Source organism: Aricia agestis, chromosome 1 (genome assembly GCF_905147365.1).
Source record: "Aricia agestis chromosome 1, ilAriAges1.1, whole genome shotgun sequence".
Classification (NCBI taxonomy): domain Eukaryota; kingdom Metazoa; phylum Arthropoda; class Insecta; order Lepidoptera; family Lycaenidae; genus Aricia; species Aricia agestis.
This window is the reverse complement of record NC_056406.1, coordinates 327,745-451,707: the sequence shown is the minus strand read 5'-3', so window position 1 is coordinate 451,707 and position 123,963 is coordinate 327,745. Positions and strand designations below refer to the sequence as shown.

The window sequence follows — 123,963 nt, the reverse complement described above, 5'->3', positions numbered from 1 at the left end:
TTATAGATTAGTCCTACTTCCTACTAATATTATAAAGGCGAAAGTTTGTTTGGATGTATGGATGTGTGGATGTATGGATGTTTGTTACTCTTTCACGCAAAAACTACTGAACGGATTTTAATGAAACTTTACAATAATATAGCTTATACATCAGAATAACACATAGGCTACAATTTTAACCGACTTTCAAAATGGGGAGGTGTTATGTTCGTTTTCTTATGTTCAACGATTACTCCGCCGTTTGTTAACCGATTTTCAAAATTTTTCTTTTGGTATATAGGGTATCATCCCAATTTGGTATTATATTCACACAAAAGTGGTGATCTGATGATGGATCCATAAGTAATCGAGGGAACTCCTCAAAATTTATAGGGAAACATGTGGTGACTTCGGTTTCGTGAAAAGTTTTATAAGCATATGCTACCAATAAGTAAGATTTTGCACCGAGGTATACCTGGTATACCGTGGTTCGTAAGGTGCTGAGAGAACTCCTGATTCTTTATAGATACAAGTTTGGGAGTTTCGGCGTTGTTTTAAGAACGGAAAGCATACTATGCAAATTACATTAATCATCATCATCATCACTACCATAATATTATACCATGCATCGTCCCATGGTTATGACTTATGAGCCTATAATGACCCTGTTATTGGTATTTTTCATAGAATAACAGGGTCATTATAAATAAATAAATCGCTAAATATTATTACACTAAGACTAATACGACCGAAGAAACTCAGGAAAATGTGGGAAAAACGGAGGAAATATAAGAAATTACCAACTACTGGAGCAATTTTTATGGCAATATTAAGCACAGATATAGAGTAGACCAAGTGAAGGGACTAGGCACATAAGAGCTATTTTTTATGGGAAAATGTACGGTTTCTGTAAAATTCCTAATTTACGCGGGCGAAGCCGCGCGGGACATTTAGTTTCGAGATAAATTCTAAATCACAGGCTCGCGGAATGTGATATATGGCAAAAACACTGTATTTGACGTGTTTTTTAATTTCCCCTAAAAATCCTCCAAATATTTATTCCCCCTATTTTGCTCCTATCTTGGTCGAAAACCCCATAAATCTAGGGGGAAATCCCCTGATCTGCCAACACTGGGGTAACTTTCAAGTTTCAACATCACGAAAATAGCGATTTGTGTAAGTCAGCCTCCTAGCGGCAAAAACCTTTAAGTTAGGTTTAGAAACCTTTAACATAATGCTAAGTACTCACATACGGTTTTGCTCGATAGTTTTACTCGAAATCGAGCAAAAACTCACAGCTCGAAGGCTCGCATCGAGCCAGATTGAAGGCTCGAATCGAGCCGGCTTGACAATTTTTTCGACACTTGTTTTTATTATTCGTAGCTAGTCGATTCTCGACGTGCGGGGTAAATCGTGCGGCTATAGTCACCCGTGTAAGCCCCGCATTACCGCTGAAAGCGGGTTTCTTTCTTCGGTTCAACCTTATTAACCAACTTCCAAAAACGTATACGTTCGGCTGTGGATATGATTTTTTTTAATGTATGTTCAACGATTACTCCGCCGTTTATGAACCGATTTTCAAAATTTTTGTTTTGTTATATTAGGTTTCACTCCAATTTGGTCCCATTTTCACAAAAGTGGTGACCAGATGATGGGATCCATGAGTAATCGAGGGAACTCCTCAAAATTCAAATGGAAACATATGGTTTTTTTGGTATCATGTGAAGTATTTCAGGCATATGTTACCAAAAAGTAAGATTTTGCACCAGGATACACCATGGTTCGAAGGTGATGAACAGAACTCCTTACTCCTTATAGATACATATTTGGGGGTTTCGGCGTTGTCCTAAGAACTGAAAGCATAAACTACTACTATGCAAATTTAATTAATCATCATCATCATCACCACTATTCCACCATACATCCATGAGTAATCGAGGGAACTCCTCAAAATTTGTATGGAAACATATAGTGATTTCGATTATATGAGAAGTATCCTAAGCATATGCTACCAAAAAGCAAGATTTTGCAATTAGATAATATACCATGGTTCCGAAGGTGCTAAGAGAACTACTTAAATATTTTGTATGATTATTTTTTAACAAAAAATTTAAACCGACTTCCAACTTCCAAGGTAAAAAACAGTATTATTAAAAATATGATCTAAAAAGTATGAAATAATACTTATTTTTCATTAGCGGCTAGCTCCTTTTTTGAAATTCGACTAAACCCTAACTAAACCTAACCAATTCTGTTCTCAATTTTCATTCGTTAGAAGTCGGTACCAGCCCAGAACTGAATACCGGTACCTACTTACTTGACATAGATTTTATAATAATAATAAAAACTTCCACCGACTTCCAATTTTCGAGTAGTCTCTAGAAGAGGTTGAAATTAGAAATATTAGCTGATAGTCCGTCACTGTCGGGGCATGCGGGCGAATTCAGGGTTCTGCGGTACCAGGACTAGGGCATGCCGGTGATCACAGATGTGCCGCCCACCCGAACAGCGCGCTCAGGTGTCTCCGTATCGTGGAACCACTCGACTCTGTCAAAACTCTGTCGAAACATGATAACGGCGGTGATGAGGCGCAGGTGAGAGTCGGAGGAAGTACATTTATATCGCTATCGGTCTAACTCGGAGGTGCGGCCCATGTGCGGCCCGATAACACCGAGAGCAGCGACCGCGGAAGTGGTCGGCAGAGGGGGCCAAACAGTGCTAGATTACCGCATAGGCCCGTGAGACCCGGGCCTAGGGAGGCAAAATTTGATAATGTCAGATAATGTGAAAAAATATATTACTATACGAGCATAAAAAGACTGAACGCGCAGTTGTTAAATAGAATTAATATTCAAACAGGGTGCAATTAAACCTTCCTGCCAAAGAAGGGCGGGCCGCACTTGGTACCCGCCAATGTAGCACGTTAAGACATAATAAGTATACCAAATTAAAGGGCTTGAAAAGTTGAACATTTTATTGTATGACAAAAATTTCGAAACCATGGGAGAAAAAAGTTAATGAGGGTTAGTGAGTAAGTGAGTTAGATTTTTTAGGTCTTATTGTTTTCCCCACAGAACATGGATCTAGTGGATGTCATGGATCTACTATATCCATTTCTGTGGTTTTATATTCATATAAATTATATTCATATGAAAGAATATACTAAAATATAACACTTTCCTTAAGTTTATCATATACGATTATTTTCTAGAAATGATTCCTTACCAGCAACACTATAAATTGATGCAATAATACAGGGTGTTTTTTTGTGATTTTTTCTTACCTTCTATACCCTCGTTAACTTTTTACCGACTTCCAAAAAGGAGGAGGTTATACGTTCGGCTGTATGTATCTTTTTTTTTTTGTATGTTCAACGATAACTCAGCCGTTTGTGATCCGATTTTCAAAATTCTTTTTGTGTTGTATAGGATTTAACTCGAATTTGGTACCATGTTCACAAAAGTGGTGATCTGATGATGGGATCCTGGAGGAATCGAGGGGACTCCTTGAAATTTGTATGGAAACATATAGTGATTTCAATTTTTTCTGAAGCATTCGAGGTAAATGCTACCAAAAAGTAAGATTTCGCACCAAGTTATACCCTGGATCCGAAGGTACCCAACAGAACTTTTGAATCCTTATAGATACAGGTTCGGGGATTTCGGCGTTGTTTAAACAACTGAAAGCATAAGCCAACACATAAATTTATTTGATCATCATCATCAAAATCATAATTATGCCATGGGTCATCACATTATGACCCAATTATTGATGCTTTTCATGATATTTTGCATCGAAGCAGATGTTAAAAAATATCCACAGCTGAATATATAACCTCCTCGTTTTTTGGAAGTCGGTTAAAAATAGGAAAATGCCTCAACATACTTGCAAACAAGGTACAAAGTACAGACCCCACAGACCCTACAACCGGAGTTCCGCAGCACCATAATCTCGGTCCTGTTTCTATCTAGGGCCGAGTGGTCCCTGCCCCCAATGGCACCACCCACTGCGGAACCCGAAGAGGTAGAGTTGAGCTGGCAGCTGCGATCCACGAAATGGGCAAGAACAAAGCCCCCGGTCTTGACAGCGTCCCCGGAAAAATCTGGGAGCTTGCGATGGAACAGCTGGAGTCTCGCGTCGGTATTGACCAATTGCGTGGTCCAGGGACAAGTGCCGCGGTGCTGGGAAACCGGCAAGCTAGTTCTGTTGAGGAAGAGTGGAAAGCCCGAAGACCAGTCGTCGGCCTACCGCCCTATCGTCCTGATAGACGAAATCGGCAAGATCTTGGAAAGAATAATCGTAGCGCGTCTCAAGTCTCAACCAACATCTCGAGCACGTCGGCCCGAACCTCAGTAAGGCTCAACATGGTTTCCGATCTTGCCGATCGACAATAGACGTGGTGGCCCGGCTGAAGGCCATCACGGAGGAGGAAGTCGCCCGGGGCGGGGTGGTGCTATCTGTGTCCCTAGACATCAGCAACGCATTCAACTCCCTACCCTGGGCAACCATCGAAGAGGCCCTGAAGTACCACCGCGTTCCGAGGTATATGCGGAAGCTCATCCGCAATTACTTATCGGAACGATCGGTGCAGTACCCCACGGAGGACGGCTGGGAGGAGTACGAGGTCGATTGCGGAGTTTCACAGGGTTCTGCACTCGGTACGACCCTGTGGAACATATGCTTTGACTACGTCCTGCGCTGTAGGATGCTTCCTGGAGCTGAGAAAATAGCCTACGCAGACGACATACTTGCCGTTTGTCGCGGCAAAACGATACGAGAGGCTAAGATTCTGGCGACGGCGACGGTCGCTCAGATTGTCCGGCGAATACAGTCGCTGAGCCTGACGGTGGCTCTCAACAAGTGCGAAGCCTTGCTATTCCACGGGCCAAGGAAATCGCCTCCGCCGGCCCTAGCTGTAACAGTGAGCGGTATTAATATTGAGGTGAAGTCGTCAATGACATATCTCGGCCTGGTCCTCGACGGCCGATGGACTTTTAAGGACAATTTCCGTCGCTTATCTGAGAAGGTCAGTAGGTCAGCGGGGGCCTCGACCTGCCCAACCTCGGAGGGCCGAGCTTAACGTGTCGACGACTATACATGAGAGTCATTCGCTCCATGATAATGTATGGGGCGCCGAAATGGGCCGAAGAACAATCGGCTTTAAATCGCCTACAAATCGGCTTGTCCTCGGGAGACTACAAAGGACCATGGCGACGCGGGGGACCTTGAAGCTAGAGCCCTCGCCGACGTCTACTGGCATGGCGCAGCGCCTCGTGCGGTAGGCAGCAACCCCCTACCGGACGCCGTACGTCGGTGGAGGGACCAAGCCAGAGAGTGGACGATCGAGCTATGGGAGAAAAGGCTGCAAGAGCCTCAAGTCAGCGTAAATCTGGTGCAGGCCATTCGACCAGTGCTGAAACAGTGGTTGACAAGGAAGACCGGCGCCCTCTCCTTCCGACTCACGCAGGTGCTTACCGAGCATGGCTGCTTCGGTCGGTATCTGTGCGAGATCGTAAGTCGAGAAGAAACCATTGTGACTGTGACACGACCGAACATACCGTCACGGCGTGTCCCTCCTGGATAGTACAACGTGCAGCACTCAGTGCTGCTATCGGAGCGGACCTTTCGCTGCCGGCACTGTTTCGTGCAATGCTAAGTGGCGAACAAGAGTGGTGTAGGCGACGCACTACACCATAGGCCATAAGTTATGATAATTTATTAGAATTAGTTCTGTGTAAGAAACAGTGTTGACTGTTGAATGTATGGTCTATACTTAAGTTTAATAATAAGCTCTTTGTATTGGTTTTGAAATATTGCTAACACTTTGTGATTTGTATGCTTTCGATAAATAAAGATTAGATGCTGAAAGAGCGTTCCCACAGGAAAAGGTTCAGGCCCTTAGCCCGACTCCCTGCGGGCCGGGACCCAGTCGCAACCTAGTCGCAACCAAAGCCGCACGCAAGTCGCACGCGAAGTGACACTCTACTTATAGAACGCTCCGACGCACCATAGTTTTTCTAACTCGTGGTTTTACTAAATTCCCTATAATTTCTGGTCCTTCGAGCCGGATCTGAACCAGCGACCTATGGATCTACCTAAGATGCTGAAAGAGCGTTCCCACAGGAAAAGGTTCAGGCCCTTAGCCCGACTCCCTGCGGGCCGGGACCCAGTCGCAACCTAGTCGCAACCAAAGCCGCACGCAAGTCGCACGCGAAGTGACACTCTACTTATAGAACGCTCCGACGCACCATAGTTTTTCTAACTCGTGGTTTTACTAAATTCCCTATAATTTCTGGTCCATACGAGCCGGATCTCGAACTAATACAATGCATCGTACAACTAGATCCCGCACTAAATTGTTAGAAAAATTCGAAAGCGCTTCGGAGCACGTGTTGTCGCGAGAGTGTCACAAACAACCAGAATCGCGTAAAATATCTAAGTCGGACAATGTGAAAAGTGAGTCTAATGTGTCAAAATCGTCTCTACTGAGGAGAAAACAGTTGGAACTAGCGGCAGCCGAAGAAAAGGCTAAAATAGCCATGGAACTAATCGACAAGAGGCTCGAATGTAACTTAGCCTTGGTCGAGAGTTCCACCAGATGTAGTGAGCCTGCTAGCATCGACGGGAGTCAATGCAACGTTGAGAGTTGGCTGGAACGTACTGAACAGCCGTCACCAGTGGCGGCAGCAACGGCAGCGGAGGTGGCGCCGGCACCTAGCGCAAACGCATGCGCACCAAGTCGGGCTACTGCTCCAGACGCCGGAGGAATTATTCAGCTCGCTCACACGTTGAAAGACATCATGATCTCGTCACAACAACATCAAGAAGAACGACTACTCTCACGCCTATGTACCCCACGAGAATTACCGACATTCAGCGGTGAATGTAACGAATGGCTACACTTCAAAAGCTCCTACGAGGAATCTACACAGGTATGCCATTTCAGCGACTCCGAGAACTTATGGCGACTACGCAGAGCGCTCCGAGGCGAGGCTAAGGAAGCCGTCACCGACTTGCTAATCGGCGGCACCTCGCCAGCTATTGTAATGGAGGCGCTAGAGCTCAGATTTGGACACCCAGACTTAATCGTCCAACAGCTCACTGCACAAATGAGAAAATTATCGCCACTCTCGAATAATTATCACAATGATATTATTAACTTTTCCATGAAAGTTAATAACTGTGTTGCGACGCTGAATACACTCAATCAGCACGATTATCTACGCAGTCCTGAATTACTGACGTCAATCGTCACCAAGCTGCCGAGTGTTTTAATAAGTAAGTGGTCGGACTACGCTTACGACAAGCTAGCTAGCAGCGTACCAAAACTGCAGCTACTGGCCACATTTCTAAAACGAGAAGCTACTGTGGCCTCGACAGTCGGAGTTACTCACCTGCGAGACAACCGGAAACCCGACCCGGCGCCACACGGACGAGCAAAGCCGGACGAGAAACAGAGGCAGCCTATGTACTACAATCGCCCTGTACTCGCGACGGCAACGAAGACCTTTCGACCGACGGCATCGAAAAATTGCCCGTTCTGCTCAAAATCTGCGCATCTACTTGCCGAATGCCGATTTTTCAATAGAGCAATGCGAAAGGACAGATGGAATTTTGTGAAAGCAAAATACCTATGTTTTTGCTGCCTGCAGAAGCGACACGAGAAGACCGCATGTCCCGCACCTCTGTGCGACATCGATAACTGCGGACTGTCGCATCACCGACTTCTACGCTTCAAGAAGCCCCCAGTCAACAAGGAGGCTACAGCGAGCACGGCAACCTACGAGCCGCAGACGGCCGACGGCGAGTCGTCATCGTCAGCGTGCAACGAGACCGTGGCGCACCAGCTGGCCGCCGCCCGCCGTGAGTCGAGCGGCCCCGCGAGCCCGGCCGCCGACGTCGCCGACGCCGGTCCCCAAGTAAATAGTGAAGTGCTACTAAAAGTTGTGAAAGTCAATCTCAGTGGCCCAAAGGGCACGGTAAGTGCATTCGCGTTACTAGACGACGGTGCATCCATATCCATAATCGATAAGGACTTGGTGAGTGATTTAGGTCTTATAACTTGTCAGTCTAGCCCCATAAAATTTATTGATGCCTTTGGAATTGAAATATATCAATCTGATGTACCTAAAGTGTCCGCTACTATAGCTGGAGCTTTCGAAAATAAAAGTTTTGATGTAACTCTACGTGTTGTTAACAAATTAAATTTGCCTAAACAAAATTTGTCTTCTGTTAAAAATGTAAAATGCAATCATTTGTTAAAAATTAAGAACTATGTTTGTAACGAATGTGTAGTGCCTCGTCTACTTATAGGTCAGGATAACTACTCTCTTATCGCCCCTCTTGAGATTCTGCACGGTAACAAGCAGGAACCATATGCCACGAGATGCCTCCTAGGCTGGTCCATTCATGGCCGCATCGGTCTCGCTCACACTCCCGTGAACGGCCACACCTCTCATCTCGCTCACTCAGAGGAACACGATAGGAACATTACAGAATTAAATAATTTAATTAAACAATCATTCGAACTAGACTCGATAGGAGTATCGACCTTACGTCGCGAAAATACGGCACACTTAAGAGCAGTACGTATGTTAAATGAAACTGCACGAAATGTAGGTAATCAATGGGAGGTAGGTTTACCCTTCACGAAAGATAAATTGGAATTTCCCAATACGTATGATTATGCACGAAAAAGGATAAATAGCTTAGGTAATAAGTTTAAGTTTGACTCTACGTACGCATATAAAATATATCGTAGAGAGAAAAGATCGTGGCTGAAAGATTTGAAGTGCCTGCCCTCGCTTCGAATTCCACGATATTACGGTAACGCACATGAGTGGACGCATTGTTACTCGGCGGAACAGAATATGTTTACGCACTTCAACAATGCAACAAAAAATAAGTGCGACATAGTTGAAAAACAAATGCATATTTTTTGCGATGCTTCTTCTAAAGCTTACGCAGCTGTGATTTATTGGCGCTTGACACGTGCCAACGGACGTGTACTAGTTAGTTTTATAGCTAGCAATCGAGGCTTTTTGTTTTTGAAGCTACCTGAAGGTCAATGGCCCAAGGACCGTAAGTTTAAACAGATGTTAGATGACGCAAAATGCGAGGAACGAGTTGTACATTTGGCAGCAGTAGGTAATAGACATCCCTTTGGTTACACCGGCACCGGAGTAGATTTTTTTGGACCACTTGAGGTCACTGTAGGTCGAACGAGACAGAAACGTAACTGCTGGCGTCATGGGGTTGCAGCGTTGTGAGCGCGACCCACGCGGGCCGCGACGGACGAGTCCGCATTGTTGATGTGCGTACACGCACCGGTGTGCTGCGCAGACCTGTGACGCGCGTCGCCTTACTGGCACCATAGGACAGTAGTGCCAACTAGTTAGCACTAAGGAGGCAGATTGTAGGCGACGCACTACACCATAAGCCATAAGTTATGATAATTTATTAGAATTAGTTCTGTGTAAGAAACAGTGTTGACTGTTGAATGTATGGTCTATACTTAAGTTTAATAATAAGCTCTTTGTATTGGTTTTGAAATATTGCTAACACTTTGTGATTTGTATGCTTTCGATAAATAAAGATTAGATGCTGAAAGAGCGTTCCCACAGGAAAAGGTTCAGGCCCTTAGCCCGACTCCCTGCGGGCCGGGACCCAGTCGCAACCTAGTCGCAACCAAAGCCGCACGCAAGTCGCACGCGAAGTGACACTCTACTTATAGAACGCTCCGACGCACCATAGTTTTTCTAACTCGTGGTTTTACTAAATTCCCTATAAGTGGAAAGCCGTGGAGAATTTCGCTCACGACGTCATCTCCGCAAAAGAGAAGGCCGAGCGCATAAGGGAGAGGGAGGTGCTCGACCCTCGTCGCAGAAGTAGGCCAAGGCGAAGACGGGTCAATCCAAATGACCAAAGCGTCCCACCTTAGCCAGGGAGCTCGGGGCGGCGGTATGGGGATGCCGTCGCCCATTGCACCGAGTCCCCGAGAGGGTCTCGGTGCAATGGGAAACCAGGCCAGTTACGCAGGAGTAATTTTATAGTGCCCAATTGTGTGCGCAGTACACAAGAGCACTCTCTATTCCTTTTACTCTCATAACCCAGTGGGACGGAAGACCGACACGACTGGCAAGAGATGCGCAGGACCGATTTTTTACATGCCAATCGACGCATGGATAATTTTACTTGTCAGACAATCAGGTGATCAGCCTGCATTGTCCTGACCAAACTTGGAAATAACATGTTTCCTACGCGGAAATCGAAGTTCGAACCCATGACCTCCGACTCAAGAGCCAGGCTACGCTATCGGCTCTTAACCACTGAACCACGGAGGCGTTTTCGTCGCGGGCTATGAGCGCGACGACCGAATAAAGAAATTCCGTAACGAAAAAAATAGAACACCCCCGGTGCCAGACTTCAGCACGGGTATTGTGTGCCGCGTGCGACTAGACGTCAGTTTAAATAGAAGTTTTTGCTAGACGTAGGTATGCGAATTATAATTGCATTTAGTTGATAAAAAATGCTATGCAACAGCTTTACCGCGGCTGTACGGTGTACAGTGTACCCGAGTGCCACATTTTCATGAAATTTAGTATATAGGCGGTTTCAGGGGCAATAAATCGATCTAGCTAGGAATGATTTTAGAAAATGTCATTTTATTCGTGTTTTATCGAATACCGAGCACAGCTACGTCAAATAGCTAATAATTATTAAACTGCGTTGACGAGGATAACCAAGCGTGCAGCGAGCAGCGACCCGCGGGCCGCCGAGGTTCACCTTGAGGCTGCGCGCGTCTGGTCTTCCGCGTGGTTGTGACTTGTGACTGCCGTGAGCGGTGAGTGTGACACCGCGGTCCGCGCCTCGCTGCATCGCACGATGTGCACGACACGTACACAAATTGTGTTGTGATTATTTTATATTGTGTAACACATTATAAAATAATCACGCTCCTATTATATTAGTGTCTCAATAGTAGCTGTGTCGTCATAATAATAATTATTATTATTTTATCATTTGTTTGTCCAGCCTTGATGCGACCGTATAATCGCGTCCGAAGCCGTCTGCCGTAACTGCTTAATTTCTGAAACGCCCGATCGTTGGAACTGTACAGTCTTCACCTGTCTCATATTTCTTCTTTACACCCTCAAGAATTTTCTCTCGGACATTATGGGTATCCTCTAAAGCATAGTTTCTCAATCTTATTTTGCTCACCGCCCACTTTGGGAATATATTTTTTTTCAGCACCCCCCCATCTTAATTTTACTTACCATCTGTCGCGAATTTAAAACAGCTATAATTGACACGATTATATTTAAACGTAAGATATTATAATATTATTAGTCGTAAGATCTCTGTACCTACTTTAACCTCGATCGTAGTACTTTTTATTTCAAAGTTTTTAGTAATGATGATTTTAATCCATTGCTCGTCCTACTAAAATACGTGCACACGTGATAAAAATGATTACAATTTACAATACCTATATTAACAAAAACTAAATGATATTAAGAGGAGTCCACACCGCCTTTTATTCCATTAGTTGTCCCCTGTTTCCTCCCTGGATAATGCTAGTAGAGTTATAATTTTTTTCCTGAATATCTACGGCCACTAATACAATGTCCCTATGTTTTCTTTTTTTTCATAATTTAATTATTAAATAAGATATGAACGTTCAAAAACACAAATTATAGGCCAGATTTTCAACTGTGTTCAAACATCCAGAAAACAGATTTGGCTAGATTAAATAAAATAAAAAAATCATAGGAACACAGCTCAACCCTTTCTTTAATTTTTAATGAAAAAAGTACTTACTTAAATCGGTTAAGTTTTGGAGAAGGAATCAGGGGACAACGAATCGTTGATTTTCTGGATTTTCTGCAGTTGTCTCTATCGCGTTCTGCGGTAAAGGCTTGAGGTAAGGGAGTTAAGAGAGGGAGGGTAATGTTGTCAAAACCAAAATGTATAATTCCTGTGACATTTGGTGTGAATATCAGTAAATAGGGTTATTTCTTCCGTGAATTTTAGCTAAAACATCGTTATAATAACTTTATTATCCTATTCATTGGAATATTATTGCGTCTTTTTTAAGTTGAAATGTATCAAGTTTTACATTCTTTTGCCCAGTTTTGTAGCAATTATTGATGGTATTCCCTGGTATTACCAATAGTTGTCTACCCATACGCCATCTAGTTACTAAAATGGAAACTGTTTGACAATCAAATTAAAAATATAGGAAAATCCCTCATTACAAGACCACAGAAACTAATTTTTCCCATTAATTAGGCACCAATTACGTATCTGGCAACCCGATTATCTACGTACACAATATTTGTGCATTGTTTTACACGCACTACAATATTGAGTTGCCGCATTCTGGAATCTGTTCTTTCTATACAGCGCGGTATATCTACTATCTAGTCGAGCGCGCGCGCGAGACCAATCATTTATCTAAGAAATCAATATTATTCGTTAGTTTAGTATATTTTTCCTTGGCAATTTGGCACCCCTAGAGGATAGCGCCCGTGTGCATTGCACACATTGCACATAATATGGTAGCGGGGGCCCTGTATTTATCGCTTACTCAAATTCAAGCCGCTCAAGTTATTAAAACAGTACAGTCTGTCAAGAAAGTGAAGAAATTAAAAAGTGGCAACATCGTAGTGTTATCTCTTTTTTCTGATTGATTTTTGAAAGGGATGACACTACGATGTTGCCACTTTTTAATTTCTTCACTTTCTTGACAGACTGTGTGTTCATCATTAAGCTTGTCACACACAGAGCAGGTAATGTAAAGATGTATATTATAGCACGATACATCTCGATACATCTTAATACATCTTTCTATAGAAATCGTCAGGACCACACACAGCAGCCATAATATATATTTTTACATCTTCGTATCTTAAGATCATTTATATTTTGATACATATCAATATATTTCTGTATATTACGATACATCTCTTCTCTTCATAGGGTGTTCAAAAATTTCTGTGATTAAATTATATGTGTATGATAGACAGGTACACACAGTGTTGCCACTTGCCACCTTAGCACAGCACTTCACAGCAGGTACTGCAGGCAGTCTGTTTCCCAGAGCCTATATTTTCAATCAAATATATCTTTAATCCACATCGTTCTGTTTTTGGCACAATATGTAACAATGCGCGTGTCAGAAATTGCTTAGGGCTTCAAAATAAAAGTATTGTATAAATCATAAACACCAGTAATAAGACATGATTCATTACAATAGTAAATACAATACAAACACTTTAGTACTTTACAAGTACAATTCACTTAGCTTTTCCTCATTTTCATAAGCAATCGAAACAACTTTTCTGAAAACCCAATTATCAAGCTGAAAAGAACAGATATTAACACTTTGATTTTAGCCAAAACGCCTAGAAGCGTTTAAACCAATAAAATACTTTAAATACTTAACTTATAATGATCTTTGTTCGAAGTACTCAGAGCCAATTCACATTGACAGGAGGCAGAGTGACCAGGCTTACGGCAAGAGAGAGAGTGAGCCCCCTCCATCAGACAACCCGCCTTATATACAATACCAATGACGTGTCACTCCGCCCCGCGTCTGACTACCCAGGATTTGCATCTAATATCATAAACACAATAATTTGTAGTTAAAATCATCCTGAAAATCATCATAAATCAAGTAGGTATTCAATTATTAGATTTTTAATTGAATCATTTACTTTTTGTAACAAAAGTTATCTTATTATTATTATTATTATTATTATAAGTATTATTTTTTATTATTAATTAATATTGTCTGTTTAAAGATAAAATGTTATAATATTATATATTTTGTCGTCCAAATATCATTAATTAATTAAATAAAGACCATTGTTACCATAAATAATTATTTCTTTTAAGACTATTATTGAAATAATAGCCATTCATATTCATAAATATGTTCAAAAACGGATAATATCTCACACGCGCATCAAAATTACAATCCGAATCATCTTCTGATGAACTATCTAGTGAATCTAATAGCAAGTAACTCGAAAGGCCATAGTATTACAACATTAAAAATAAGAACAGCCTGTATAACACTTTAGCAGCTGAAATGTGCGTCAAGCGGCGGCGGCTATCATTGAAATGTAAGGAAAGATACATTACATTACCTGTTGTGTGTGTGATACATTAATCCTACTATCCTTCTTCCTACTAATATTATAATGGCGAAAGTTTGTTTGGATGTATGGATGTGTGGATGTATGGATGTTTGTTACTCTTTCACGCAAAAACTACTGAACGGATTTTAATTAAACTTTACAATAATATAGCAACATCAGACTAACACATAGGCTACAAGGGAACTCCTCAAAATTTATAGGAAATGTGGTGACTTCGGTTTCGTGAGAAGGCATATGCTACCAACAAGTAAGATTTTGCACCGATGTAGGTGCTGAGAGAACTCCAGATTCTTTATAGATACAAGTTTGGGAGTTTCGGCGTTGTTTTAAGAATGTAAAGCATATGCAATTTACATTCATCATCATCATCATCACTACCATAATATTATACCATGCATCGTCCCATGATTATGAGCCTATTATGACCCTGTTATTGTTACTTTTCATAGTCTTTTAGATCGAGACTTGAGTTTGTCAAGTGATAATTTAACTAACAAAAAAATCTACACTTATTTATTTATAAATTCTTTATTTGCATTATAAACAATATAAAATAACAAAAAAAAACATTAGGCAAGGAACATAGCAAATAGGCGGCCTTACCGCTTTCAGCGGTTTATATACACTTAATATTATAACTGAAGAGTAATATGTTTGCTTGAACGCGCTGATCTCAGGAACTACAGGTCCGCTTTTAAAACTTATTTCAGTGTTAGATAGCTCATTTATCGAGTAAGGCTATATATTATCACGCTAAAACTAATACGATCGAAGAAACTCAGGAAAATGTGGGAAAAACGGGGGAAATATTAGAAAGGGTTTATCTCATGAACTACTGGAGCAAGACCACGTGAAGGAAGTATAGCTATTTTTTATGGGAAAATGTGCGGTTTCCGTAAAATTCCTAATTTACGCGGGCGAAGCCGCGCGGGACTTCTAGTATAATGTAATTAGATATATACATCCCGGAATGTAATGTACATTAATATACATACCTGCTCTGTCTGTGACGAGCTTCAGTCGCAAAGTAATTTTTTATTCGCTCGTTTTATTATTTCCCATCGTGTTTCCCATATTAATAAATATATTAACTTATAGATAGTATGCAGGGTGCGATTAAACCTTCCTGCCAAATTTTTTCCAGGGCTTATGTATCATTAGGAGAGTCCATTTAACCAACAAAAATTGGGTGTTCTTTTTTTTAATGACAATATTTTATCCCATTTAAAATCGTTGCAGAACGGTCACTAGCGGCGCGTGGGAATGATCGGGGGTGACGCGGGGAGAAGCGCGCGCGCGGGGTCACATCACGCGCGGCTGACGCATCGTGTCCAATGAAATATAATTGTTTTTTTTGTTTTCTTGTAAAAAAACCCGTAGCAAGGAACATGAAAACTGTCACTCATATCATCTTAGAACGCACAAACTATAGTACTGAGTGATTATAAAAGAAAAAATACGTGTATTTTAATTTTTAACTAGGATCAATAAGTATATTAAAAGGCAGGAAGGTTTAATTGCACCCTGTATAGAATAGTATAGATATAGTATAGTATTACGAAGTCAATTCCATTACTTACAATCTTTATTATGCTTAACAACTTTTAACTGTGTAAAATAATATGTAGGTAAGTAACAAGGCCAATAAACAACACCAGCTAGTTACAAGGAAAACTGACGCGTTATAACGTTTTAACTTTTAACTGTAGCATCTAACTTACATGGTATTTCCCGAGTACTGAGTAATTGACAGAAAGCGAAATCCCATATTGGATCACTGCAGGTACCGTATACCTACTCCTCCCGGCTCCCGTACTTCCAAGTTCCATACGAACTTTCTGTAAGTATCTAAAGGCCGAGGTGTCTATTTACTTATATAACAGCTGCTGTAAACTACGAAAGTACGATAAGTAATTCATTTTATTTTTGTTCGTAGCTGATAGTGAGCGACGACGACGAACGACCTTCGACAACTAGAATGCCTCGTTTTGAAAGTAGATATAGACTATAATAGTTAATATAATGAAAGTATGCCGTTGGAAAAGTTAGTAAGTACCAGAAATATGACCATTGACGAATGATGACTCATTATTATAAGTACAGCGTGAGGGTAAACAAAATCGATTATTTGATGACAGCTCACGACCTTGCAGCGACCGCGGCGGCGGCGGCGGCACCCGTGACCCGGTAGTCCGCCTGCTACATTCATCAGCTACCCAAACTACTTTTACATATCTCGTGTTGCTAGGCGCTGTGCGAGTTGCGACTCCGACAAACAAACAGAACGAATCGGTACACGATGCATTATAGGTACAATACTTCGTAGGCTGCAGTCAACGAAACCGCAGACGAACTGGCTAGGCTTGAGGCCGAGAGTCTCATATATGGCCCACAACCGGTCTGCGGAATATCTCCCAGTACTACAAAGCAAGTGCTCAAGGAATGGGTTCGCAAAGTAAGCAGAAAGCAATGGGTTGAGAGTTGAGACCCCTGGCCTTGAACCATATGTCTATGCCTTGAACTACGACAGTATATATTATGTCTATGCCTTGAACACTCCAAGGCACTAAATTCCTAGCTTCGACAAGAAACTGTCAGAAATAGTGCTCACCATGGGTAGGAATCAATTAAGAATCCTTACCAGAAGCCTAACTATGGGCACTGCACGCTCAATAAGCATTAAGCACCTTAACAGAATAGGTGTTAGTAGCTTAACGACTTGCAGATTCTGCAAGGAAGAGGACGAGACACCTATACACCTTCTTGACTATCCTGCTCTACTACAGAGCAGAAACAGGCACGGACATTTTGCTATGGATGGTTGCTATGAATGCTCATCCACAGAGGATTTCCTCTGGCACCAACCCCAACCACATCGTTCAATTTATGAGCAGCATTGGATTGGGGACGGTGTTCTAATGCGAAGGAGTCACAATAGAATATCCTCAAGGGTCGCAAGTCACAACGCGCTGTGACGTTGTGTGTCAGAATTCAGAGATACTTGACCTGCCTTCAGCGCAAAAAAAAAGTGTGCAGTCAATGCGACGCTTACGTTATTTTAACCGACTTTCCTGTAGTAAAAACTATAGAGACCACTGTTACCACGATCTCAATATCCTTCAGCAATGGCAGTCAATACTGAACAAGTGAACACACACATGATTGTCCTCACTCCTTGACAAAGAAACTGCACTAGAGTCTAGAATTCACACGGAATATTAAATAATATTATGATAAATCAAGCAGTCGGTCGTGCGGCTGTATTCTGTAGGTAACATAAAATAAGTATCATTATTATAACACAATGATTATTTCTAAAAACTTAACTGTTTAAAATATATCAAATCTATACTTACTTTAGTTCTTACTTAGGTTTTTGTGACTGCATACCCTACGGCTTTACTTCTGAATTATTGGTTCAGCGCTACTCAAAAACGCATGTCGGCAGTGGCATCCATGATCCAACCGATTTCGATGCTTGTTTTCAATAATCAGAACTTCTGATTAAGTACCTATTGAAAACAAGCATCGAAATCGGTCAGAAGTGTCGAAAACCCCTGCTCGCATAGAATACGTTGCGTCGATGAAAATACAGTTAGGTACCGTATACGGTATAGGCTATAGCAATGATAATGAACGAATCGTTTCGCCTTCCGACTTCGGCTCGACTCATTACGCGTCATATTATTAGGATTTAGGATGGCTTCGCGGACCACTTGTAATGGCTCCAGGGCGTCCAGGGATCACCAGTGGTCCGCGGTCCACTGTTGAGTATAGAGTCATATACTCTAACATAGTCTATACTATAGAGTATAGACTATGATCGTTATCTACTGTACTCGGCGAAACATGGCTGATGGCGGTAGCGGTCATTGACTCCCTGTCAAAAACTTGTCATTTTCAAGCCACAATAGACAACATGTGACACTTCATTGTCAATCGCGATATAGAAAATAACAAGTTTTTGACAGGGAGTCAATGACCGCTATTGCCATGTTTCGCCGAGTACAGTATAGTAATAATAATAATTTGTGTTGACAGTGTTGAAAGTTACTTACACAGTAGATGCAGGTAGAAGCACAGTGTAATAAATTTATTACACTGTGGCAGAAGTTGGAACTGACGACAGTCGACAATAGAAATAAAAAGAAAATGGATTTCATAAGTAGATGTTTATTACATTTATGTTGTTCAAGGCCGATATTACATTATACTTTATGTAAACTATAGGTATTATTACTTCACGCATGTCTTGTAAAAACGGAAAAATATCATTAGTCTTACTAACCCCCCAGTTCACGATTGAGACTGGATACAACACGATACAATAATTATTATACTTACATAATTTTAGATGTAACTTATTAATTGTTATTATCGGCAATAATAAATATTGGTACCTAATACTTATTATAATTTCAAGGTTACGTTGTGATACAAAATAAATGGCACTGTAAGTGAGCGCCTTCGGATAATGTCAGCCCAGTCTTTGTTTAACAAATAATTAGGAAGTATTTTTGGTCCCACCTTAGACCGAGACCAAAAACAAAAACAAACATCCAAAGGCACGTAAATATAAACTAAAATTTGTTAATTTATGCTAAATCACCCTGTAACAAATTGTTGAGAAGTTTACAACAGTCATTAAGATTTAAAATTATTATTAAGAAACAAATCACATTTATGCGGTCCGGACCTTGAAAATGAACCCACAACACCTGTAGCTGTCAGATGCGGCCTCCTACAACAGAAGCCGGGACAATATATACAAATAAACCACAAGCAATGGTCAGCATCCAGCACATTTTTTAATACACAGCTTTATTTAGCAATTAGCACTGAGGTTATAAGTACGTACTACGTAGAACTTATGTCAGTGGTAAGTAGCATAATTTCTGGCCCTTACAATAATCGGTTCTGTAAGTAAAATAAGTTATTAAACAAATTTTTTTCCATAAAAATTATAATTTCTACAATAGGCATCGTTTTGCAAGCACAATTTTACTACTATTGTATTTCCTTCGATCGCGGATTCTTGGACATCTATCGTATTTTTAAGTAACATTAAAATAAAAGTTGAGAAAATATCCTTATTTTACATAATCATTGTACATAATTACATATTATAACCCTTGTAGTTTGGAGAAACTTTTTTTTATATATGGCAGTCGCGATCAATTTGATAAAAATAAACAGTATTGTGATAGGAGTTTATCAGCCAGATAAGGTGATTCATAATGCGGTAGACTCGTTTACTCACATACGTCAACGAATGAGTCACAAGATGCTTCTCTACAGTGGTGGAGCCCACCCTATACATATGAGTATGCAGTATGGACACAAGTTCCCCGAACCAAAATAGTAATAGTAGTAACTAGTAACCAAAATATTATATTATAAGTCCATAGCTGCGTAGGTAGTAGATGCAATCAATTCTAATTTCAAAGTAATAAATAAAATTGTCTGCTAACATTTACAACAGATTTATATGTTCATTGTTCAATACTAATAGTTTATGTGATCATGAGTTGCTGCAGCCTGCAGGGTAGGACTGCAGTAGAAACTAATTGACAACGGGACCTGCTGATAGTCCCTAACACTTTTATTATGACATATTATTTTGAAGATTTAAAAAATCTAGATGATCAAAAGGAAAAGTGTTACAACTTAAACCAATTATTATAGTAAAGTGACAATTGTTTATATAAAAAAAAGTGATTAAAGTAATTATTTGAGTGAAAGCCCAATTATCCATTCATTCAATTATCCAATAATTTACTAGAGTTTCTCATCCCTTTAATGATGGTTGTCTCTGTTATAGTTGCTTTTATCTTGCACAATATGTATAAATAGTACATAGTACTATGAAATACTCAGTAGATAAACAATCAACATTTTATTACAAATTATTTTAAAATGTACAAACCTACAAAACAACAATCATACGCAGGTCACTACAAAACTATAAATTAAATAAAAAACTTAATGCTAAAAATATAAATCCATCGCACTATATATCTGTTTTGCTCGGTCCTAATATTGTACATAAAATTAAAGCTTCATATAAACAAGGGGAGGGACTTAGAATTTGAGTTTGGGTTTCAGTTCATGGGCTCGCCCGCCCCAGTCCAGCCTGTACGTACGAGTCCGCCACGAAATCTCACAGTTGAGTAACGCCGCCGCCAGCACGAAAGGGGCACAACACTCACTCCACACCCACCCCAGCAGGAACTCCACCTTGGTGAAAGGTGGCGAGCCATTCTGCACCGCCCGCAGCATCAGCCAGTCCGACAGGAACCACACCAGAACGTGCACCAGGAAGAACGGCAGCGGCTCCGCGCCCAACAGCACGCCCGCCGCCCACGCCGCGCCCGCGCCCAGGGGCAGGCACTCGCTCAGCGGCTCCAACAGCGCCGTCGTCGGCACCATGGCGATGCGCAGCCGCGCCCAACGAGTCAGCCGCGCCTGCAGCCCGCCCACCGATTTGGCGCCCGAATTCTGCAGCGCAGGCAGCGACGCCACCCTCATCCTCCACCCCCGCGCCACGATGGCCTTCGCCATGAAAAAGTCCTCGGCCAGGTACTCCCCGAAGGCGGCCAGGCCGCCCGCCTCTTCCAGAGCGCAGCGGCGCACGAGCGAAGACATGCCGGTGTGGCAGTTGATGCCGAGGAAGTCGGCGCCCAGGTACATGCGCGCCTGCGCCGTACCGAAGTACACCTTCTCGTAGACAGCGGCGAAACCCTCCGCGTCGCACGTGAATGGCATCTGGTGCACGATGGCCACGTCCGGCGCCATGTGCTGCACCATATCCAGCAGCGTGTCCTCGCGCATGCGGATGCCCGAGTCGCTCACGAGCACGAGCGGGTACTTGGCCGCCAGGTACGCCGGCTGCATGTTGTTGATCTTCGGGTTAACGCCGACGCTCACGCCCCCGACGAAGAGCTGGGCGTCCGTCTGCGGGTACTTCTGCAGCAGGCTGTTGACGAGCATCACGGCGGGGTCGTGCTCGCTCTCCACGCAGAACAGCAGCTCGTACGTCGGGTAGTCCAGGGTGAAGAACGTCTCCAAGTTGGAGAATAGATTCGGATCCACGCCGGTGAGCGGCTTCAGTATAGAGACGCCGAGGTAGGGCTGCTCCGGTGGGGCCCGCTCCACGCTCCGGTGCAGCTTCCACTTGCAGTACGAGAGAGCCATTATGTGAATTAACCACAGGCAGACCCACGCGATCATAAAAAATATAGCAAAACCGTAAACCGTATACACCATAGGCATCATAATTGTAGGATTTCGATATCTCTTTTATTTTCCGGCCACATAATATCGACTGATTTCTTTAGGTCTGGAGCCGTGCACTACGATGCGGTTTTATCACATAACTGATAAAAGGTGAGTCATTAATTAATGAACCGAAGACATCGCAACATATTTTGGTTGAATGATCGATTTAAATAGTATTTTACGCTAGCATTATCACAATTTTAACTAATATATCACAACCGTCAGACCATCGTCAGACCGCCGCCCGTCATTGACATTTGACAATGCCTTATGCCCACAGATTACTAGTATATATTCATAAGCTAATGGGGATTGTCCATTTTTTTTTTAATTTTGCTCATTACAAAAACATTTCGAGGAATAAGGTCAGTGATCGTTTTTCTCTATATAAACGAAAAAAATACCCATTAGTTACCTAAAGTTTTGAACAAATGTGTTTAACCTTTGTTTGACCTTCAATGGCGTTAAATTAGCAATAAATTCGACCAACATTACGTTTCCAACTTTTGGTAAGCTTCTCGTATCAGCTTTCACATAATGATAACTTGCATTTGACGAACCAGCCATTATAAATAAGATTGAAAGGAAAAAACATACCTACTTACTGCAGAGCTCAATTATTGGCCGCCGATGATGACGTCAGAGCGAAACTTTAAAAATTTATTGAGAAGAAACTAGCCAATGAATTTCAAAATTATTTAATTGTACATTCTTTCTACCATAGACATAAATTATATTATGTCTATGCTTTCTACATTCTTTTTCAGTCTGTGTTGGTCTGTGTGGTCTGCGTGCAGTGTTGTCACATCTACCAACTTTGTGGTAGATCTACCTATTTCACCGCCTTTCTACCTATCTACCAACTCCTGTATCAAATCTACCTATTTTTCGACATATCATTGTTCACGTACAAAATAATAAACGTTACAGACTCCTCGACAGGACGGAACGGAACCCTTATAGATTCGTCATGTCTGTCTGTCTGTCCGTCCGTATGTCACAGCCACTTTTCTCCGAAACTATAAGAGCTATACTATTGAAACTTGGTAAGTAGATGTAGTCTAAAAAAAATATATAATGTACATTACTATGAAAACTACCAATGAAAATTGGTTTGAACGAAATCTAGGAAGTAGTTTTTTTTTATACGTCATAAATAGTAAACCTTAAACCAACAAAAAAAATATTTTTTCATCTAACCTATGCGTGTTGGGCATCTATGAATAGGTCTTTAAAAATCATATTGAAGTTTCAAACATAATTTTTTTCTAAGCTGAATAGTTTGCGAGAGAGACTCTTCCAAAGTGGTAAAATGTGTCCCCCCCCCTCTAACTTCTAAAGTAGGGGCATGATAAATCTAAAAAAAAACATATGATATACATTACTATAAAAACTACTAACGAAAATTGGTTTGAGCGAGATCTAGCTGGTAGTTTTTTTATAAGTCATGAATGGTAAACTTTAAATTAACTTTCATTAAATCAACTGAAACATAAAAATAAATCAAAAACCTTTTAACCCTTCATGGGCGAGTCCAACTCGCACTTGGCCGTTTTTTTATTCTTCATAAACACCTAGCTTATAAAATATCTGATTTGTCCCCCCCCCCTGGCCCAGAATCTGCGTAATTTCCCCCACCCCCCCCTGGCCCAGAACCTGGATAATTTGCCCCCCCCCCCCCCCCCCCCCCCCCCCCCCCCGCCCTGGGCCAGAACCTGGATACGCCCATGCTTCCTTCAGCAATTATCATTTAAAAACAAAAACGGACCGCTACTACACGAGCTGCAGCTGTTCTGAGCCGTTCGCTCACTTTTGACACCCAGATTAGTCTGTGAACGGTCCGAAACTTTACAAGAGTGGTGACAACATTACATATTTTGTTTCTTTCGCGAACCGGAACGCTTAACATTTTGGAATAAAAAGGCGGATTTACACGGTGCAATCACATTGAAAGTAATTTCGTTAAATACTACTAAATTGAAAGCAATATTGAACAGAAATTGCTAAAAAATTAACTGATATGAGGGTGATAGATTTACCAACTTTTGGTTCTAACATCTACCTAATTCTACCAATTTTTGGCATGACGTCTACTGCTTTTCTAAAATTCGGTGTGGCAACACTGTGTGGTTCCTTGGCGCCAATTTCTTTAGTATTTTTAAATTTTCAATACCTACGGAATATTGTTTCTTTGTTGAATATATTTGTATCCAGATTTGTAAACAAATATAAAAATGGATATATTATCCGACTTAAAACGTGTTTCAAATTTAGACGAGTATATCTTAGTCACCCAAGATATTGTGAGCAAACATTTAAAATTTCCTGTTTTATTTAATATGTCCACTGTTCTCTCATTGAAAAAAGTAAAAACTCTGGAAATTGACGTGAGTATATTATACAGATGCATAACATTGTTTTATTATATTACTAAATATTATTAGTACTTAACTTACTTATATTCTGTTTTAGTATTTTAATAAGTTTAACGAACATGGGGCAGCCGTTATTATTTTGAAGCTTATTTTGCGACATCCTCCCTCTAAAACCTGGGCCTTACTGGGCAAAGAGCTAATATCACTTATAAAATATTGGTTTGAAGTTATTAGGAAGCGTCTCATATTTAATAACAATCGCTGGTGGAACTTCACAATTACTTTGATTGCTTTTATTGAGGTAAGTATTGAAATAGTACTGTACTTAAACTGTATTCTGTACAGACTATAGAACAAAAGTTTTATCAATCATTGGCCATTGCTACAGAAACAACCTCTGTGCACAGATTACTAGTATATATTGTAGACCTCTGTGGCTCAATGGTTAAGCCGCGAGCTGCTTCGAAACCTTCTGATGGAAAAAAAAAGTTTTGATGTTCCTGGATCATATTGGATTTATATAAAAATGTGTATGATAAAAAAAATCTAAAATATATGATGCATAGTCTAAAAGTATTAAATATCATATTTTTGTTGTCTGGTACCTGGCCGTGATACATGCAAGTCCTTCGGGCACTTAGCACAGGGCCAGGCAGACATGGTGTAAAGCATTAAGCATCCTCCAAGATATTATTTAATTATTTGGACCACTTAGGTGTGGTTCCATGTACTGATAAAAATGCAGCTGTGGTCTCACTCAGAAAGGTTTAATTATTATAGGTCATTCTGTAAAAGTAGATGTGTTTTTAATTATTGCTTCAATAGAGACAGGCCATACATGTCCTGTCCAATCCATTCATTATTTAATAATTAAGCCCCTCTGAGTGGAGCCAAAGGCCAACAAAAATTGTATAACAGACCCAAGTATAATTTATTTTATTTATTTATTTATTTTATCTGCCAACAGGTCTACATCTTATAAAAAACTTATTCCACTAAGATTACAACAAGAACCTTATTGAGGTGCAGAGCCAATTACAGGCAGACTCAGCATGCAAATAATATATTTATAGCGAAATTGCTTTTATGAGGTCGATGATAACAATATCGCACATTAAGTTGGGTAGGGAATTTCTGCTAGCACTCGCTTATAAGGAGCAAGTTTGTGAGCGGTAATGTCAACATAGAACTCCTTGTACAGCTTGTTATGGTCTCGACATATTATCGGTAGCATGCTATGATGGCCTAAATTGGTTCTGTAACCCTTTACAGAAAACACCTCTCGCTTTCTAGAGTTAGGTCTTGGAACAGAAAACATTATTCGTGACAGGAAGTCAGGACTGTTATATAAGTTATTTAACATTTTAAAAAGAAACATGTGATCAGTTATCCACCTATGATGCTCAAGTTTCTGGATATTGAAGTATTCCAATTGTTCGTCATATGTATTTAAAACATTATACTTTTTTGGTGAATTGTTAAAAAGAATAAGAATTTTCGTTGAACCGCTTCTATTCTATTAATATGGCATCAATAGTGTGGACTCCAGACCGGGGAACAATACTCCAATACCGTTCTCACAAGCATAAAATACAATAATTTAAAGGGCGATGACGTTTTAAAATCTTTACAGTTCCTCCAGATAAAGCCCAGCATTCTTGAGAGATTTAGTCACTATGGTATCAATGTGGTTAATAAACGTTAAGTTTTCATCAATAATTACACCTAGGTCTCACACCCGGTTTACTCGATCAAGATTTACATAATTAATGTGATAAGAAGAAGTGTTCTGCTTTTTCGAGAATTTAATAAAATTGCATTTTTTAGCGTTTAAAGGAAGTTTTTTAGTTTCGGTCCAAATATAATAATAATAATAATAATATCTATGGACACTTCACACCACGTCAGGTTGGACTCCGGCCCCGTGCTAAGTACCTGAAAGACTTGTGTTACGGGTACCAGAGAACGGAAATATATTTAATACTTTTATACTATACATATATTTAAGATTTTTATTATATAATACACATATTTAATACACATCCATGACCCAGGAACATTGAAAACTTTTTGTTCCATCTGCGAGATTCGAACCCGCGACCCCGGCTTGAGCTACCGACAGCCCACCCACTGAGCCACAGAGGTCGTCAATATGTATTTGATCTAGGTCTAGCTGTAGTTGAATGATGTCAAGATTGCTCGTTATAATTTTATAAATCTTAAGATCGTCAGCGAAAAGTAAAAATTTACAATATTTGATGACACTAGCACTAGCAATATCATTAATAAAAATCAAAAATAATAGGGGTCCCAAGTGCGAGCCCTGGGGCACTCCAGAAGTTGCAATAACTTGCTTTGATTCATACCTATTTGTAGTTACTTTTAAAATTCTAGAATCTAGGTAAGTACAAAACCAAATTAATAAATTACCATGAATCCCTATCTTTCTTAACTTTACCAATAACAGTTTGTGGTCCACCCTATCGAAAGCCTTGCTAAAATCCATATATTATATAGCATCTACTTCTAAATTCTTGTCTACAGCATTACACAAATCATTAATGTATGAACTAAGGTTAGTTAGGGTGGACATTCTGTTACGAAATCCATGTTGTTCAGATTTTAACACCATATTTAGATGATTGTTTAAGTGTGGACAGACCAGTGATTCTAGTACTTTGGCAAACACGAAAATGAGGGCTATTGGCCTATAATTTTGTATATCCCTAGAGTCACCTGATTTAGGTACAGGAGCGATGTTAGCCTGCTTCCAAAGTGTTGGAAAGATTCTACTGCTTAAAGATTTATTATAAATAAGTGTTAATGGCTTGGAAATGATATCTGCGCAACGAGAAATAAATATGGGCGGAATACCATCCTGTCCAGTACTTTTATTGAGGTCAAGGTATTTTTTTTTAAATTATTGTTTTATTATCTACCTCTATATTGGGTAGCGTGCTTACTGGCATTGAGTCTTTACAGCCTTCTTTTAGTAAGTCAGTATAATTGATCAAGCTTGTGCCAATAAAAGCTGTAGAAAAGTTTTCCATAAAAGCGTTACAAATGTTAATAGGATCTCTGTACTTTTTATCATTCAGAAACATTTCGTTAGGTAAGGTACCTTTATCCAAAGGTACCTTACCTAACGAAATGTTTCTTTTTGAGTTAGTGTGAGACCAAAATGCTTTAACATTATTACTACTTATCGAAGCTTCGATATTTTGCACATATTTTTTGTAACAAGCATTAATCTCGTTGCGTCATCTAGTTCTAGCTAGGGAAAATTCCAGCTTATCTATGGGGTTTTTATATTTTATACTTCGTTTACGTATTTTCTCTTTTTCCTTTAAAAGCTTTATGAGATTTAAACTGTACCAACCTGGGTACTGTTCACACTTGTACAACCTTTTTTTGGGAACATTCTCATTTATTATTTTGTCTATTACATCATAAAATACCTTTACCATATCATCAACTGATGACTGCTTATTGAATACCGAGTCCCAGTCTATTTCTAGTAGTTTCTCATTTATTACATTATAATTAGCTTTATAGAAATTTAATTTAGTTACATTATTATTTTTTAGATATTTATACACAGGGACATTTTTAGTAAATATAAATATAATAACCAACTATGATCTACATGTGTATATTTTGTATTTTTTGGTGTGCATTCTGGGGAACCATTTTTAAGGTTCCATATCAAAAGGGTTAAAACGGGACCCTATTATTGAGACTTCGATGTCTGTCCGTCTGTCTGTCTGTCTCCAGGCTGTAACTCAAGAACCGCTATAGCTAGACTTCTGAAATTTTTACAGATTGTGTATTTCTGTTGCCACTAGCCGCTATAAGAACAAATACTAAAAACAACCAAAACATCTGTAACTCAGCTTTGAGATTGGTAGACGTTCCTCAGGAGCTGAGCGAGTGCTGTGACCGGTTTTGTAACTGCATAGAACATCGCTCGGCTCTTGATGGGATGTATTCTAATATTATTGACACATTGTCGCGCGCGGCTACACTCACGCATATAAATAAAATATGTAAGCGAAGAAGTGGCTATGTAACAGGATGGAATAGGTACGTCGCCGGCCTGCACGGTGAGGCTCGGCTTAAGTTTCAATTATGGGTGTTGGCCGGTCGACCCCCAAGTGTTCATAGCGAGATGGTTGAGGCTAGAAGACGCTTCAAGGCCAAATTGAGGTGGTGTCAGAACAGGCAGGAACAAATAAAAATGAATATCCTCGCTACTAATCACCATCGTAAAGACTTTAAGAACTTTTGGAAGACGACAAATAAAATGAATACTCGTGTGCGTTGGCGGTATTACTGACCACAAGCAGGTGGCGGACGCTTTCAGGGTGCACTTCTCTGTGCGCTCGCCTCTGACTTCGTTCGATCCGAGAATGAGCGATACTGAGACCATGATGAATAATCAGAACACTAAAATACCAGCAAAATTAGTGTCCAGGATCATCTCCAAAATGCAACGGGTAAATCCCCGGGTCATGATGGTCTCAGTATTGACAATTTTAAATATGCGGGGGTTCATTTGCCGCGAGTGCTGTCTTTGTTCTTCACCCTGTGCATAGGCCACACCTACCTGCCCGAACCACTTATGCGTACACTAGTAGTGCCTGTAGTGAAGAACAAAACGGGTGACACATCCGATATGAACAACTACCGGCCCATCTCTCTCGCTACTACCGCGGCGAAGGTGCTTGACAGTGTGTTGAATGGTTTTCTTATGGAGTATATCAAGGTCAGCGATGCACAGTTTGGCTTTAGGGCTGGAGTATCGACTGAGAGTGCCATTTTTTGCCTTAAACACAAGTCAAGTATTACACCGCCAGGAGGACGCCGGTATACGCGTGCTTCCTCGACTTGTCGAGGGCTTTTGACCTGGTTGCCTATGATATCCTATGGAACAAGTTGAGGAGCTCGGGTGTGCCGGGCCAGTACACAGCCCTCTTTAAATACTGGTATGGTCACCAGACAAACCGAGTGAGATGGACCTGTACACTGTCGGATGAGTACACAATGGACTGTGGCTTGAGGGGGGGTTGAGCTCCCCATTACTGTTCAACCTTTATGTAAATCAGCTTATCGAGGAACTGAGCAGCACTCATGTCGGCTGCCACGTAGACGGAGTGTGTGTTAACAACATAAGCTACGCGGACGACATGGTTCTGCTCAGTCCCTCGATAAGCGGACTTAGAGAACTCCTGTCGATTTGTGAGATATACGCGGAGGCGCACGGCCTGAAATATAACTCAAATAAGAGTGAAATACTCATATTCAAGGCACCGAAACAACAGCCCAGGCGTGCGCCTCCAGTCTATCTTAATGGGGTGGCTCTTAAGGTCGTCAATAGCCTGCCCATAAACCTGCTAGATGACTGCGACATAGAGTGGGAGCGCAGAGCGTTGGCGGTGAGAAGTAACATGCTCGCCCGCAGGTTTGCTCGCTCCACTACAGACGTTAAAATAACTCTATTTAAGGCGTTCTGTCAGTCTTTTTATACGAGCGGCCTGTGGGTGTCATACACGAGTCGAGCCTACAACGTTCTGCGCGTACTCGCTAGATGGCGCTCTGTCATATAGCACACAAAAAAGTGGTACTCTCGTCAAAAAATCAAATTTATTAGCTATTTGTTGAATTTTAAACAAAAAAGTGTAAAAAATTAAAGAGAAAGTTGTGACTCTACAGTGTAATTGTTATCTTGCAAAACAATAGTGTGAACGTTTAAAAAACTGTGATTAAAATATTTAACAAGTGCCAGTAGTTTAAAGGACAAAACAGCTATAAAACGTAAACCGAACATGAAAATCATAATGTAATGTAAGTAACAGTAAAAAAAGTGAGTGCAAATTGACAATACCAATTTATTCTGAGTGTATTTAACAATTTTCCCGAAAAATTACTTAACTTCAAGTCGTTAAATTCAAATTTTCCATACAAGCTGCTGCCATCTAACGAAAAAAACCTCTAACTATTTCATGAGCTAGTTCAGTCAGCTATAGATCTATAGATCTCACGAGCTAGCCGCTAGAGGGCGCTTATATTTTCTTCACTGACTGAAGTTCAGAGGCAACTTTATATTTTACATCTCCTGGTACTTAGAGGGCACATACTATGGAAAACTTAGACGCATTGTCGAAAAATATAACCTTAAGAAAACCACGAGCTAAGAGGAACAAATACAATAATACTATACAAGACATAAATCTGGAAAGGGCTTATAGTCTATATGAGGAAACAGCATTGGCTGAACCTCAAACATCTACCACAGAAGATATATTTAGTCAGTTACAAGAGCTGAAACGACAAATTTCCGAATTAAAAAAAGAATATTCTGAAGCCCAGTTAGAAATTTATAGCCTACGTAAACAGCTTCAGGAAAAAAATAAACAACTCGAGCTGTACGACTCTGACGACACTTTAACAAATAGTCCCTCTACACCATCATATAAAAATCGCAATTTACGATCTCTATCTCCTAGTGCCTATGAAAGTAATTTAAAACTTAAAAATAATATAGAGAAAGAACGGACCAATAGAAATAGAAGTTACCAGCAGTTCGACAAGGAAGTCATTTCATCATCTTGCAATAAAAGCACACAGCAGAACAAACAGAAAAACTGCGTACATATTATAGGAGACAATCAAGCACGTGGATTGGCGTCTCAATTGTTTATCCAACAAGAGCGACATCAGTCTAACTTGAAGAAAACCTACGACATTCTAAGCACAATTAAGCCATGGGCACAGAGTGATGAATTGCTTAAATCCTGTGAAAATCTAATTAAATCGGCTAGCCAGGATGATATAGTCATCCTCATATTCGGGTCACAAGACAAAAACCCTACAAAATTTCTCACGAATTTAAGCAATTCGCTCTATCTGTTTCGACACCATAATGTTTTTATTATAAATACACAATATAATAGATATTTAAATGAAAACATGTTAAACAAAAATATAAAACTACTTGCAAAAAATTACAAGAATTGCAAATTTGTAGACATAGGTAGCAATATTATTAATGGGAACTCTCTTAATAATCATTACGCTTTTACGCGATTGTTAAGTTTTAAAATTTTGGTAGAACTAGAATTCTTATCAACGCTTAAACAAAAATATGTAGAAATGTCTCCCATCTACTGTATAAAACAAAAAGATGACCAAGGGTCAGGCAATGGAAATAGAAATAATACGCTGAATAGCTCGCAAAAGGGTACTATCCCATTCTACTTTAAACCAACTCCAAATCGCCAACATAGCGCTAAGGACAGTAGGAAAAGTGACAAACAGAATATACCAACCTCTACAGAAATTGACTCACATGATACTCTACCTAATAAGTTATTTCGTTCCAAAACACAATAAATATAATTTAAGAATATTACACCAAAATATAGCGGGTGCAATAAACAAAACCGAAGAAATTGACTTCGCATTGCTATATTTATCAAAACAGTGTAAAAAAATTGATATCATATGTCTGACTGAAACCTTCATAAAAAAGGGGAGTGAAAACCTATTGAAGTTAAATGGTTACAAATTAGTCACATCATTTTCGCGTAATACCAAAAGAGGAGGATCCTGCATTATTTTGAAGAATGACATTATGAATTTTAAAGTTTTAACTTGTATTAATAAATATTCCTGTGATTTTGAATTTGAATGCTGCGGAATCGAACTATTAGAACCCAAGATAATTGTGATTTGTATTTATAGAACTCCAAATAGTAACCCCCATATTTTCATATCGAACTTAGAAAAACTTCTCACAAAAATGTCATATCGATCCAAAAAGATCATCTTGTGCGGAGACTGGAATTTTGACACCTTAAAGCCTAATAAAAATTGCTACGACCTAATGAGTATCCTAAAGAACTTCAACATAGAGATGCATATAAAATCAGCAACTCGTCAACATGCATGTCTCGACCAGATCGCGAGCAATATTAAAGAAATTAAAACCGAAATTTCTCATTTAGGACTTTCAGACCATGAAACATGCCAAATTCTTACTTTAAACACTAACAAAAAAATACATTTAACTAGCTGGAGTGAAAAAATTAGGGATTTTAATAAACAAAACATCATGAAATTCTGCGACGCTATCTCCTCAATTTCATTCTCTGAAGTATATGAACAACATACTCTGACTGACTCATTTAATAAATTACACGAATTATTTGCATTATTTTTTAATTTGTGTTTCCCAATCTATACAATAAAAAAATACGGTAATACAAGATCGAAAAGCACGTGGCTAACTAAAGGCCTAAAAAAGTGTTGCATAAAAAAAAGGTTACTGTTTTTAAAATGCTTAAAAATTAAAAACAACAACTACAAATTATATAAAAGATATGCTTTAATATTAAAAAAATGCTTACATAAATCAAAACAACTACAAAATAAAAATTACATTTTAAACAATAAAAATAAATGTAGAGCGACTTGGAAAATAATAAATCAAAATACTGGTGATCCTATGTCAAATCGAAACATAGACGGAATTTATCATAACAATAAATATTACAGAAATCCATCTGACATTAGCAAAATATTTAATGATTACTTTATAAATACGACTAATAATAATAATCTTAAAATTGACATTTCTTCTTTAAGTAAAACTATAGCTTCGCATACAAATACAATGTTTCTTAATCCAACAGATCCGTTTGAAATATACACTATAATTAACGGTCTTAATAAAACAAATTCGGTAGGCTTCGATGAAATTAACACTAATATTATTAAACTCTGTTCAAAATACATCTGTAAACCGTTAAGTTACGTTATCAATCTTTCATTTCAAGAAGGTAAATTTCCGGATCTCTTAAAGAAATCAATAGTGAAGCCACTGTTCAAAAAAGGAGATAAAACAAATGTTAGTAACTATCGCCCAATCACCCTCATCCCTATCTTCTCAAAAATTTTTGAAAAAGCGATGTTAATAAGACTCCAGAATTTCATATCAAGGCAAAACATCATTACCAACGTGCAGTTTGGGTTTCGAAAAAACAGCACCACATCTTTGGCATGTTTCAATCTTATAAAACAAATTACCGAGTCTCTTAATAACCATGTACCAGTGACCGGCGTATTCCTCGATATGAGTAAGGCTTTTGATTTCGTCCACCATGGTCTCTTACTTCAAAAATTAGACAAATATGGGATCAGAGGTGTTGCTTATGATTGGATCAAAAGCTATCTAACAGGTCGCGTTCAGTGTGTAGAAATAACTAAAATGGACGGAAATATCAAAGTCTCTAGCAGATCTGAATACGAATTAAACGAATATGGTGTACCGCAGGGAGGTTTATTAGCGCCCGATTTGTTTCTGCTATACATTAACGATCTCCCCAACGTCACCCACCATGAAACAATTTTATTTGCCGACGATACAACGTTAATCATTAAATGTGAAAACAGAGAAACTTACGAAGAAGATATTAACCTAGCACTTAGAAATATTGTTAAATGGCTTAATGACAACAACTTACACATAAACACTGACAAAACACAAGTTATACAATTTCAAAACTATAGAAGAGAAAAAATAAATTTAGACATAAAATATGACAACAAAAAAATTTGTGAGGTAGATAACGCAAAATTCCTAGGTATCATGATAGATAAATATTGCAATTGGAAGGTCCATGTAGAATACATTTGTGACAAGCTTGACCGTTTTGTTTACGCAATTAAAAAATTAAGGCAAACTGTGAGCACAGAAGCGGCTCTAACGGCATACCACGGCTACGTTTCTTCTAATCTTTCCTATGGTCTTTTGCTATGGGGTAATTCGGTAGAAATTGAAAAAGTCTTCAGAGTGCAAAAAAAGTGTGTTAGAGCTATTTCTGGCGCCTCGCCTATGGACAGTTGTAGACCGCTTTTTAAAAAATACAACATATTGCCATTAGCTTGCATGTACATTAAAGAAATATGTATCTTTGTTAAGTTTCATCCACAGTATTTTGAATTAAAATCAGAAGTAGAACGTAAAAATAACAGATTTAAATATAAACTTTATCGTCCAAAATGTAATTTAGATATTTATAAAAATAATGCATTCATACAAGCCATTGACATATATAATAACTTACCTGACTGTTTCAAATCTCTGTCATTTAATTCATACAAAAAAAAGTTAAATATATGGCTCTTAGAAAACTGTTTTTATAACCTAAACGACTACTTGTTGTATTCAGAACGAAAACATTACCCGACCTAAATTAACTCTATAAATTGTATTAATTGTAATCTAATCTAAATTACTGACATTTATATTATAATAGTTGACATGTATAATATTTATATTGACAAAAAATGTGATACTCTTGACTAAAATGAAATACTGGATTGGTTAATATGTAGAAATAATTTTGTATAAAAATATCTAATTAATTTATGAATAATGTTAAATTTATTTTAATTTGTTCTGTATACAGTAATGATATTCACACACCATTGTTATGGTAGGATATGTAAGAACTATTATAACCTTTGTTACCCTTTTGACTACATATCTGTGAATAAATGATCTTGATTCTTGATTCTTGATTCTTGATACAGTATAATAACGCTTTTAGGATGCTGTTGCGACTGCCGTGGCGCTGTAGCGCGTCAGGAATGTTTGCCGAGGCTCGTACTGATGGCTTTCACGCTATCATGCGCAAAAAAGCCGTTTCTCTGCTGCAACGTATTCGCAACTCTCGGAACAGCATCCTAAAAATTATTTCTTGCAGACCAGATTGCCCAATTCAGAGGCATTGGGTGGAGGTAGCACTGGGCCTAAAATAAAGCAATACTAACATAGGTTAAGTCGTTGATTGTTACTAACACATTTACTAATAATTTTATGGGTTTAAAGCCTGAAATAAACATATTTTATTTTATTTATTTATTTATTACCTACTATGCAACTTAGGTAATAATGCAACTCTGCATCTTTGATTAATTATTACTTTCGAAAAATGTAATAAAGTTCTGTTCACGTCGCGACATCTCACCGAGTGCGTGGCTCGATCTCATATCCAGTTCACGTCGCGACATCTCACCGAGCGCGTGACTCGATCTCATATCCCATTTAGTAATAGTCAGATCTATGCAATACAGGAATATTAATTCTTGATCTCTTGTTTATCTATCCCAACCCCGAACATAGACTAACATACATACAATTATTATACTAAAACTAACACTAACAATACAATTATACTAAAACTAACACTAAACACGTATTGTCTGCGACGTGGGGCGCGACGTGTTCGGAAGTCGTCCTCGGAACCTCCTGTAGACGACACCAATCGGCCAGAACTCCTCTTTCTCGAAGGTCGCATCATTCGGGTGCGGTGCCGCGATGGTTGCAGACGACGGGTTTCTTCTTCTTCCTCTCCACTTCTATAAACCCGTCATCATCGCAGTTTCGGTCCTTTTCGGAGAGAGGACACTCCTTTGCAGCGGCCTCCTTTTTCCCTTTGTTTTTGGAACGCGGGGGCGACACTTGCGTAGTTCGGTCGCGGCTCCGTTGCAGGCGGGGCGCGGCCCCTCATTACTCACCACATGGTGCAGGCACAGTGAACGTGTTAAAGTTGTCAGCCCCTAGATGCCTAAATTAGCAAAACTCTAAAATAAGGCATAAAGTGACTGGCCCTTTTAGATAAGACACAATTAATTGATCACCTATCATGTACACTAACAGGGAATTTAATAACAAATTAAATATGATGAAGACAAAATACCTTCAAAAGTTGCCCTATTTTTGTGAAATCACCCAAATATAATTTATTTCATATTACACTGGTACATGCTATTTTGCAGAATTAATATAAATGTTCGGGTTTTTTTTAGAGTATGTGCGTCAAGTCCAAGACTGTACATGACGTTATCGTGCAAGAAACTTGCGAGTGTTTGCTAGATCTGGCAACACACAACAGGACGGATTTGAACCAGTGCTACGAAATCATACGCTGCTTCAACGCGTGCTGCGCAGAGAGCAGCAGGACAGTCCGGATCGCTCTCAAAACAAACTTGGACATCTACCTGTAAGAGATTCGTTTTTAATCGAAAACAAAATATGAAAAAACACTACGACCGTTCAATCGACTGCGGACCCACCGGTACTAGACGGGATGTATATTTAGTAGGTACCTAAGTATATCGCTAGCGTGTCGGCAGGGCGCGCGTGGCGGGCGCGGTGCGGGCGAGCGGAGACGCGCGCGTGCAGCTGGCGGGCACGCAGACGCTGGTGCGGTGGACGCTGCCGCGCAGCCGACGAGACGCGCGCGCCGCCGCCGCCGCCGCCTGGCTCGCGCCGCACGCCTTCCCGCCGCGCGCCGTCGCCGCTTTCGTCGACGCCGCCTGGACCGACTACCCGCAGGTCGGCCGCTAACCGTCGTAGTTGTTCAGACATCTTAGCCCTCGTCGCGCCGAAATTGCTAATATTTGTCGCCCGATCGCAGGACGCGCGACGATTTTTGAACGCCCTGAACGAGGAGGGCTCGACGGTGGTGTCGCTGCGCTGCCGCAGCTGCACCTCGGACGGCGTGGAGCTGGTGACGGTGAGCGGGGGCGGGACGGGGTGTCGAGGGGCGGGAGTGGAAGTGAAATGACTAAAACGATCGGACAATGTCGCAGGCGGCGGGCGGGGAGCACTGGCTGGACGCGAGCGCCGGCGGCCGCAGCCTGGCGCTGCACCGCGCCGCCGACGACGACGCCGTGCTGCTCCTGCGGGACGACGACGTCCAAAATATTTCCTTGCACGGGTAACGCGTACGGCTTTTTTATATTACATGTTTCGCTCTGTCATGTGAGAAGCCGAGTACGGGGTGACCTTGTGGTGTGTTGTTTCAGGGCGGGCGGGGGCGCGGTGGTGGAGGTGGCGGGGGCGGCGGCGGCGCGGGCGGTGCTGGGGGCGGGGACGCGCGCGCTGCGCCGCCTACACGCGCTGCTGCGGGCCGTCTTCGCGCACCGATACACGGTATTGTAACCGCCGGCGGCCTGTCTCCCCGATCCCCGACCGGACCATTCATTTTATACTTTAAAAATTAAAAGTTTAAGCCCACGAAGCTAAAACAAAGAGGTGTCGTAATCGAATTTCCTTAAGAAACGACGCGCGACGCGTGACAATTTGCGTGGTGAGGGGGTGTCAAGCTCCGCCCACTTTTCAATATTTCATCTACCTATCGGCTAAAAGCAAAACTACTAGCTTAGGTCGATGTTGATGTTACTACGTAGTTCAGCTATCTTACACTAGATGTCAAAATTCTTAAATATTCTTGAATATTATGGGACGTACTTAGAATTTTAAAAAATAAGTTCGATGAGTAAAATAAGGGGACAAACGAGTAAACGAGTTACCTGAAGGAAAGCAGCTTCCGACGCCCATGGACACTCGCAACATCAGAAGAGCTGCAAGTACATTGCCGGCCTTTTAAGAGGTAATAGAGTGGGGGGGGGGGGAGGGGTAGGCGGCCTATGGGCTATGAATCAATTCCTTCGATGGTGAGTACATAATATGAAAGATGATAATGCACGCGCGATGAGAATGGGATCGCAATGACAGTTTTGTTTGCTAAAAAAGTAGCGTTAGCAAAAACATTCTGATAACATTAATTTATAGGTAAGTAATCGACCAATTCTGTACATTAAGACCCAATTTCACCAACCTCTGTTTGTTAAATCCTAACAAGGCATTACTTAACGGACCTTCGAAAATTAAACAGACTGTTAAAATACTTATGTCCCACAGTAAAAATTTAACAGCGGATTAGTAAATGCAATGTTAAGTGAACAACGAGTGAACAACTATCAATTCGTTCATTCTTGTTATAAGGCGACGAAATTGCAATGTATAAGATTAGTACGACATGTTTGCTGCAATGTGTTACTTTCTTCCATAGTAGCATAATAGTAGATAATGCGACCAGATTAAAATATCACTGATCGCATACATTTGTTACACTACAATAGTTCTTTTTAATTTATCAGGTTAATAATTATGATCTGTCAAAGCTGAAAACATGGATCATGATACAAACTTTTATTTACTTATTTCGGTTTGGTAATTTTGATACAAGTCAGTGTATTTGCAATGTCAAGGAAAATCCGAGGGCTGAATTTTTGACAAAATGAAAATAAATAATTATGCATAACATGAAAAATAATATGTAAGGATGTGGCGAAACATGGCGGAAACACTCAAAAGTCAAAACAGATTCTTTTATTGATATTAGATATTGTCTTTGAAAGTTGTTGTTTTGACTATTATAACGGCCTGTTTTAAATTTAACGGACCTCCCCAGCAGGAATTAAAATTTAACACCGTGTTAGGCGATTTGACATGACATTAGCGTATGGTGGAACGCTCGATAGCTCTAACCAGCAAGTCATTATTTATTTAACATTGCTTGATGAAACTGGGTCTAAAGCTTAGAACAAACCTACGCGTCGCGTCGTCAGTTTGCAACTGAATTCATTGAATTATTAAAATCTCTGCTCGCTTTGTGGAAGCTCAAATCGAAAGATTATTCTGACAGAAAAAAAAAATACACATGATATGAAAAAAAATATATTTATGCATTATCAATCTTGTCACTAGCAAACACTGGAAAAATAAAAGCAGAAAAAGTAGTTCTTCATTGAAAAACATTGTTTATACGCTGACGATCTCGGCAAGAATGTGGCTTGCGCATGCATGTGGTAGATAAGTCAGTGTTACGTCATTTCATGCGAGAAGCATGCGCTAGCAAAACTGTGACACATGTGGTAGGCACCTTAATATCATGACACAATTTATCAAAACGTAAACAAATCAAAAAATCATAAACTAAGGAGTTGTAGAAAATAATATAAAAAAGGTTTTAAAAAAGAAGTCTAGTTATGTACACTTCAAAACACGCGTCTTACAACTTGTCGCGCATGTGCGAACATCTCGCGTCGCGGTCGCGTAGGTGTGCACGGCGCCGCACTATGGAAAATCGTAGAACTAGAGCATATCATAAATGGTTCTTAAAAATATCACAATTTGAATGAAATATTTATTGCATTCGATGCTCTAATAACCAAATAATCCTAATCAGACATTTTTTTGTACTAAAACTGCATAAATACTTTTTTTTCATATGTTGAAGTAAGTTGAAGTAGCGGATGGCTCATTCAAATGTTTGCATACACATAATTGAAATGAATATTGTGAAAAAAGTATTTAGCACATGCATGCAGTTTTATACATTTTTAAAAAGGATATTTTATGTTCTTAATAATGAGCTATTAACTTTTTTTAACATGCTTAGAAAGTACTTACTTAAAAATTGACATACCCTATTTTTCACTTTTCTTTTTTTTCGTCGGTTTTCACATTTACCCACGTCTCCCCACGCGCAACTTTATGTGTTATTTGATAGCCTAACTATTCATAAATGAAAAATTAAAGAAATCAACTGCGGAAGTTTGCGGTCTTGGAAGTTATGGGGAAAAATGTGATAGAGGTCGGAGTAGAAAAGTCGGTATCTTTTGCGGTTACTGCTGACATAGTGTGCAAAATCAATATTAATCACAATATTTTGATAGCAATAGCTTATTATACCTATTCTATTCTGCACTCGTCGTGCGTGACTCGTGAGTAAATAGGTATGCATAACATTGATATTAGTACGTATGTCATATCTAAAAAACCAGTATATATAAGGGGAAGCAAATATCTTCAAACTGCACACTTCAGCGTGTATTTCATATTGAGTGACACTTATTTAAATTGGTTATTTCCATTAAAATGTCAACTTTCAACTGTACTAAGGGCGATTTCATCATTCCCTATAGGGATCGATATATCGAGCGTGGCAGTACCTTGGAATCGTTGTCCATAGTTCTACAGCAAACATTAAATGTTTCTGAAAACAACTCGTGTTTTGTAATTGGTGACATTCAAAGACATATTCTGCCTTCTCTCAATAAGCGCTGGGGTCGAGCATCACGGAAAAAGGACAAATTTATTCGGAATAATACAAGCTGACTGGAGTCAGGACATTCAGTACAGTTTCCGGAGTCTGAAGCACATTCACTGCCATCAACTTCTGGTGAACGAAGAAGATAAGTGGAAACTCAAGTGATGGAAATACAGCACGAAGGTTCTTTTACAATTACACTTGCTCGGCGAACATAATAGGTTTTGATGAAACATTTATTAAACGCTTGTATATTATTTTACAATCTCTATCTTCTGGAATGATGATCGATCCCGAAAAATTTGGAGTTTATGCCTTAGAAACTGCGCGAATTTATGTTAGTAACTATGATTGGTACTACATGCCATCCTCCGTGCACAAATTACTTATACACGGAGAAAACGTGATCAAAAATTTTTCTGTTCTTCCTATTGGGCAACTGTCGGAAGATGCACAGTAGTCGCGCAATAAAGACTACAGAAATATGCGCCTGCACCATGCCAGAAAATGTTCCCGTATAGCTACAAATGAAGACGTATTAAAACACTTCTATATACTTCAGATCTATACCTTTCAAGTTTAATAAACCCTTATGTGAGAAATGTGAAGGATCTTGATGAAGAGGCACAAAGTCTTTTGAAGGTGGTACCTGAAGGTGATCCTACATTTACACCGGAAGTAATTTTAGTTACTAATATCTACGGCCACTAATACGATGTCCCTATGTTTTCTTTTTTTTCATAATTTAATTATTAAATAAGATATGAACGTTCTAAAACCCAAAAAAATGGCCAGATTTTCCGCTGTGTTCAAACGTCCAGAAAACAGATTTGGCTAGATTATACAAAAAAATCAAAACATAGGAACACAGCTCAAGCCTTTTTTTAATCTTTAATGAAAAAAGTACTTAAATCGGTTAAGTTTTGGAGAAGGAATCAGGGGACAACGAATCGTTGATTTTCTGGATTTTCTGCAGTTGTCTCTATCGCGTTCTGCGGTATAGGCTTGAGGTAAGGGAGACAGCTATAGATATTACACGTGCTTATTTTTCATTTCTCTAGCCCCTGGTGTATCCTCTTAATCGTGGGAAGTTGTAGTTTTTACCATGAAATCTACTTAACTGCGTTTGTACCGCATGATTCATAATACATTGCCGCTTTAGTTATAGAGCCCGTTCTGTTTGTCCGCTATTGAGCGCGCAATGGAATGAAATGAAGCAAATAGTGTTGTACATATTCTCTATTCTAATTAATCGATTTTCGAAACAGACATGACACAGAGGAATGATAATGTTCGCTTTGGGATATTTTGTGACTCGGTAATTATATTTCATGTAATATGTATTTATGTTCTTGTTTAGTGATTTAGTTTAGAATAATATAATATATTACTATCTGTCCTAGCAAGTACGTATCTTTAGATTTATCATTCCTCTGTATATTAACTCGAATAATAATCGATAAAAAAATCGATATACCTATTAAAGTGGCAAAAGAGACGGGGCGCGGCGATGCCTTTGAATCGATTCCACGCATACGGGAACACTAAAACGCTCTTGTGACGGCACAGTAGGTATGAAAAAAGTGACACGCTCGTGTTCATACAAATTGGAGCGACATGGCGTTTCTAACTAGATCCATTTCTGTGTTCAAAATAGTTATTCAAGATTACGACAGATGGCGCTTTATAAGTAATATGATAATAAAAGCTATATAGGTACGGTTTTAGCTATTAAACGTGTTTAAGACAAAGTGTATAACGGTTTTCAGTATTCAAGTATAATTATTGCAATAAACTTATGCAAAATTATACGCATTTACGTCTGTATTATCTTTCAAAGATTTGGCCATCTAGTGTCAAGTAGTATAATTAACGCTGAAAGCTAAAATGTTCTAGAACTTTTATATTTAAAATTACATTTAAAATTATATACACATGAAATGTGATGGTATTTATATTATCAGAACGTCCGTCTGAGTGTTTTCGACATTGTAAAACACAATACTTCATCCTTTCCTTGTTAAAAACGCAAAAAAAACACCAATTTATTGGGAGTCTCGTTACATGTGTACCTGACAAACGCTGAAAGCGTACTGACGTCTGACTTAAGAGGATACAACAGGGGCTAGAGAAATGAAAAAAAAGTACGTGTAATATCTATAGCTGTCTCCCTTACCTCAAGCCTATACCGCAGAACGCGATAGAGACAACTGCAGAAAATCCAGAAAATCAACGATTCGTTGTCCCCTGATTCCTTCTCCAAAACTTAACCGATTTAAGTACTTTTTTCATTAAAGATTAAAAAAAGGCTTGAGCTGTGTTCCTATGTTTTGCTTTTTTTGTATAATCTAGCCAAATCTGTTTTCTGGACGTTTGAACACAGTGGAAAATCTGGCCATTTTTTTGGGTATTTGAACGTTCATATCTTATTTAATAATTAAATTATGAAAAAAAAGAAAACATAGGGACATTGTATTAGTGGCCGTAGATATTCAGGAAAAAAATTATAACTCTACTAGCATTATCCAGGGAGGAAACAGGGGACAACGTTTGTATGGAAAAAAGGGCGGTGTGCCCGCAATGATGACGTCAGGACCTAGTTGAAAATCACAGTGCACAGTTGCTTAGGCCAGCTCCTCTGCATTAGCTTCATGTTTAAACCAATGATATTCTTTTTTTATATAATATCATTGCTTTAAACCGAAACTTTTACATTTCCAGGCGGCGGCGGACTTCGACTCTATGGCCGAGACGGAGGATAAAAGTGAAGAAAATGAGGACTCACATACGAAGGTACGGAAAAAACGAAACGAAGCGTTGAATTCGACGTTCCGTACGGTTTGTCATCGTGATATCGGTTAGTGGTTACGCTCAAACAAAAACCCTCGTTTGAAAGCGCCCTCAGCGCAGAATGCAGATCTTAACTAGAGCGGGCCCCGGGTGGGTAAAAAAATACCAATTCGACTCCTGGCAACATTAAGATAAAATCACATACAATATAACTATGAGGCATCCCCAATCCCCAATAATCATAATCTGTATGCTTTCCTGCGCACACATATTTTTGACCGACTTCCAAAAAGGAGGAGGTAATACGTTCGGCTGTATGTATGTTCAACGATTACTCAGCCGTTAGCGGTCCGATTAACAAAATTCTTTTTGTGTTGTATAGGGTTTGACTCGAATTTGGTACCATGTTCATAAAAGTGGTGACCTGATGATGGGATACATGAGTAATCGAAGGAACTCCTCAAAATGTATATGGAAACATATAGTGATTTTGATTTTTTCTGAGGTGTTTCAGGCATATACTACCAAAAAGTAAGTAATTTTGCATCAGGATGTATACCCTGGTTCCGAAGGTACCAAACAGAACTTTTGAATTCTTATAGATACAAGTTTGAGGATTTTGGCTTTATTCAAACTACTCCAAGCAAAAGCCAATGAATTGTACATTATTTCTGCTGAACATAGGCTAAATTTTATTTTGGAAAAAATTGGGTTTCGTAAGATATTTGGGTTTTTCGGACGCCAGCAGTGGCGAATTTACAAATTTACCGCCTGTAGGCTATTCAATTTCTGCCGCTCCTATAACTGACCTTTGAAATTCAATACGTTAGTTTAGTTCACAATCATATCCCACCAAAACAATTTTTTGAAAATTTTTTGCCGAGACGACCACACAAGGTTTCACCCTGTGTGGTAGCGAAACGGCGATGCCATACATATTTACTGGTATGTAGAATTTGTTTAAGTTAGGGTCAGTAGAGTTAGGCCGTGTGGATTCAGAAGCTTGGCTTTACATGAGATCACATATCTTTTTCACAGGGTAAACCGTAAACCTAATATGTTCGGGTCAACGCCCGTACAGCGTGTGTTGCCTTATTACCTACTATGCAACTTAGATAATAATGCAACTCTGCATCTTTGATTAATTATTACTTTTGAATAATGTAATAAAGTTTAGTTCACGTCGCGACATCTCACCGAGTGCGTGGCTCGATCTCATATCCCATTTTAGTTATAGTAATAGATCTATGCAATACAGGAATATCCTTTCTTGATCTCTTGTTTATCTATCCCAACCCCGAACATAATATGTGGTCGTCTCGGCAATATTTTACAAGAAATGTTTTTAGTGGGATTTTTTATTTCTGTAAAATTTAAAAATAAATGGGGCTAAATTTGCCGCCCCTCTAAATCTGCCGCGGTAGGCTCCAGCCTACTTAGCCTATTGGTAAATCCGCCACTGGACGCCAGGTGTAAAATCAACAAGAAAAGTTACTTATTTTGCGTACGCTGCCGAAACTATAAAAGATAGAACCATGAATTGTTCTAAGTAATTGTAGATCTTATAAATATCTACCAAACCTTGAATTGATATTGGCGTACCTGGAATTTTTATTATATTATAATTAATTATTTTATTATAAAAAAATATTATATTATAATGTTTATGTCCAGGCGCGAGCGGCGGGCGACGGCGCGGGCGGCTACAGCGGGCGGGCGGCGCGGACGGCGCGGACGGCGCGGACGGCGCGCTCGGGTCAGTACTCAGTACCGCGCACCCGGCGGCGCCCGCTAGCTGGCACTGCCTGTAGGACTCGCTAGTTACTAGTCGGCTGTAAACGTAAACAAGCACACTCGACAATCGACATATTCATTTGGTCGCATCCTTTTGTTTACGTGTAGATTTACTAGTCGAGTTACGAGTAGAGTGCAGGTGTAGTTTTGATTGCGCGTCCTCACCGATATTCCCTGGACCCGGGGGCTGTGCCGGGGGGGCTGTGCCTGGGGGCTGGGAGTGCTGGGAGTGAATCCTAATTCATACGGACGAGTGATCTGTCTCAGGTACGCGTTCTACTAAGTAGAACGCGTTATCCAGGTTTTTGTGTCTCCTAAAAATTTTACTTTTAGTTACTTATGTTGTTTTAGAAATCATTGATTCACTTGTTCTGCTGGCTTTTATAGTTTTAGTAGTTTTACTGGTTGTGTTTAAACTTCAGACTGATGGATTATATATTTTATTATTATTTTTTAATTTTTTATGGAAGACTTACAGTTCATTTAAATTAAGATAATAGTGAGTTAAAGTTAGAATTTAGAACCAATTACAAGTCTTCGCATATGAATTACATTTATTAAATATTCATTTGAATTTTGAATGATAATAATTATTGTCAGTGTTAACAATCTTTAAAGCTGTCGAGATGCGCGAAAGAAAGAAGAAAAGTATTTGCCTTTAGATCTGCTCGTTACGACCCTGTAGATTGCACTACAAAATTACAAATCGTATGAAAAGTAAATTAATTAATATTTTATTATGTGTACCGATTACCGCCTATGTTGGCTTACTGAAACTTACTAGGTACTAGTTACTAGATGAATATAAAAAGCCGAGCATCGTCACAGTCCCGACGAATATGTCAATAAGGTGGGATTTCACCAAACACACATAAAACTTAGTTTTATAAAACTTAGTTCTCCTTGAACGCGTTCATGCTGCGACGTAAATCTCGTTTTGTTTCGATTGGATTTCACAAACATCTTTTGATCGCGATTATTAAATCTAAGTTTACGCGACGTCACGCGATTACTTTACATGTTTTCATCATTTTAAAGGCTTTTCACGTTAATTTAACTACAAAATAGCAAAAAACAATACATAAACTAACAAACGCATGTGTCAAAACTGTCATCTTGACATTTCTTTTGTCTATGTTTTTCGTTCGGCCATGACAGGGCTTGAACGGGTTTTATGACGTTAAACTTCGGACTTTGGGCGTTCAGAAGATAAAACTCGGATTTGCTGTGAACGCGTTCAATTTATGCTGGTGAAATGCATTTCGATGTTATAATCGCGTTTATACGTTTTGAACTGGTTCAGAGTGCTTTGAACGCGTTCCGTTTCTTTGGTGAAATCGCCCCTAAGTGTCTAAACCATAAATAGGCCAGGAGATACTGACACAAAATCGCACTGGCAGCCCAAACGCGTGGGCGTTAATTGAACGTGTCGGATAAATAACGAGTGTCGAACGATTTGTTCCACAAAAATGCTTGCATTTTCAGATAGTCGAAAAAAAATTAGGCGAAAGCGTATTGCCATACTTGTCGGGTGCGGCTTACAGCCCGCCATACCGACGCGAATACGTTAATTTTAATAAAAAAATTAAACCATTTTTACCAGGCTAATTTTTGCATAGCTAATCATCGTCGAGTAGCCATTCGAGAAAACTTATTTTTTTTCGACTATCTGAAAATATAAGCATTTTTGTGGAACAAATCGTTCGACACTCTTTATTTATCCGACTCGTTCGATTAACGCCCACGCGTTTGGGCTGCCAGTGCGAGCGCTATGACAGTAATTTTCCTTTTTGCCTTTACGTAATTACACCCCTGTAAGACCGCCATACTGGTACAAATGACCAAGAATTTTGTGTCAGTATCTCCAGGCCTAAAAGTTATTAATATAGGTACCTAGCGGAATAGAGGAACAATCTCGAGCTGTCAAACGTAACCGAAATTGGTTTCAATATCTGTGTGTAAAATTATGTGTACGTATACACTTACACAAGCATGATTAAATTGTCAACGTGCGGCACGTGCCGACTGGACGTCAAAAAAAAGAGCGCTGCTGTCATGTATCACACGTCTCTTTTTACCACGCAATGTTGCTGATAGTGACATCTCTCTTGCTCAGGCCTTTGTTTTTCTGTTCTGCTAGGTATATTAACTTTATGGTCTAAACACACCATGCCGAAGTTCCGCGGCGGAAGTTCGGCATGATTATGTCAGCAATGTCAAACGCATACAATGTACCGCGACGGAATTTCGGCATGGTGTGTCATCGGTAATTTAAAATACATTGCAGGCGGAATCATGCCGAACTTCCGCCGCGGAACTTCGGCATGATGTGTTTAGATACTAATTTTGTCGACAAGCCTCAAAAATGTTGTGCGAGTTTCTTACGCCGGTTCTTCTCGCCGGGCTAGTTCCCGAACCGGTGGTAGGCATCATGTAGACGTTCAGAGAACATTTGCAAAAATTTATTCTGAATAAAAAAGTTTGAGTTTGAGTTAATGTTCAAGATTAGTTGAATATTTGTATACGTACTTCAAGTATACCTACAGTATAATAAAGTGGTGACCGTTTGACCGCAGGCTACCTGTCGCGGCAGCACGCGCCGCCGCCGCCGCTGTCGCCCTCCTCCGCCTCCACCTCGTCTCTGCTGATGGTACGCTACGACCTTATTCATATTTTTCATTTTCGTAAAAATTCTAACACATAAGTCATATCGAAAAAGACGCGTACGTTTTTATGTTTACTCGCACGTGTTTTTATAATCATAATTACAACCGGAATTATAACTTTATTTATTTGTTATTAATTATACTAGGTATATTTTGGATTTAATTTTATTTGTACTAGTAGGTATAAATTTATAGTAGTGTACAGCCGGCGGTGTTTCCGTCCGCAGCTCCGGGCCAAGCTGACGGCCTTCCCCGGCGCCGTGTACGACAAGGAGCCGGTCGGCGTGTGCGCCGCGCCGCAGCTCTCCGACCTCACCGAGGCCACCGAGCCCGACCTCGGCGGTGCCCCGCGGACTGCGGCCCGCCCCGGCGCGATAGACACGAGCGGCTCCTCCCGGGATACCCGACACAAAATCGCTCCGTCCCCCGTCGCCGAGGACGACGAGACTGACGTGAGCCTCCTGCTCGTCGCCGCGACCGGGGACGCCGGGGACGCGGACATCGTCGACCTGCTGGCTCGGGAGGCGCTGGGGCCCGAGCGCCCGGCCGCCGCCCCGCCCGCCGTCCTGCCCGCCGTCCCGCCCGCCGCGCGGGGGCCGACGATCGTCAGCGACACGACCACCGGCGACTCCACCGTCGACTACGTCGAGAACACCCCGCTCGACGTCCTCGAGCGCGGCGACCGGCCGAGCTTCGACAACCGAGACGTAGAAAACTTTTTCTCCCGCCATCTGGCCGAGAACGGAGACCGCGACGTCGCGGTGAGCCCCGCGCTCGCGAGGAGGATCAACAGGAGCAGCTTGGAGTCCAGCGCCGGCGACGTCGCTTCGACGCCGAGCTCGGCCCACGGTAGTCGCGGGGTGGACCGGGACGTTTTGGATTGTTTGAGTAAAATGTTGGATGAAGTTTGCGAACATTTAGATAGATGCGTGGGCTACCTCCGGGCGGACGAGCGCCGCGACGCGAGACCGACGATCGAAGACGTCGCCGATCCGAGCGGCGCCGGACCGAGCGAGAGGAGAGTCGAGGAGAGAGCATCGAAGAAAATAAAACTTAAATTCGCTGCGAGGAGTCCGAGAGTCGCTAGGAAGGGTGGGAAGGGTGGGCCCCGGAGGAGGAGAGACGTATCGGAGCCGGCTCCGCGATCCACTCGGGTAGAAAACGACAATCGGGACCCGGAGGTGAATCCGCACGAGGTGATCCGTGAAAAACGATCGAAAAATAGTTGTGACGAAGCGCCTCCCTGTAGAACTCCGCAGACGCGCCGCAAGAGAAAGTTATACTCGCCGAAGGACGTCGTGGACGATAGCGCTTCGATCGCCCCCCGGGAGAGCGAGGCCGACGGGTGTAAGAAATTTTTGGACGCGCCCTACAAGGAGATCGAGAACATAAGAAATAAATCTTTGATCGAGAGTCGCAAAAAGATTCGAACGCCGCTGTCGAGCGTCCCCCCGCGGGCTCAGAGATTGAACGACATCTTCGACAGTTTAAAAAATACGATCGAGGGCGAAAGGAACATCACCCTCGTCGCCCGAAACACCCGGAACAGGGGGGCCGTCTACAACTTCCCCAGCGACAGCGACGACGAGGACTTCCGGGCGAAGGAGAACGCGGTCGCGACCGGACGGCGCAAAAAGCGGCCGGCGAGGAAGCCGCCCGCGGGCCGAACCCGACGGAGGCCCGCCGGGAGAGGCGCCAAACGGGACCGACCGCCCGTCGAGCTGGAGCGAGCGCGGACGGCTCCGTCGAGTCCTTTGGAAATATCCTTCGAAGCGGAGCGGCCCAGGGAGCCGGCCGGCGGCGACCCCGAACCCGCGGGTACCTCGCAGCCCGCGATGGAATTCGTCGCGACTGACAGAGACGACGGGGACGCGATCGAAAAACGCAGCGCGAGGCCGCGTCGAAAACGGCGAGACCCCGAGCGCCCTAGTGAAAGCCGAGGCTCGAATATATCGACGTCGGCCCGACCGGTCGACGGGGACGTCACCGGAAGCCCGCTGCCGGGGCTGGTCGTCGAGGAGATCCGCGCGGCTGACGACGTCAACGCCGCGTCGATTTGCAACCTGGAGGGCCTCGACATCACCGCGGACCGGCTCGCGCTCGATAGATCGCTTAGCTCACCGGCCGACACGCGACCCCGCTCCCGGCTCGAGCGGAATTCGCCCGACGCCGCGCCGAGCGGGAGCCGAGCCGGGAAAAAACGTCAACTATCCACGCGGAAAAGAAAGCCGGCCGACGCTCCGGTGAAACGGTGCCCCCGATTACCCGCTCCCGAAACGAGGGCGTCGACCGACGACGCCGACCGCCGCGCCGCCGACTCGGACACCGGCTCCGAGAGGTCCATCGCCACGCTCGGGAAGTCGCCGATAACGGCCCACGGGGACGTCGACGAGGCGCCGCCGAGCGCGCGCCTGCTGGCCCGCCCGCTCACCGAGCGCCGGGCCATCGAGGCGGTCGACCTGAGCGAGACGCTGCGGGCCTACTACGACGAGCTCGCCGGGGAGATCGAGCGCCGGGGGGGGACGAGCGGCGGCAGCTCGGGGGGCGGCTCGGTTTCGAACCAATCTCCGGTCGTCCTCGTGGCCCGGCTGTCCCCGGAGGTCATCGGCGGGTGGACGCCGGCCCGTCTCGCCTCGGCCCGAAGCTCCTCCGGCGTCGTCGCGTCCCGGCCGACGTCGAGAGGGGTCGCCTCCGACGCGCGCCGCGAGCGCATCTCGACGATATCGCCGATCCTGCCGTTCGGTGACGGCGACGTCGGTCGCGGGAGGACGAGCGCACGGTCGCGCGAGGGGAGCGGCGCCGCGAAGGAGCCGGCCCGGCAACCTCGTAGCCGGCGGAGCGGCAGCACGCCGAGCTCCGGCGGGTACGACCCGAGAAGTAGCCGCCGAGGCCGCCGAGGCCGCGCGGGAGCGGCCAGCCCGGCCGGGAAGGTCGCGCTCGCGCACGACGACGTCCGAAGCGAGTCGCAGATCGGCTCGGAGGATTCGCCGTCACCCGCCGAGAGCCGCTCGACGAAGAGGAGGAGGCTGTCGGCGATGCCGTCGCGCGCCGACGCCGCGTCCGCCGTCAGCGAGTGGGTGTGGAGGAGCGGCCGGGACGCCTCGCCCGAATGTGAGTCCGCTCTAGCCCCTCATTTATAAAGTTATCTTGATCGTGATCTTATTATTATTATTTATTATGCACCAACATGAACGAGTACCTACGCGCTACTCCTCCGCTAGAAACCGCCGCCCAGAGCACGCTACTCGTTACGTTAGATATTTTCGATCGCTTACATAACCCATCAACTCCCAAGCGGAACCAGGGTGCCGCATAACAATTGAATATCTATTGTGTCTGTGATTCCCACGATCGAGGTTATAAAATGGTTATAAGTATGTAATATGTATATTGTATATTCCAACGTTTAAGACGTGGCGGGGGACGCCGCCTCGCGGGCGCGGGCCGCCGCAGACGCCGTGCTCGAGAAGCTCGACACCACCCTGCAGGAGATACATCACAACACCAGTACCAAGTGAGTTTACATACCTTCTGTCGATGTCGTGTAGATGCGAGGGAGCGAGCGGCCGTCTGCACTCTGCTAAAACTGATTCGTCTGGAGTTTCGTCTAGATATTTTGGAGTTTGAATTATTGTTTGGAAAAGGGAATCGGAATATTTAACGCAGTGTGTGGTGTCGTGTAGGTTGGTGAGCATGTTCGTGGAGGTGGGTCGGGGCGCGGCGGCGCTGCGGGCGGAGCGCGAGCGGCTGTACCGCGCGGCGGTGCGCGACGTGCTCGTCGACGTCGTCGCCGTCATCGACGCCAAGTTCACGGACCTGGAGCGCAGGTAGGTCGCCTCACTCGCCGGTTCTCCACGGTCCACACCGCCCTCACTGCCCTCACCGCGGTGCGACCATTACACCACACTCAACAGTCTACAGTGCATGTATTTATATGCCCGTATTAATACGGCACTCTAGGCTCTACTTCCTTGTTTTGACGGTAAAATCGGTAGCAACATTACACTCGTATCCGACGGGAGGACTCGGAGCGAAGTCGAGGCGCTAGAGGGGCTCGGGGCTCGGGGGTGTAGAGGCGACGGTGTGTGACGGTGTGTGACGGTGCGCGGTGTGCAGGTGCGGCGAGGCGACGGCGGCGTGGGAGCGCGGGGTGCGGGCGGCGGCGCGCGGCGTGCTGCGCGACGACTGCCGACAGAAGCGCGACCTGCTGGCGCTGGTGCGCGACGACCTGCGCGCCGACCAGCGCGCCGCGCCGCGCAGCACGCGCTAGCCCGGCCACATCGTGCACTATTAGAGTATCGTCTTTTAATAATGCAGCGGGTGATTGTCGTCAATTTAAATTATTGTTGAATCAACTCAAAAGGTAAACCTTTTGAGTTGATTCAACAATAATTTAAAAAAAATCTTATTTTATAAATTATAAAATAATCACTGAGGTTAAGGGTCAATTCAGACCGCAACGCGACGCGTAGATGCATTTCTAAATTTATATGGATTTGACAGATTTGCAAGACGTCTCACGCAACTGAAATCTGTCAAATGCATACAAATTAATGCCGCGCCGCGCCTCGCCTCGTCACGTTGCGGTCTGAATTGACCCTTAACCTCAGTGATTATTTTATAATTTATAAAATAAGATTGTATTTTGCGTTAAAAAAAGAAGCAGCAGTATATTGATTTTGTGTTCCCCGTCCTGCTAAAACTATTTATACAACGGGAATGCTTACACGATGTTTTGTCCCCGTCTGACACGGTGAAAAATACCCTCGATAGGCAAGATAAAGAACGACATCGTGTAGCGTCTCTGTTGTATAACTATTTTTATTAGAATGGGTTAGTTATGTTATGCTTAAACGAGTATAATATAATAAGTTTTTTTTTTAATTAATAAGTAAATTGTTATGTCTAAACAAGTTAATAAGTAAAGATTTATTTTTATTGAAAAGCTTCTTTTACTATCTACAATTATTTTTTTAAGTAAAACCATATTCGCATCGGAGCCTCAGAGGCGACATTCTGTAACAACGAATTGTGGCTATAATACCACAGTGTAAAATGTAAATAGATACAGTGGTCCAACGCCTTTGATGTCGCGCGAAATGCCGTTTTTGTGTAGGTATTCGTCATTGCAACAACCCTGAAGCTTGTCACAATTATGTGTTTTATTATAATCTGTTCCACATTTTGTGTATTCGTAGTATACGGTATGTAGAGTTCCAGGAATAAAACAAAAAAATATACTTATATAGAAGTATTAGTAATGAGTTTTATTAAAAAAAATACAAATGCGTATACAAAAGCTCAGGGTTCGCATGATATACTTACCTATATATCAATTGATACTTATATTATTATGAATCATGATATATAATATCAATTGATATTTATGCTTGATATATATATTTAAAAATGTAAAATAATGTTTAAATGTAAAAACAAGTCATAGTCTAAATACACAGGTCTTATTTTCCGAAAGTTTCACAAGCCAAGGTCATCAAAAACCTACTATTTGACACGACATTAACTAATCGTAGCCGTCGACGCGGCTTGTAACTTAAGGTGGCTTTCGGTTCTTTGCCGCGAGCGACCGCGGCCGATAAAAATTCAAATAAAATGCTACTTTATGTCATAGAATATAAGTGTCATTTTCTACTGACATTTTGGTGGCGACCCACGCTGCCGCCGGCGGCGGCGTAAAAGCTAGTTGGTAGAGTAAAATGAAACCTATCGCCTATGTGATAAAGTGGCATTTCGATTGAATTTTCATCGGTCGCGGTCGCTCGCGGCAAAGATCCGAAAGCCACCTTTAGGCTTATGACACCCACGTGACTTAAGCCTAAGTTACAAGTGACTTTCGAAAGAAAATTCCTAGTTTGTTTTTTTTGTTTTTTTTTTAATTTATTGGGAGCTGGAAACGAGTCCTTTGCTCCAAAAAAAATACAATAATAATACAAAATACAACAGATTAAAATTAAAAAAAAGGAATGTCTTTCTTCTATGTTGGTTCTCACCACAGGCTCTCACCAATGTTCACACTAAGCACTATTTACAAAAAAAAAAAAAAAACAAAACAATACGGTACCTATTTACAATTATTTTTAAACTTTTTCCATCGTTGAGCATATATAACGGTATAAACATTTGAAGAAATTGTAATTAGACAGTAAATCTTCTGGGCGGCGGGGTTTGAAAAATCTTTCTTTATGTCACTTTACCATTTACCCTTATTAACCTTTACTATATTCCAGATTCTTTTCCATAGCTCAAACATTTCATCTTTGACAGTCAAAAAGAGGTCTGTAAATGGCACTTTTATGATTTCCTTATGATGCTCATCTGGTGGTCCTCTAGAGGCTGTATCCGCCCTTCCTTGTTTGTTATTATACCAGTGTTGTCACAACTCACATCTACCTATTTCACCGCCCTTCTACCTATCTACCAACCTCGGTATCAAATCTACCTATTTTTCGACATATTGTTAACGCACAAATATTAAACGTTACAGACTCCTCAGATACCATTTTGGTATAAATTGTACCAAAATGGTATCCAAGTCGTCTTGGTACAATACTTCCTTCAACAATAATATTATCATTTAAAAACAAAAACGGACCGCTACTACACGAGCTGCAGCTGTTCTGAGCCATTCGATCACTTTTGAAACGCAGATTAGTCTGTGAACGGTCAACAATCAATACATTTGTTTTTTTCGCGAACCGGAACTTTTACCGGAACGTTTACCGGAACGTTTTGGAACGAAAAGGCGTATTTACACGGTTTAATCACATTGAAAGCAATTTTGTTAAAAACCACTAAGCAATAAATATTCAATACATAAATACTAAAGACGTAATAATACGCAATAATTAATAATATTATGTACTTAATACGTGTACACTGTACGCAGTACGTGCATTCAATACGTGACAATGCCATGAAAAGAATGAATTTGAAAGCAATATTGAACAGAAATTGATAAAAAATTTACTGATAATATGAGGGTGGTAGATCTACCAATTTTTGGTTCCAACATCTACCTAATTCTACCAATTTTTGGCATGACATCTACTGATTTTCTAAAACTCGGTGTGACAACACTGTATTATACTATAATATTGTTATACCATTTATATTATGTGTCAAGTTAATTCGACTGTATCATGTGTGAAGTAAACTCGAATTAATTCACTTTTTTTGAACTGGTTAAAAAACAAAAGTCATTTTATGGATTTAAGACTAAGGCCAGTATAAATAGTCAGTACTTAAGATGCGACCCGATCTCAAGACGCGGTTCGGCTCTGTGATTGTTCCAAATTTTGACAGCCAACCAATTACGGAGTCTGAACCGTGTCTTGAGACCGAGATGCATCTTGAGTACTGACTATTTATACCGGCCTTAAATTGATACTCAAAAGTATCTATCGTTTAATTTATTTGAAAACTTTGAATATAAAAATAATAAATAAATGAGTTTAATTAGTATGAACCATTTTAAATAAGTAGAGGCACGCGCCGCACGATTGCTCTAGACGTGTTCGTTGGACCACTGTATCTGTGATAATACTGTGACTAAACCTGTCATAATATATTAGCCAATACAACGGAAATAAAATAGAAAAACATAAAACCGAGTTTAAACCGGCGCGGCGTGAAACGGCGTGTTTCGCCGAGTGGAGGGCCGAGTGGAGGGCGGAGGCCCAATCCCCTACCCTATTACTTCGACAACTACCACGCTCGCAAATGCGAAAGCGATTATTATAATGTAAAAATGCTGATCTGTTCGATGTACCTCGTAACAGATAGCCTATCCGGCACTTTACCAGGAAGTGGTGTAACAGGCCCCTTATTGTATAAATTATCTGCTATAGAAAGAATAGAAAGGTTAACAATTTTGTTAGTCTTGATAAAACTCGAGAACGGCTAAAGCGGTTTGGATAATTTTAGTTTTTAAATATTCGTGGAAGTCCAGGGAAGGTGTTCATTAGGATTAAGAGGGGAGAGGGGAGTGATGAGTTCACCGGCTCATCTAGTATTAAATATTAAACTAAGTATACTTGTTTAAGTTTAGACCGAATTGGGTCTCTCAGTGTGTCACACATGTAGATTTTAGAATAAATAAATACAACAAACTGGGTAGTAACATTAAGATATAATAGTAGGGCTAGGCGGAGGGAGGGGGCGGCACTAGGTCTCTTCCTGCGCCGCCACCTGCGCCAGGAAGATCTGCTGCGGCTGGTGCGGCGCCTGCGACGAGACCTGCAACACCCCACCAGTATTACAACACCCAACATATTATCCAGAGAACATCGTAAGAGTAAAAAATGTAAAAACGTGTACCGTCAGTCGGAATATAAATAAGATGAAACTAAAGGATACATCGACACGTTTGGACTTGTTAAAAAATTGAACTCACTAAAAATAATCGGCCAAGTGCGAGTTGGACTAGCGCACGAACGTAGACGAAAATTCTGTTTTTTGTATGGGAGTCCCCCTTAAATATTTACTTTATTTTAATTTTATTATTAATTATTAAAGTACCATCGAGGAAGTTGATTCCTATGCAATTGACAGACCAACGTTATTTGACAGTAATAATATACACTTTTCATGCACTTTTTCCACTTTTATTAACAACAATTATGTTTTACACGACCGGTTTCGATAAAACCACACCTGATCCACACCTGATGATGATTTTATCGAAACCGGTCGTGTAAAACATAATTGTTATTAATAAAAGTGGAAAAAGTGCATGAAAAGTGTATATTATTACTGTGAAACATGAATTTCCACTAAGAAGTTACGGTACATTCAATATCATATACAACGTTATTTGGTCGAATATGTCAATTCAATGTTAAGGCCGGCCGCAAATTGTCCGAAAGACGAACACCCAAAAAAGCCCAAGCTCCGGGACAAGAGTAAGGTATCTCAGTTTTTTGTATATTTTATTAGTAAAAGAAATGTATATGTGTCATTGCCGCAAAAAGTGGCTTAAGTAAAAAAATTGCTATTTTATTATTTTCAGGCGTACCTAACAATTTGGGTTTAAATTACTTTTATGAAATGTTTTAAACGATCACTAAACATACAAAAACACTTTGTCTGCTGCAGAATAATTTGAATCGCCAAAGAGTATCTAGCGTTTCGCAGATTGGAAGCTGATAATCAGCACCTGACTGACTTCCCCGTACTGTCGTACAAGGAACTAATTCTGATATCAGTGGGAACGTACCACGTCAATTTGGCTCGTTCTTACTGTAGTGAACATGTGAAGCGGACCACCACACAGAACGAATACGGTTAAATAATGAAGAAGAAGATAATCAATCAACAGAAAACATTAATTCGATGCAGAATACAAATGCAAATAGTAATAATATAATTGGTGAGATAAAAAATGAAACTATAAATAAATTAACAAAAGCAGATTATGTTGTTTTAGGCATAGGAGCAAACGACCATATGATTCAAAACTTAAATGCAATATTATCAAAATTATCTAATACAAACGTGTTAATTGTGTCAATTATGTACAGTAAATATTTAAATACAATTGACATAAATAGAAAAATAAAAGAATATTATGGAAAATTAGTAGGCATAAAAATACTGCCCATTAAATCAGGTTTTGTGAATAACTCAAAAATATTTTTAAAAGAGATAAGCTACAAAATTAATATAGAAATAGGAATAAAAGATTACGATATGGCATACATTACAGGCAAGAAGGAAAATAACAATAAGAAGGAAAACAATACAGAATTAGTAGTTACTGAATCACTTAAAAATAAAACAATAAAATTAACAATAAATAGTAAAAATTATAAAAATGATAGCCATCAAAATAAAATTACAAATTACTTTCATCTGGTACTCTTGCCCTTGGGACAATTATCTGAAAATAGAACTCTCTGCCTAACAGCCTTCTGCCATTTCCGGTAGAGTAGTCCGTCCTGAAGTATCAGACTGTCCCATTGCTCCCAGTACGCCTTAGTGACAGCGCCAGTGGGTGCAACCTCACTCCAGATTGGTTTTATGTCACCCCGTTTCTTCCATGTGATGATGTGCCGAAGGTCGTCATCTCTTTCTTGAGCCTTTCTCATAGCTTCATTCTCCATGTGCCCCAAATTACTTGTTCTCTTTGTTCCGCTCCGTGCCTGGGAGGTAACAGTTACCGGGGCTTTCTCCGCGTCATCCAGTACTCGCCCCTTAGTTCTGGATTCTATTCGTTCCCCATGATTCCGGGTAGGGGACGAAACCGCTTGCTTCTTCAACTCCTCCATTTGTTCCTCGATCCTTTTTATCCTTGCCATCTGGGTCTTCTTCTGCGGACAGTTTAGCTGAAGATGGCCCCTCTCACCACACTTATAGCACATGGCTTCAAATCTTTTCCTCGTAGAAGCCTTAACTTCCTTGACTTCTTCAGAGACCTTGTGGATCTTATGGGTCTGCCGTATGTCATGGCGCACAGCCTCGACTTCCAAAGCATGCGCTAATGCTTCCTTTAGCGAGGTATGGTGACCAAGTCTTACTGCAGCCCTGACCTCCAAGTCTTTGATTCCGTCGACAAATCCTTGAACAATATTTGTGTCGACCATCTTGGTGTCGGCTCCTGGATATGCCTTCCTGACGAGTTTTTCAATTTCCAACGCCCATTGTTGAAGTCCTTCTCCTGAACGTTGGACTCTGTCACGCAGTTGGGCACGGAACACGTGCTGGTGTCGCTCCTCGTATCTGGATTCCAGTGCCTCCATCAGGTCTTGGAAACCATTTCCCGTATGTGGCAGTGCCTCCAGAACCGACACAGCTTGCCCTCTGAGTGCAACAGTGAGAGCGGTCAAGCATTGCTCCTCCGTCCATCCGTTTGCGGTAGCAACAGTCTGAAATTGCCGACGATAAGCGTTCCAAGAAGTAGTGCCGTCGTACGGTGGCACCTTTACTCTTGGTCCTTGCGCCACACCAGTGACTCCACTAGACACCGCAACTCCCGTAGTTTCTAGGCGCACTACTCTCTTCTGTAGTTCTGTGAATCCGGTTTTCAAATTTTCCACAACCGTCTCTAACCCAGTAACTCGTTCTTTCATTACGTCGACATCTTTACGAAGCTTAGTCACCGTGTCACTGACATCCTTTATAGCGAATAGAGCTTTCTCTTGGAGGTCCTTTTGTTGCTCTTGTGACTCCTGCAAAGCACCGAGCTTACGGTCTTGTGACTCTCGAATCGCTCTGATTTCAGCCCTTTGCAGCTCCATTAATTCAATTAAACTTTCTAAATGAAGGGCCACTTGGGGGGCTGTAGGAGCTACGGGTGGGGCCTGGTGGGCGGGGCCAGTGGGCGTGGCCTGAGTGGGCGTGGCCTGGTGGGCGGAGCCAGCGGGCGTGGCCATGCCTAAAGTGGGCGGAGCCTGAGGGGCGTGGCCAGTGGGTGTGTCCCGGTGGGCGGAGCCAGTGGGCGTGGCTCCATCCAAAGTGGGCGGAGCCATGTGGGCGGGGCCAGTGAGTGGCCTGTCCCTCAGTGGGCGGAGCTTGGTCCCCAGTGGGTGTGGCCTCCGCAACTCCTCTCTCGGAGTCAACGGCAGCAGCTCGCTGCGCCCTTGTCCTGACACTCCCCTTGAATTCCTCTCTCGGAGTCAATGGCATCTCCAAATCGCACTTCTGACACCAGTTGTTACGTGCTAGGGTTCGAGGATTTGGAGAGAAAGACCTGGTGACTCTCTTGAAGACTTTATTAACACTGCACTAAACACTAGGTCACAACACTTAGCACTAAGTCCGAACACTAATCACTAGGTCCAATCACTAAGCACTATCACTGTCCTAGGTCGTAGCCAAGTCGCAGGTTTCACCGGTTCACTCACTATTGATCACTTGATGTCGCCTTGAAGATCGCTCAGATTGAACTGACTTGCCGGGCCTGCCTGCGGCTCTTTTTATATGGCGAGACGAATTCCAGAAATTTCCCGATTCACGTAAACAAGTAAACAACCGTGGGAAATTTCTAGGAGGCTCGGGCATGTGCCACAATAAAACTGCCGTCCTTGCGATAAGTGCAGTAAGTTGAATTTAATTTAGACCTTATGGACTCAGTCATAAGGTCTAAATTCAAACACGCTAACAAATAAAGGGTAAACACGTAAACAAACATTAGACCTTTTTAGAAGGTTCGAGTATGTACTTGCGCACCTGATGCCGTACCGTAACAATATTTTAAAAAATTCAAATGAGACGAAAGAACTTAAAGCTTTACTATACAACCATAATCTAGATATTAATATAAATGTCCCCACACGGGGCAAGGCTAGCATTGACCAAATAGCAAGCAATCTTAAAGATTATAAGTCTGAAATTCATCATGTAGCGCTTTCGAATCATGAAACCGGTCAATCAATTACATTTCCGGTAAATAAAAAGGATGCTAAAACTGCGAAATGTTATTTTGTTAAGAAACGTGATTATAGTGCAGATAACATACGTAAGTTTTTGGGTTGCTTGTCGTCACTTACTTTTACAGATGTTTTAAAGGAAAAAAGTTGTGAAATTGCCTTCCAAAGGTTCTATGATACCTTCACCATGTTTTACTACCTCTGTTTTCCGGTAATAAAAATAAAAATTTGTCAAAAATCTAAGCCACCGCGCTGGATAACAAAAGGTATTAAAAGATCCTGCGCTGTTAAGAGATCATTATACCTTAGTTACAAATATAAGAAAGCAAATAAAGAGGAACAAAAAAAAAGAATATAAAAATTGCACAAAAATATTTAAAAAATGTATTAGTAAAGCTCAAAGTTCATTCAATAATAACTACATAAAAAAAGCTAAAAACAAATGTAAGGCTACCTGGAATGTGATAAAAACTAACATGGGCAATATAATTAATAATAAGAACATAAATATAATAAAAACAAAAAATGGAGTATATACAAATAGTAATAAAATAGCAGAGCTCTTTAATAATTATTTCATTAATCTAACTAAGACAACTACAAATAATAAAAATGGAAATATTGACATGAATACGAAAGATAACAATTCTACAAGAAATTATAGCAACTCTATGTATTTATCCCCAACTGTGCCACAAGATATATATACAAAACCCTATCTGTTGTTTGTGTTCAAAATTCTCTTCTTAGGGCTGCTGGAAGAAATTTCTTTAGAGATAAGCAGTACCTTTTGTGTCGTTTTTCTTCATCTGTATAATTTGTTAAATGTTTTTGTGTGCAATAAACTGTTAAATAAAAAAATAAATAAAATCATTAAGTCTTTTAACGATACGCAGTCGGCAAGCTATGACGGAATTGTAACGAAAATAGTAAAGTTGGCAGCAAAATATATATGCATCCCTATTAGTCACACGGTGAACCTATCATTTGAACAGGGACATTTTCCAAATCAATTTAAAAAATCGATCGTTAAACCCCTCTACAAAAAAGGTGATATAGAGGATATTGCAAATTATAGACCGGTTACAATAGTACCTATCTTTTCAAAAGTGTTCGAAAAAGCAATGCAAACTAAATTAATGAGTTACCTTAGCACTAATAATATATTGACTAAGCAACAATTTGGTTTTATAAAAGGGAGCTCTGCCACCCTAGCATGTTTCTCTCTAATTAAATCGGTGAGGCTATTGACAAAGGTCTAGAAGCCGCCGCAGTATTCTTGGATATGAGTAAGGCTTTTGATTTTGTGGAACATAAAATACTACTCAATAAATTAGATAAATGTGGTATCAGAGGAAATGCTAACGTTTGGTTTAAATCTTACTTAGAAAATAGGACACAGTGTACAGAAATAACTAATTTATCCAACAAAAGATTAAAAAAATATCAGTCGCAATTCAAATTGAATACTATCGGAGTCCCACAGGGCAGTATACTCGGTCCTATCCTATTTTTATTGTATATTAACGACTTGCCACATTCAACAAATCATGAATGTATTATGTTTGCTGATGACACGACATTGATAATTAAATGTAAAAAAGGACAATTAAATCATGATATTAAAATTGAATTGAATAATATAATAAATTGGCTAAATAAGAATAATTTGAAAATTAATTTAGATAAGACAAAAATTATTAAATTTAATAAAAAAATTGATGACAATGACAATGAATTAGATCCTATAAAATGTGTGACAACAACAAACTTTCTAGGTTTTACAATTGACAATGACATGAAGTGGAAAGACCATGTTGACAATGTGTGTAATAAATTGAATCGATTTATTTTTGCCTTGAGAAGAATTAGAAATATAGCATCTGTTAATACAGCACTAATGGCATACCACGGATATGTTGCGTCTAATTTAAGATATGGGTTAATATTATGGGGGAACTCATCAGATATCTTAAGGCGGGGATTAATCTCAATCAAAAACGATAACCTTGCACACAACCAAAGACCAAGCGTATACGCATCGCAATAAGATTCATTTTAGCTTAGCATAAAACTGTAACAACTCTGGCGGATCTTTTCTATTTTTCATGTTTTTTTTTAAATATCTTTGGAAATAAATATTAAGAAACAAAATTGTTCGGTTAAAGAAGTTTTAATATAGATTTGCTAACAATTTATTCAAATAAAATGTATAATTATCCTAGTTAATACTTATATTTCGATGAAATAGAGTTTTTTCGGAGGTGAGTTTGTAAATTAATTACAGCCAAAGTATTACGTTTTATTAAAATGTTTATGGTTTAAGGTATTTTGAATATTGTGCTTTATATCTCATATTTTTTAACACTTCGTTATTATATTGGAACTAGGTAAACCGGGAGTCACGGAATAACAAATTGGGGTTTATCCTCGCCTTAAGGGCATTTATTGTTCAAAAAAGATGCATAAGGGCTATAGCTGGAGCTGACTACTTGGAACATTGTAAACCGCTATTTAAAGACCTGAAAATTCTCCCCCTACCGTGTCAGTATATATTTGAGATCTGTCTCTTTGTTAAAAAATACCAATATCTATTTCCAACAAATCAAGAAATGCAGAAACAAGGATCAAGTAGGCATAAGCATAAAATTTGGGTATCTAAACAAAACTTTGAAATTCATCGTAGAAATGCATTTATCATGTCCATAAATATATATAATAAGCTACCAAATAATATAAAAAATATAACAACCTACAATAAATTTAAAAATAATTTGTTTTCTTGGCTGTTAGACAAATGTTTTTATTCAAATAAAAAATATTTTGAAGACAGACAAAATGAAGGAATGTTTTGAGTTTTAATTGTAAATGATTGTAAATTTGACTGACATTTTTATTTAATTTATTATTACTTATAATCAATAAATAATTATTGAATAACTTGAATAAATGACCACAATGTATAGCACATTCTTCTTCTTTTTTATTAATGGCTCCTTTGAGAGTTGCCAGTATCAGGGTGTATAGCACATTAGCACAGAATTGTAAAGATGACACTGACATAATAACTTTTTTTTTTCATCTAGTCTCCTTCATCTTATCGCTCTTTTTTTTTGTTATTTAAATCTTTTTAGACGATGAATTTAATTTAATTACTGTATCCATTGCTAATTTTAAGTTTCTTATTTAATTGACATGTTTAAAAATACGATATTATATGACTAAAATAAGCATAGTAATTATAGTAACTTGTGTTTATTTATATTGTGTAGTATGCGGTTTGTTTATTACAAATAGATTTATTTGCTATGTGTGTGTATTTTTTAAATCTTTTTTTGTATTTTAAAGTCTTAAATTACTTTATTGGAATATTTTTTTGACTTTTTTCAATTTTTCATATTTATCAGATTAATAACGATTCTGTCACAGCGATTAAATCAATACGTAGATATATTATGCGACTAAAAAATCTTGCGCGCGCGTCACCGCTCGCTTGTTGATCCCTTGTGATCTGCCCGATACAGTTCGATACCTAAACGCGCGAGTGGGACAGGCCTGGTACAACTAAGATAGAATCATTTTACTGTGGGAAAACAACCATTAAAATTTCACGCAGTACCTATTAGAGCAGGTATTTTTTAAAAACTTGATTCGACGCAGTATGTTAAGGTATTATTACTAATAATAATAATATAAGTTTTAAGGTGTTAGATATTTTTTAGTGTTAGATATGTTTCGGATCAGAAATTTCTGACAATGCGCGGCAGGGCTTAAGAGGATTCCAAACCGCCGTTTTTCCATACAAACATTGTCCCCTGTTTCCTCCCTGGATAATGCCGGTAGAGTTATAATTTTTTTTCTGAATATCTATGGCCACTAATACAATGTCCCTATGTTTTCTTTTTTTCGTAATTTAGTTAATAAAAAAGATATGAACGTTCTAACACCCAAAAAAATGGCCAGATTTTCCTCTCTGTTCAAACATCCAGAAAACAAAACTGGCTAAAATATACAAAAAAATAAAACATAGGAACACAGCTCCAGCCTTGCTTTAATTCTTAATGAAAAAATTACTTAAATCGGTTTAGTTTTGGAGAAGGAATCAGCGGACAACGAATCGAAGATTTTCTGTTCTTTTATTAGAACTTTTGTCGTGTTGTCTCTATCGCGCTCTACGGTGGGAGACTTGAGATTGGTGAGACAGCAATACATTTTCAAATATCTATTTTCAATTTCTCTCGCCCCTGGTGTATCCTCTTAATCGGCATAGTCTCTTCTAACAATTATTATATCTGACTTAAATAAATATTATATAAGTTATTATTTATGTAATTAATTATTATTATTTTGAGTATTAAATATTTCCTGTTAATGCGGTGTTGCAATAATTAGTAAAATGAAAACTCGTATATCCAATACGTGACCTATAATATGTTAGACATTTTTTAAATTTACAAAACAATATTATGGTTATACTGATTATTTTACTTCAAAATTTTTTGTCAGAAAACAAGGAATCATAAAAGTGGGTTGGTCCCACTTTTATGATTCCTTGTTTTCTGACAAAAAATTTTCGCCAGATCATAAAATGCTAAAAATTCATATCTGGTCATTGGGCCCACTGGGCCTAAAAACCTTGAGACGAAACACCAGAGTACTCATCCGATCGACGTCATCTGACACATAATGTCAGATGCCTGCCGGAACGCACTCTGCTCATATATTTTGTATCTGACGTCCGGTCCGGATGAGTTGTCAGATGCCGTCTATCGGATGGCAGAAATTTTTAATTGCGTTCCGGCGGGCGTCTGACATTATGTGTCAGATGACGTCGATCGGATGGCAGTTCAAATGTTTCTGACGGATCGCGCTCTCTCTTACATTTTGTACTGCGCCGAGTGAGCTCGAACTCGCCGGAAGGAAATTTCGGATAGTGTGCGGTGTGGCGGTCCGGCCGACGTTCAAATGTTTCGTATCAGAAATTTCGGACAATGTGCGGCCGGGCTAATTGTGGTCTGTCGGCTGGGTTTGACGTACCGCGACCAAACTACTTAGGTCCCCGATTTGCATAGGAATCAACTTCTCTGATAGTACAAAATAATTCGTATAAACAAGGATTTTGTGAAAATTTCAAGTGCCTAACTGTTACTATTATTGATTACGAGCAAAAAAGACCAAAAAAAATCACGTTTCTTGTATGGGAGCTCCCCTTAAATATTAACTTTATTTTATTTTTAGTATTTGCTGTTATAGCGGCAACAGATATACACAATCTGTGAAAATTTCAGAAGTAGCGGTTCTTGAGATACAGCATGATGACATACAGACGGACAGACATCGAAGTCTTAGTAATAGGGTCCCGTTTTTACCCTGTGGTTCACCCACAGGGTAAAAACGGGACCCTTATAAATGAGGGCATGTTTTTGTGATTTGTTATTTGTGACATCATAATATCAATAATTATCAAAGGAATTTTTTAATAGATTTAAAATTATTTCTTTGTCGAAAATAAAGGGGCACCTGTATGATTTGCGGCGAGTGCGGCTGCGCCTGGATGAGCACGGGCTGGCCGGGGTTGTTCTGCACCTGCAGGCGGATCATGTTGAGCTGCGCCTGCGTCAGCTGCAGTTGCCCGCCCTCCCCGCCCACCAGCTGCTGCACCAGCGCCACCGGGTGCGCCGCCCCACCGCCGCCGCTCCCTCCGCCCCCGCCCTGATAAATCGACAAAATAATCAAAATAAGAATTAGTAGTACCTAAGAGCACCACCGTAATCGATTTCTAGCAATAAAAAACAAATTTTATGGTACATAATTTTAGGCTCCGTCTCGTGAATACGTAAGCACTCCCGGTCTCGGGCGCTTACACATAGCGGCGCTCGTGTCACGGTCGTGTCATGGTCGTGTCATACCTGCACCATTTGCGGCTGCACGATGTAGTGCGGCTGCGGCGCGCTGGCGGCCGGCGGCGCCACCTGCACACACACACACACACGGTACCAATTATCGTTTTTATTAATTATCTAATACAACATTAAACTTTTTTGCGGTTACCCGCGTGAACTTCACGTGTAACGCGTGCTAAATAGCACTGGAGATCGTAAGTAGATATTCGAAACAAGCTAGCAATGTACTCCCACAAGAGGGTGGCTAGTAGCGGGGCGAACATTTCTAGGCGCTGACTTCGGAGCCCACTCGTAATTATTGTTACGGACACACAGTGCCGTCTAGTGTCAACCAGTGGAACCACTTGGATTGGAGAGAGAGAAAATTGGAGAGAAACCTAATACAACAAAACAAAATTTTGTTGCATTAGGTTTCACTCCGATTTGGTGCCATGTTCACAAAAGTGTTGACCTGATGATGGAATCCATGAGTAATCGAGGGAACTCCTCGAAATTCAATTGGAAACATAATATAGTAATTTTGGTTTTATTTGAAGTACTAGATTCGCCCGCGTAAATTAGATATTTCACAGAAAAATTAGTCCACAAAAAAGCCTATCATCCTTCACGTGGTCTACTTCCCCCATAAGCCCTTTCAAGTAATTTCCCCCGTTTTTTCCACATTTTCCTATATTTATTCGCTTCTATTAGTCTGAGCGTAGTAAAATATAGCCTATAGCCTATCTCGATAAATGGACTATTTAACACTCAAAGAATTTTTTAAATCGGACCAGTAGTTCCTGAGATTAGCGCGTTCAAACAAACAAACAAACTCTTCCGCTTTTTAATATTAGTATAGATAGATTCCAGGCATATGTTACCAAAAAGTAAGATTCGCATCAAGGTATGCTATGGTTCCGAAGATACTAAGAGAACTCTGGACTCCTTATTAGATACAAGTGGGGGTTAGGGCGCTGTTTTAAGAACTGAAAGTATAATATGCTACTATGCAAAAACCCATCATGGGTGCCCCGGGTTGGGACTTGGGGATGTGCCTCAGCTGAAGCACCCCGGGGGTGTGTGAGATTCTTACTCACTAAAACCACCTGCGGTTCGCCTTCAGCCGTATAAAGGAGGGATGTCCCGGATCTAACAAACACAGGACTCCCTTCACGACCGGCCGATCTACCTCAGAAGGGACCGGACTTCCACCAAAGTTAGGGAACGCTTCGGCAAACTGAAGCGTTCCCCTCGGCGCCGGGACTGGCTAAGCCGGGGAGGTTCCCATCCTCTCCCAGAGCCCCGTTAGACGAAACTTAGGAAGTTCGCATAGCGTCGCCTCCGCACTCCCGTCCTACGCCGGCGGAGCGGCAGAGAGTTGATCGTCCTCTCAATCCCGCTCCGCGACCTAACAATTTCGCAGAAAGAGACCGCTGCCTGCCAGGCCTCATCGCTCTCGATCATGCAGCGCACCATGCTCGGGAGCGAGAGGTCCCCTCCTAGCACTGCCACGAGATCGTGGCGCTGCACGGCCCAACGATCGCACACCTTAAGGGTATGCTGGGCCGTGTCCTCCGCAGCGCCGCATTCATGGCAGGCTGGCGTGGGCTCTCTTCTGGCGACCTTACACAGGTACTCACCGAAGCATCCGTGCCCGGTGAGTACCTGCGTAAGGCGGAAGGTGAGGGGTTTCTTCTTGCGGCGCATCCACGCCACAAGAACTGGACTCAGTGCCTCAGCGGTACGTTTACCGTACCGGGTCTGCGCCAGAACCGCCTGAGCTCTTCCCACGAATGGGCTTCGCCATTCGACCTCGCCTGAGTGATGAGGAGGTTCAACTCGGCAAGCACCGTAGCCGTGAGCTCCCATGGCGGTTCCCCCGCCAGAGCAGTTGCTGCCGCCCAAGAGATTGTACGGTAGCCTGAGGAATCGTGCACCTAGGGGGGTCCCCTTTTACCGGGTCTTTTATTAAGGGCTTCGGTCTTCTCAAATCGGACCCATGGATACGACCCCTGGACAACGCCGGACTTAACCTGGAGGGCGGAGACACCTCGAACCGAATATAACTATGATCCAAAAGTGTCTCCAACTCCGTGACCACCCTCCCGCTTCCGCTTCCGCTAATATCTTAATTTACTGCTAAGTTCATATTGGTTTTGAATGTAGTGTCAAGTACGGTACCGGGTCGGCGGCGGCAGTAGCGGCGGCCGTGGCGGCGGGCGGGGGGCGCGGCGGCTCGTGCTTGGCCGGCTTCACCTCGTGGCGCGGCACGATGTCTATGAGGAAGTCGAACTGGTCCGACTTAGAGATCGCCATCGCGATGTCGTTGCGCTGCAACACAACACCACATTCCTTATGGTCCAATCAACTTAGGCTTAAATTAGGTAATAATCTCGGAATTAGAGATACCCAGCTGTTAAGTCTGAAAAGACCCAGTTCAATGAGCTCTATTTTTTACAAAAAAAAAACCTTAATTATAAAATACACAACCTTTTTTCACAGTAATAATATACACTTTTCATGCACTTTTTCCACTTTTATTAATAACAATTATGTTTTACACGACCGGTTTCGATAAAATCATCAACCGGTCGTGTAAAACATAATTGTTATTAATAAAAGTGGAAAAAGTGCATGAAAAGTGTATATTATTACTGTGAAACATGAATTTCCACCAAGAAGTTACGGTACATTCAATATCATATACAACCTTTTTTCCTTAAATGTTGGTTTTTCTGTTTGATTCCACGAAATTCATAACGTATTGTATTGCCTGTGTAAGCGTAGTCCACAAGTTTAGCTATTAAATAAGACCTTTTTAGGGTTCCGTAATCAAATGGCAAAAAACGGAACCCTTATAGATTCGTCATGTCTGTCTGTCTGTCTGTCTCTCCGTCCGTTTAAGATTTTGATACAAACGAGAACGTAGTTTTTGAGACAACATTTAGGGTGTTTATATATGTCGTAGGATGATTTGATAAATCCGTGTTTTCGCGAAATCCCTAGAATTTTCGCGAAAATTCGATTTATCAAATCATCCTACGACATATACAAATATTTACAGACTTACAGCTGGGTATCTCGCATTCCGAGGTGAACTTACTATACTGATTGAACTATTACACTAGTTTCGGCACGGCCGATGACCACGGCATCGAAGCTAATAGCTCGAGATATTCGTGTGCCACGCCGAGTGAGGCTAGTGGCTACCCGAGATCCGGGGGGGATTTGGGGGGCGGGGGATTCTATCCCAGTGACACTCTCGTACCGGCGGCGCTCACCTGCAGCGTGCGGCGCTTGTTGTCCTCGGTGTGCGCCCAGGCCCGCAGCGTGAGCTCGTGGATGAAGATCTCGGCGGCCTTGGCGAACAGCACCGGCGCCTCCGCCGAGATCATCTTCACCTCCTCGTCCAGCTTCATGATCTTCTTGATCCGCGCCAGCGGCAGCACTTGCGTTTTGAAGTCGTCCTGTCGACGCGCGACTCGATTATAATATTATACTATCACGGCATCGACTTCCGTGCGCCGTGTACGTGATGTAACGATGATTATTAAAATGAATGGTAATATGCGAGTGGAGCACGACGAGGCGCGGTGGGCGCAAGTTGACGGCGGGTCGGCGGCGGGTACTCACGGGCGTGACGTTCTTGAGGTCGTCGTTGACCTTCTGCCAGTAGTTCTGCAGCGTGGTGTAGATGCTCTCCGTCTGGATGGCGTCCTCGGGGCCGCAGTCGCCGTCCGCGTCCTCGGCGCCGGCCGCGCTCTGCTCCCTGCCTCACACATACACACACATTAGAGTTTTGTAGTTAGCCTACCAAAAGTAGTGAATATAGTTAGGGAGGGGAAGAGGGAATTTCGCGACTAGCTCGAGTGTGTCAGATTCAGAAGCTTGCCTACACCGATACGTGTCTAGTAATATCATGGTATAGAAATCAGATTTCTCACGTGGTGGGTTAAGAAAAGTTATTTTCGAATATTGAAATGTCATCGAATTTGTCAGATGATTAGGGGATGTTTGGTATACCCCAAAAAAGCTTTCATAATATGAAGCACTGACGATTCAAAGGTTAGGTAAGCCTGTAGGGACATTTTAAAATATACAAAATAAAGTTTTAAGTATATTTTCCTCACTAAGCTTCGCAGATATTTTATATTGCACTACTTGTTGTCTAAAATCTTGACATAATTTACCAAAATAAGCAATTTTCTGAATATATTTTCTTTTTCATAACTTTAAAATGGTTGCAGTTTCTGAACCCACCGCTAAAATAAAAAAAAACGCTTATTATTTTTTTTTAGTTTTACCTAATGTAAGTAAAAAACCTACTAGGTCCCCATGACGCTCGACTTCACAAATAGCACCCTGCCCTCCCCTACTAGTCAAATGACAAAGATGTCGCAGCCGACTGGTTTAAATAGCCGTTCAATCAAACAGCAAGCCCTTTGACTGAACAACGCCATTCAATCACACGGCTTTACGTCGTTTAGTCGACTTGTTGACTACAACGTTCAACACTACAGCTAGACGATGCTTAGCCAACTGGTTTAAGGCGGGGATTAATCTCAATCCAAAACTTTGCACACAACCAAAGACCAAGCGTATACGCATCGCAATAAGATTCATTTTAGCTTAGCATAAAACTGAAGTCACTCGAGCGGATTTTCTCTATTTTTCATGTTTTTTTTAAATATCTTTGGAAATAAACATTAAGAAACAAAATTGTTCGGTTAAAGAATTTTTAATATATATTTACTAACAATTTATTCAAATAAAATGTATAATTATTATCCTAGTTAATACTTATATTTCGATGAAATAGATTTTTATCGGAGGTGAGTTTGTAAATTAATTACAGCCAAAGTATTAAGTTTTATTAAAATGTTTATGGTTTAAGGTATTTTAAATATTGTGCTTTATACCTCATATTTTTTAAAACTTCGTTATTATATTGGAACTAGGTAAACCGGAAGTCGCGGAATAAGAAATTGGGGTTTATCCTCGCCTTAATGGCAAATTAACTGGGGTGACCATTAGTTTAATATGTAATTTGGGAGAATAGGACCTCTTTTTGTATTTTATTGAAAGATTATTCTCGGATTAAGTTTAAGTGGTGACCAAAAGTTTAATGCAATAAGTAAAAATAAAAAATTCTGAGGCGTGTTTTGTGACGGTCGCCGGCTGCTGCCGCAGCACAGTCACAGTTCTAACCTAACCTACGTTTGGACTTTCTGGATTGTTTGTTTTTGTTTTGGCGGGGGCTGCGCCCCCCGTGCCCCCCTTTTATTTGATGACGGTCGCCGGCTGCTGCCGCAGCACGCTCGCTGCGCTCGATCGGCTCCCTCTGTGTTGTGGTCTAAGTTCTAACCTAACCTAACTGCCCGCGAGATCGCATTTTTCCCGCGCGGGCACGGGCAAGTCTGTACATGAATGGTCGCGACGGGCGGCCCGCCGTCATTCGCGCCTTGGAGAGCGACTGGACTACTGGAGTGCACTTAAAATATTATTGTAAAAAATACAAACACTAAACTTAGGAATGAAGGAACAAAAACAATTTTGACATTCGTTTATTTCCATTTACCTGTCTACCGTATCCTTGTTTGTAGAAAGTTAAAAGCAAGGATTACATGAACACCGATCTACCTAATGCCGCTAATACAGCGAACTTATTGAAAGATCCAAAGAAATCAATGCCGATGCTGATCTATCATTTGTTACAAAGAAGATTGAGTCCATGAGTCCACGACCGAGCTGCAGCCCTCTATCTATTCGACTGACTTGCCTGTTCTGTGTGTGTTCAATCGGGGCAAGCGGCAGACTTGTGCCAGACCGGGTGGCCCGCGGGCAATCCAGTAGTGAATTCCCCGCTTTACTCTCAGCGCAGTGCGTAAAAACCCAAACAGATTTAAATGTTGTTATGGTTTTAAGCCAACTGACAAGATGATATCAATGATGACGTCAGCAGCTGCTCTTTATCCGAAAACGGCTACCGCGGCGGCGGCGGCTGGCTCTTCTACAGATGAAGAAGGTGATTCAGATGATCCCACACTTATATGAAGAACAAGAATAATGAGTGTTGAAGGTTAAAATTAAAATTTAAAAAAATATTTTATGTTTGTTGATTAAAATATTTTTTATGATATTTTTCTTTGCTTGTTTCACAACTTCCTAAAAGACCGTTGTTTTGTGAAATAGCGTGTTTCACACGGTTCTGGCAGTTGTACGTTATTTTTTAGTCTAGTACCATAATTTTCGAACACCGGTCACCGGTACGATAATTCACTTGCACTCATCTGGCAACCCTGATGGGTAGCGTCCGCCGCGCGGTAGACGCTCCCGCTTCGCAGTCGCGTTGGTCGCGTAGGTTTGGCATAAGCTTTGTGCACGCTCTATCTGATCTTGTATCACATCTCTCTCCGTAGGGCTGCTGTAAGGAATTTCTTTTGAAATAAGCAGTTCCTTTGTGTCGTCTTGTGTTTACGTTTAATGTTTACGTGAATAATGTCTTGTGTGCAATAAATGTTAAATAAAAAAAACTTTATTTAAGCCAAATTTTAAAGCTTATTTAGCCCCCCGTTACACAACTTTACCCATAAACTATAAGGACCGTGCAGAAACTATAGAGGGCGTCGTAATTCGACAGCAGCGACACGGTACGAGTAAAAGATTAAAGAGTTGTAAGCGACTTTGGCTTCGCATTCTCCTTGACCTTGGATTGTTTTTAAGTGTTTTTTTCTATAAAATGATTTAAATTATTAAAGATGGGATTCTACCCGTAAACAAAGAGCGAAAGCGTGAATAAAAATGTATAAACCTTATCTAGTTAATTAAGAAAATATCTAAAAAGGTAATTAGTAGCATAGGAAGTAAAAACTTGTTAGATATTGCAATAAAATAATGAAGATGCAAAAAATACTTATAATTACAGAAAATGCTTGTGGATTAATAAAATAAAACAAGTTCACTAAAATATAAGTATGGTTTTATTTCATCAACATTCTGCGATTCTATCGATTCCATTTTCACAACTTTTGTCTGTCGCTAATTTTAACTAATTTCAGTCTGGACCTCATCAGTGCAAACACCATTTAAGTACGTATTCTTTAAATAACACACAAAGACTGTACCTACTATTACCTAATATTTTTCCTACTTGAAGAATCATCCCTTTGAGAACCAACACTTTGACAAGATGGTTCAAGTTCAACACTATTACGGAGTACCGAGTACCGCCATTCTGTGCCTCAGTGTTGAATTCCTGGCAGGACTTCTCCAAATTATCCTTACTTTTGATGCAACTTTTTGCATTCTAGTTGATGAGTTTTTTTATTTTCTTGTCCAGGAAAAATTGTAGGTAGGTATATTATATGCCGGGTGTACAGGATTTTCCGATCTTGGCCAATTAAATGAGCGGTGCTTATGTTAAAATTTAGATGGAAGCCAGTTTGGATGTTTACTGAAAGAAGCAACGGTTATAGGTTAGGTTCATATTGTGTAATGTGTTCATCAAAAATGAATTTATGGTTATAATCTACAAAATTCAGTGTTTTTACGAGTCTACACATAACATTCATGGAACTTCTTAAATACTTACGTGTTTTTACCGGCCATTTTTCCATTTCTTTCGTTTTTCAATAAGCCATGGCAAGTGAATACTTTTGGCAGGAAAATAGTAAAATTTTACATTATTCGATTTGCCTTTATTTTTCTTGTATTTATTAGAACAGCCGGGAATACAACAATGCATTTGAATAGGCATGATGACTATTTTTTTTTCTTATCGGTAATTGAAAGACCACTGACCTCTATAATTGAAAGACACTTAAAAAATAGAATTGAAAGAATGACTCTGATAGCTTAAAAATTCACCAAGATAAATTATGATAATTCAAATATCTCATAAAAAAGACCTGCCCGAAACGCTCCATACAAAGTGCTACGAAAGTATTACGTCAGTCTTTCATAGTTTGTACGCATCGGGAGACAACTTTGTTCGACAGGTATATTAAATATTGGGTTTATGAAAGTGGTTAGGCGGGTCCACACCAAGCGAGCCGCCGCGGCCGAGGCCCGCCGCGCGTGGTAAGCGAGCAGCCGCGGCCGAGGCATGCTCGCCGAGGGCGAGGCGGACGGGCGTACACAGCAAGGTTGCCTCGCTCGAACAGCCCGAGCCGCTCAGTTGAGCACAAAGACACGATGGTACCAAAACATGTGACGTCCACACTGCGCGCGGCAAACGACTGAGGCGCCTTTGAGCATTTCAAAAAACTGACACCGATCGGCTCGGACGCGCGCGCGCTCGCCCGAGCGTGAGCATGCGCCCGCCTCGGGCCAACAACGTCCACACCAAGCGAGCGGCCACGGCCGAGGCGGCTCGCTTGGTGTGGACCCGCCTGTTTCATAACAAAAGTTGCTTTTAATGGGCATTGTCCAAAAAAATCACATGTACCTTTTTTTTTTCGTTAAAATAGGGTATTTCAATAATATAAATTAAATAATTTTGAAATTTATTGGCTAGTTTTTTTTCAATAAATTTTTAAAGTTTCGCTCTGACGCGGACGTCATCAGGCGAGCCGCCTCGGCCGATTCCCGCCGCGCGCGGCAAGCGAGCAGCCGCGGGCGAGGCGTACTCGGCGAGGGCGAGGCGGACGGGCGTACACAGCAAGGTTGCCTCGCTCGAACAGCCCGAGCCATCGCTCACAGAGACACGATGGCACCGCGTGTACGCACAGCCGTGGCAGCTTATGCTTTTATTTTGCTATACACAACTATAAAAAAATAGGAAGAATCTCGTCTGTATGATCCTAACAAAGACTCCATTTTTTTAAATCCTTAACAGGAATATTCATTTTGCGGCTGATTTTTCTCCAAGAATCTTCCCTCATCCCTCTGTTAGTGTAATTGGCATCCCAAAGCCATACATTTGCGGCATATAAACTTATTAGTTGTCGACTCTGATCGTTCATTTTTGACCGCGGCACAAACCAAAACATATGACACATATCCACACTGCACGAGGCAAACGACCGAGGCACCTTTCAAAAACCGACACCGCTCGGCTCGGCCGCGCGCGCGCTCGCCCGAGCGTGAGCATGCGCCCGCCTCGGGCGAGCAACGTCCACACCAAGCAAGCGAGGCGCGCCGCGGCCAAGGTGGACCCGCCTATCATCGGCCGCTAATTGACCTCTGTATATGTTTTAAATTTCCTTTCAATCTTATTTATAATGGCTGGTTCGTCAAATGCAAGTTCTCATTATGTGAAAGCTGATACGAGAAGCTTACCAAAAGTTCGAAACGTAATGTTGGGTCGAATTTATTGCTAATTTAACGCCATTGAAGGTCAAACAAAGGTTAAACGTATTTGTTCAAAAATATAAGTAACTAATGGGTATTTTTTTCGTTTATATACAGGAAAACTATCACTGACCTTATTCCTCGGAAATGTTTTTGTAATGAGCAAAATTAAAAAAAATGGACAATCCCCATTGCATAAGTTATCGAATTGTATACAAATATTAAGAAATTTAGTTGAAAAAAAATTAGACTTGAATATCCAACTTTGAAGGCGCATAATAAACAAAATACAAATGCTATCAAGCTGATAATTTTGGGAACACTTATTTTTTACCGTGATTTCTTTATTTTATTAACAAAATTCGCTAATCTTTAACCTTGTCATCATGCCTATTCTTGAAAATACTCAAATTTCTCAAGAAATTCTTTAATTTTCCGTAGCTTGACTTGAGCTTGTCAAAAAAATTTTCGTAAAAGTTTCGGCTACTCGTCACTAGTGGCAGTGTCATCGCTCTGCACGGTCCCTATAATTTATCATTGATCGGTTTAAGGTTACGTCACTGCATAGATAAAGTACTGAAAAAGCGTGTTTAACAATCGAAAAACTTGAGATGGTACCATCTCTTATAGAAACACGTAAGAGCAAGCGCTAGCGCGAACTAGACGACTCTTAGCGCCATCTGTTATAAATTTTTGGAACTAACTTAATTTGAGCACATTTACGCATAAACACTCCCTTACAACCCCTTTTCCAGTTAAAAAGTAGCCTATGTCCTTTCTCAGGCTTTACACTATATGTGTACTGAATTTCATCACAATCGGTTTAGTAGTTTTGGCGTGAAAGCGAAACAGACAGAGAGAGATACTTTCGCATTTATAATATTAAAGTATAGATTAATATGTATGTTAGATTTAAAGTTTTTTTTTATATAAAAATATAAGGGGGCAAACAAGCAAACGGGTCACCTGATAGTAAGCAACTACCGTCGCCCATGGACACTCGCATCATCAGAAGAGCTACAGGTGCATTGCTGGCCATTTAAGAGGGAATACACTCTCTTCTTGAATGTTTGCAGGTCGTATCGGTCCGGAAATACTGCTGGACAGTTTGTTCCAGAGTTTTACAGTGCGCGGCAGAAAGTTACGCGAGAAACGCACGGTGGAAGACTGCCACTCATCAAGGTGGTGATGATGATTATGTGATGTATTATGGTATTTGTTATATGGGCCTCTGATGCCCGAAATAAATGATTTGATTTGATTATTATTAAAGAGACAGAAATTATGGGGGCACATACAAGTGAATCAAAATTTAAACTAATATTCGAGGAGAAATTACGGGATTATGAAATGCATCACCAAGGTATTTATTGTGATTGTGTTAAAAATGAGTTAAAATATAAATAATCTGCTTGTTATCATTACGCTTATGTAACAACAGCACTAAAGTAATGGTCACCTTAATTAATTTACCATTTAACCAGTTGTCAACAAGTAGACTAAATAATGTATAGCCGTGTGATTGAATGGCGTTGTTCAGTTGAAGGGCTAGCTGTTTGATTGAATGGTCTTTTTAACCAGTCGACTGTGGCACATCTATACATATTAATAAAATTGGAGATGCGAGCCTTCGAGCTGTCAGTTTTGCGGTCCACACAGTAATTATTACTCGATTTGGAGCAAAACCATCGAGCAAAACCGCATGTATTATTACTTAGCAATTAGCATAAGTAACTATTTTACATAATATAGGTAACTAAAAATATATATTTATTACTACAAGAATGTTTCTTTTTAGGGTTCCGTACGCAATGGGTAAAAATGAGACCTTATTCCTAAGACTTTGATGTCTGTCCGTCTGTCTATCTCCAGGCTGTAACTCAACACAGTAATTTCTAGAGTTGAAATTACAGGTTATGTCATATCTGTTGCCACTATAACAACAATTTATACTAAAAACAAAATTAATTAAACTTTTAAGAGGGGCCCCCATACAACAAACTTGATTTTTTCCCTTTTTTGCTCAATACTAATGATTGCACGGGTTGGTTGCAATGAAGCAACAGTTGAACAGGTAAGCCCCTGAAATATTCACAATATTCTCAATTATTATATAAAAACAGTTTAATAATAAAATATAAAATAATTAAATAAGAGGACTCCCGTACAAAAACACATTTTTATGCCTTTTTTGCTCTTTAATTAATGGTACGGAATCCTTTGTGCACAAGTGCAACTCGCCCTTGGCTGATTTTTAATTTTTTAGTTAGTAAATAACTCATATTATAAATAATTATTAGCGTAAAATAAACATAGTCTATTAAATGTATGTGAGAGAATAACCCTCCGCTTTATTTGTATCAACTTACGCTGGCACAAAGAAGCAAACGGACATCTTGTATTCCTTGTTGTTGTCCTTGCAACTGTTGAAACCTCGACAAACTTTAATTAACTTTCTTTAAAGTAATAAATAATGTTTTCACTAACTATATTAAAACATTAGTCGCGGACCGCCACTTAAAAAATAAAAACACGGTAACCAATAATCTCAGTATTATTTGGAGATCTCCAATCACCTATTACTGAAAATGCGCCAGTTCCACGATTCGTCCAGCGATGACCAGTCACAAGCTTGACGTAATAATGGAGTTGCTAGTCGCCAGAATGTTGTAAAATTTTAAACTTGCTGCAGGCCTGCAACACCATTCACTATCCTGCAAAAGCCAGCGGACTACACGGTGGACTGCCGTGAATGGGCCCTTTTAGAGGCGTATTATTATTATAGTTTGTGCGGTTTAAGATGATATGGGTGACACATTATAATTAACAATAGCAGGGAAGTTACCTAAGAAAATTAATCGATAATTTAAAAATATCGAATCACTTCGTAAAGGAATTGCAATCGAAATTATCGATTTCGTACTGACGTTTCAGAGTGGCGCCGCCGGCGATTTAAAATGGCCGCCCTTTTTATCGATTTGATTTCGATTCAACAGTGTCAATCTCTATTGGCATAAGTTCCATTTCATGCATCTGACATTTTTCAAATATTTTCGAAACAATAATTTTCACAGTTAAAATTTATAATTTTATATTAATAAGTTAGCATTTAGCAACTTTTCATTTTTATTCATTTACAATTATTATAGGAAATATTTGTTTTTGTAGATGGAATATAATTTATTACATTTTGATTTTTTTTTGTTTTCTTGTAAAAAACCCGTAGCAAGGAATATGAGAAGTGTCACCCATATCATCTTATAACGCACAAACTATAATTAAAGTTTGTGCGTTTGATGATATGCGTGACACATTATAATTGACAATAGTAGGGAAGTTACCTAACAAAAATCAATCGATAATTTAAATATGTCGAATCACTTCGTAAAGGAATAGGCAAAGAGAATGTCATATACTACAGGAATAAGCTACTTGACCTATATTCAATTTCATTGAACAAATGCATATTTGTAGTAGAACTTGGCCTAGGAAATCGTATTTCACCCTTATCATCAAATAAAAGCTTATGATTGATAAATAAAGTCGATTTGAAAATATGATTTTATGAAAATAGGATTTGTACTGACGAAAGCCTGCACATTGCAACGCTTTTGCGGTACTTCCGATTTGGAGGTGACGTCATCATACTCTCATCATACTCGTCTCGTCATTTTTTATTTATCGCGCTCGTTATTCGGAACGTGCACGTCAGTAGTGACATATTTCAAACGAAGTTTTAGGGGCATGTGTCAAAAAATAAACAAGAGTTTGTTTATTTTGTAAATAATAAAGCAAATAAAATATATATAGAACAATAATTAATGGTATTTCGGTTATATTTAGTTAAAAACTACTTGTGGAAAATAAATATGTGGTTTTGGGAGTGTAAAACACTCTATAAGTTTCAAGGCCCAATCTATGCTAAAAGGAAATAAATTGGTGTTAGCAGGACATATTGTAAGGGATGTAGAAGAGCTAAGAACTAATGGCAATGTTATTTAATACGAGCCAATATAATTCGCCGAACATCGGTGACTTTAGCACCCTATAAAACAAGTTCAAACGTAAGTACTCAATCAACCAAAAAACGTAACTAAACATTTGGATAAAGCAAGTCTAAACATTTATATTAATTCTTACAGATAGATAATAATGATCGGCTTGTTGCTGGAGTAAAATGCAGCTGCGTTTATAACCAGAGCGGCAAATGCAAACATACTGGTTTAATCAGTAACAAAAATACGAGCAATACTTTATACTTACTTGAAAATGCTTGAAAAAAATAAATGTAATGTTTTTAAAAATCTTGTTTTTATTTATTTTCACAACATTAATACTCTTGAAGAAAATCGGAGTCTATAAATTTACTAAAATACTGCAAACATTCTTCATGTTTCTGAGTTACACTTTCAATCAATGAATTTCTGAAATAGTAACATAGAATATCATTGCTTTCAATATGGATTCTTACTCGAGCAATATCATAAGTCCTTTCGGTTTCCTCTTGAGAGTACTCGTTTTATTTTGCTCAAAGTGGGGGCATAATAATTTTAATTTTTTTACCCCTTTTTGCCCTTTCATCTAAAACTTGCTTACTTGAAAACCTTTTTAATTCAAAACTCTATCTCCAGCTTCTAAAAGATTAGTTAAACCAGATGTAGTATCTGGTTTATCGTCATTTATGAGTCACTGTTTCTTCCACCTGATAGGTACCTACTTACTTTTTATTTAAATGAAACTATCACTGCAAGTTTTGTCCAGAGAGAGAGAGAGAGAGACCATGGTGATCTATCATTCATCAACACTAAAATAATAGTTAGATACTCAATTAATAGCTTTGTAAAATGCAACTCAAATAAAATTGACTTGACTGATAATGCAATTTTAGGTTATATCGAATCACATACTTTTTCATGTTTACAGCAGCTATCCATTTATTTCTGATTTAATTTCCTAGAGGATTTAGGAAAAACATTAAATTTGTATACTGACTACCTATTTCTGCTGTTATTTTTGCAGTCTACGATACAAAAACAATTTAGACCAATTTCTAAATATTTCGAAACAAGATTGACAAGTTTGTTTGACTATTAGCTGAGCCTCTTTTTTTGCATATTTTTGCCATGGCAAACGCGGCAATCGCTTTCTTTACCCCCTCCATCCACTTCGCACGCTCCGAATATGTAACTTACATAGTAGGTAGTTTATTTACACATTAGTTTTTTTTTGTGAAAATGAATGATTAAGAAGCGATTAGCATGAAGAAAAAAATTAGGTCAAGTAGCCTATTGCAATCGAAATTATCGATTTCGTGCTGACATTTCAGTGGTGTCGGCGATTTAAGATGGCCGCTCTTTTTTATCGATTTCATTTCGATTCAACAGAGTCAATCTCTATTGACATAAGTTCCGTAATCAGTGTTCCCAACTTAGGGGTTTTCCCCCGAGATTTAGGGGTTAAATAAGTGAGATGGGATTTTTTTAGGGGTCTGAAACTTTTTGGGGGAATTTTCAGGGATTTTTTTACTTTTTAATATTTTTAAATGTTGATATTAATATTAATTATTTCTTGACCTAGCGACTTCTAGCGACATCTATTAAGTAATTCTATGACCACTCTGTAGTGACTGGTGGCAATACTGATGGTCCGATTTACATTAAATCCTAATGATGTCACTTGTGCAACATTTAATCCAACAAATAAAATGTTGAATTTATTCAATAACAAGATGTACGACTTCAAAACATCTGAATCTTCAGGTAAAGATGAAATATTTAACATATTAAATCAATTATTACAATAAAAATATTTTAAAACATATTTCAGTATATTATTTCTAAACTATTATAAATTTATATATATATGCATATTTTAGGGGGAAAACAGAAAAATTAAGGCGATTTTAGGGGTTATATGGCGGCTCTCGACGTTGGCCAACGCGTCTGCAGACGCGTTAGCCAACGCGTTCGCCTATGTCGAGAGCCGCCATTAGACACCAATTTAGGGATAAATATTTTTGAGAGGTGGTAACACTTGAAAGAGCACTACCTCAATTCTGAATCCAGCCATGATTATTAAATATACATATATAGAATCACTTTATTTATAGTATATTATAATTTATATAGTTTATGGTATAGTATACATATTGTATTATAATATAGTAAGTATGTTATTATTATTATTTTAATTTTTTTTTGTTGTACATATAATACTGTTTATCATAGTAATAATTTAGTTGTATATTTCATTTGTGTTTATCTGTGCACGCCCTATCTGATGTTTACTGATCAAATTTCTCTTCTTAGGTCTGCTGAAAGAAATCTCTTTAGAGATAAGCAGTACCTGTTGTGTCGTCTTTCTTTATATGTATAACTTGTTACATGTTTTTTGTGTGCAATAAACGGTTAAATAAATAAAAATTAACACTGGTTCCGTTTCATGCATCTGATATTTTCAAATGTTTTCGTAACAATAATTTTATAGTACTCGACCTATTTCACAGTTAATATTTATAATTTTATATTACTTATTATGTTAGCATTTAGCAACTTTTCATTTTTATTCATTTACAATTATATGAAACATTTGTTTTGTAGATGGAACATAATTAATACATTTTGATTTTTTTTTGTTTTCTAACTTTTCTTGTAAAAAAAACCCATAGCAAGGAATATGAAAACTGTCACCCATATCATCTTAAAACGCACAAACTATAATGAATGTGGTAAAAAAGTTGTTCTAAGTGTGTAATATTTTATCATGTTGACGTCCCTACTAAGTATATTATCTAGTACTTTTATCTATAAAAATTAAAAATTAGGCCGCCTTCCGTCCGCCGGCTTATGCAGGATTGTGAGATAATATGTGCCGATAAACTACTATGCAGTTTGGCGGGCTAATATAATCCATACTAATATTATAAATGCGAAAGTATCTCTGTCTGTCTGTCTGTCTGTCTGTCTCGCTTTCACGCCAAAACTACTGAACCGATTGCAATGAAATTTTGTACACAGTTATTCTAGAGTCTGAGAAAGGACATAGGCTACATTTTGATGTGGGAAAATATCTTATTTCCATGAAAATATCGATGAAAATTTATTCGCATTGCGCGTGGCCAGCGCTCATCCCGGGGGTCCTGGGCTCGAGTCCCGCAGGCGGAACAAAAAGTTTTCAATGTTCCTGGGTCTTGGATGTGTATTAAAATAATATTTCAAAAATCTTAAATATATTTTATGTATAATATTATAAAAAATCCAGAAATATATCGATGCAATGAACATTTTAGTTCTAATACGATTCAACAGATGGCGTTTTATTTTTTACTTCATTGTAACATAGAACTAATCATACTTATTAGTTATTATGTTTTTGTTTATAGTTTTTAATACGTTAGAATATTATGTTTAATAATATTATCACTTGGTATAATAATAATCAATCTTTCTTATCTTATAGAACTCCTACTGCATTAATTCTAATATATATGACAAGTTGACAGCAGAAGGCGCTCTAAAATAAAGGAGTTCGAGTGTACCTACCGTGTTGGCCTATATTCCATCCAGAAAATATATCAATGCAATCAACATTTTAATTCTAATATATGAAAACAGATGGCGTTTTATTTTTTACTTCATTATTGTAACAGAACTTATCATACAGCTACTTTATTATATACTAGCTGTTGCCCGCGACTTCGTCTGCGTGGACTTTAGTTTATAGCGCGCGGTGTCAACAAAATTTGTGTCAAATTTAAAAACTTTTTAAAACCCTGGTAAGTGGTACCCCTCTTAGGGCCGCGCTACACCGGATTGGCAGCGCTGAAAGTGCTCGCCTCGCCGCTGCCATTCCGGTGTAGTGCGGCCCTTAATTAATCAAAATACCCAAAAACAGCTAAGCAGTGTGCACATAATCTATACTAATATTATAAATGCGAAAGTATCTCTGTCTGTCTCTCAGTCTCGCTTTCACGCCAAACGCCAAAACTACCCAACCGATTGTAATGAAATTTTGTATACAGATAGTCTAAAGCCTGAGAAAGGACATAGGCTACTTTTTTACTGGAAAAAAGTGTTTTCAGGGGGTGAAAATGCGTAAATTTGTTCAAATTCCAAATTCCAAAAATTCATAATAGATGGCGCTGTGCGTCTTCTACATCGCGCTAACGCTTGCTCAAAAGTCTTTCTATAAGAGGTGGTATCATCTTACATTTAAATTTCGATTTTTTTCGATTGTTATATCTATTCTACGGTATTAAATAACTCAGTACTTTATCTGTGCAGTGACATAACCTTAAACCTATCAATGATAAGTAGTTTATGGGTAAAGTTGTGTAATTGGGGGGCTAAATAAGATTTAAAATTTGGCATAAAATATAAAGTTTAATATAAAAAAATGAAATACTTATTGTGTGCACACTGCACAGCTGTATTGATTTAAGGGGTTTTTTTATAAAAGCTTTTGACATCAATTTTGTTGACATCGCGCTTTACTAATCAAACTAATAAGTATGATTAGTTCTATGTTACAATGAAGTAAAAAATAAAACGCCATCTGTTGAATCGTATTAGAACTAAAATGTTCATTGCATCGATATATTTCTGGATTTTTAATAATAATATTATACATAAAATATATTTAAGTAAAAAATAAAACGCCATCTGTTTTCATATATTAGAATTGAAATGTTGATTGCATTGACATATTTTCTGGATGGAATATAGGCCAACACGCCGGTACACTTGAACTCCTTAATTTTAGAGCGCCTTCTGTTGTCAACTTGTCACATATATTAGAAATGCAGAAGGAGTTCTATAAGATAAGATAGATTTATTATTATTATACCAAGTGATAATATTATTAAACATAATATTCTAACGTATTAAATACTATAAACAAAAACATAATAACTAATAAGTATGATTAGTTCTATGTTACAATGAAGTAAAAAATAAAACGCCATCTGTTGAATCGTATTAGAACTAAAATGTTCATTGCATCGATATATTTCTGGATTTTTTATAATATTATACATAAAATATGTTTAAGATTTTTGAAATTTTATTTTAATACACATCCAAGACCCAGGAACATTGAAAACTTTTTGTTCCGCCTGCGGGACTCGAACCCAGGACCCCCGGGATGAGCGCTGGCCACGCGCAATGCGAATTCATTTTCATCGATATTTTCATGAAATATGATATTTTCCCACATCAAAATGTAGCCTATGTCCTTTCTCAGACTCTAGAATAACTGTGTACAAAATTTCATTGCAGTCGGTTCAGTAGTTTTGGCGTGAAAGCGAGACAGACAGACAGACAGACAGAGATACTTTCGCATTTATAATATTAGTATGGATTGTTTTTATTCATAACTAGCTGTTGCTCGCGACTTCGTCCGCGTTAGTTATATACTTAGTTTATAGCGCGCGGTGTCAACACAATTTGTGTCAAATTTAAAAACTTTTTAAAACCCTGGTAAGTGGTACCCCTCTTAGGGCCGCGTTACACCGGAATGGCAGCGCTGAAAGTGCTCGCCTCGCCGATGCCATTCCGGTGTAGCGCGGCCCTTAATTAATCAAAATACCCAAAAACAGCTGTGCAGTGTGCACATAATCTATACTAATATTATAAATGCGAAAGTATCTCTGTCTGTCTGTCTGTCTGTCAGTCTCGCTTTCACGCCAAACGCCAAAACTACCCAACCGATTGTAATGAAATTTTGTATATAGATAGTCTAAAGCCTGAGAAAGGACATAGGCTACTTTTTTTACTGGAAAAAAGGGTTGTAAGGGGGTGAAAATGCGTAAATTTGTTGAAATTAAGTTAGTTCCAAAAATTCATAATAGGCGCCGTGCGTCTTCTACATCGCGCTGACGCTTGCTCAAAAGTCTTTCTATAAGACGTGGTATCATCTTATACTTAAGTTTTGATTTTTTTCGATTGTTATATCTATTCTACGGTATTAAATAACTCAGTACCTACTTTATCTGTGCAGTGACGTAATCTTAAACCTATCAATGTTAAATAGTTTATGGGTAAGGCTGCGTTTCCACTGAAGCGGAGCGGAGCTTAGCGGTGTCGAATTGACCAATCACCATGCTCAAAAATACTCGAAATCTTTGCTGTCATTCCGCTGGAATAGCACGATTGGTCAATTCGGGCACCGCTAAGCTCCGCTCCGCTTCAGTGGAAACGCAGCCTTACCCATAAACTATTTAACATTGATAGGTTTAAGATTACGTCACTTCACAGATAAAGTAGGTACTGAGTTATTTAATACCGTAGAATAGATATAACAATCGAAAAAAGGCTAAAGTAAAAAATCGCAGCCTAAAGTTGTGTAATTGGGGGGCTAAATAAGCTTTAAAATTTGGCATAAAATATAAAGTTTAATATAAAAAAATGAAATACTTATTGTGTGCACACTGCACAGCTGTATTGATTTAAGGGGTACCAGGGTTCTTTTATAAAAGCTTTTCACACCAATTTTGTTGACATCGCGCCTACCATTGCGCGCTATAAACTGAAGTCCACGCGGACGAAGTCTAACAGCTAGTAGGGAAATATATCGACGGGTGCAAAGTAAAAAGAGTCATCTACAAAACAGCAACTTTTCAGGAGAGCGCATAATAGGAAAAAATGCTCCCATTTTGTCAATTTCCGATCAAATTTATTGAAATTTTCATCATTGTTTCATTATTTATTAATGAATCCACATGTATATTTAATTTCTTCTAATTATGTTTAATTTACGAGATATTGTAGTTGTCTGCATCTACATTGCGCTTGAAAATATGACAACTGAGTTAACTACCACTTGGTCGTTTCTACGTGGGAATTAAAAATTATACTTATTAAAGTATTTTTACCGATTACTAGTACGATTATCAGTAACTACGTAAAGTGTAACACTTTATATTATTATTAAAAGTAAGTTATATTATTAAAATATGTAGTTAAACGTTTTACATCTTAAACACACCAAGTTCAGAACATAATTGCGTAGATATCTTTTTCTACGTTGTCGATTCGGTGCAAGGTACACGATTTAGAAGGAAGTTAAAATATGAAATACTAGCTTTTGCTCGCGGCTTCGCTCGCGTGGAATTTGAAAATCGCGTAAATTGCAAATATTCCCGTAAGCTCCCTTAGAAACATGATGTTTTTCCAAGACCAAAAGTAGCCTATGTTACTTTTCATCCTTTCAATTAAGTTTATGCCAAAAAACAATACGATTTGTTTCTTCGTTAGAGCGTGAAGGAAGGACAAACAAACAAATAAATAAATAAACATACTTTCCCATTTATAATATTAGTATGGATATACTTAGGAATCATTCATTTACTTTCGTAAAAATCGTATTTTCTCACAACAAAAATGAAATTCTGTGTCAATACTTTAATTATTTTAAACTAATTTAAAAATTATTCAGTATCATTATCAGTACAGGAACTATGTTGTAAATTATTATAATTTAGGCAGAGGCTTATTAAGTCTTTGTACTTGGCACTTGTAAGCATGATGGGTTCATTATAACATCATAAGCATCGCCGGACGTTTTACACCATCGGAGGGGTGCATACGATTCTTCAGAACACAAAATGAAATTTTATTTCAACGATTTCTCAATTGCTTCTCGTGATCACAGAGATCCCAAAACCGGTCAAAGATAAGTTAATAGAAAAACTTCGCGAGAACTTGCAAATGCCGGGATATGATGTTACGCAGGTTGCAATTTACCATTTCTGGACTGATGTAATTGTTTACCTAAATTTTGTCGTAATTTACGTCTCGTATCAATACACGTGTCTTTATTTCTCAATCGCCTTTTCTTTAGATCAATATTTAACTGACGTCTTTTTCTACCGTTTAACGAGGAAGGCGTAGAACATTCACTTGATGCCTCCACTGCCGAAGAAGCATCAATGGTGTTGTCTATAGAAGATTTAAAGTTTGAGAGGGACAATATACTCGATGGCCTGTTTGAGTTAATAAACTCAAGCAGGTCATAGATTATATGAGATCAAAGTATCTGTTTAATAAAAAAGAATATATAATATTTTGATCTAATACTGATAATGGACGCGGCGGACTTGAAATGATGAACTGTATTCTGAGGGTGTTGGCGTATTTGTTAATTTGCTGAGATCGACAAATTTTCAAAATCATTTTATATTTCAGACTGAGAGTGAACTGGTGTGACTGGCCTAGACTATTCAGATCATGGGGACTTATCTTACAAAGTTAACTTATATTCATTTGTCTTCATCGGTGACACATCAAGGTTTTCTATAAGATGTTCAATAATTTCATCGGGCAACACAGTATTTTGCTCTATAAATCTATCACTTATGTTCTGGAAACTTTCAACTTCTTTAAAAAGTCGTTTTGGACTTTCTGAACATGAAAAAACAGTAAAAAATAACAGTAACAAATTAGAAGTCAATTAATATAGCTAACAATAAGAATTAACATAAATAGGTACTCATAAACATAATAAACAATACTAATTTGCAAAAGTAAATTGAGACATCTAAATCACAATCGCAACGTAGAAAAAGCTATATGGCAGATAGCCGCTTATGCCGCATAACATGACCCCCGCGCGTCCCGCGTATAGACGACCAGCGGTAGTTATCCGCATCTACATCGTGCAATTTCACAAAACAAGAGTAGATGTCTTCTTTTACGTGACAAAAGTACCAAAAATAAGGTGATATTTGAATTTTTGTTTTTGGTATGTTGTAGAATATGATATTTTAAGCTAGTTTCTACAAAAAAACGAAAAACTCAAAATTGCAGATGACTTTTTTTACTTTGCACCCGTCGATATTTTGGGTTTTAATAGAGATTTATTATTATTTTTATTATTATTATGTAATAAAAATGGAGTGGAGTGAAGGGCGAATTTTATAATTCCTAGAATTTTACAAAAAGGATTTCTCTCTCTAGAAGCTCATTTGAGAATTGAGACCCAAAATATCGCTATCATAAATGTTATATTTCTCATTCAACATCGCTATCATAATTTGAACACGTCCTCCATGTTCGTGTGCGAATATCAAAATGAATCACCCCACGAATGTGTGAACGGTAGTTCGCGACAGCATTCGCGAGTATGTGAATGTTTCGTCGAAAAACGAGGCGAATGTGTAAATGCAGTATCAAATTTCCGACAATGGCAACCACAGAGTACTTTATTATATTATTATATTTTATAGAAAGGCAACCCTGGATACTTTAGTCTTTACTCTACAAATATATAGGTACTAGTAATCTGTGGTCTTTACGGGGGATACAAAATGGCGGCTGCGGAGATTCAAGTCGTGAATCCCTCTAATTTAGCTAAAATAGAAAGGTAATTAGTAGATTATGTTGTTTTTAAGACATAAATATTACTTATTAGAGTATAAACGTCGTTTTAAACAACGTATCATGTACTAATTTAATCGCATGAGATATTAACTTTTCCAGTTTTCTGAATGACCCTAGCTACAAAGAAATTATTGAAAACTCCTCCACATTCAATACAAGACTATGTGCCGAAAGAAGAATGCGGATGCCTTTTATCGACACGCAAACCGGTAAGATTTAACACAACATAATGAACACATAATCATCATTTCGTCATTGAGTAGTTTTTATACCCCATACTCCAGAATAAAAATGTTAAATGAAAGCCCATATTACATGGCAGTTAAAATATATAACCGTTTACCAGAAGAAATAAAAAATGAAACTAAATTAATTTCATTTACGAGAAAATTAAAAACTTACCTCATTAAAAATTGTTTTTACTCCTTGGAAGATTTCTTCGCAAAAGATAAAAATTAATTAGTTGTGGAAAGATAACAAAGTTCATAAAATATATTACTACCCATATATTATAATATAGATATATACTAGTATAGTTATATAATAAGAAATATTGTTAATAAAATAAAATTAAGATACTCATAAGTTTAAAGTATTTTGTTCACAATTTTTAAGCAAACGCCTGCACAAGGTACTAAGTCTTTACTTACGATGTATGTATATTAATTACTTAGTTTGCAAATAAAATCTTTGAACCTTTGAATCTGTTAAAAAAACACGCAAGCAGCTTACTGATCGCAGACCGAGGCTTACATGCGTTATAAATATTAACTTGGTCTATTCCTAAAAGCTTGTTATTATTAATTATTATTATTTTTGTTTTATTATTAATTATTTAAATATAATTAAGGATTTTGTGAAAATTTCAAGTGTTACCATTATTGATTATAGGTAAAAAACATGTTTCTTGTATGGAAGCCCCCCTTAAATATTAACTTTATTTTGATTTTAGTATTTATTGCTGTAGTGGCAACAGATAGTGTGTTAGTGTAAACACCGTTATCCTTGAAACCATTAGATGAGCCTGTCAAAATGAAGAACTTTTTCTGTGATAACAATGCTGGGAACATTTAAAAAAAACGGTGTTTACACTAACATCTTGTATATATACACAATCTGTGAAAATTTCAGAAGTCTAGCTATAGCTACCGCTAGCGGTTCTTGAGATACAGCCTGGAGACAGACAGACAGACGGACAGACAACAAAGTCTTAGTAATAGGGTCCCGTATTTTCGTTTTGGGTACGGAACCCTAAAAAGTACCAAAAATGTATTATGTAACATTATTTTAATTAATTGCTCACAATGAACTTTTCAGGTGTTGCCCAAAGTCATTCCAATTTGTTCATGACACGAAAACAGAGAATGCCCGGAGCACGCGAGGGTCAGGTGTACACATATCCCGCACAGAGGTGAGGAGCTTCAATTCAACCATCATGTATTCCTCAAGAAGGTGTGCAGTGCTCGTATTACGTCTTGTGATCCTGTTTGTGTATGTTCTACAGATGGCGCAAGACCAAAAGACAATATATGACCATGTCATCTACAAAGTGGGGATGGAGTGCAGCAGATTCTGCAGAAAACATAGGAGAAGGTGAAAACAGCTGCGGAGTTCCCGAGGGGTTGGCGGGTGACGACAGCAGAGACGGCTCACAGACTGCCGCCAAGGATGACCCTAAAGTGAGGCATTAATTTTAATAATTACTCGAGCACAATGAGTAAAATTCAATTCCTGAAAAAAATTTTCCTCATTTCCTCACACCTATTCAGGGTGGGAGGATCAATAATGATTGATCAACAGCATGCTCAAAGCAAATAGTGGAAAAAAAAGTTGATAATATGATGTGGTCTGGATACAGGAGTGGTTCTACGACGAGCTGGCGATGGAGGAGATGGAGACGGGCGAGGAGCCGGACCCGGAGTCTGACGAGGACTACTACGACGACACGTACGCCAACCGCCGCAAGCGCCGCGGCGGCAGCACGCCCAGCGGGCCCGGCAGCCGCGGCGGCCGCTCGCGCCGCCCAAACGCCGACGACACGCCCGCCAAGCGCGGCCGCGCGGTGCGTTACAATTACTTCATCTTCATCGTTATTGATTCACAGTTATGTCAACGAATTCTGATTTAATAGGGTGAGGCCGCCAATTTTCGCTGATTTGGCACTTAATTATTGCGTTGGTAGCGTAGATACTTTTACTACGACAAAAAGTGGCTATGCTATTCTACATACTAAAATGGTAGTGAATTTTTATTTCTACGCTACTGTAGCGTTGAGAAAATCAAACTTAAATGTGGTTTGTATTATAGTCCCAAACATGGCCCTTTTGACTACTCACATTAAGCATTGATAGTTTTATGTGAAACAGTAATACTTACATTTGTGTCACAAAAATACTTCCAAAAAACTGTGTACACAGTCCGTCTGAGGTTCAAATGTTAACTGTCGAGAAATGGTTGATATTACGAGATTTTTCATAAAGTACTATCAGAGAAGTTGATTCCTATGCAAATCGGGGACCTAAGTAGTTTGGTTGCGTTACATCAAACCCAGCTGACAGATCACAATTAACATTGAATTAACATATTCGACCAAATAACGTTGGTCTGTCAATTGCATAGGAATCAACTTCCTCTATGGTACATAAAACCTCAGCATTGCCACCTTACCTTCCCTAACACTTAACGATAATAATAATAACTACAGATCGCCTAATGGTCGAAATTCGACCTTAGTTTCAACGACATTAGGACTATACTATCTATATTTTGTAAAAAAAAATGACCTTTTCATATTTTCTTCAACTCTTGTCTCTGGGATGGGACTGATCTCAGACTGGCCGTGTAAGCATTGTCTAATAGTATCTAAGATTCAATAACAATCCTGCATTGCAGTCCGCCGGCTAATGCAGGATAGTAAATGGTGTTGCAGGCCTGCAATAAGTCCGTGGGAGAGCCATGCTTCGGCACGAATAGGCCGGCTCAACCGGAGAAATACCACAGCCTCACAGAAAACCGGCGTGAAACAGCGCTTGCGCTGTGTTTCGTCGAGTGAGTGAGTTTACCGGAGGCCCAATCCCCTACCCCCTAGAAATCCCGCAGTTGAAAAACAATTTGTTACCCCAGGAGGGTAGCAACTGCGTTGGAGAATCCCTCTCTGGACGTCCATGCTAAGGAACCCTTGGAACTGAACGTGGACGTCCAGGCTGCCCCTCATATTCTGGGGAGGGCAAAACTGCGCTCCTCATATTCTGGGGAGGGCAAATCTGTTCGGGGCAAGAGCAAACACACAAAGGCACCTCCCTCGATATTAAACATGGACTTTTGTAATATCAGGGGATTACACTCCAACCTTAATGCCGTCCATTACCACCTTGAAACGGCAAAGCCGGCTTTGCTCTTTTTAACCGAGACGTCCGAGTGACACATCATACCTTTCCCACCCAGGGTATTATCTCGAGCACTCCTTTCTACCCAAAGCTGGAGTGTGTGTGTATATCAGAGATGATATCAGCTCTCGCCGCCTCAGCAATCTTGAGGTCATGGACCTGTCAAACTTATGGCTCCCCATAGATTGCGACGACCACCCTCGCGTCTATGCGTGCCTATATAGGTCCCATAGTGTTGACCCTGAGACGGACCGACTCTTGGAGCACCTGCAAGCTGCTTCAGATTTTGTGCAGCGGCAGATGGGTCCACAGAGATCATAATACTTGGCGACTGTAATGCCCACCACGCCGACTGTCTCAATTCCAGTAAAACTGATCATGCGGGGAGATCTGTCTGCAACTTTGCCCTTGCGAACGACTTGACACAACTGGTTACTACGCCTACGCGAATCCCAGATGTGGATGGTCAGAATCCTTCCTTGTTGGACCTCCTGCTGACTTCAAATCCTGACGGCTACCAAATATCCGTAACCGCACCACTTGGTTCATCGGATCATTGCCTTGTAAGGAGTTCTGTGCCACTTACGACGGTGATAAGGCAGCGTGCTGTTAAATGCCGTCGTGTGTGGCACTACAAGTCAGCAGACTGGGATGGGATGCGGTCGTTTTTTGCATCCTATCCTTGGGGGCACGTGTGCTTCTTGCTGGATAATCCCGACAACACTGCCAACACTGTTGCCGATGTGGTGATGCAGGGGATGGAACTTTTCATTCCGACCTCTGTAGTGCCAACTGGCGGCAGATTTCGCCCCTGGTTTGGTTTAGGGTTGCTGAGGATTCCTCTTCCGCTTCCTCATAATGAGGAATTTCCGCAATATTTTGGGTTCCTCAACCGCTACCGCATCCTCATAAATAAAAAAATCCTCTTCCGCTATCGCTTCCTCAAAATTTAAGAGGAATTTATGAGGAATTCCACTGCGCATGTGCGTCGCGTATCCAATCATGGCAACGCACACGCCAGAGCCAGAAAATTGTATCATTCACTCATATTTTTTGAAGTGCAAACTTCTTTAGCGGCGTTGAGCACTTTTGTGGCATGGGTAAAAACTGTGAAACTCGCGTCAGATTCTCGTGCTGATCGAAAAAACTGAAGACGGTTGGAGAGTAGTGTGTTGTAACATTGAAATCGATTAATAGAACAATCGATTGTTAAATAAATAAATTGTTTTTTTTTTCGATTGTCGATATCTTTTAATCGATTGTAAGGGTTTCGATTAATTAAAAAAAATCGATTTTCATAAAAAATGGATTAAGAATTTAATCGATTGTAAGGGTTTCGATTAATTAAAGAAATCGATTTATTAAAATCGATTTTCATAAAAAATAGGTTAAAAAAATTGTAAGGGTTTCGATTAATTAAAAAAACGATTTTTTAAAAATCGATTTTCATTAAAAAAATCAAGTTTTCAATTCTGCCGGCACTCTCGGAGTGCAACCCGTCTTTTTTTTTTGTGTTGTGTATGTTACTGAACTCCTCCTTAACTGCTGGACCGATTTTGATGATTCTTTATTGTGTGTGTTTTGAGAATGGTTTAGATTCATAGTTTGGTCCACTGGAAAATGCCCTTTTAATAAATTTTTGTGTAATGTATGTACCTAGTTTTGTACAGACAGAACAAAGACTTTTAGGTTGGGTCCGCTAGTATTTATAATTTCCTATCATCCTCTTCCTCTTCCGCTTCCTCATCCGCATCCTCTTCCTCAAAAAAATATCCTCTTCCTCATCCACATCCTCTAAATTTACGCGTGAAAATTCCTCTTCTTCCTCATAATCACTTCCTCAACAACCCTGGTTTGGTTCATCCCCCATCCCCCAAAAAGCTTCTCGCCGGAAGCAGGAGGCTTACCAATCCTGGGCCAACGCAGTGTCTGCTCGGGATTTAAATACCAGCACATATAAAAAGCAGTACAACCTTGCCTCTAGGTCCCTCAAGAAAGAGATTACTCGGGCAAAGCAACAGCACGTCAATAGAATTGGCAAGAGACTTGAGCGCCTCCCCTCGGGAAAAAGTGTGCTCCAGAGTTGGCTCCGGTCTTGACGCGTCTTTTTCGGCTCTCCTATTCAACTGGCATCGTCCCGGCTTCCTGGAAGACAGCCTTGGTGCACCCGATCCCCAAAAAAGGTGATCGCTCAAATCCTTCCAACTACAGACCAATCGCTATAACCTCTCTCTTCTCGAAGATAATGGAATCCATTGTCAATAGCCAGCTTCTTCGATACTTGGACGGCCAGGGATTACTAAGCGTCAAATAATACGGGTTCCGTAAGGGTCGCTCGGCTGGTGATCTCTTGGCATACCTGACTCATCGTTGGGCTCAGGCAATTGAGTCGAAGGGAGAGGTATTGGCTGTTAGTTTGGACATTGCGAAGGCCTTTGATCGGGTTTGGCATAAAGCCCTGCTATCAAAGCTTCCATCATACGGGCTGCCCGAGAAATTATGTAAGTGGGTCACTAGTTTCTTAGCAGACAGAAGCATAAAGGTCGTAGTTGGCGGCGAATGCTCGGAAACTCAGTCTATTGATGCTGGTGTCCCTCAGGGCTGTGTGCTATCGCCTACTCTATTCATACTGCATATCAATGACATGTTACAAACCAACGGCATTCATTGCTATGCGGATGATAGTGCAGGTGATGCTGTATATACCGGCTCCCCTAATATTTCTCGGCAAAATGTCACTGAGAGTCGAAGAGTCGAAGGTCTCTGAATGGTCTAGTTAGCTTATATTTTCTTGTTGACGGTTCAGTAAAAAAATATTGTTGACCTTTTGTTGTTGTTGACAAATATCGACCTCCTTCGCGCCTATACAAGGACATATACATATAAAATGAAGTACAACCTTGCCTATAGATCCTTCAAGAGAGAGATCACTCGGGCAAAGAAACAGCACGTCAATAGTATTGGTGAGAGACTCGAGTGCCTTCCTTTGGGAACCTGTGAATTCTTGTCTCTGGTCTAAGCTATTGAAGGATATTTCTGAAAGCCATCCTACCATCCCTACAAGTAGGAAATGGATCGTTGGCCCACGACGCAAAATACAAAGATGATCTTCTGGGTAAGCTTTTTGCGTCAAAATCGGCCCTTGATGACCTTGGAATAAAAGCCGCCGACCATACCACGATGCAGGGGCATCATTTCGGACATTAGGTCACATCAGCGCTCAATGTGAATAGCCCTGCGTGCCCTTGATATCCAAAAGTCGAGTGGGCCTGACGGAATCCTTGTGTTGAAAAAGTGTGCTTAAGAATTGGCTCCGGTCTTAACGCGTCGTTTTCATTTCTCCCACTCTTGTGGCATTGTCCCGGCTTCTTAGAAGACAGCCTTAGTGTATCCGGTCCCCAAAAAGGTGACCGCTCAAATCCTTTCAACTACAGACCAATTGCTAAAACCTCCGTCTTCTCGAAGATAATGGAATCCATTATAGCTCTTTCGATACTTGGGCGGCCAAACATTACTAAGCGACAAACACGTCAAACAGTAAGGGGTCCCAAAAGGGTCGCTTGGCTGGTTATCTCTTGGCGTACCAAACTCAGGGCTCAGGTGATTGTGTGGAAAGGAGAGGCATTGGCTGTTGAACATTGTGAATGCTTTTGATCGAGTTTGGCTCAAAGCGCTGCTATCAAAGCTTCCGTCATAATATAGGATTCCCAAGAATTTATGCAAATAGGTCACAAGTTTTTTGGCAGATCAATGACATGTTACAGACTAACGGCATTTATTGCTCTGCGGATGATAGTACAGGTATTTATTCCTATCTACCGGTTTTCGCCATATTTCTCGGCTAAATGTTATTTAGAGTCGAAACGAACTTGTGTCTTAAATAGAGAATTCACAGGAGAAAGTTTCTGAATGGGGTAGACAATACTTAGTCCAATCCAACCCCGCTAAGTCTGCGCGTTCAAAACTAAAAGTAACCAATGGTCGCATTTCCTGGTTTTCAGGGCATCTCTTTAACAATCCCCTCCCAGCATTGAAATACTTGGCGTAAGCATATCAAGCGAAGTCCAGTTCCGATGTCATCTAGAGGGTGATGCCAAGTTAGCCTCGAAAAAACTTGGTGTTCTTAACAGGACGAGACAGTATTTCAGTCTAGATCAATGACTGCAACTCTACAAGATGCAGGTTCGGCCTCACATGGAATACTGTTCTCATTTCTGGGCCCCAAAGGGACCCCAAAATACCAACTAATCCCTTTGGATCGTATCCAACGAAGGGCCCCTCGAATTTTTGACTGCCATAATGTTTCAAACAGGCTGAACCCCTTCGAATTACGCCGAGATGTATATAGCTTCACTCTGCTTCCTCAATTGTTCAAATACAAATTGTATTGTATCACGGGGAGTGCTCTGAGGAATTGTTCGGAATCATACCTCCTGCACCTTTTCACCAACGTTCCACGTGAAAAATATGTACATAAAAATATGTAAATATCATAATAATGATGAGTGGCAGTCTTCCACCGTGCTTTTTTCGCCTAACTTTCTGCCGCGCACTGTAAAATTTGGAATGAACTGTCACCAGTAGTATTTCCGAACCTATACGACCTGCAAACATTCAAGAAGAGAGCATATTCCCTCTTAAAAAGATCGGCAACTCACCAGCAGCTCTTCTAATAAACTTTACAATAGCTCTTCGAATAACCTTTAAGAAAACAGAAAAGACAAGAGAAATTAGTAAAAGATAATAGAATAGCTGTGATTATTATATTCAAAGTTTCGCCATCTGCAATGAGTCGCTTGCATTTTTACAATCGTGCAAGAGTTATAACCCAAAGGAAATGATAGACACGTGCGCCAGATTATTTTAACACGTTTATTCTGGTGAACTCAAATAAACAAAGAGTCTGCAATAAGCGTTTTATTATTAATGTGATTTAAGTTATTATAGTGTTCCCCCCAAACACAAAAACTAAACTGTAAACGGAATTATCCCGAATGGTACACGAAAGACATTATCGAAGATCTACAATTAAAGTCACGTTTGCATAAGCAGTATAAAAGGTCGGGGTCTCAGGACGATTACCTATTATTTTCCTCGTGCAGAGCTAATATTAAAAAAAACTATAAATATCGCCTTAAAAAATTATGAGAAACGAATACAGAATAATTTAATTAAGGACCCAAAAATGTTCTGGAATTATATTAAAAGTAAAAATCACTCCAGTAATCGTAGTAAAATTATAAAAAATGGGGAGGAGTTGTCTAGTCAGCAATGTGCGTATGAAAGTGCGCTACCTAAACAAAATAAGTATTTGCGTTTTCTGTACTTAAAATTGTATGGAGTGTATCCTTTCTACCCGCTGATGTATCCGACGCTGTTTGTGTTAGGCATGGTGGGATACAACAAGTTGGAGACCAGGAGGGACTTGAGTTTGGCGTGCTTTATGTTTAAAGTGTTGCGTGGCAAATTAATTTATCCGGGTTTACTGTAATGGCTGGCACTGAACGTCCCCGATAGGTATGTGTGGCGGAGGCGGTCACCCGAGCTTTTCGCGACGCCGCACTCTAGACGAACTTATTAAAATACGCGCCCATTGTAGAAGCAATCCGAATACTTAACAAAGTCAACAACAAGTTGGACTTATTCATACGTCCTTTGAGTGAGTTCACAAAAGTGACACTATCGGTCATATGTTATACATGAATTAATTCAATAATCTCTTTACTACGCTATCGAATTGGATATTAGTCTGTAATTATAGTCGTAAGAATGTTTAATAAATAAAAAATAAATAAAATTATTTTTTCCGTACAATAAAGGTTCACATTGCTATAAAATCGTTATTTTAAGTAAAAAAAAATTACATAGGAATATCATAGGCTATGCAAACGAAAAATCAAAAAAAAATTTTTTTTGGGTAAGAGCTCTTGCACGTTTATTCGTTGGGGCCATCGAAAGGGTCTCGCGAGGAAAGCGAGCGCATTACTGTACAGTGTACACTCGCGTTTTTCACTACTAGTCGCGACGCTAGACAGTGCAGAACAGAAAAATAACAATAATAAACGTCATTATTAGTCATTATCTGTGAGAAAGAAAATTAAATATGATTATAGATCTTTGGATTACAATGATATCTTTCGATGCATGGTGAATGGTGATAATTGATCGTAGATCATACGTTTTCGCCATTTCCTTCATTTTTATTGTGTAAATATTTGGTAATTACTAATTATTTATAATAGCTCATAGCACAGAGAGCTACGGCAGCTGCAAGAGAAGTGTTTTCGTCCATCTCATAGAGAAAAATAATGGTCCATCTTCTCTGAGTTCATAACTGCGACTGAACTAAGCGAGAATGTACATGATCGCACTCGGGAAAGGGGCTCTCGCACGAGACTCTCGCCCGAGAGCTCTCGGCGAGAGTCTACAGCCGACATAAAAGAAACAAGAGCCAGAAGGAAGAACTTTGAATCTAATGTTATCAATACAGGACCTAAGGCTTTCCATGGTTATATAAGATCACAAATGAGCTCTAAAATAAAAATTCCCTCTGTCCTTAGAAATAACTCCGGAGGACTCGTAGATCATCCAGAACTTATAGCCGAAACACTTGCTGATCAATTTGGGCGCTGTTTTGTTTTGGAACCACCAGGACCCTTGTCTGATGTTAAGCTTCCTAGAAGTACAAACTCATTCTAAGGTTCTCTTATAACTAATTATATGGTCAAAAAAGCTCTCGTTTGATATTTCAACTGCATCTGGACCAGATGACATTCGAAGTATATTGTTAAACGTTTTATCGGACTGCTTAGCAAATATTATGAACTCGTCTCTAGAAACAGGGTGTGTACCTGACGATTGGAAGTTAGCTTCTGCTGTACCATATATAAAAAAAGTGATAAATTGATGGCTTCAAACTATAGACCCATAAGTCTTACAAGTATTGTTTGTAAATGTATGGAAAAAATTATAGCTCAAAAACTGAGAGACTTTTTAATCAAAGAGAATACTATTCCTAACGAACAGCATGGTTTTATGTCTGGACGCTCGGTGACTACCAATATCCTTATTTGTTTTAATAAATGGGTTACGGCTTATGATAGTGGCTGCCCAACAGATGTAATTTATCTTGACTTTGAAAAAGCATTCGACCGTGTCCCTCTGCAACGCCTTTTTAAGAAGCTGGAACACTTTGGAAAAATGTTGTCGTGGATCAGAGACTTCTTAACTTCTCTCTTTCTTTCTAACAAATAGAAAATTCAGAGTTCGGATTGGAATTAAATTGTCTGCACCATGCTTAGTACGGCGGGGCTAAAATGGTCGCTTTGGAGAATCATAATATGAATCATGACATGATTCATTTTCTTAAAATCGTAAAATGCAATTCTGCTTGCAATTCATGTCTAGTAATTCGTATTAATTTGACATTTGTCAGTTTGACAGTTTTGACAATTCATTGCTGAATTGATTGAGAGGAATTGCTAAATGTGGCCATTTTAGCCTCGCTGAGTGGTGTACCTCAAAGCTCCGTACTCGGACCACTTCTCTTTATACTTTATGTCCGGACTTAATAAAGAAAATGTATTTTTATTCAAAATAGGTATCATGATATACTTTTTGAAAGTCGAACGAATAAACTACGTTGCCTACCACCGGTTCGAGAACTACCTACTAAGATATGCAGTTGAAATGTATTTCTCCATGTTTGTTGACGATACGAAGATTTTTGCCAATCCCGATCTAGACACGCGGTAGCGTCTTGAGACGCTACCGCCAAGTTCCAGCATAACAGAACTGGCGAGCAGCACCGTGTTACAAGAACCATTTGCAGCTACTTTTGACCCCCTCATAATTCAGAAACTATTTTCACATAAACGTTTAAAATTTGACTTGCGACATAAATATATGATCTAAACTTCATAAACACAGTTCAAACGGTTATTAAGAAAACCTTCAAGAAAAGAGCGTATTCCCTCTTAAAAGGCCGGCAACGCACCTGCAGCTCTTCTGAAGTTGCGAGTGGCCATCGGCGTCGGTATTTGCTTTCCATTAGGCGACCCGTTTGCTCGTTTGCCCTCTTATTTCATAAAAAATATATATTAACGTCCGAAAATCTACATTTTTATCACTGACTGACTGACCTATAGATCAAAATTCTAACCCAGGTCCAGATAACCTAGAAGGCTGAAATTTGGAATCCTGCTCGGTAGTTGTATGTAAGCGTAGGGAAAAATCAAAAAACAAAAAAAAACGGTCAAGTATGAGTCGGACAGGGCGAAACTATGCAAAAATTGTGTTTTTTGTATGGAGACCCTCTTTAAATATTTGTTTAATTTACTTCTATTATAAATTATGGAAGTTCCATTATTTATTTCGCAGTTAATAATATAATTTAATATTAATAAGTTAGCATTTAACAACTTTTAATTTTTATTCATTTACAATTATAGGAAACATTTGTTTTTGTAGATGGAATATAATTTATTACATTTTGATTTTTTTTTGGTTTCCTTGTAAAACATTCCGTAACAAGGAATATGAGAACTGATAAGAGAACGAACATCTTAAAACGCACAAACTATAATTACATTATTATTATTACATACAATTGAGGATTTTGTGAAAATTTCAAATGCCTACTTGTTGCCATTATTGATATCGAGGGAAAAAAGGCAAAACAACATGGGCTCTAAATCCGATTCAACAAATGTGATTTTTTTGCCTTTTTTGCTCTATAGTCTATATCAATAATGACAACAGGTAGTAGGCCCTCGATATAATATGCACTGCATATTTAATTGTATTTGAATTATAACAATTTTTAATAAAAATAAAATATTTAAGGGAGGCTCCAATACAGGGCCCGTACCACGAAACGGTTTTGAGACTTAAACAATCGTACGAGAATGCCGCGTCCTACTGTAACAAACGTGAAATGACGATGTTAGAGCACGACGTGGCATTCCCGTCCGATTGTGTTAGTCTCGAAACGGTTTCGTAGTAGGTCTAGCGAAAACACAATTTCTTGCCTATTTTTGCCCAATAGTGGTAATTTGTAGGTATTATATATTTTAATTTATATTAATCAATAATAATACCAATGTACGGTTGCAGGGTCGCGGGCGCAAGCGTGCGGGGCAGGGCACGCTGCCCTACGAGGTGCCCGGCGACGCCGAGAAGCCCTTCGGATGCGAACGTAAGTCCCGCAGGAGGCACTAGCGCTCCGCCCTCGCGCCCTCGCGCCGCCGCCGCCCCCCCCGGCGAGCTGCGACGACCGAACTGAATCTCGGCGCATCGCTAATTTTATAAAGCCAAAAGAGGGAAAAATCTATGTAATTATAATCGGAAACAGAGAAATATGAAAAAATATAGAAATGTAATCGAGTACACGGCCGCAAAAACTATTTCCGTACCGCCGCCTAGGAGCGGAGCGGATCCGACGTCAACCGACCGACCTGCCGCGGCGGTGATGACACGTGGGTCGAGATAACGACAGGTCGGACTGCGATCGCCGAGCGCCATCGGCCGCCTGCTCGCTGGGCGGCGATCTTTTCTCTGATTTTTAAACGCAAGAATTTTTGATAGTCCTGTTCCGGTCGATCTGAATATTATCAAAATCGAAGTAGGTAGTTCGCATTTATTTAGTTTCTTAGGGACGTAGAATATTTGAAATATTTTAAGATTCACCTTTATATCGTAATATATTATACGCGAATATTGCGCATCCGTTTTGGTGTCGACGCTTTTCGGTCAATTTACGTGATCGGCCGCGCCCCCGCGCCCGTAGGTGAGCCGCGAGGTCCGCTCGTGGGGCGGCGGGTGAGGCGGCTCGGCTTTTGCCGGGCGGAATCGTCGGGCGCCGGCAGGGCACCGCGTCCCCGTCGCGCCCCCCGTCAATTACAAATTAAAGTTCAAAATTAATGAATAGAAATCGATAACACCAATTTTGTAGCTGCGACGGCCCTGCCCCGTGACGTGTACGTAGGAGCGTGCGAGGCGGCGGCCCGCGCGAGTCCCGTTCGAACCCCTGCGAACTGCAAAATGCCGTTGTGCTCTTAGCTCCGACGTAAACACGAGTATAGCAGGACCTCATTATATTAATATATTGAACTCGAGGTGAGCGGTCGCAAGAAGACGTAATTAGGTCATGGTATAAACCGCTCGGAAATATGTAATAGACCGGGAGATGGTGAACCAAAATACTAGGTCATTAATTGTACCAGTACCTACGGCGGTTCTTCAGGGGTCTAGTTATGTAAAGGCAAAAAGGAAAATGATGGTTATAGCGCTCGCAACGGCGGCCCAATCGCGTGGGCGTTAATCGAACGCGTCGGATAAATAAAGAGTGTCGAACGATTTGTTCCACAAAAATGCTTGTATGTTTAGGTACTCGAAAAAAAAAAAGAAGTAGGCGGTAGCGTAATGCCATACTTCTCGGGTGTGACTTACAGCCCGTCATACCGACGTGAATACATTAATATTAATTTAAATAAAACAATTCAACCATTTGTACCAGGCTAATTTTTGCATAGCTAATCATCGTCGAGTAGCCATTCGCGAAAATCACCTTGCCATACTTTTCCAACAGCGCCCAATGGCCGCCATACCACTGCAAACAGTTCCCTGTATGATCACAAATAGGAGTCTGATAATGCCATACCTGTGGGAGGTGGCGAATGTGAACAATATTTTTTGAAAATCCTAAGATTTTATTAGTAACTCGAACGATTTGTACCAGTATGGCGCAAATTTTTCCTGCAAGTTTGAGGTTTAACGAATATAAATACAAAGTTTCAAACAACTAGGTGGCGGCAATATAGTCTTATAAGCAGATGTTATGTTGTATAATATTCTGCGGCTCCTACCGCTCGAAAGATTTCTCAAGAGGTCTTGGCTCATCGTGTTAGTAATCGACGGAGAGCTGGTGACCAAATTGGTCATGTAGGTTCAGCTGTATTAAAACTCCGTTAGCTACTTCCCTGAACAACCCTTTCTGATAATCTGCGTGCTGGTAGGCCGTGTGCGGTGGATGTGGGAGTCGTGGTGTGGGGAAAAAAAGATGTAGGTTCAGGAACTTTAATTTTTTTACTAACAGCTGCTCTGGACTTCCTGTGCACCCAAAAAAAAAATTATAAATCGATCGGGTGGTGAGAAGGGGTTGCCAGCGTCAATAATTATTTAAAAGTAGGAAAATAATATTCCCTATAATATAGCCATAGATAGACTTCTGAAATTTTCACAGATTGTGTATTATCTGTTGCCGCTATAACAACAAATACTAAAAACAAAATACAAGTAATGTGATTTTTTGGCCTTTTTTGCTCGTAATCAATAATGGTAACAGCTAGGCACTTAAAATTTTCATAAATTCCTTAATTATATTTGTACTTATGTTAATAATTAATAATAAAATTAAAATAGTTTAACCGGTTAAATTTTAGCCGGTTGGCTGCGACATATGCATCATTAATGTAGTTGCAAATAAACTTATTATTATTATTATTAAGTAAATGTTAGGAGGGGCTCCTATACAAAAAACACAATTTTTTGCAATAATAATTTACTGTAGTGAAGTCAACAAGTTCAGTGCTATGGCAACGACCATCACTGTCATGACCTATAGATAATGTAGAGTATATAACAGCTCTCCCCCGCTATTCCAGAATTTAAATGAATCCCTTCCTTCTCTTGTATTTCATTTTGCTTCTTCTTTTTCTTTCCATTTGTCTTTAACGTAATTTGTTTTCCTTTCGGGAATCTCAGCTCAGTTCTAGGATAGCGTCTAAAAGTTATTAGAACAGCGTATATGTTATCTCTTTTCAATCCTTCTTCTCTCTGTGCAATCGTTTGTCTTTTCATCATGTTCCCTTCTGTTAAATTTATGTTCCGAGTGTTGTAAATTGTATCTCTTTCTTCTCGCAAAGTATTGGGTTCCTCGTCATTTTACGTTTCCGTCAGAATACTCGTTGTTGCCGGATTAATATCTAAAACGTTATATTCTGTAATGATTTCTGTTTCTGATTGGATTTCGTAGTGTTTATTCTGTATATTCGGTTTCAATAGTGTAAATGTCGAAGGCTCATGTTTAACGCTATCAACATTATCCTCGGGGTAAGCTGTAGCCGGATCTTCAAACTGTTTCGTAGAATGTAGGTTCTCTTTTTTCAAGGAATTTTCTGTTGTACTGCAGCGTGTTATGTTTTCTGTATTTAGGTTTGATTCAGCATCGGTTTTGCATAATATGAAGAAGTTTAACTTTGATCGATATGAATTCTTCTTCAATGTTGTGGCTTGTTTCTATTTCGTCATCTAATTCTTCATCTGGTATTTCTGTTATTATGTTTTGTTGTATTTCTCGAAGTGTTTGGAAGTTCTCGTGTAGTCGTTGTAGCCTGACCTGAGTCTCTGCGTAATCAAGATTCTCAGTCGTATTTAAGTAAAAATTCCACCTCTTAAATTGTTCCCGTATTGAGGCGCGGATTCTCTTCCATTTCTTCAAGTCTGTAATCATCCTCATCGCCAGTTATTGTATATTTAAAATACCATTTGTATTGTGGTAAACACTTTATTGTAAGAATAATTTACTGTAGTGAAGTCAACAAGTTCAGTGCTATGGCAACGACCATCACTGTCATAACTTATAGATAATGTAGAGTATATACCAATAAAGTAATTTTTGTAAAAGATATAAATAAAAAACAAAAAACATGGTTTTTTGAACTTTTCACATAAATTTTGAGGTTATGGAGAAAAATTTGAATAGAAAAGTTGTAGATCTTTTTGTTACCTACAACTTTGCCATTTGACTTTTCTTCATAGGAATATTAGTTTTGCCAGAAATCGAGATAAAACGTTTTCCCCCCTTAAAACCTCCCCCCACACTTTTCCCTAACTCAGATCGCTCGTAAATTATTTTTCCCTTAATTTTTATAATATTCTTCTCCATTTGTAATGGGTTTCATCCTACTGTATTTTTTTTTCACTTTTCATTATTTTTGAAGGTCCTGGTCTATAACGTTTGGGAACGAAAATAGTTTTTTCGAGTAGAGTGACCCACTTTGGCACTTCACCATAAGAACGGTGTAATTTTCCCAAAGCATAGTTGTTTTTTCAGGTTTGGAAATTATTTGAAATGCCATATTGTTACAATTCGATCCAAATTTTTTTTTCATATCATGCTCGAGTCACGAGTGTGACGGTCTTCCGCCCCATAGTTATGGTATGGGATATTGTTTTTAGGTTGAATTTTATCCAAATGAACCGAACACATTGATGCCATACTGTAACAAATTATTTTATGTCTTGTACCTTGAAAACGTGTCGAAAAATCGGGTTTTTCAAGTATGGCGCCACTTTTTCCCTCTACTAGAAGTATGGCAAATATAAGAATGTATTGTATGATTTTCAAAAATCATACAATCATAAATCATACAATATTGACGATATGTACCAAATGCCATACTGGTACATATCGTCAATTTTCTTTCGGAAGCTATTTCTCAACATTTTATAGTTTGTGCGTTTTAAGATGATATCCGTGACACAATATTATAATTGACAATAGTAGGGAAGTTACCTAACAAAAATTAATCGATAGTTTAAAAATATCGAATCACTTCGTAAAGGAATTGCAATCGAAATTATCGATTTCGTACTGACATTTCAATGGGGCCGGCGATGTAAGATGGCCGCCCTTTTTTATCGATTTGATTTCGATTCAACCGAGTCAATCTCTATTGACGTAAGTTCCGTTTCATGCATATGACATTTTTCAAATGTTTTCGCAACAATAATTTTATACTCCTATTTCTCATTTAATATTTATAATTTTAATTAATAAGTTAGCATTTAGCATCTTTTAATTTTTATTTATTTACAATTATAGGAAATATTTGTTTTTGTAGATGGAATATAATTTATTACATTTTGATTTTTTTTTGTTTTCTTGTAAAAAAACCCGTAGCAAGGAACATGAAAACTGTCACCCATATCATCTTAGAACGCACAAACTATAGTCCTAATTGATTATAGAAAGAACACGTGTAAGTATTTTTATTTTTGACAAGGATTAATGGATCAAAATTTGGCAGGAAGGTTTAATTGCACCATAAAGTTAATATACCTAGCGGAATTATAGAGCAACAATCTCGAGCTGTCAAACGTAACCAAAATTGGTTTTCATCTGTGTGAAAAATATTATGTGTACGTGTACACTTACACAAGCATGATTCAACATGAATTCTATGAGATTAAATTGTCAACGTGCGGCACGTGCCGACTGTACTTAAAAAAAAAAGTGCTGCTGTCATGTATCACACGTCTCTTTTTACCACGCAGTGTTACTGATAGTGACATCTCTCTTGCTCAGGCTATTCCGCTAGGTATATTAACACCCTGTATATCAATATACATGCATAGAAAGTCAACCCGGGAACGTATCATAGGCCGGTATAAATAGTCGGTACTCAAGATGCATCTCGGTCTCAAGACACGGTGATTGGTTGGCTGTCAAAATTTGGACCAATCACAGAGCCGAACCGCGTCTTGAGACCTTTTTCTTTTTGCCTTTACGTAATTAGACCCCTGACCATGGCGGTCAGGGGTCAGGCTGGTACAAATGACCTAATATTTTGTGTCACCATCTCCTGGTCTATAATTTATTACATCGGGATGATGCACATCGCGAAATCGAGGAGGCACGATTTATATGATGCGTGATGCGTCCGCCCGAATGCGAGGTTTGGCGGCTCCACCGCGAGATGACAACCGATTGCCGAACGTTCGTCAAAGACAGCGTGACCGTGCAGTTATTAAAATAAGTCGTTGCATACATTCGTTTGTGATCTTGTAGTGTAGCGGCCGAATCGCGCGTTCGCGCCGCTGCTTATAAATCCAGCCTAAGGGCCAGGCCACGAGCCACGACAGAGCGTTGCGGCTGTCGGGTCGCAAAAACGACAATCACAAAGCAATGTAGATTTTTAAGATGCGATGCCGTAACGCAGTGTTGTGACTTGGCCCTAAGGCCGTTTGTCCTCCGTCGCCGTCCACCGAGAACGAGATTATTTTGGGCCGATAAAATGCCACCGTATGACCGATTAAACTACTGGTGTTTTACAACATAGATTGCAGTTTGCGGGGGCTCTGAACTAGCGACGTCGGCGGGGTGGGGGGCGAGCCGCGGGCGGAGCTCGGCCCGCCCCTCCCCCCCGCGACGTCTCTACGATCATCACAAACCCTCGGCCGTTCTCGGTTCTGAATGTGGATGACTCGTGCGTCTGTGATAGTATTTATTTCGTTTCTTATGTCTAGGCCCTAGGAATTTAGCGGCGACGAGTAAAGTTCGGCGACCCCGGCGGCGAGCGGGGCTCGGTCGGTCGGTGTTGCCCGCTCGCGACGCGATGTCGGCCGGCGGTCGCGCGCCGCCGATCCGATTCGATCGAATTTGACTCGTCGCCCCCTTAAGATAGTAATCCAACGGCTAGTATAATAAAATATATTGTAAATTAGGCGGCGAATTATTAGGGTCGGATGTTACTAGATCCAAACTATTAGCACCCAAAGATTGTTATGAATTTATACATGAATATTTATGTTAAACGACAAATAAAGTAAACCTAAAAAGTTGTTCGGTGTACGGTTATTTCTACCGACGATTGAGACTTGAAATGAACGTTCGCTCCGGACGTGCGATGACCATGGCTAACGGCGCGCCGCCGCCGAATCGCCCGGCCGAGGCTGCGAACACTTGCACCGGGGACCGTTTTGCAAATCATTTTTCGGTTCGTACAATCGATTAGTCGCGAGCGTCTCGTCCGAAACGTCGACGAGGGGGCGTTTCACACGTAACACCTGTCACTGGGGCTCCCGTGCACGCGGCGAGAGACGCGCCCGGGCCCGTCGCGGCCGCCGGCGGCACACCGTTAGACATGGTCGCGGCCGCGCACGCACGAGGGCAGAATCATTTATTTGAAGTCATCAATCAAAATAACCCTCGGAGCCTGCGTCCGGAACCGAACATAGACCGTATCACGGCGGCGGCGCGCGCGCGGCTCCGGGGTGTTGATTGATGACGGCCGAGCGCTGGAGCTGCCTCGCGCCGCGAGCCGTCGTGGTGCCCACTCTATGCTCTGTTCCGATGACGTAGGCCTCCTCCCCCGCTCCGCCCCGCCTCCCCCGTCCCCGCCCCGCCCCGCCTCGCCCCGCCCGTGGCCGACGCCCCGGGAGCTCCGGAGTGGCACCATGACGGTGAGTAAACAGATCAGTATTCATTTTGTGACGCTCGCGGTAGAGAACTAGACACCTAGATCGGACCCGTCGGGCCGAACGACGACGCTCGATCCGGTGTATGTGTCGGCTGACGAGCCTGTCGGTGTGTCGCAGTGTGCGGCGCCAAGTACAAGACGCGGCCGGGGCTGACGTACCACTTCACGCACACGCACAAGGAGCCGGCGGCCGGCAGCGACAACGACTCGCGCGACAGCCGCCCGCCCGCGTCGCCGCCGCCCGCCGCCGCGCCCGTCGCCGCGCCCGCCGCGCCCGCGCCGCCGCCGCCCGCCACCGAGTACCAGGACAGCTACGTCACCTTCCTCAACAACCCCGCGCCCTCCGGTGAGTCGCGCCGCTCGCGCGTCGGCCCGGTCGCCGGTCGCCGGGGCGAGGAGTTCACTTCGACATGACTATGCTTACATTTCGAACGCTATTTTCATTCCCTTCTCGTACCGCAGTCCGCATGCACCGGCAGTCGTGTGCTCGATCATCGCTTGTGCCCCAGTGACAGTAGCTAGCATTTTTATCGCCATTCGCCGGTAAAGTCCGCCCGATTAAAATTGAATGTTCCTCTCGTAACCTCCGTGGCTTGTAATTTATTTTTGTAGTAGCCCGAATAGTTTATAATTTAGACGGTGAGCATGCTAGCCGTATAGTGCGAGCCCCCGCGGCGAATCGACGTAATTGACCGTCCTCGTGCTGTGTGCAGGCAGCGTCGCTGCCGCTGTGGTGCGGCGACCGTCGCCACCGCCGCGTCCGGCCTCCGCCGACACCTCCTCGTCCGACTCCGCGCACGTGCCGCTCGCCGCTGCCGCCGCCGCCGCCGCCGCCGCTGCCGCCGCCGCCACCGCCGCTGCCGCTGCCGCCGCCGCCGCTGCCGCACCCGCCGCCCCTGCTGCGCCGCCTACCGCGCCGATGACCGCTGCCGACCTCAAGGAGCCCGCTACTAAGGTACTTAGCACGTCCACGTCTACTGCTGTGCTATTCTCTAAGAGCAACAACCAAAACAGCCGTAATCGCATCGCCGTGAGATCGAGAGATCGCCTACAACTTTTAATATCAAACGAAAAGCTACTATTTCGTGGCTGTCGCCAAAGATTTTGTATGATTTTGCACTTATTTACTAAAGATATACCCTAATTAATGTACTATTTTAATTTTTGTTACGTTAAAATCGAAAGTAAAATGCTAAATTGCTTTAAAGCTCTCTTTAACACTCTTACCTTAAAAAGTCGCTCGAGTCCCGAGTCCCGACTTGCGAGTACGATACGTGTCAAAATTGTAACTCCACACATGCAAAAATTTGATTGGCTTGAAATTCACATCCTGCGAAAGTTACACATAATAATTGTAAGTCATGTAGAAGTAGCCTTGCAAGCAGTCATTCAGCATTCTACTCCCAAGATGTGTCATCGTTTATGAAATCATTGACCTTATGGCACAAAACGTTTTTTGACTACTTTTTTAAATTTATTAATCGAAAGATGTTGAACGTTTTCTGGGACCATATGTTCCCATTTAAATATCAAGGAGTCACCTCGATTTCTCATGGTTTCCATCAACAGACCACCACTTTTGTGAACATGATACCTACTCGGAACAATACAATGTACAACAAAAGAAAAATTTTGATAATCGGTTCATAAACGGCGGAGTAATCGTTAACATACATAAAAAATATATCCACAGCCGAACGTCTAGACTCCTCCAGTTTGGAAGTCGGTTAAAAATAATTGTAATAAAAAGCTTCCGTGATCTTTAAGCCTGACCGAGTCACTTGGGCAATTGACAGTTTCAAGCCTTACAAGACCGGCGGCGAGGATAATATATTTCCGGCCCTCCTACAGCAGGGCAAGGACATTATCCTTCCTATGCTACTGAAAATATTCAGAGCAAGTTTTGCGTGGGGCTACATCCCATTGCCATGGACAAAGGTAAGGGTGTCCTACATACCCAAAAGTGGGGACAGAGACAAAGCTCTACCAAAGTCATACAGACCAATTAGCCTCACTTCTTTCATGCTTAAAACAATGGAGAAGGTGGTCAACCTACACATAAGGGACACCTATCTCACTAAAATGCCGCTGCATGAAAGACAACATGCCTACCAAAAAGGCAAATCTACCGAGACGGCCCTAATGGACTTGGTAGATCGGATTGATAGAGCAATTGAAGATAAAGAGATTGCGTTATGTGTCTTTCTCGATATTGAAGGCGTATTCGACAACACTTCAACCGGCTCTATCACAAATGGCCTGGCTTCAAAGAATATAGATCCAACAACTAGGAAATGGATCAAAGCCACGCTCGACAATAGGGTAGCCTCATCGACTATTATGGACCTGACACTCAAAATCAGGCTGACACAAGGTTGCCCACAAGGAGGTGTGCTGTCACCCCTGGAATGGTCCCTGGTAGTGGATGAGCTACTAAGGGAACTGAACCTCATAGGTTACTACGCTCAAGGGTACGCTGACGACCTGGCGATTATGGTGGTGGGAAAATGCGCATCGGTGGTCGCTGGGTTGATGCAGTCAGCACTAAGAGTCGTCGAGAATTGGTGCCAAAGGGTCAAGCTAACAGTAAATGCTGATAAGACGGTCTTGATACCTTTCACCAAAAAGAGGAAGTTGGAGGGACTAAGACCCCCAACACTCTTTGGGAAAACTATTAAGTTTGCGGGTGATGTCAAATATCTAGGAGTAATCCTAGACAAAGGACTCACTTGGAATAAGCACATCGAGTATATTACGAAAAAGGCTAGATGTGCTCTGGGTTCCTGTTGGAAGCTTGTCAGCTCTAAATGGGGTATTCGGCCGAAGGCAATGCTATGGCTATATACAGCCGTAGTGAGACCGATTACCACATATGGCTGCACAGTGTGGCATAAAAAGGCTGAACAAGTAAACTGTCACAAAAGACTAAACAGCGTACAGAGACTGGCATGTCTAATAATCACGGGTGCACTCTCGTCAACACCCACCGCTTCCCTCGAGGCCCTGATCAACTTAACTCCGCTTCCTCTGCTTGTTCAGATGGAGGCCAAAAAGGTGGCTCTCAGGGCCAGGACGGCGGGTGGGACGAATTGGGTCTCCACCCCATTTCGACAGCTGGAACAGTCTCTCAGTGAATCACCTATCATGGCCATGCCATCAGATGCCATGATCAAGGTGTATAGCTTTTCGAAGCAGTACCAGGTTTTTATACCTTCCAGGGAGGACTGGGAAAGGAAAAATCCAATCGATGTCCGCCCTAGCGACATAGTTTGGTTCACGGATGGATCAAGGAAAGACAACCGTGCGGGAGCCGGAATCTACGGGGGCAGGCCACCAAAAGGCAAATACGCCTGTTTGGGGGAGCTTGCGACCGTGTTTCAGGCTGAAGTCTTCGCTATCCTCGGTTGTTCACTAGAAAGCCTGGAGATGGCCCTAGTTAATAAAAACGTTTTTATCTTCTCCGATAGTCAAGCTGCACTTAAAGCACTGACTGCCGCAGAAGTCTCGTCCAAATTAGTTCTGGAATGCATTGAGACGTTAAACATGCTGGGAAGGAACAACAACATCCGCCTAGTATGGGTCCCGGGCCACAGCAACGTCCCCGGCAATGAAACCGCTGACGAGCTGGCTAGGCTTGGGGCCGAGAGTCTCATATATGGACCAGAACCATTCTGTGGTATAACTCCCAGTACCACAAAGCAAGTGCTCAAGGAATGGGGTCACAGACTATGCAGGAAGCAATGGGCTGAGACCCCTGGCCTTGAACACTCCAAGGCACTAATTCCTGACTTCAACAAGAAACAATCAGAATTAGTGCTCACCTTGGGTAGGAACCAATTAAAAATCCTTACCAGAAGCCTAACTGGGCACTGCAAGCTCAACAAACACCTAAACAGAATGGGTATTTGTAGCATAATGACTTGCAGATTCTGTGAGGAGGAGGATGAAACACCTATTCACCTTCTCCTCGACTGCCCTGCTCTACTACAGAGCAGGAACAGGCACCTTGGTCGCCACGAATACTCGTCCACAGAGGAAATTCGTGGCACCAACCCCAACCATATCGTTCAATTTATGAGCAGTATAGGGTTGGGGATGATACTCTAGTGCGAAGGAGTCACAATAGATCCTCATGGGTCGCAGTGACGTCAGGGCTACAGTGACCTGCCTTCTTTAAAAAAAAAAAAAAAAAAAATGATATTTTATGATATGTATTTAATTTAAGAATAAAATATAATATACTATGTGTGTTGTTTACTTTCAATGTAAGGGCTGATTTACCAGATAGATTTTACCTGAGTAATAAATAAAGTCTGTCAAAAAAGTTATGAAATTAAAAAGTGGCAACATCGTAGTGTCATCCCTTTTTTTTGATTTGAAAGAGATGACACTATGATGTTGCCACTTTTTAATTTCATGACTTTTTTGACAGACTGTAAATAACTGTATAATGTGTTATGTGTATATTATTTACCCCTATAAGAAACTCATGTCATAACATATCCGACGATTGAAAAATCATTCCAAAAGAAAATGTGTATCTACTTTTCAATCGTCACCAAAATTTATGATACCTAATTTGAAATACAAATCTGTCAAAGTTGCATATTATTTATTTCTTATAGAAACTGAGGTAATTATTTTACTCGAACGGACTATACTATCGATAGCAAAATATACATCACTAGCACACGCACACATTGACAGATCGAAAATGGTCACGCATTTTCGGGTTATCAGGTGGTCTTTACGACAGTATATATTAAGTCTATGCTATAAGAAAACTAAATGTTTAAAATTTACTTTGCCCAATGTTAGGCAAGTTAAAACCAATATACTATTAAATGATGAGAGGATGGATTTGGTGGACACCACTGTATTCTCAGGCTGTAGTTTACTATCTAGTGTAATCACTAGATAGTAAACTACAGTGTTACATTTACAGTTACATTGCTAATCTTGCAGAATATAGGCTCAGTTCTGCAGCATACGCAGTTAGAAAAATACGGGAAATTGCTGACGAAGACACAGCAAGACTTGTTTACTTCAGTTATTTTCATAGTAGAATGTCGTATGGCATCCTCTTATGAGGAAACGCTGCCGACATTAATACGATTTTTGTGCTGCAGAAGCGAGCTATACGTTCAATTTGTAAAATGTCAGCTTTTGAATCTCTGAGAGAAAAGTTTAAAGATATTAGTATTCTAACTGTTGCTTCTCAATACATTTTGGATAATGTATCTTAGTACAACCAAAAGTGACAGTCACGGAAGAAACACTAGAAATAAGTACAAACTAGAAATACCGGTAATCAGACTTAGTAAAGTTAGTAAATCTTTTAAAGGTCAATGTATACGCCTTTACAATAAAATCCCAGAAAACGTTCAAAATCTTTCCAATAATAAATTTAAAAAAAGTAGTCAAAGAACGTTTGTGTGCCAAAGGCTATTATAAGGTCAATGATTTCATAAACGATAACACATCACATCTTGGGAGTAGGATGACTGCTTGCAAGGCTGCTTCTACATTATTTTAGGACTTACAATTATGTACCTATGTATCTTGACATTGTATAATTTTAAGTTACAGCATTGTAAACTTTAATTTTAAAGATTAATTTTTTTCTCACTTTTTTGGTAAATAAAGTGGGCCCCGTGCGAGTTTCTTACGCCGCGCGCTGGTTCTTCTCGCCGGGTTAGTTCCCGAACCGGTGGTAGGCACCAGTGTAGACCCGACGTTCAGAGAACATATTTTGCAAAAATTTATTCTGAATAAAAATTTTTGAGTTTGAGTTTATATGTTCTCATCTTGGCAACATTTTTTCATTAAAATGTTTTTGGTGGGATTTCATTTCTTTTTGTAAGTTGGTTTATGTTGTTTTTCTGTCCGTCTATCCATCTGTCTGTCTGTCTGTCTGTCAGTCAGTCTGTCTGTCTATCTCTCTCTTGGATGTATCTCAAGAACGGTAGGAGCTAGAGAGTTAAAATTTTCATCGATTATGTATTTTTATTATGTCCACAAATTACGTAAGGTAAGGGGAGGGGGTCGAGTCAAATCTCAACTAATCTCACGTTGGAGAGAGGGGGTCTCGGCAAATGTCACGTAATTCTTTTTAAATATTGTTACAAAAAAAATTTGGTCTCAGTTCAACCAGATTATATTATGTATAAAATAAAAAAATAAAAATAGCCTTTATTCTATTATATTCTTATGTATGCTTAAGATTTAATCGCAAGCGTACAGTGCTCCCAAAGTGATAATAATGCGCATAGAAATTTTCTAATTTTTCGGCAACGGTCGTATTTCCCGAGCGTCGGAAGACATCGCTGCAAACGCTGTTTTAAACTTAACTAGCGCTTTGCAGACGTTGTTTGGATGTTACCATGGTAACGCCGCGATGGCTTCCCGGCACTTATTGACGGACCGGCGACAGACACTATAATATGATATTTACTTCTATTTCCTTTGAACAAGGTGCAAAATGCAAGTTTCATAGATTCGGGTGTTTTCGTGAATACGACAATTAGCGAAGATTTAGCGAAGAAGATAGAAGACATGCGCATTATTAAAATTTGGGAGTACTGTAATCGTAATACGATTAAGATCATTCATTGATCACGATTGCACCAACTTACTTTAACTGTAACTTTAACTAATAACTATAACAACGCCTCTGGTGCAACCCGTTTCCAAAGAAAATAATTTCATTCATACATTGATTGACCTTATAAATAAATAAAATAAAAATTGTTTTATTTCTGAATAAATTTGAATCAAATATTTTCAGAACGTTGAACTACATGTTGCCTACCACCGGTTAGGGAACTAACCCGGCGAGAAGAACCGGCTTAAGAAACTCGCACGGGGCTACTTTTTAGTAAAAAAGTGGAAAATTTGTCTTTTAAAAAAATAAAATTTACAGTGTTAATAACTTAATCTATACAATATGAATACACAATTGAAAGTCACATATAATAAATGTAGAAGCAGCCTTGCAAATCCTACTCCCAAGATGTGCTATCGTTTAGGAAATCGTTGACCGTATAGTAGGCTTTGGCACACAAACGTTCTTTAATTCCTTTTTTAAATTTATTAATTGATAGATTTTGAACGTTTTTCGGGATTTTATTGTAAAGGCGTATACATTGACCTTTAAAAGATTTACTTATTTTGCTAAGTCTGATCACTGGTATTTCCAGTTTGTGCCTATTTCTAGTGTTTCTACCGTGACTATCACTTTTAGTTTTAAATTTAGTTAAATTCTTTCTAACATACAATACATTATCCAAAATGTATTGAGAAGCAACAGTTAGAATACCAATTTCTTTAAACTTTTCTCTCAGAGATTCAAAAGCTGACATTTTATAGATTGAGCGTATAGCTCGCTTCTACAGCACAAAAATTGTATTGATGTCCGCAGCGTTTCCCCATAAAAGGATACCATAAGACATTCTACTGTGAAAATAACTAAAATAAACTAGTCTTGCCGTGTCTTCATCAGAAATTTCCCTAATTTTTCTGACTGCATATGCTGCAGAACTGAGCTTACCTGCAAGATTAGCAATATGAGGACCCCACTGTAATTTACTATCTAATGTAATGCCTAAGAATACAGTGGAGTCCACCAAATTCATTTTCTCATCATTTAATAGTAAATTGGTTTGAACTTGCCTAACATTGGGCAAAGTAAATTTTAAACATTTGGTTTTCTTAGAGTTTAAAAGTAAGTTATTAATATTAAACCAATGTACTATTTTTGATATATATATTGATTTGACTGCCGTCGCTTCACTTTAAAAATAAGTGAAGTGTCATCAGCAAAAAGTACTATCTCATTATCCTTAACTAGATAAGGTAAGTCATTAATGTAGATGAGAAAAAGAAATGGTCCTAAAATGGATCCCTGTGGTACACCTAATTCTATTTTGGTCCCATTGGATCTTTTACTATTAACTTCAAATCTTTGAGTCCTATTTTTGAGGTAAGAAGGCTGAGTGCTGAGTCCCTTATGCCATAGTGGTGCAATTTTTTGACTAAAGTAGCATGCTCGACCCAGTCAAATGCCTTAGAGAGGTCACAAAAAATACCTAAGGCATCCTGTGACTCCTCCCAAGCTTCAAATATGCTACAAAGAAGACCTATACCAGCATCCGTTGTGGAACGACCCTTAGTAAAACCGTATTGGTTATTGTGTAATAAATTATTTAAATTAAAATGTAACAGTAATTGCTGTAATATTATTTTTTCAAATATTTTACTAAGAGTCGGTAAAATCGAAATAGGCCGGTAATTAGTCGGATCTGATTTAATTCCCGCTTTAAATATATAATTACATCTACTGACTGTCAAACAATCCAACACGTTAATCGCACGAAATCTCACCAGAAAATTTGTAAAAACACCTCACGTAATTTGTGGACGCCCCCTTGCCGCTTTAGCAACAAATACTAAAATCAAAATAAATTTAATATTTTGGGGGGCTCTCATACAACAAACGTGATTTTTTGCTATTTTTTTCTATTGATAATAATAGATGTCGCTGCTGGTCGTCTAGATCGCGATATAGCTTGCACGAACAGTTTCATATACTTGTTAATGTACTCTAGTCAATAAAAGATGTCACTGTTGGGTAATAGGTATCTACATCGCACTATTGTTTGACGCGAAGATGTTTCATATAGCCGTTTAACTTTCAGGAATAGATTTTCTTAATTGAACTAACCGGTTAACATCCTAACAATCCAATTCACAAAGAATTAATGCTGAGGCCTGAGACTTCGACTATACTTTGAACTTACATAATTTTAAGGCGATTTAAGGATCAGTTCACAGCGAACCGAATGGAGATAATCAGCGACTTGGGGGTTGTAGGTTGTAGTTTACTTGGCGGTCCCCCGACACACCGTGACAACAATTATGGACTAAAATATTACTTTACACAAGTTAGGAATTATTTGAACTTAAAGGCAGTAAATATTATTTCATTACTTTTTAAAGTTGTTTGGCGGGGTTTTTTTAAATTTCTTAATTTATGTTAATAGCATTAATTGTTATTATAGCGGTAACAGAAATACATAATTTGTAGGAATTTCAAAAATTTTGCTGCCGAAGTTCTTGAGATACAGCCTGGAGACAGACAAACAGCGAAGTCATTGCAATAAGGTCCCGTTTTTACCGTTTGTATAAGGAACCACAAAAATGGGAAACTATCCATCTTTGTTATCAACTACTAGCTGCCCCGGTGAACTTCGTGTCACTTTAAAACCTTCCCTGGACTTCTACGAATATTTTAAGACTAAAATCAGCCCAATCCGTTCAGGCGTTTTCGAGCTTTAGCGCGACTAACACATTTGAAAATCCATTTTTATATATAAGAAGAAGAAGATGTTAACGCAGACGAAGTCGCGAGCAACAGCTAGTACATATAATTTATTTATATTTTATAAGTTATCTTTTTTATTCAAGGTATTCATTCACACACAGGGTCACGGTAATTTTATCTAGTTTGGTTTAAAAAACGTCCTCATTTTGTTCTTTTAATGACGACGACTAAGGGTCAATTCAAAACGCAACGAGGCGAGGCGCGACGCGGATGCATTTGTATGGATCTGACAGATTTCGTGAGTGTGAGACGTCTTCCGAATCTGTCAAGTCCATATAAATTTAGAAATCGCGTTGCGGTCTGAATCATCTCAAAGGCGTAGCCGTCGTCTACACTCTACCATAACAACAAGTTCGTTCGTACTGATTCATTGAATCTCTCCTCTCGCTCGCTCCTCAAAATATATACAGATAACAGACTGATGATTCCTCCTCGCGTTAGACTCAGTGTTAGGGGTCCGAGACTCTCGGGTCGAGCGTATTTAAAAACGTGCGGGTTTTTGCAGGCGTCGCCGTCGCCGTACTGCGACTTCTGCCTGGGCGACGACCGCGAGAACAAGAAGACGGGCACGGCGGAGGAGCTGGTCAGCTGCTCGGACTGCGGCCGCTCAGGTGAGTGCCGCTCCCGCCCCCGCTCCTACCCCGCCGACGTGTTCCACGCCTTCGCCGACAGCGCGCGCCTGCTGCTCGCCTGCACTGACTACCGCGCGCCCCGCTCCCCCCGCTCGTCGGCCGACTGACCGCCGCCGCGCGCCGGTGCGACGGACGGCGGGAGGGGCGGGCGACGGCGGCGCGGCCGGCGGCCCCCGAACATTCCAATCGTTATGTTTGTCGATCAAAATATATACATTCTATGATTGTTTTTATGAAATCGAGTAGACTATATTATATTATTACTATATTATACATTGTAGACGTAATTTTATAATCGGAAGGGAGGAGGTCCCGGCTGATGCTATGATTTTATTGTACAGTTTCAGAGGTCGAAGTCGCATTTCCCTCGTCACTCGAAGGAAATATTTTCACAAATCATTTTATTTACTATAGAGCAGAGTTATATTTATTTACATCGTTAAGAGTCCGTATACGAAATTTTGCCGATTTAACAGACGTGATTTAACAGTTAAAATACAGTATTTAGTTAGATATATAGATTTAGCTAGATAGCTAGATTTTTGTTTTTTTAAGTATTTTTAAATAATCCAACTCAAACCCGTGACAGTTTTGTGATTTTTGCTGTAAAAGGTTTAGAGTATCACCTGTTTATGGATTGTATTGACGTCTTAACGGTATGAAAAAAATACAATGTACTGTTGAGAAAGTCGTCTATACAATGTTGGAATTACTTTTTACCACTTTAATATGAAATAGTTGAGTAAAAAATATGTAGGTACTTAACTCGGCAAAATTTTAGAGAAAATGGGCAAAGAATTGCTGTTAATTTCGGCAACTTGGAAGAAAAATATAAAACAAATTGTGCCAAAAAACACGATTCAAAACAACCTAAATCTCACTCGCCGCAAGGCAGCCTTGATATAATGTGAGATTTAGGTTGTATTGAATCGTGTTTTTTGGCACAATTTGCTTTCTTTTTTTTTCTGTTTTCTTGAATTGGATAGAATTTTATCTATCGATTATTTCTGTCGTTTTCTTTTTATGAATTACAACTCCAAGTTGCCGAAATTTACAGCAATTCTTTGCCCATTTTCTCTAAAATTTTGCCGAGTTACATATTTTTTTACTCAGCTATTTCATATTAAAGTGGTAAAAAGTAATTCCAACATTGTATAGACGACTTTTTCAACAGTACATTGTATTTTTTTCATACCGAGACGTCAATACAATCCATAAACAGGTGATATTCTAAACCTTTTACAGCAAAAATCACAAAACTGTCGCGGGTTTGAGTTGGATTATTTAAAAATACTTAAAAAAAATCTAGCTCCAACATTAGATTATAATTGAAATGATCTTACATGTTGTGCATTAAAACTTATAGAAATATACGGACTCTTAAGTGTATATGTTACGCTCAAAGACCAAAAACGCTCAGTGAACGGAAAAATAGCTCACAATGCGTTGTGGTCACAGTGAAACATCCACGACGCAAAATTCGCGTTGTGGCTCTAATGAAAACGGCCACGACGCGTTCTGGCAATCACAAAAAGACCATAACGCGAAATTCGTGTCGTGGCTGATATGCTATTCGTTTTTCTTGATTTTTTTTTGATTGAATAGCCGTCGTAAGGTATGGAAGATTATATTTGAATTACCAGCGTACTACAAAATATTTTTCTTTTACTAATAATCACTACATAACGTGTTTATCATTATTATTTATAAAACATCCATAGTTCCATCTGTCTGTCTGGCGCAACGTGTTGGTTGTTTTTTTTTTAATATAGAGACGTAATCTGATCTCAATAAATAATAAAAATGTAGTTTTATTTTAATTTAAATATAATACTACCTGACAGACAGTAATAATATTAGTACGGACAGTATGGAACTATGGATATTTTATAAATAATAATGATAAACAAGTTATACAGTGATATAGTAAGAGAAAAAATATTTTGTAGTACGCGTGGTAATTCAAATATAATCTTCCATAGCTATGGACGATTAATCAATCAAGAACAAATCAAGAAAAACGAACAGAATATCAGCCACGACACGAATTTCGCGTTGTGGTCTTTTTGTCATTGCCAGAACGCGTCGTGCTCCTTTTCACTAGGGCCACAACGCGAATTTCGCGTCGTGGTTGTTTCACTGTGACCGCAACGCGTTGTGAGCTATTTTTCCGCTCACTGAGCGTTTTCGGTCTTTGAGCGTAACGATACAAATCTATGCATCCTACGTCATATACAAATAAAAATTAAATTTTAAATTATTTTGTCGACGCAAAGCGACTCGTAGATTAATTATTATTATTTACAATGATATTTTTTAGTTGCGCGGCCGGCGGCGAGGCGGGGCGGGGTGGAGCGAGGGGTGGCGCCGCGCGCTCCGCTCCCCGCGCTCCGCTCCCCGCTCCGCCCCGCGCCGCCTCTTCGCCGGCCGCACTCGACACGGATGCCAAATATTAATATGATAATATTATGTTCTGTTGTATTTACATTAGCGTTAAGTGTACTAGGTACTTTCATATATTTTAGTCTTGCACTAGTAAAAGACAATTATGTGTTATCTTTATTAGTATAATTTGAGTAGTTTTTTTTTTTAATATTATGTGACAAAATAATCTATTTACAATAAAAAAGTTATGTGTACCTAGACGTTCTCGAGGAGCGGCCTCGTGTACTTTAACCGCTGCCCTGTTCCACTGGAGGTATTTTAGTATAAAATTTTATTATTGTTCACCACGTTGTTACAATATTTTATGTTACTGTAGGAACTACCACCAAAACGATTTCTAGTGAGAGTGCGAGTGGAGATAAGTGTTATTAGTGATGTTACGGAGTAGTGGATGTTATAATTTGACGATGTTGTATGTTTTGAAATTTTACATAATATCATCATTTTATGTTTTACCGTTACCTACACTAGATTTAAAGACGCCTACGCCTGATTTTTGATAATTTTTGACACGAGTTTATATATTCAATAGAGTCGGCGTCGATCGCTTTACACTCGACGTCAGCCGATCGGACAACATCTTATAAACTTTTTCAAAAACATCAGAAATCGGGTAGGAGCGACGAAAACGATGTGTAAAAGCACAAGCTTCGCGTCCGGAACCCGACCAAAGTTTAACTTAAGTCTGACATTCGTAGAGCTTTCGATGTGCCTTATCGACTCCCTCGACCCGAGCCGAGGAGGAGCGCGGGACGGAAAGGTTGTGCTGCCGCTCCGACGTGTCTCGCTTGCTCACTTCTAAGTCGTTCGAACCAAATTATTTGTTTAAAATTATAAGTGCATACTATGTTAAGTTTACTAGATTCTACATGGTTTTCCCCTATCTAGATTTACTATACTTTAGGTATATTTTACAGCTTAGACCAAAATTATTATAGTTTACTCTGTCTCTAGTCACGGACTCGAAAATCTCCGTCGCTCGGGCGGGCGGCGCCCTGCCCGACGCCCGCCCGCGCGCGCCCCACTATGTACTGTGTATGTTGTGCGATTGGAGGACACCGAGCCGTCGAGGAGCATGTATCCGTGGAGTCGGAGCGACCCCCGCTTTGGCTCGAATGAATTTTAAAAAGTTTCGTACGAAGATCGTAGCGTATTCGGAATCGTCGCGGTCCCTCCTCCACGGAACGTACGCTCGACGGGTGGGTGGGTCCGGCGGCCGGGTCGCGCGACAGTGTGTCGTGTCGCGTATCGGACGTCGGTAGGGAAGTGCATATCCGCCAGTTTCCGGTCGGTGTTCAATATATGCCGTTGTAGCGAGACGTTGTTTTTATTTCCGCCGCACTGTGCTGAAGAATAGTGAATGGCACTTCCTTACGCAGTCGCGACACCCGCGCCGCGCGCCGGCCGCCTGGCGCCCTCCCCCGTCTCATTTCACTATTGTTCGGCACATGGCACCCCGTCCCCCCGGTACCTGGCGATCGCCGGATCGGCGCCGAAATGTGCCCAACAGTAAGTGAACTTGGTGTACCTAGTCGAGTGTTCGCTCGCGGGACGGCCGCTAACTCGCTCCGTGCGCAGGTCACCCCACGTGCCTGCAGTTCACGGCGAACATGATCGTGTCGGTGCGCAAGTACCGCTGGCAGTGCATCGAGTGCAAGTGCTGCTCGCTGTGCGGCACCAGCGACAACGACGACCAGCTGCTGTTCTGCGACGACTGCGACCGCGGCTACCACATGTACTGCCTGCAGCCGCCGCTGCCCGCGCCGCCCGAGGGCTCCTGGTCCTGCGCGCTCTGCCTCGAGGAGTTCCACTGACCGCCGCGCGCCGGTGAGTACTCCGCCGATCACCCTCCACCTCCGCGTCGTCCTCGCTAATAATAGCTTAGATGAATACATATTTTTCTCGTTGGTAAATAGGACCACTCAAAAAATATATAAACATCGATTAAAATTAAATGACACTGTTAGCTTAAAAAAATTCTAAGGTACCAATCAAAAATCAAATAAATTAGACTTCCCAAAACGCTCTTTACAAAATGCTACCGAAATAATGACGTCACGGTTTTGTAGTTCGTAAGCTTCGCTGGAAGACTTCGTTTGATAGTATAGTTATTTTAAATATTACGTTTATGATCTTTCATAAACGTAATATTTAATTAAAATATTTAATTAAAATTTATAATTTCGAAACCTCTTGGTTTCGATTACAAAAATTACTATAAAGTTGTGGAATGGTTTATAAAAATTAAGTTTTTTTTTCATAAATAACAAGCTCATAACAAAAAAAAAAACTAGTTATGAAACTGAAATTTTGTACACAGAACAACAGCCAAATTCTCACCTCGTCGTCACTCCTGTTGTGCTATTTTAGATACCGTATTGAAGTGATCATAAAATGAACATTGCGGGGTTTTTTTTCCAGGTGTAGCGGCGGCGCGCGGCGGCGGCGGTGGCGGGCGCGGCGGCGGGCGCGGCGGCGGCGGGCGGCGGCGCTGGCCTGCCCCCCCCGACCGAGCGCCGGCCCGCCTCAGCTACTGTGTTTTATGAATGTGATAAAAGTTTACTGAAATTACGTTATAGTTTAATTGAGCGTATGTAACGAGCTGCGTATAGTGTATATGTAATACTATTTCGATCAAAGTCACCGGTACTGGAGCGAGCGAGCGACGCGCGCCCGAGTCGCGAGTCGCGACCCGAACCGACTACTTTCGAATCGAAGCGTCCAATGAGCGGGAGCCGCTGTCGGCCCGGGGCGGCCGTCGCTCTGCCGCGCCGTTTACGATGTGTAATATTCCTAGTATAGATATTTCATACAATTAGCATAACATTTAAGCCGTAAATGTCGAGCACGACACGCTCCGATCGGCCCGCCGCGTCGTCGTCGAGCGGTCGGGCGGGACATCCGTTATACGTTCGGATTATATTGTAACCTAGAAGTTAGGCCCGGAGTATACGAATGTTATGAGGTAGTCGGTTCGGGCTCGGCGCGGGGTTTCGCTCTATTTCTCGGTATATTCTTTATAATATATTATTATAACTCGGTGTTGCGGTCGCGCGTGCGCCGCGAAGCTTTCGAAGACTCGGCCCTCGAGTCGGGCCAGCCTTTTTGAATGTTCGAGAGCATTCCAGAAGATACTACGTTAGAGACTTTTTTTTATAATCGGCGGGCGCACGATTCCCGGGGACGCTAGGTAGTTTCGTATTATCGTTCGCCGTATCGGGGCGGGGGCCTGCGGGGGAGGGTTCGGCCGCCCGCGGTTCTCGATATGAATCCTGCTATGTACGACTTTTTAACTAATCACTATGCATTCAAATAAAAGTTGCAAAAGAAGTAATATTTAGTCGCGCTTACGTGTTACATAATGAACGGTCCGCGAAGCCGCGAGAGGCGGGGTGGGGCGGGGCGGGGCGGACGGGAGGTTGTGAAGCGAGCGTGATGTGACTGGTTGTGGCCGTAGCTGTTAGTTGTGTCGTAGTGCTTGCGTCCGCGACGGGCGCCGCGACGCCGCGACGCTTCTCTGTGCTGTACTAGGTTAGGTTAACTGTAAATTATATTTCATCGTGTCATAACTGAGTGTGGTGACGTAACAATAAAGCATTAAACGCGACGACTTCGTTTTATTTGAACCCGCGACCCGTGAGCACCGGTACCTACTCTAGTGAAGTCGGTTTCGGTTTTTTTCGGTACCGCCTTCAAAAGTGTGAAAAAAGAAATTAGCTGTAGCCTGTATCACCTCGATATGATAATGTATTATCATAAGTACATTTTCAATTGTTCTGCCTATTTGTAACACTTACCGCCGTACCCGGAGACATTTAACTATAGCTCAGTAGAGTTAGTTGAGCCTTGTGTGGGATCTGAAATTAATTAGTCAGAATTTTTTTTGCACCTATGTTTAGTCATGAA

General features: G+C 40.4%; 5 protein-coding genes across 6 annotated transcripts; 3 read left to right on the top strand and 2 right to left on the bottom strand.

The window, feature by feature from the left end:
• Positions 1–18,307: 18,307 nt before the first annotated feature.
• LOC121730664 (ceramide glucosyltransferase) lies at positions 18,308–21,671 on the bottom strand. The gene has a single exon (XM_042119809.1). It carries the CDS (start codon positions 21,417–21,419, stop codon positions 20,226–20,228), a length of 1,194 nt encoding a protein of 397 aa, XP_041975743.1. The 5' UTR covers positions 21,420–21,671; the 3' UTR covers positions 18,308–20,225.
• A 1,981-nt stretch (positions 21,672–23,652) lies between these two features.
• On the top strand, positions 23,653–36,074 carry LOC121729608 (the record flags this gene model as incomplete). The annotated part of the gene is made up of 4 exons (XM_042118182.1): positions 23,653–23,809; positions 23,895–24,098; positions 35,672–35,865; positions 35,999–36,074. Coding segments are annotated over exons 1-4 (627 nt in total), but the record flags the coding sequence as incomplete, so codon positions are not given.
• An 8,254-nt stretch (positions 36,075–44,328) lies between these two features.
• LOC121730497 lies at positions 44,329–51,393 on the top strand. The gene is made up of 6 exons (XM_042119560.1): positions 44,329–44,616; positions 46,926–46,999; positions 47,243–50,126; positions 50,427–50,529; positions 50,699–50,842; positions 51,132–51,393. The coding sequence occupies exons 2-6, from the start codon at positions 46,997–46,999 to the stop codon at positions 51,283–51,285; spliced, it is 3,288 nt and encodes a 1,095-aa protein (XP_041975494.1). The 5' UTR covers positions 44,329–44,616; positions 46,926–46,996; the 3' UTR covers positions 51,286–51,393.
• A 3,752-nt stretch (positions 51,394–55,145) lies between these two features.
• LOC121728837 (nuclear transcription factor Y subunit C-6) lies at positions 55,146–77,226 on the bottom strand. The gene is made up of 7 exons (XM_042117146.1): positions 76,944–77,226; positions 68,917–69,052; positions 68,565–68,750; positions 67,465–67,614; positions 65,311–65,373; positions 64,922–65,113; positions 55,146–55,271 (listed from the first exon to the last, which is right to left on the bottom strand). The coding sequence occupies exons 1-7, from the start codon at positions 76,967–76,969 to the stop codon at positions 55,200–55,202; spliced, it is 825 nt and encodes a 274-aa protein (XP_041973080.1). The 5' UTR covers positions 76,970–77,226; the 3' UTR covers positions 55,146–55,199.
• A 10,638-nt stretch (positions 77,227–87,864) lies between these two features.
• On the top strand, positions 87,865–122,506 carry LOC121730321 (zinc finger protein ubi-d4 A). 2 transcript variants are annotated; one of them, XM_042119325.1, is made up of 11 exons: positions 87,865–87,933; positions 88,050–88,159; positions 89,268–89,361; positions 89,455–89,629; positions 89,809–90,012; positions 100,451–100,532; positions 107,717–107,944; positions 108,312–108,553; positions 117,486–117,591; positions 121,636–121,884; positions 122,479–122,506. In XM_042119325.1, the coding sequence occupies exons 1-10, from the start codon at positions 87,878–87,880 to the stop codon at positions 121,869–121,871; spliced, it is 1,533 nt and encodes a 510-aa protein (XP_041975259.1). In that variant the 5' UTR covers positions 87,865–87,877; the 3' UTR covers positions 121,872–121,884; positions 122,479–122,506. The 2 variants fall into 2 exon arrangements, with proteins under 2 accessions (XP_041975259.1, XP_041975266.1); XM_042119332.1 differs by lacking the exon at positions 107,717–107,944.
• The last annotated feature ends 1,457 nt before the right edge of the window (positions 122,507–123,963 follow it).

Bases quoted from the DNA above. Each gene is read 5' to 3' on its own strand.
- LOC121730664 (XM_042119809.1), bottom strand. From the start codon at position 21,419: ATGATGCCTATGGTGTATACGGTTTACGGTTTTGCTATATTTTTTATG.
- LOC121730497 (XM_042119560.1), top strand. The intron at 50,127-50,426 runs GTGAGTCCGCTC...CCAACGTTTAAG, and splicing joins CCGGGACGCCTCGCCCGAAT to ACGTGGCGGGGGACGCCGCC. The intron at 50,843-51,131 runs GTAGGTCGCCTC...CGCGGTGTGCAG, and splicing joins TTCACGGACCTGGAGCGCAG to GTGCGGCGAGGCGACGGCGG.
- LOC121728837 (XM_042117146.1), bottom strand. From the start codon at position 76,969: ATGTCCGTTTGCTTCTTTGTGCCAGC. The intron at 67,615-68,564 runs GTGAGCGCCGCC...GTTGTGTTGCAG, and splicing joins ACAAGCGCCGCACGCTGCAG to CGCAACGACATCGCGATGGC. The intron at 55,272-64,921 runs GTGCCCCTTTAT...GGGGTGTTGCAG, and splicing joins ACTCGCCGCAAATCATACAG to GTCTCGTCGCAGGCGCCGCA.
- LOC121730321 (XM_042119325.1), top strand. From the start codon at position 87,878: ATGGCGGCTGCGGAGATTCAAGTCGTGAATCCCTCTAATTTAGCTAAA. The intron at 107,945-108,311 runs GTGAGTCGCGCC...TGCTGTGTGCAG, and splicing joins CAACAACCCCGCGCCCTCCG to GCAGCGTCGCTGCCGCTGTG. The intron at 117,592-121,635 runs GTGAGTGCCGCT...CTCCGTGCGCAG, and splicing joins CTCGGACTGCGGCCGCTCAG to GTCACCCCACGTGCCTGCAG.